At 35.9% G+C, this 141069-nt stretch overlaps 5 protein-coding genes across 8 annotated transcripts; all 5 read right to left on the bottom strand.

Annotated features, from left to right (window-relative positions):
• Positions 1 to 14146: 14146 nt before the first annotated feature.
• LOC129279439 (neutral cholesterol ester hydrolase 1-like) lies at positions 14147 to 21913 on the bottom strand. 4 transcript variants are annotated; one of them, XR_010296094.1, is made up of 5 exons: positions 21554 to 21897; positions 20519 to 20759; positions 19856 to 19919; positions 16023 to 18505; positions 14147 to 14532 (listed from the first exon to the last, which is right to left on the bottom strand). XR_010296094.1 is itself a non-coding variant. In XM_054915548.2 (4 exons), the coding sequence occupies exons 1-4, from the start codon at positions 21695 to 21697 to the stop codon at positions 17545 to 17547; spliced, it is 1410 nt and encodes a 469-aa protein (XP_054771523.1). In that variant the 5' UTR covers positions 21698 to 21913; the 3' UTR covers positions 14147 to 17544. The 4 variants fall into 4 exon arrangements, 1 of the variants encoding a protein (XP_054771523.1); XR_010296096.1 differs by having other exon boundaries at positions 14147 to 15370; XR_010296095.1 differs by having other exon boundaries at positions 14149 to 14564; positions 16147 to 18505.
• Positions 21914 to 30712: 8799 nt separating this feature from the next.
• Positions 30713 to 36067, bottom strand: LOC129279706 (somatostatin receptor type 5-like). The gene is made up of 3 exons (XM_054915806.2): positions 35232 to 36067; positions 32950 to 33085; positions 30713 to 32567 (listed from the first exon to the last, which is right to left on the bottom strand). Exons 1-3 carry the CDS (start codon positions 35682 to 35684, stop codon positions 31954 to 31956), a joined length of 1203 nt encoding a protein of 400 aa, XP_054771781.2. The 5' UTR covers positions 35685 to 36067; the 3' UTR covers positions 30713 to 31953.
• Positions 36068 to 38623: 2556 nt separating this feature from the next.
• LOC129279438 (uncharacterized) lies at positions 38624 to 40499 on the bottom strand. Its single transcript, XM_064110984.1, has 3 exons — positions 40475 to 40499; positions 39332 to 39393; positions 38624 to 39112 (listed from the first exon to the last, which is right to left on the bottom strand). The coding sequence occupies exons 1-3, from the start codon at positions 40497 to 40499 to the stop codon at positions 38624 to 38626; spliced, it is 576 nt and encodes a 191-aa protein (XP_063967054.1).
• Positions 40500 to 44373: 3874 nt separating this feature from the next.
• On the bottom strand, positions 44374 to 78314 carry LOC129278641 (uncharacterized). The gene is made up of 22 exons (XM_054914787.2): positions 78226 to 78314; positions 68814 to 69003; positions 66086 to 66153; positions 65578 to 65612; positions 64337 to 64397; positions 62881 to 62944; positions 62452 to 62532; positions 61636 to 61745; positions 61301 to 61338; positions 60515 to 60597; positions 59795 to 59933; positions 59114 to 59316; positions 54091 to 57735; positions 53086 to 53604; positions 52467 to 52610; positions 52056 to 52176; positions 51335 to 51450; positions 50511 to 50618; positions 49143 to 49266; positions 48028 to 48285; positions 46332 to 46427; positions 44374 to 45754 (listed from the first exon to the last, which is right to left on the bottom strand). The coding sequence occupies exons 2-22, from the start codon at positions 68982 to 68984 to the stop codon at positions 45513 to 45515; spliced, it is 6426 nt and encodes a 2141-aa protein (XP_054770762.2). The 5' UTR covers positions 68985 to 69003; positions 78226 to 78314; the 3' UTR covers positions 44374 to 45512.
• A 12808-nt stretch (positions 78315 to 91122) lies between these two features.
• LOC129279376 (dynein light chain Tctex-type protein 2B-like) lies at positions 91123 to 103343 on the bottom strand. The gene is made up of 5 exons (XM_064111011.1): positions 102605 to 103343; positions 99341 to 99474; positions 98304 to 98373; positions 95524 to 95587; positions 91123 to 92790 (listed from the first exon to the last, which is right to left on the bottom strand). Exons 1-5 carry the CDS (start codon positions 102697 to 102699, stop codon positions 92743 to 92745), a joined length of 411 nt encoding a protein of 136 aa, XP_063967081.1. The 5' UTR covers positions 102700 to 103343; the 3' UTR covers positions 91123 to 92742.
• Positions 103344 to 141069: the final 37726 nt, after the last annotated feature.

Raw genomic sequence — 141069 nt, forward strand, 5'->3', positions numbered from 1 at the left:
ATTCCAATACTTGTGCCTGTCAACAAATTCTATCACTGAAAAACTAATCAAGTACACTCTTAAAACAGATCAGTTAAAATGGCATTAATAGATGAAAGGGTGAAGTGTGCCTCTATTCACATTTTACTATTTTCTACATTCTAGTAATATTTTTTAGAAAACAGTTACTTCCAACAAGAAATATAACCAGACACAATAGGCTATCAGTTGCATTCAGCTGACTTTTAATCTTGTCCGATATTACTTATTTATTCTTAGAGTCTATAGCATTGAATCACAATAATTCCTCATGAATTGATGGAAAACAACAAGAAAATCATTGTCACTGGAGAAGTGATACATGTACATGTATATAAAGCAATTTTTACAGTATGTCTTTTTCATATCATCATGACATTCATAAAAGTACATATTGTAGTCGTCATGAAATTCCCCTTTTTATTGAAATCATGAACTGGCCTTCTTTCTCACAAAGAACCAGGAAGGTGGATTCTTCACAAATGTTTTTATGTTGGCCTTGGGTGTAACTCTGTTTTGAAGTTCCCATATCATATTGTAATTCTGGGGAGAGGAGTGCCATTGCTATAGTTCTGTGAATATACCATCTAGAGCCAACGCCAGAGTTGTTAAACTTGCCAATTACAGTATATGTAGCTGGATTATTTATCAAAAAGGTGCAATATTGAAGAAAAAACCTGAAGATGAATCCCCCAAATATCTGATCGACTGTAACTTCATTACAAATAATCTTGAGGTTATTCTGAACTTCTGATGAGGAGTTTTCTTCCAGAAGGCTATGAGAGCAATAGCATTCGTTGCCCAGCTCAACGGCCTAAATGAGTTGCCCTTGAAACTCCTCTATTACCGAAAGAGATTAAAGGCGATTTAAAAATAATGTCTTGCCCTCCCGAAGACTTACTTTATTTGGTATATAGCAGAAATAGTGGAATACCTGAGCCCTGTCTTACAAAGAGTTGCGATTGATCTGATCAACATTAACTATGGATAGTCAGGAACGTCAACATCTAAAATGCAAATTTGTTCAAAATATTTTCTAGATATGTATATATGTATATTCATACATTGTTCTCTTGAAGATTCAGTGTGATTCTCTTTATTCACTAAGGATTGTGGTATGGATGTATTTCGATCCATACAGTTAACTGAGTTTGATTGGATCACTCGTAACTCTTAAAGGGATGGTCCGGGCTGAAATTATTTTTATCTAAATAAATAGAGTAAAATTCACAGAGCAAAATGCTGAAAATTTCATCAAAATCGGATAACAAATAACGAAGTTATTGAATTTTAAATTTTACCAATATTTTGTGAAAACAGTTATTTGCACGTCATCGTGAATATTCATTAGGTGGGCTGATGATGTCACATCCCCACTTTCCTTTTTCTTATGTTATTACATGAAATCATAAATGTTTCATTTTTTCATACTTGTGTATACCCCTACATAAAATACATAAAAAAATGATGTAACTCCATTTTGATGAAAAAAAGTTGTGGCAATAAACAACTAATGCACTCAATCAGTTGTCGATCCAAATAGTTCTTGATAGAAAAATTTTGAATAAACCTAATTTCATATAATAAAATACAAAAGAACAAGTGGGGTTATGACATCATCAGCCAACCTAATGAATATTCATAAAAACATGCCTAGAACTGTTTCACCGAAATAATGCAAATCTTTTATTTGTTATCTGATTTTGATCAAATCTTCAGCATTTTCTTTTTGAATTTTACTCTATTTACTGAGATATAAATATCTCCAGCCCGGACCACCCCTTTAAAGACAGGGCCTGGAAACTTCTGGCTGATGGGAATGGACCTCCTGAGCCGAGGTTGATAGGGGTTACCCTCCATTCTATATTTAGAAACTGACACCTTTGGTAACAATAACCCAAGGCTCAACATATTGACTGATACATGTAGCTTTCACTTTATACATGTAAATCCCCTACAGTGAAACCACCTCATACCCCTTTCCCATCTACAGATCTACTTGTCTTTCAAAGGGTGTCTATACAAAGCATGAACCTATCATTACAAATACACTATGTCCATGGGGAAAGCCTACATGTATCAGTAGTTCCTCTATAGATAATGATGTTTTGATTGTTAGTTAGAATTATTTCAAATAAATTCTCAGGAGAAAAATAATAATTGAAGCCAATCCAAATGCAAAACAACTTTATAAACAAGGGAAACTTCAAAGCTACTTCTGCAACAATAACACTATATTATTTAAAAGTATAGGCCTATCGGCTATGTACAATTGTACGTATGTAGGCCTATAGGCCTTGTTTAGGAAATAATGCTTATTTTAGGGGCTATTTTTTACCAAAGTGGGCAACTGCTGAATTTGGGGGGCTATAAAATTTTTTTAATTTGTTGAGCTATTTTTTTAGCACTGTATTAACCAGAAAATATTGCAGTGTTTTTGCAGTGTTTTCACATGTAAATACATATATCACCATTCTGTTGTATGAGGAATCTTAATTATCAATATATTCTGTAATATTGTGTATGGCAGGTCTTAGAGCAATATGAGGAAAGGTGGTTGCCACAAAGCGATCCATATGAGAATAATGAGATAGTATTTGGGATTTGGTGTGTTTTGAGGATGATATCATCCACTGCCCTCATTCATTTCCTATGGTACTCTACAGGCCTGTGCATGTGATTTGATTTATTTATTTACCAACAATATTCACATGTTTACAGTTTATGAAACAAATTGGGCATAACATAAGAGTTAAACATGTATAAAAATATGATGGTAAGTGGGACCAGAAAATAGAACAAGTGCTAATCGAGCCTGGCCCCATGTATTGTAAATGTTGACATTTATCTGATCCAATGAGTGCTGAATATACATTTTGCGCTTGAAGAATCAGAAAAGCACTTTCTTTGTGTCATTGCAAAGCATGCATTTATGTTCAGGTGTTTTCAAAGGAAATAAAAATGAATGTTTAGCCTGACAGTAGGGCTCTATGGATAAAAGGGTTTATTTCCTATTCGTACATTGTAATTCCTCCAATTGCCATCTGCTATCATTTGGTCTACCACCTGTTCGTCCACTATCCACATGATCTAACTATCAATTCGTCCACTCACCATTTCGTCTAATAACCAGTTTGTCCAATAGCCATTTAGTCCATATCCCATATTACCATTTGGTCTAATTGGACCAAGTGTTAATTGTGCAAAATGGAATGAAATTGAAATGGATATTAGACCAACTGGTTATGAGACGAAATGGACATAGACGAAATGGTGATTAGACAAAATGATTGGACCAAATGGTTATTGGACCAAATGGTTGTTACACAAAACGTTGATGGACGGAATGGCATTAGACTAAATGAAGGTAGACCATGTGGCGAGTGGACAAGTTGGCAGTAGACGAATTGGCAATTTACATTTAAAAGCATGCAACTCTAAAAACTTGGATTGCTTAATGGCTATACTACCAAGATCACACGGTAATCCTGCATGGCATTAATGATTGTCTATTGATTAACTAGGGTGGAGTGCTGGCTCAAAGTGCATTAATTTATCATCTACGTCTGACATCAACCATTTGACCCAGCAAAGCTGATAGATCACAGTGTTATTTAATTTGTCTGAATGCTAGAAAGAGCACAACAAGTTGCATAGATAAAAAAGGCATTAAAAATGAATACCTAATTTCTGGTTATGATTGATGGCTAGTGTCAAAATCACCTCCCCCCCCCAATAAAAAAAAATATTGGTCCCGACTTTTCATGTTATCTGAAATATCTTAGGAACATGTTGGTTTTAAACTTACAGAGTGTATGTATATTGTCTATTTCAATTGTCATAAACACCCCCCCCCCAAAAAAAAGGTAGGCCTACAATATACATTTCTGAAACTTTATTCACTTGTTTTCATAAGGTATACAGTATTTTAACGCCCTCCCCCCCCCCCAAAAAAAAAAAAAAAAAAAAAAAAAAATCAAATTAATATTTGTAGGTTATTAAAATGTTTTAGGTGGTAAAACATTGTATGCATAGCATATTATTTTGGAAAGTAAAAATTGTGTTTTTTTGGACAAAATTGGTTTGAGAAACCCTGTTTAGAACTAGATGCACATGTGCACAGCTATATAAGATTTTTTTTAAATATTAGGTTTCCAAGAGAAGGGGTAACTGCTGAAGAAATAGATCGATTTTTTTTTTTTGGCTTAAATTTACCACTTGTACAACAAAATACACTAGATGGTATTTTATGGCCAATCTGCTGTTTGTTTATAGCAAAGATTTATGACTGAAACCCAAGGATGGAGCCTTGTTTAGAATCACATCCATAAATTATGACTAAAACATAAACATTTGTAGAGATCTTAGACAAATGGGGTGGCTCTTTCCTGTTTAAAGGTCATATGATATGTTCAGGGCAGGCACATATTTCTCCGCAAAACACATTTTAAAACATGAGAAGTAGTATGAAAACACTATTAATCACCACCAAATGTTACATATCACTTCTGGGAACTAAAATATAACTAAACAAACAAGTGAGCTTCTAAACATGACTGTACTATTAATGATTGCCAAAATATTATTCATAGGCCTCATCATCTACAGAGGCTCTATTGAGGCTCTATTTATGTTTGCTACCTCATTTACAGGTATTTCTGTTTTACCTACCCCATGTTTTTTTTATTCATGTTCTTTATACATGAATGTAATTCGTCTAGTTTATTTTAATAACTAATATCCCCCCCCCAAAAAAAAAGGGGGGTCCAAGTTGACAATTTTTTACTGATATAATCCTCACAAATTTGTGTGTAAATATAAATTTCGAGACTTTCATGAAGTAGTGTTATGTACATGTACACTGACAAATGACATGGCAGCATGGAAGTACTTGGAAATCCATTCACATTGACATTCGTTTTTTAAATGTCTTTAACAGCTGGTATAATAATATGACAGCCTCTTGAAAAGAAGTTCACCATGGACCATCTGGTTTCTGCATTTCAAGAGGTTATCAGAGTACTGTACTTTCAGACAACTTGATCACAAAAATACCCATGAATTTTCAGAACTTCTTTGGGCCTCAAAGTCAAGGTATCCAGTAGGCATAATTATTTTTCGCATCCATGTTTCATACCACCCAAAACAAGACTCTTTCAGTTTCAGGTAATTCTTGATGGAATAAAGAAAATGGCTTGCCACAGCCTACAGACGTCAACAAACACCAACATACCCTGGCGAAAATATTCAACAAGTGTGACAGCCAATACTGACTCTGCAATCTAAATTCCAAGGATTTGAAATAAAACCAGATCAGATGTGAAAAGTGACCAGATTTAAACCTTGTTGATCTAAAAATAAGGCTGAAAGATTTTGATTTAAATAGGCCTAAACATTTTGAGATACAATCCTTAAAATTAACGGTAGGCCTACTGTATAAAGAAGAATTACTCTTTCAGATAAATAAATTTTCAAATTTTTAATTCCTAAAGACCAAATTATTTTTTTTACTATTTCCAGCAGGGAAATTATAAGGGGGCTGGGGGCAATTCATCCCCCAGCCCCGAAAGAGCCATGGAATCTTAAAAAGGAGACCTGGAAATCCCCATTCATAGCAATACTAAAGCATATCCAATGTTGCAGACTAAGGCAGTAAGTTGTGAATGCAAAAAGTATACCCCCCCAATATAATTTTTTAATCATTATTATTGATTTCCAGAGAATCTTCCTTTGCAACTTATTGTTGATTTTTGGGTGGAGAGTCACAAATACATCACAATTATTCAGACATGTCTCGGTTTCTATAACAAACTTGACATGAGAAAAACAGATTTTCTAACGATTAATAAACAGGAGGAATCCCTCCATAGTCAGACATATTCAAGTTTTCATAGGCAAAACATCAAGGTAGATGTAGGCAAAATCACCACAAAGTTTGATGACCAGTCTATTGCTATGGTAACGTCATTCCCCTCAGGAAAGGAAAAATTGTGGAGCTGGAAGTAAAGAGTGATTTAGCTCTACCAGTGGGGAAACTGGAAAGAACTAGTACAGTATAATGCTTTAGAATGACAGATTAGAAAATACAAATACATCAGAGAGACTGTCTTACACCCTTTTTTGCAACATATACATGTAAGACAGAATTATGACTGTTTGCAATGTTTGCTGTTGTTTTGTTTTGTTTGATTAACAATTATTTAGAGGGGCATGTGGTATTAAAAGTTCCAGAGTTCTTTCCATCTGGTGAACCACCTACTCAATTCAAAATCTACTGTAAGGTATATATGCACATATATCTGTGTTGATATCTCTATGGTATATTTACAATGCAAGATTCACTCCCACAGTTCACGCAAATGGATTTTGACCTCCTGTCCAAACATGTACAAACTACAATAAGCTCATACTCTACCTCTAGATAAAATAAAGACCAACTGTATGTGTTGGCTATGCCCTGTCTAATACTTACATGTATAAAGTTGGTGTAATATAGTTTACATGTTCATTAAAATATACCACACAACAATTACAACAAACATGTAGTAGCCTATATCTGCATGAATATCTCATGGTAAATTGCTGTCATAATCGTTCATGAAGGTATAAATTTAGATAGAAGATAGTAGAAATTAGAAAATTGTTCAGTATTGAAGAAAAAATACATTCTCTCTTCAGATCTATGGGTTCTTTCTCATTATTTGTGCATTAGGAAAGTTTCACTTTTTTCTGCCTTGTTGTAGTAGCCTATAATATCTAGTTTTCATGATTTCACAGTTGACTTTATACTAATGTATATCAGAGCTTTAATATTACTCTGACTGTGCTGATATGATAACACCTTTTAATAACTTGAATTTAAATTTATAAAGCCATACAACACGCTGATGAAGAGAAAATAAATCAAACAGGCAGTGTTCACTGAAAAAATCACTCAACAAAAATTCAGAGTCAGACATTTTAAATTGGTGATATGGCACAATACTGAATACTAAAGTATCCATTTCTATTGTATTCAAAATATTTCAATTTTGTAGATTTGACATTAAGGGAGTTCTTGATTAATTAAATCAAAATTATTTTGTAATAATTCTACACTGTTAAAAGAGTCCACCTATAATACATATTAGCAGAGAGTCTAACTTACTTCATTTTATATTTCAAAGTCTGAACATAAAATTCCATGGATACATGTACATGCGAACCCTGACTGTAAAGAAAATTTATACAAATATTCAAGAAATTTAAAAAAATAGGAACATTTTTACATTTCCTACTAAATACTACAGAAAAAAAAATAACAGAAAAGCAGATAAAATATCACACAGGATAAAATTGCAATTTTCTTTTCCCCAAAATAAGAATATTCCTATAGTAGCATTTGGCAGGTACATGTATGGAGATCCAGCAATATTGGATCTCTGACTGGCAACTACAGTGTACATGTAGTGGCTGGAATTTAATGCTTTCTTCTTAACGACAGCACTACTGTCAAATAGTTTTAATTTTAAAGGTCAAGTCCACCCCAACAAAAAGTTGGTTTGAATAAAAAGAGAAAAATCGAACAAGCATAGCACTGAAAATTTCAGGACTGCTTATAGACTACATGTACCCAGCAAGGACTGACATGGTACGTACCAGCAGACAGCTATTTCATTTTCTTGTTTGACTTTTATAAAATACATGTACAAAATGAATATTAATCACAAAAAAAAACATGTTACAGAGACATACTATATGCTTAAAGAAATATATGATAAGAAAAATGAATGATTACAGTAAGTTACATTGTGATTTTAGCAAAGATAAGCATGTTTAGACCAAAACATTGTCTCTTCAATCCTCAAACTTCAATCCTCAAATCTGTTTCTTTGATTTGCCTAGCTTCTATTCAACTGCTTTCAAGGATTCTCCTTCATCTAATTTTATTCTCCTGTTAATAGGAGCAGAACCTTCCTATCTGAATAAGATGTTTGCAACTATTCAGACAGAAAATTTTGACAATTTTGGTGTAAGGTAAAGCCGTGGGGGGGGGGGCACTTCCATTGACGAGTGGATACAATGCGCAACCAAAGAAACATGTTAAAAGGGTATCTTTTTCAAGATTGGGCATGTTACGTACGTAACGTAATAAGGGTGTCAAAAACACTAGAATACTGAAAAGGGGGTATGTATTTCGCGAGGAAAGCTATACGTGTTTACGGTTCAATTTACGAGGGTATAAAAACACTGAATATAAAGGATGTACTTTCGCTCTAAAACTATGTGTTTAGGGTCCAATTTGAACGAGGTTTGGGAGGTGGGCAGTATCTCTAGAAGTGATTAACTTGATATTTCATCCCATCTTCATGGAATTAAATCAAATATTAAGTTAATTGCAAACTTACTCATCACACCATTAGTTGTTTGTTTTTTAATTTGCTTCTCTAGTTCTCTGATTTAATTGTAACTCAAATGTGCATACACGTACCAGAAAAAGATTGCTGGTCTGTTAAAATATTGCTGTATTCTTCACTTGTTGAGGGGGTCAAATTGCTTGTCAAGGGAACCATTTTGTTTCAAATACTTGTTAAAGGTAGGGTTTTTTAAGGGGAAGGTGGATAAATTTAAGCTTTGAAGTAGAAACCCAAACAGTCATTGCAGTTTGCACCTCTCTCTTGTGTTCTTCCTCCGCTAAGGTCGGAGATCAACGGCACCGTTGGAAGGGCCGCAATTCATTTAAGGCTCTAACACCACTCACATTAACTCTTTCAATACCGGTTTCAATTTGAGAAGGATTCTTGTTTATAAAGAATTTTACTTGCAAAATTACAAGTAAACTGCTCTTGTGCTTGCATGAGTTGTGGATTTGGGGGATCTGAAAAAAAGTCATAGGTTTAAAAAACCATAGCTTCCAACTTCCCAATTTATCTTCATTTCAAGCCTGACCAATATGTTCCGAGAATATGAGTTCGGCAAGAAGAGTGAGGATAATTGAGAAGTTGGGGTCGAAAACTAGTGTAGTGAGTGATTTTATTACCGACCGGCCTTGTATTACCGAACGTGCACATCATACGCATCAGAAAATAATTTCATACGCTCAAAATTTTGCATCCTTCCAAAGAGAACTTGAATAGAAAGATGATGAAAAATTGTCAAATCACACACATTCAAAGTCTTAATATTCTAAAAAAATAATAAAATATGGTCAAAATAGTTCATCAGTGATTTTGTTGTTTTCTCAACTTTTCCCATAGTCTAGAAAACACACGATCGGTAATACAATACCTTTTAAAAGTGACCAAAATATTTCACATGCGAAGAGGGGTCAGATTGGAAGCTAATATCGTAAAAAGGAAAAACGATTTCGGCCAAATTTTTACATATTTATATTTTGTAGGTAATAGTGTATTCATGGTGAAAGTTTGGTGAATTTTATGAGAATAGTGTGTTTGATATGATTAAATTCATGAAAAGTGTTCGGTAATACGATCCACTAGGCACTACCATACCAACTACCATACGTAAATGCCTTGTATTGTACGCCCACTCCACCGCCCCACGCCCGGGGCTGGAGTGTGGCGAAGCACCTGGCTGGGAACCACTTGGCGACGCGCGTAAACATTGCAAAACAACGTAAAATAAATACAAAAAATGAGGTTGAAAAGTCACAATATTTTCTATTTTGAGTAAAACCTAGAGGCTCAAAACGGTCTTCAAAATCTTACCACAAAATCTGTCACTCTCTTGAAACAGCCTGCCATTTTTCTTCATGAATTTAATCCGGTTTCCCTCCTGGTTTAGTAGCTTGCCTTACATAACGACACCTTCGAGTACACGTACCGGTATATTGCATGCTCGAGCTATCGATCATGAACCAGTACCAACTGCTATTTATCGAGGCGGCGTAGGCGAAAATGGGTCTCAATAAAAAAAAGTATGTGGCAGGGGCCGCGGAAGCGGAGAGGGGGGGGGGCTAGGGGGCTTCAGCCCCTCCCCCCCCCCCACTTTTTTTCCAAAACCATGTACAAAAACGTAAAAATGACCATATGATTGTGATTTTTTGCATGGTCAGCCCCCCCCCCCCCGGGGCCCCCACTTTGAAAAACGTTCCGCGGCCCCTGTGTGGGGTTGGTTTCAACTTTCAAACAATTTATTGTCTTCTTTCATCTGTTTTATAATTTTGTTTTAATTCTTCCCGTATTCTTTCATTCATTTCATTTTTGCTTTCTTCCTAAATTCGTTTGTATCCATCCATTCTATATCTATTTATTTATCTTCTTTTGTTTTCACTTCTGCATTTCTTTCTCTAAGTTCCAGTCTCAGACTTTTTCCAAACAATTTTTTTCCATCAATATTGAACATTTAATCAAGAACATCTTGTCATTTCCTGAAATTCCTGTGTCACTTAGTTTAATTCTTAAACTTTCGTCCTTGTTTCCTCGACCTGGCTCCCACGGTCCGGCTGTTAGCTATGGCCCCTCAAGTCTATTTCTAATTTATATCATTTCTTTTGAGCCCGGCCCTCTTACGATTTCTAGATCTATCCTATTGATTCTTTTTTTGTCTTTTACAACAAAATTCGTGTACATGTATATCGTTGAATACATATCTAAAAAGGACTCAATTTTTTCGAATCCGATAATGAACATGTTTGAAGAGTTTTTTAGTGTTACATTATAATTTATTTTGGCTATGAAAGCTTCTATCAAAAAATAAACCATAATCAGTGGTAGTCGTACGAGCTGCTTTAGAGAGGGCGCGAGACCAAAAATTAGGTTTACAGTATGAAGTTACCATCGGGGTGGAACGTCGAGTTTTCGGCACCGCTACGCAGAACGTACACTGTGAAAATAGTTTTGTTTTAACATTTTAAACAAGTGTTTAAAATCTTAAACAACGAAACTTGAATTCAAATATTTAATTATCAATATTTTAAGCATGGTTGTTTAAGATTTTAAACACTTGTTTAAACGTTTAAATTTAAACAACTACTGTGCGATTCACTTTTAGTAAACAGCGCGCTGTTTAAATTATTTGTAACAGTGTACCGTAAATGTATTGAAAGTGTCCTATGGTCAAATTACAATAAACCAGGAGGTATTCACCGAGAACTGGTGAACCAGAACAGCAGTTTCGTCCTAAGTTTCGGAGCTGAAGAAAAATTACAAATAGGTCGGTAACTTTGTCCAAAGTCCAAGACTCCATGCAGGACGAAACTGCATGCTGTTCAGATTCACAAATTTTCGACAAAGACTTATTGGTTATTCATTGTCATGAAGGGTATCTAATAGGCCAACGTTTTATATGTTCTTGAATGCGTCGTCTGTCGTGGAAACTAAACATGCTAAAACTCCTTATAGTGGAGCAATAAAAAATGTCGACGGAGCAAAATATATCATAGAACCACCAAAGATAATATAATGTCAGTCTTTGCTTCCTTACTAAAAGTGGCGAGGGCTTCGCCATATGCACTGGGCAGAGGTGACATACACCCCTACCCCCCCCCCCCCCCCGATATTTCAAGAAGTGGGGAGGAGAGGGAGAATTAAATGAAAGAAAAAGACAGATATGTGCATATAAAGGCCGTGTAAATCTCATGGTAGATAAAAATTATGAAAGACATCTTTCCCCCTATCGAAGTATCCTGGTACCCCTCTCCCAAGTTGGTGTTGTTGATGTTTGTTGTTGTTGTTCTTGTTATTGTTGTCCTTTTAACGTAAGAATGTTACATCACGGAGTCAAATCAACCGCGTATAGGCAGGATTTAATTTTGGAGGGGGCGGAACGTCCCAAACTCCGAGGTATATATGGAGGATTTTTCCCAGGTTTTCCCCCTTCCGCGCGGAAGGCAAAGCTTTCGCCGTCTCATCAAATTCAAATAAACAGAAGAAATCTCTTGCATCTCTATTCTATATAGTACACTTATCATCTCGAATTGAATTGAATTTCTTTAAAAAATTGTTTTCGAAAGAAGTAATGTGCGCCCCAAAATGGGAAGAGATCAAGGAATATCTCCTTCGGTTCGCTAAAAAGGTTCATTAAAAAATTGAGATCAGAAAAGGGCATTCAATGAGTGGTATAAAATACTAATTTTTGTATAAATGCCTGCCTTGGTCAGATCAGATGCAGGGGGGGGGGGCAATATTTCTTCCCGCGAATAGCGCTGAAGCTCTGAAGTTTCGGAAATTCTCTAAAACCTTAAATTGCTCTTATTCATTTGATTTTTCTTAGATTATAAAACTCGATTACGAATTTAAAAAAAAAGAAGCTCAAAATGGGAAAGGGGTGATACAAGGAAAGGGATTTTTCCTTTTCAATGCACTCAAAGCATGGAAACCTTTGATTTATTTTGGAAAAAAAGGTGGAAAATATATGTGTAGTAAATTTCGCTCATATTAATTGCTTCCTTTTGTATAATTAAGAAAGTAAAACAAAAAAGTCATATTCAAAATTTCAAAGGGTAGGAGATTAATGTACATGCAGCGATATGGCACAAAGTCTCATCTAATACACTTTTGCGTGTACCACGAATTTTATGTCTGCCCTTATATTAGAGCAGATACTTGCCAAAAGACTGCTTGCTTAAAAGAAGAAATAACATAATGGGAACTCGGAGATTGGCGGTAGTGTTTACCCGCTCCGACCAGAAGAGCAGAAATCTTGTGTCAATGCATACTTTACACCAATGTATTTATTTTTAATTTCTGGCAAGAAATACACGTGTCCCATAGCCGGGGATTGGGGAAACCCGAGTAGAAAATGGTGTGGGGAAACAATAGTGGATACGCAATTTTGATATTTCCCCCGCGGAAGCAAAATTTTGTATGAAGAGAGAGAACGTATCGTTTAGGTTTTTATTATTCTGACCATGGACCTATTTCTTTGATCCAATGATAGTCACCGTCGCCTGGTGTTGTTACAATAGCAATTACAATGCATGACTACCAAGCTTTATCAGATCACTTAAAGACGGATCAGTTTCCCAGTCTTGATTTTTGTTGGCTGATGCCCTGTTTCAGCAAGGGCCTTTCAGTAAACATGCTTCATATATTGAGCAGCACACTTGAGAAGCAGACGATTTATATGATATAAAATATGATATTATTCGATCCAGTAACTACCGCTCACACATCAGGATCGTGTATACACGATTTATACATATTATGTGCCACGTACATCTGGAATATTAAGGAGAAACTTGGGAAATTTGAGTTTTAAATGGTTAACAGTCAATCACAATATTGCCTCTATATTAAAATATGCAGACATTTCCCCGAATAAAACACATGGAACTAAGATTACCAAAGGTAAACAAAAACTGCACATTGATATATTTGTTATCAACTGCGCATATAATTTGTGAAATACAAATGTCCAATCACGAACTGCTTCAGTCCCTTCTCACGGTGACAATCATAGGACCAAAGAATACTAGTATGAAGAGAATGTTATCCAGATGACAATTACAGTCACCTGCATTCATTATCTCAAGCGATGAATGTCCATCTCTTCATAGGTCCATGTTCTGACAAAAAATAAGAAGGCAAAACAATAAAGCTATGCCCTTCTTTATTTTCTCCATTCGCTTTTCCCTTTCTCCCTTTTCTTTTTTTTTCTTTTTGGGGATATTTGTGGGGGGTGACCGCCCTCATCGCCCCCAACCTAGCTCTGGCTACGCGCTTGAGTCAAATACATCTCTAGGATACAAATACCCTTCCTGTAATGCCAACTACTAAACGCCACTCCCCCCAACTTTTTACATAAATAAACTTTACATGAAAGACCGATGCAAGAGAATGCGGGAATGCACAAACAAGCGAGATGAGAATGAGCATCTGGCCAGTTACATGTTCCTCCATACGAACAAGGATACTTATAAGAATAAACCTGCTTCCCTTGCTTCTCGGGACAAACCCATAATCAGGGCTCTGAGCTATCCAACACAGTCATATCCAATGCATGGTCCCTATCTGTCGTTTTTACCATGTTTAGACTCATTCACTAAGACGATAAAGAAGGATGTTATCTTGAATTGTTTCAACATAATCTTCGACCGCCCTTATACAAATGGAAAGACTTGTCAAGTCCTCCCCCCCCCCCCCCTACACACATACATACACACAAGAGAAATACAGATGTATTTTTTGTCAGATGTTGGTTTTATTTCAAAATAAATCTCGTTACATAAGCACACACATGGTTATAATGGATTCAATATAGCACCTTTTAATGCGATATTTACAATATGGAACACAAAATTATCTTATTTTTAGCATATATACACAGAGTAATATTTACAGAGTTCATTTCGTGACAATCTGGCTTCATCAATCACTGTATCATGGTTTACAAAATAAACTAAATACATCTCTTTGAGACAAATACCAATCATCCTATACCGCTCCAATTGGCGTTTTTGTCCAGTTTTATTTTAGTCCCCTCTATATCCTTATTCTTAAGACATGGTTCTAATTGATAGGATTGAAGAAGAATAATGAATGTCAAATATATCCCTATTAGTTCAAAAGCACACTGCAATACTTCCTATAGGACTGCAATACCAGCTACTAAATACCAAGCCCCTTTTACATCAATGTTACATAAATACAATTTACATGAAAGACCGATGAAATAAAATGCGGAAATGCACAAACAAGAGAGCTTAGAATGAGCATCTGGCCAATTACATGTTCCTCCATGCGAACAAGGATACTCATAATAAGAATGAACATGATGAACCTGCTTCTCGGGACAAACCCATTATCAGGGCTCTGAGCTACCCAACACAGTCATGTGCAATGAATGTTTCCTATCTGTCGGTTTTTACCATGTTTAGACTCATTCACTAAGACGATAAAGAAGCATGTTATCTTGAATTGTTTCAACATAATCTTCGACCGCCCTTATACAAATGGAAAGACTTGTAAAGTTCCCCCCCCCCCAAGGAAAAAATTATTGTCATTGTTGTTTTTATTTCAAAATAAATCTCGTTACATAAGCACACACATGGTTATAATGGATTCAATATAGCACCTTTTAATACAATATTTACAATATGGAACAGATATTTTATTTATTAACATATATACCCAGAGTGATATTTACAGAGTACGTTTCGTGACCATTTGGCTTCATCAATCACTGTATCATGGTTCACACATGAACTAAATACATCACTAGGATGCAAATACCAATACCGCTCCAATTGGCGTCTTTCCCCGTTTTGCTTGATTCCTTTCTACATCCTCACCCCCAATACATCAAATACATGGTTCTAATTTATAGGATTCAAGAAGAATAATGAAAGTCAAATATTTCCCTATTCGTTCAAAAGAACAATGCAATACCTCATATAGGACTGCAATGCCAGCTACTAAATACCACGCCCCTTTTACATCAATGTTACATAAATACAATTTACATGAAAGACCGATGCAAGAGAATGCGGGATGCACAAACAAGCGAGATGAGAATGAGCATCTGGTCAGTTACATGTTCCTCCATACGAACAAGGATACTTATAAGAATAAACCCCCTGCTTCTCGGGACAAACCCATTATCAGGGCTCTGAGCTATCCAACACAGTCATATCCAATGCATGGTCCCTATCTGTCGTTTTTACCATGTTTAGATTCATTCACTAAGACGATAAAGAAGGATGTTATCTTGAATTGTTTCAACATAATCTTCGACCGCCCTTATACAAATGGAAAGACTTGTAAAGTCCCCCCAGAAAAAAAAATATTGTCATTGTTGGTTTTATTTCAAAATAAATATCGTTACATAATCACACACATTGTTATAATGGATTCAATATAGCACCTTTTAATACAATATGGAACAGATATTTTATTTATTAACATATATACCCAGAGTGATATTTACAGAGTACGTTTCGTGACCATTTGGCTTCATCAATCACTGTATCATGGGTCACACATGAACTAAATACATCACGAGGATGCAAATACCAAAACCGCTCCAATTGGCGTCTTTCCCCGTTTTGCTTGATTCCTTTCAACATCCTCACCCCAATACATCAAATACATGGTTCTAATTTATAGGATTCAAGAAGAATAATGAAAGTCAAATATTTCCCTATTCGTTCAAAAGCACACTGCAATACCTCATAGAGGACTGTAATGCCAGCTACTAAATACCACGCCCCCTTTTGCATCAATGTTACATAAATACAATTTACATGAAGGACCGATGAAATAAAATGCGGAAATGCACAAACAAGAGAGCTTAGAATGAGCATCTGGACAATTACATGTTCCTCCATGCGAACAAGGATACTTATAAGAATGAACATGATAAACCTGCTTCTCGGGACAAACCCATTATCAGGGCTCTGAGCTATCCAACACAGTCATGTACAATGCACGGTCCCTATCTGTCGTTTTTACCATGTTTAGACTCATTTATTAAAACGATAAAGAAGGATGTTATCTTGAATTGTTTCAACATAATCTTCGACCGCCCTCATACAAATGGAGAGACTTGTCAAGCCCCTCCCCCCTAGAAAAAGAATTTTTATTGTCATTATTGGTTTTATTTCAAAATGAATCTCGTTACATAAGCAAACGTAATTTATGGTTATAATTGATTCAATATAGCACCTTTTAATAAATATTTACATTATGGAACACATATTTTATTATGTATTAACATATATAGGCCTACACATAGTAGTCTTTGTAGTATTTACATAATATTTCGTTTTGGCTTCATCAATCACTGTATCATGCTTCACACATGAACTAAATACATCTCAAGGATACACATAGTAATTATCTTATACGGCTCCCATCGGCGTCTTTCCCCGTTTTACTTGATTCCTCTCCACATCCTTACCCCAATATATCTTAGACATGGTTCTAATTGATAGGATTCAAGAAGAATAATGAACGTCAAATATTTCCATATTAGTTCAAAAGAACAATGCAATACCTCCTATTGGTCTGTAATGCCAGCTACTAAATGCCACGCCCCCTGCTTTTGCATCAATGTTCCACAAATACAATTTACTTGAAAGACCGATGCAAGAGAATGCGGGATGCACAAACAAGAGAGATGAGAATGAGCGTTTGGTCAGTTACATGTTCCTCCATGCGAACACGGATACTTATAAGAATAAACCTGCTTCCCCTGCTTCTCTGGACAAACCCATGATCAGAACTCTGAGCCATCCAACGGTCATATACCATGCATCTACATTGTCCCTATCGTTCTTTTTTACGTACCATGTTTAGTTTAGACTCTCTCTTTCAAGAGAATGGGTGTCTATTATAACTAATCAACAAAACGATAAAGAAGAACACTGTCGCGAATGGCTTCAACATAATCTTCGTTCGCCCTTATACAAATGGAGAGACTAGACCAGTCCAAACACCAGGTATCCAAGAATCCTTGGTACAGTAAAGTGTACTGGCCCTTCTGAAGTGAACTCTCCAACATGACCAAAGCCACGTATCTTTATTGTGACACCATGTGTACCCCTCACTAGTATGATGAAATTACGCAAGCAAGATGATATAAGCATCAAATATTGTCTTGGATGAATGCAATGGCATCTTCTACCATCTTGATACCAATGGGAAGACCTCTACGGATACCAAGATCAGCCATACCATGCCACGCCCCTCTGTAGTTGATCCAATCCACTTCCACGCCCCCTTGCTCCAGAGCATGGGAGTAAAAGATGCCATCGTCCCGGAGAACGTCCTGATCTGCAGTGGCGATGAAAGCTTTTGGAAGGCCAGTCATGTCTTCCCTCAAAAGGGGCGACATCCCTTCAAGAAAATGGTGCTGGATCTCGGCCCAGTATGTCTCGTTACCGGGTTCGAACGCATCTAAGGGCTCGTATGATAAGAGTGGAGTCTGGTAATCGGTTGGCAAGGGTATCACTGATGATAAGAGTGTCGATGGCGACAGTGCCAGCGAGGAGAGGAATGTCGCTTTCGGGATCGAGTCGGAGAGCGAATCGAATGGATACGATGTATACGAGGAATCAAGGTCCGTTATATCCTGATTGAGAGATACATTCGCAAGCTTTTCGTGAATGATGTTATGATCGAAGACCATTTGAAATTGAGCTGACCTCTTGAATTCGGGGCTCATATGCATGTTCCTCATCACCTTCCTCTCGAAGTCGGCATCTAGTCTCTGGATGATATTGTAAGCAACAAAACCCACAACCTTGCTTCTGGACAATCCAAGTTCCCCGAATGTGTGATGATAGAGCTGGTAGGATGGGGTGTGGAAGTGCAACGCTTGGAGCCAGGGGTAGAAGAGGACTTGGAGCTTGAGGTCGGGTAGACTGCTGTCATCGTGGATTCGATGGGTGACGATGGTCGCGAGATGACCACCAGCGCTGTCTCCAGCCACAATAATGCGATGAGGGTCGATGCCGAACTCGTCGGCGTGCTGCATGAGGTATCTTGTTGCTACGACGCCGTCATCGGGACCAGCTGGGAGGGGGTGCTCGGGAGCTAGTCGATAGCTATAAACAGAAAATAGACATTTGACGATTAATGGGCACTACATTTTTTATGATTGGCAGATAGTATGAGCGTTCAAGACATCCTCTTTAAAAAGCATTCATATACGAGTAAGTGGATAATATTCGGTTTGTCTACCGCTTACTAGTGTCCAAGATTTTAAGTTGTACAATGTTCAGTGCACAATGAACTAAGCCTATACAGTGCGTCCCAGAAAAAAACGAAACCGAGATTTAGCGATGATTTATCATAACTTAATCATAAATAAAATAGACAAATGACCTACCAATGTAAAGCTTAGAATCTCCTCTTTCATCTGGTATTACTTAAATTATTCCTCATTCACGCATGGTTGAGCAAAAACAATTCGAAGAAAGGATGCCAAAAACTCATTTGGCGGGGGGTATCTGAATTTCAAAAAGAAAATCACATGACTAAAAAGTTCAATATCTTCTCTTTTCTTTGATACCTAAATCACAGAAAATGGTCAAGTAGTAAAAAAGTTATGATCCCTCGAAACAATCCTTGTATTTCCATAATTTCATTAAATAAACGTTTTTTCACCGGTTTCCCACTGAAGCTATCGCACGGTAACAAAAGACTTAATGCATGGCTGATCGTCAACAAAACGGAGTGTCGAGTGAGTTTGAACGCTAGCCTGTAAAACCTCTTCATTTTATGAAATTATTGAAATTCAAGCCTTATTTCAAATAACCAGAACTTTCTTATTTCATGACCATTTTCTGTAATTGAGGTATCAAATTAAAGAGCAGATAATGAACTTTTTAAAAATGTGGTTTTCTTTTTAAAACCCAGATACGGCCCGCCAAGTGACTTTTTGGTATCCCATTTTCAAATTGTTTTTGTTCACTCATGCCTGAATGAGAAATAATCTAAGTAATTTCAGATGAAAGAGGAGATTCTAAGCTTTAAAATGGTAGGTCATTTGTCTATTGTATTTGAGATTAAGTTATGATAAATCATCGATAAATCTCGGTTTCGTTTTTTGTGGGACGCACTGTATAGATTCTTACACTGTTGGTCGGCCTATATTACGCAACTTCTTTCGGATTTTTACACAGCACTGTATCAAAAATAATTTGCCGTGCAGGTGTTTATTCTTATGGCACCATTTAATTTTCAAACCCAAAAATTATTGTAATATGTTGCTTATACCCTTCCTCATTTCATTCCATTTCTGATTTAAAAGAAAAAACTTGTTGTTCGTGCTGATTTAATGAGAAAAGTGAATAGGATAACCACGTAACATAAGAGAGATAACAATGAATCGAGAATAGAGAGGTAAAAAAGGGCAAGGAGTATTATTTGAAATTCCAAATTAAGATACTTACTTAACCGAGACAAGTACTATGTTCAGTCTTTCTGCCAAATGTCTCGTCAGATAACCATGGAGTTCTGTAAAGAAAAAAAGAAAATTAATTATCAAGAACACCTTTCTTTCCATGTTCATGCAATTCGTTAATCAGTAGTAAGCCTTGCTTCAGTCCTAATAACTCAAAAGTGAGCAGCCGGTGAATGAGCTTTCTATGACAGTATTCACGGAAAAGTAACAATTTCTTATTCATTAATATAGTTTACGCAATGTGACTCAGACCCCTCTCCCCTCCTTTCCCCCTCTCTCCCTCCCCCCCCCCCCCCTCTCTCTCTCTCTCCCTTCCCCCTCTCTCTTCCTAAATCTTTCTGTTTTGCTCCATAACCCTCTCTCTCCATCCCTCTCTGCTCTGTCTTTCTCTCTCCTTCCCTTCTTTCCTCCTCTTTCCCCGTCTATTATTATAGCTCGCCATGTGGACATAGCAAACTAATTATTTATTCACCCTCCTGTATATCTTTCTATCCCATCCACTCTCACTGGCACATTGCATTCTTCATGTGCTAACATTTATGGAGATTTGTCAATAGTGCATTTTTACGTCAGTTGGCGTAATTTTCATGTTTTAAAAGTTGAAAATGCAATACATACTTTAAAAAAAAAAGATTTCCAAACAATGACTTACTGGTGCTTCCAAGAGCATATCCACCTCCATGGAAGTAAACCAGAGCCGGAATGGGCGAGTCGGGGCGGTGAACGGGCTCGTAGACGAGAACGCGGATGCCGTCGAAATTGGTGTACCGTGCCGTGAGATTCGAACCGATGGCCTGCTGGCTTGGATCAGGGAGCCCTATCTCTATGATGGAGCGCAGAGCACGAACGTGAAGGTTGGGGTCGGACGGCAGAAGGGACATGGTCAACGCAGTCTGAAAAACGGATGAGGAATGAGATTATATGAATCATTTTACAAGCAACCATTCATAATTCTCTCGATCGTTCATTTTTTTAAACTTTGTTTAAAAAAATATTTTTGTTTAAAATGGGTGTTCTTGCTATGGAATCGTTATTTCCAGTTTGGAAAAAGGACCAAAAAAGCTCTGGCTTTCTACCTTCTTTGTTATTTACCCACATGAGATCGATACTTGAACAGATTCTATAAAATTCCAGACTCAAGCGAGATGCTCTTAAAAAGATAGAGTGAATAATTCACCCATCGGGTCGGGAGAACAAACATTTTCAGATGAGTGTTTTTCACTTTTTGTTGAGTGAATTTCTCTCTTTTAACAAGTTGCATGTTTGTAAAACTTTAATTCTTGTAATTAGGTTATCACTCTAAATTGAGTGATTTGACGTACCAAGGGGAGTGATGAGCAAGTTAAAATTCACTGATTTTGTAGAGAGTACAATACTCATGACATATAATCAGATTTAGGTAACTTAGTGACAGAACTGGCAGACTCTTGATACATGGTATTATAATCATATTGATACTTCTATATGAATTCCTCCAAATACTTTCTAATTAGAATTTTAACCGGTGGTGATTATTAGATGCGGTCTTTGTATGAAGGCTGCCTTAACACATCCAACATCTTGTTGTAACACTATTGAAGCGTTCTTCAGGAGCTGTGCGAGAGTATTTCTTGGGTCCCGGACCTTAAATATAATTAAGGAAAAGGGGATACTTGAACGCTATAGCAAACTAAGTAAAACAACTCACCAGAATATCTGTAACTTTGAGTCCAGCAACAAAGAGTCTGAAATACAAAGGTTCTGCTAGGTCGGGTGGTATAGGGGTGTTTAAAAGGTACCCTATAGACACCGCTGCCAGTACAATCCCTGCAATACCAAGGTTCTTCATCATGCGGAAGATCAACTGCACTTGTTCTTTAACCAACTCTGGTAGGACTGAGAGGTCTCCTTACTGAAAGTTCTACTTTAACGTAGACAGTTTCAGCATCAACCAAAGCAACAGAATTGCCACTAAGAGCTGGACCGCTTGAAGAAGGTGTGAACTGGAAATCAAATATATATGGTGAGTAGGGTTTTCAGATAAATGGGGTAGAAGTCATTTCTGATTTGAGTATTTATACAGACACATCCCTTGGATTAAATTTATTTCGAGCCACTTGCTTATCTGCGGTGGCGAAGATAACTACCACATCACAAATAATGTCCAGATTAACTTAATTTTTAGGATAAAAATAACCATTGAGCGGCCAGTACATGGTAACGTTATCGAGACACATAGATAGATGTCATTATTGTTAAATTGTCTTGTCAAAATAAATGACAGGGTTGTTGTTAAAACAGGTCAAGCAGTTTGGTTTATTTACTGTATTTTTTTTTTTTTTTTATATTAACTCAGATAATAGCATTAATTTAAAATGCCAATTTTTTTTTATTTTTGAGCAAATAAGCGAATATTTCCTTTTGCAAAAAAAGGCTTGTGAATTAACTATCATATATTCAATTATATTTCGAGGGCATTATGAAAAGCAATCACCAATTCATAATTGGATCACGTGTGACCATTCGTCTGATTTAATTTTGAGTTATTGTCTTCCTAGAAGATAATAATTATTCAGATGACATCACAAATAAAAAATAAAAAACACCTCACAATTCTACATTCATACATTTGATTTAATTTAGCTTGGATTTATTTTCTTTTTACAGAATTTTATACAGGTGATGGTATTACATATTTAGAAATCTAAAACGAACTCCAAAATCTACATTCAATCACAGTCATCATCAATCAATAATCGATAATTACACACTGATTCTTTTGATAGGGAATAACAACAACTCATGAGTAATTTTTTTGCATGGTTATGTTTACTTTTTGTTTACTATTTCTTTAATGAAATTTCATCGCCATGAACGTAAGGTTTCGTATTCTTTTTGGTTGGTTGACCAGGAAAAAAAAAATACATCTGACTATTTGCAAAAAAAAAGACTTACCCAACAACTGCAGGCAACACGATTGTTGTAATATTATCATTATTCCATGTTGATTTTTTTTTCAGCCATTCTTGAATAATGGCACTGAGATGAAGATTTAGCTATACTCGATAACACAAGTCGGTTAGTCGAATGATGACTCGGTTGCTGGGCAATCTTGGACCTGACCAAACCATCTCGTATACACGTCTTAACTTCTCCTCTAGCTACATTAAGGAGTGGACTATTTTAGTAGGAACATGGACATATCACAAATATTTTTACAATAATTGTGAAAGTTATCGCTGTGAAAGTGACTTTCGTCAAAGGTTTTCCTTTGGATAGAGAGTAGAAAAGGTACTTCCTGAAGAGAGCCGGGAATTGATAAATACATATTTTTAAAAATTCCTGATATACACTTCCTCAAAAGTATTGATTGAATTAAAAAAATGTATTACTGAAGTTTCAAGATCGGGATAAATAACACGATCTACCAATATTAACCGATTGATAACCCGCAATCAAAATTTAACAAAGCAATCAATCTATAAAATCGATCAATATCAATCAATAAGGAGGTGCCGTGGCTGAGTGGTCTAATGTGTCTGACTATACATGGAAAGTCCGGGGTTCGATCCCCGGTCGCGGCACCAATACTCGTGAGCAAGGCATTTAATCGGCAAAGCTCTTTTATCCTGCATTCAAATAAATGAAAATGCCATACGCATTCTTAGTAACTAGGCGTGCACTTGTTTAAAAAAAATAAGACAAGGAGGCAATTATATATTTTCCTACTGATCAATGAATAGATAAATTAACCATCCATTCAACCAATTAATCAATCAATGATCTAATTAATCTACACCAATCGATCAATCAATCAATAGACAAAATAACGATGCAATCATTCGCCAACTGACCCATTAATCAACCAATCAATTAAGTAGTCAATACACAACAATCAAAATAATTGAAGAACTGGCTAATCAATCAATCAATCATTCAACAGGCAATACACATACACAAACCAATCAAGAAATCAATATACAAACGAGACAAATTATTTTACCAGTTGCAAAAATCAATTAATCAATTTACCAGAGAACCAATAAGTACCAATCAGTGTATACGATACAATGGGTGATTTCAAGTACGGTGCTGACCCTTTGCTGTTGGTGTTAGGTCAATTTTTATACGATTATAACACCAAACGTAAAATGAAGATGGTCCCGAAAAGTCACTCACTAGTTGTTGTGATGTCAATAATGTGATCTGGATCAGTCTTACAAACTCTGAATAAGTTTTGGAGCTAGGGGAAGCAATCCAAATTTCAACACCGATTCCAAGGCCAACACCGGACTTGAAATCATCCAATAGATTACTGAAAACTGTCATATCAAGCAATGAAATACGTGAGAATTTATTAAGGTAATAAATCAATTACTCAATCAATAAAGAAACGAACCGTAATAATCAATGAATAAACAATAAAACTATGTTAATTGGCCAAATACATAATTGATCATGTTCCTACAAATCGATTTATGAATAATGTTGCTTGCATTCATTTGATATTCACTGATGCATTCAAGTGATAAACTTCACAGGAAGAAGGATGTTTATCAATCCGCGGAAAAAAAGATAAGTGAACTAGTTTGTTTTCATAGTAATTCTGAAGACAAATAAAACGATAACTTGCTTTTGGTGACGTCACAACTCCCACATTTCTGCGAATCACTATTATGGCCTACGATCTTTGTGAATGTTTACAAACATGACTAATGTATAGAGTAAATAATCTCGATTTGAGTACATGTTGTAGAACGTTAGAATTGACAGATTTATTATATTTTATAATTATACGGAATAATAAAATAAACGTAGATATAAATATAATGAAAACATTTACATGCATGCATGGGCGGTGGTGAAGTGTGGGTAGAGGGTGTCCCTCCATACACACGCACCCATGCCCACACACATCCACCCATAGACATACTGACACGCCCATGCACCCATACACAGGCACACACACATCCACATGCGCAACGATATAAAGAGGAGGGAGGAGAGAGAGATAAGGGGAAGGGGAAAATGAGAAAGGAAGAAAGAAGACGAGCTTATAATAAGGAACGTTATTGTATAGATGTGTAACTCTATAAATTTTATCCTCTGTAATGCAATTATGAGGAATTAAATAGGTGAGTCATTAGATGTACATTAAGTACACAATTTATGTGAAATAAAGGAAGAAAGAAAGAAAGAAAGAAAGAAAGAAAGAAAGAAAGAAAGAAAGAAAGAAAGAAAGAAAGAAAGAAAGAAAGAAAGAAAGAACACAGCAAAAACTGCGGAGTTAACCGGTGTACATAGAGGACCACACCAGTTATTTTACACCGGTGTTAAATTGACAGTGTTAGTTTAGCACCTATAGGTGTTATTGCAACACCTTTGGTTGTTACATGTACACTCTTTGGTGTTATATTCAATCTCTAGGGTGTAATTTTAACACCAGAGGGTGTGGTCCAGTGTTGTAGTGCCTTGATGCTCGGCCTTGGCCTTAAGGCGCCTTAAGGCCTACTTTTTCAAAGCCTTGCCCTTGAACATTCAAGCCTTGGCCTTGAGAGGGCCTTGGCCTTGGCCTTGAGGATTTTGAGCCTTGAAATTTCAAGGCATTTTTAAGGCATTTTCAAGGCTTTTTCAAGGCATTTTGTTTTTTGTACTTTCATTTGTTTTTATATAAGTGTTAAGTAATTATAAATGTTACTATGTTATTAGTAATTGTTCTGTATATTCAATGGCACTACTTCCAGTCAGCAGCAGTAAGTGTACTAGCAGTGCCATAAATTGTGATTATCACCATCATCAAGAATTATCAACATATTCATGTATGTGACAAAGAAAAAAGTAATGATGAAAAATAGCATTATTTATTGGTAATGTGTTGTAATCATGACTAATGATGATAATAATGATAGTAATAATCATTATGATAAAGATTACAGCGATTTGATGACAGGAATAATTCTGACAGATCTGACAGCTAATTTTGAAAACAATTTTCATAAAGAATAATAACAAGGACTTTCCTTGTATTATTTCCTTTGGCCAAGAAGAATGTTTTAAGTCTTAATGATATTCTGAAAAGATTTGGTAAACTTGAACACAATCTTTAATTTTGTCATATCCAAATGGGTTATGTCAATGGCATGATGAACCAAAAGTTTTGAGGGGCCAAGCATGGAGCAAAATTTCTGCCAAAAAAAGTTGAAAGCGATTGAAGTGAGCGAGCGAGCAAAAATGTTCACCCTCTTACTATAAGAAAAACTAATTTTTGTGATAGATTGTGACAATATGTTAAGAAAATAATATCACATTTACTCCTTTACCTTTCCTTTTTTCCGTTTTTTCAGTTTATTCTTGGTGGTGGAACTTCTCTCTCTTTTTTGAGAGGGGGGGAAGGGGGTTCTGATATTTGTAAAGAGGTGAGAAAGAGGGAATATAACTTTATTTTGCTAGTATTCTTTATTCCGGTTTTTTAGGTAAAATAAGTGTAGAAGATACAAGAATTGAAAAATTGAAATTTAAAAGGGGTTGTGAGCAGGAAAAAAACATGAAAACGGACAGGAGTCCTAAAAGTGACCCATTTTCAGGTCAGCATTTGAAAATTTCAACTTGTGCTCACTTGCCCCCCCCCCCCCCGAAAAAAATCCTTGTGGGGAAAAAATGCCCCTCTTCCAAAATCGAAAATGCTCTTTTTTCCAAATGAAATATGCCCTTTTAAAATGAAATATATTTTTTTAAATAGTAGATTATAATACATTAATTAGGTACAAAAATCGCCAAACTTTGGATCGCGCTTGCATCATTTGGTACAGTGTTAATCCTGTTCATGGTTACAAAAATGTTTAGAATTTTTAGGTTAGAATATCACAAATTTTTGGTTCGCGTTCTGCACTTGCATCAATTCTTGTTAGGTACATGTAAGGTACTCAATATGTTCCTGTTTATAAAAAAATGTTTAGAATGTCAAATTTTCAGGTTGGAATATCACAAATTTTTGAGCTCGTGCTCTGCGCTCGCATTATTTGATCGGTGAGTTATGTATCATATTTATGAGTCACTAAACATGCTAAATGCAGTCCTTAACAGCTAACTTTGCAGACCTGTCAGTATATTAAAAATTTCAGCTCGCGCTTAATTCTTTAGTTAGATACACATCTTTTTCATGATTACAAAAACAGCTTGGAATATTTAATTCTTATGTCTCAATGTCAAAAAGTTTTTGCTTATGATTCGCGCTGGCAACATCTCGCAAGGATGCCCTTTTAAAAGTGATTAGCACTGTAATTGACCAAACATCGAGTTTTTCAACTTCAAAATTGAATTTTTTTAAACCACTAAATCAAAATATCTATCTTATCAATGAGAAATCACTAAAAATGCTTTGGTCAACTTAATTTCCACAAAATACACAACTACTTCACGTAGTTGATAATCTCCTTTTGAAAATATCTGTTTGCATCAAATGCCAATTTTGACATAAGTGCCCTTTTTGGCTTTGACCCCCCCCCCCCAAACAAAAATACGTTCTGCCGCCCCTGTCCCAGGGAGTGGAGAAAGACATACGTTGAGAATGGGCATGCCAGGATCAGATGACCGTGGAAATAATAATTATTGCAATGTAAATCACATAAAAAAAACTAAATCATAATAATAATTCAATAATAAGATTAATAATAATAATTATATGTACAAAGGTAACTATATTATTATTTTAATATAATGTCTAAATCTACCATGAAATTATTTTCATTTTTCATGTACACAAGTCAAAATTTTTGCTCGCTCAGTTCGCTCGCTCTCTCCTATTAAAGTTTGAAATGCCTTGGCCTTGAGGTTTTTAGGCCTTGGCCTTGGGTTTCCATGCCTTGGCCTCAGCCTTTGGTATTGAAGCCTTGGCCTTGGGTATTAAAGCCTTGGCCTTGGCCTTGGCCTTGGAGGTATATGCCTTGACTACAACACTGGTTTGGTCCTCTATTAATACCCACTGGTGTCAGTTTTAACACCACAGTTTTTACGGTAAAGAAAGAAAGAAAGAAAGAAAAGAGTTAAAGAAAGAACAAACAGAGATACACGGATATACAAACGAAGAGCAAAAACTGAAGAGAAAAAAAAGTAGAAAAAACAGAGAAAAAAGAGGTGGCAATAGGATCACTGAAATGAAAATAAAAACAAATGACACCGTCAAATAGAGTAATTTATTTAGTAAGAAGAGAAAGAATATTACGTTCTATTTTTATTTGTACGATTCCCCCAAATAGTACTGCAAAGCTCCTAATATTTTGTTTATTTTCTTCTGTTATCAAACGAATTAGAGATATATTTAGTAAAGCACGAACTCGAAATAGCATCACATCTTATCATATCTCACATTTCCTATCAACAGTACACTACTTCTGCAAATAGTCCAAACATGACAAACGATAATTGCGGTCAGTGCATGTATTTAGTTGTTGGACCATCTATCAACGTGGTTCCAAAAAAAAAAAGACTTATAAAGAAATTACAAAGACTAAATGCTCACAGGGCTAAACCGTCAACCAAATAGCCATGAACCAGTAAAAAATAATTTTGATTGGTTTACAATTTGAACCAATGAGAGGGCTACTTTCTGAGATAAAGTACATGTGGAGAATATTGAATTATGGTTGTTCATGAAGGGGCGGATCTCGCCGGTTTGGACACGATACTTCGGGCACGTTCCCCAAATATTGTGCGCAAAAATCACGGCCCGTGATGTAATCCGAATCCGGCAATGTCCTTGTCCAAGTGTGTGAAACAAATAAATAGTATACCAAAATATTGCCGAATAGTACCATTTAGTTTTAGGAAGTTACCAAATTTCGAGAAATCCCTTCTAGGAGGAATACAATATTTGGGGTAAAAAACTTCATAAAATAAGGTATTCATGGAATACCCCCAAATTAAAATGTAGGGCTACACAAGATTTGAATGTAAAAATGTTAATGATATTTATAGATTATATGCTACATTATGTAACACCAAAAATTCCACTCGCTCGCGCTTTGCGCTCGCAATTTTAAAGGGGTCTTAAATACCTTGCTGGTGGCTAGAGGCCTACATCAGGCTTGCTGTATAATTTTCCGAAGTTCATTTACAAACGAACAAATTGATGATTCTAGGTGGTACTGCTGAACCTTGGAAAAAGTGGATTCAGTTTCGGTAAATTTTATTTTTAGCTGTAAAAAAAAACACTGTAACAACTAAGATATACAATTTTAGATGTTTTTTTTTTTTGGGGGGGGAGAAGGGGTCTCCTGATAGTTTGCCTCCTCAAAAAAAATTTAAGGGCATACGAACCAACAGCCTTAACAGCCCCACCTCAAGTCCTCATCCACTCGAGTCGTATTTGCTCATTTGTATTACCCATAATGCAGTACATTATTCTGAGCAGTGCGGTCGAATATTAAAAGGCCCACTGGAATAATAACATAATAATTTACTGTATTCTGTAGTCAACGTCTTTTGGAAAAGTGATTGTTTTTTCTTTAGAATTTACTACTACCATGGTAACCCCCCCCCCCATGACTTTTCTTTTCAAGTAGTGAACAATAGAGAACATTTGAAAGTGGGAGAGAAGAGAGAGAGAGAGAAAGGAAGAGTGTAAAAAGGGGATGTGTGCCGTATAACTCTATACTACCTCTCTTGTCAAAGTGAGTGGAAGATTTATACATTTATGTCGTGTTGCCGCTCCCCCCCCCCTTAAAATACATAATCTTGTCGTCCCTTTATATCTGCCCACATGTAATGCAATACCACGAAAGGTCCTGGGTATATAATTCGTTTCACTTTCTATACTTCCAACAGATCCAACTAATAGATACCAAATTGTTAATTGGATTTCCTTGGTAAACAACTGAGAGATTAGCTTTCCGAATTTTCAATTCCTTTATAATGGTTCAAATATTTTTCATTAAAGAAATAAACATATATGTGTAGCTTGCACATTTTAGAGTGCATTTGAATGCAAAGACGCACACGGTGTTAGGTTGATGGGACTCTGTGAAATGTAAATGGCATTCGGATGTTCCCAAATAAAGCCAGGGTTACTCCAAAACCGAATTCTCCCAAATAAATTCGGACCGATTCTAGCCGAATTCGGCCTAATTCGAATCTTTTCGGTGGATTCGAATTTTCCCGAATCCTTCCTGAATTTTCTCGCATTCGCGGAGGGAGAACAGAATACTCCCGGAACCATCCGAACGTGTATTCGGATGGATTTGCAGCCGATTTGGTTCCGGTGTAACTCTAGCTTAAACCACATGCCCGACATATTTTCAAATGGAGCCCATTGTCGTGCGCCGTTATATTACGAAAACTACGATTGGCCTATAACAGAATCGCCAAAAAATGTTTTGAACCGTTGGCAGTACGATTGCCTCGACTGACCTGATACGATTTTATACGTTCTGATACGATCATTACGATTACTTCACGATTAAGACCACCGTTTCAATCGTGACAGTGTGAACTGGGTATATTGAAAGCAATCAACTTCACGTGTTTCGCTGTCTACTGAAAGGTTATCCCTTGAACAAATTTGTGGAGATCGTAATACTTCCTCCAGCGAAAAACAATCCTCTGCTTTATCGTTCCCACAGTAACCATCGTTAAGGTAGATGTGGAGATGGCCATCTTCAACTTCGAAGTCTTTATCTTTGTTCCCTTCATGCGGCAGGCGCGTAGCCAGGGGGGGCGGTGGGGGCGGTCGCCCCCCCCCCAAAAAAAAAAAAAAAAAACGTCCCCAAAAAGAAAAAAAGAAGGGGAAAAAGAGAGGAGAAAAGGAAAAGGGAAGGGAGGAAAGGGAAGAAAGGTAGCTTTGTGTTTTTTTTTCTTTTTATTCTTTTTTTTTCTCAAAAGAGAAACTCCTTCACTCTTGCTCTAAATTTATATATGAAGTTTGCTTCCGCGCTGCGCGCGGTTAAATGACAATATTGAAGTTCTCCATTGTCTCCCCCACCCTTTCTCTAACCCTGTTTTTCCACCTCAGCTATATGTGTTTCTTGCCAGTTAAAGTTCAAATGTATACATTAGGGCATGGAATTAGAGTAAGGTTAGGTCGAAGTATATGAAGTTATCTTTTTTTTATTGCTCGCGCAACTTCTGGTCGGGTCGGCTCCGGGCGGGTAAAATCTTTATATAAATTTCTGCCGTCACCTCCATTAAGTCAACTTCTCCCGCTTTTCAGCTCATTACTAAACAACCATAATTTGGGGGCAAACAGGTTCCTAATTTAAAAAGAGGAAGGTATAAAATTCGTGTCGTATTAAATAAAAAAGTGCAATATTTTTTATCAAATTCTATTAAACTTCATGTTATTTCCCAGCACATTCATCTCCTGTCCTGTTTTGCGCCCTCAGTTGAAATTTTGAATGACACTTAAGTTTCTTTATAATTCAAAATGAAGCGCTTCAGGATAAGTCAAAGAAATTAGGCATCCTTTTTTATATAATTTCAATAAATTACATAAGTTTCAACTTTTTGCGCACTATTTTCCTTGTAATGAAGTTAAAAAATCTTAGAATTAGAGCCGATGGGGGTATTAGAGACATCTGCATTTGATGAAACGTCCGCCCTTTGAAATTTCAGAGTTTCATTGCTCTGCGCGGGGAGGAATATCTTCCTCCCGGCATATACACTTCATTTCCTCTGTTTTGCGAGTTAAAGATATGCACTGTCGCTAAATTGTTTGTAATCAAATCTGATCTTTCCAAGAGAAGTATTCAATATATCTTTGAGAATACCCTTTTCTCGGGATCCTTTTTGTGGCAAAAAAATTGATAAAACGCTTCAGCTTCCGCGCGGGGTTATTATTATTTTAATTTCCTCCATTGTATTCCTTTTTTGTGCGTTCACAATCACTTTTGAAAACAAGGTTCATGAAAACAAGGTTCAAAATCACAATATAGTCAACAGAATTGGAGCTGATATAGGTACTAGAGACAAGAGAGACGGCTCCTTTTCATTTTAATTTATGAAACACCAAAACCGTCGCGCTTCGCGCGACGGTTGGGGAAACTCCCCCTCCCTGCACCCACCCCCTAGGGAGCGCGCTTCGCGCGCTCTGTAAGTGTTGGCACGCTTCGCGTGCATTTACCGCCCCCTCCAAAATGAAATCCTGGCTACGCGGTTGTCATGCGGTGCAGCATGATCCTTGCTCCCTCTATCTTTTTGTTGGGTCGTGTAGAGAGCGTCCTTTTCTGATTTCCTCATATTGCACTTCTTCGGGCAGAGTAGCTTGTACACATAAGGTCTTAAATCTTGTTGGGTGAGCGCGTAGATTAGAGGATTTATTCCACAGTTCAGATAAACTACTAATAGTGAAGAGTACAACAGTAGATTGCTCACACCAGCGCTCACTTGCGTATGCCCACCTACCGCGATCCATAGAAAAACCGCGAAGAAGTAGCCATAAAGCAATACAAAGGCAAAGACCACTCTGAAGATTGATCTGAATACCCGAATTCGCTGCTTCCATCTTTTTTCTTGCTCTTCCCCGTGTAAATGCTTGGCTGCTGGGTTAAACCAAATGGTCTTTAGAATAGCGACGTACATAATTGTAAGAGCTATTCCAGGAGTTATGAATGCGATTACTGTATATGTGATCATCGCGTTTCTGTTTCTCTGGACGAGGTAATTTCCGAAGATATTCTTGACACCCCCCTCAACATGGCCTATTAACAGGGGAACTATGCACAGCACTGCAACTGAGAACGAAATAAAGAGACAAATTGATATCAGAATCAATCATTTACACCTATAATCCATGTTGCCTTGACATATTTCTACCACTCGATGTTTACGCATATCAATAATTGAATATTAATGGCTTTATATAATATGGTTCACTCAACTCGATCAGTGTTCAAGCACGTCACCAAAAGTAAAATACACCGGGAGTTTTTTTTTTTTTTTTTTTTTTTTTGGGGGGGGGGGGCTGGGGGAGACGCGATACGCCATCCCACCCCCCCCCCACCCCACACACACACACACACACAGGAGAAAATTGTATGTTGCCAAACGACGCTGACAAAAGAAGAAGAAGAAAGTAGAAGAAAAAAGGGGAAAACATAGGATGTTCACACTCACCAATCCATACCAGACAGTTGACAATAATTGCCCCCGTCTTTGTTCGATAGGGTCGCGATCGGAGTGGATAAACGATTGACAGGTATCGATCGAATCCGAGAAGTACCAGTATCGAAAAAGAAGCTACAGATATAAACTGCAATAATAATAAAAAAAAAAACGTTGTTAATCATATAACAAAAATAATGAGTAACCCGGGTTAAGCTATTCGGGTATTCAAAGCTTAAACATGACTGCAGTTTAAACATTAATGTTAATACATTTAGCATGACAATAATGTGTAATAAATGAAGTTACCTTTGATTATATCCTTTCCGATTTGTTGTGAAGGTCCCCAGTCCTTACTGACAATGGCGGTGGATCGCGCTATCAATAACTGGGGTAATATTGTATCACACGTTTGATGATTGTTAGACACTTTTTTGTGTTTTATAATTTTGTAATATTACCTGCAAACGGCTTCCCTTATAAATTGTATTACATACTAAATATATTATCATTTCATTATCAAATTTCCTGAGTTTAATAACCTTTATAACCAGTCCTTATTTCATACGCAATCCTATGTAGAGAAGTTACATTCTATATCACATGAAATTGAGGTGCTGCTATTACGTGATGTCACAAATTGCAGTTTAACGATTTCATTACTTTGACAATTTTCTATGGACTTTCCCAAAATTTTATTAATGTATTTCTCTCATTTTTGTTATTTCATCAAACCAATTGAGGACGGTGAATTCCCCCAACTTTTGTTAGTTTTGCCGACCCAAATGGAACGTTCTCTCCGGAGCCAAATGTAAGGAGTCCCGCTGTCACCATAGAGATATACATTACATGTACATGTATTTGCCAATCAACATTTAGCTCATCAACGTTTTTGTCCGAACATTTGCTTCAAGAGATCTGTATCAATGTTTGAATGTGGAAAAACTTTAGGATCTCAGGTCTGACAAGTTTCCTTGATTATTATTGGCAGAGAGGCATTGTTACCATAGTAACTATCGGATAGAACGTCTGACATAAATTATCCTTTCATGAAACGCTCCCCATACCATGTCTTTCTTTCACAGGATGCTATGTCTGGAAAGCTTACACTGCAAAAACTCTGGTGTTGATTTAACACCAGCCTGGAATCTATATTTGTCCACACCAGAGAAGTGTTAAACAACACCAGTTTCGTTTTGGTCTAACACCAGATAGGTGTTTGTACAACACCAATTAGTATTAAAACAGCATCGGTTTGATTCCAAACTGGTGTTGTTTCAATACGGTGTGTTGGCTCAGTTGGTAGAGCGTCTGTCTCACAACCGGGAGGTCGGGGGTTCATACCCCGGCCGCGTCAGACCAAAAGACGTTAAAAGATGGGAGTTGCTGCTACCCTGTTTGGCGTTCAACGATTAAAGGGATAGAGCCTCGTCGATCTGGCGCAGCACAGCGGCTGCCGGGCCCACGATCAATTGAGCAAAGCAAATTTTCGGAGTATTTCATTTCATGTCTATTTCGAACAATAAAATAAATATGGATGGATATAGATTCCGGGCTGGTGTTAAATCAACACCGGTGTTAAATCAACACCTGAGTTTTTGCAGTGTATGCAACATCTTCATTTGAAAGTGTTAGTGCTCGATCATGGTAATGAAAATTGGGGAAGGTCATGAGAAAAGTTGATGAGATGTGATCTGGCTAATTGCAATTAGGCGTTATTGAATATCCATATATATATATGGTTGCCACATAGACATCAATTCCACCTCCAATTAGTGTACATGGCCCTCAACTTGTAACGCGATAGATTGCTGACGTGTGTAGTGGCAATGACCACAAGTATGTATACAAATTCATTGAAAGATATACGATATGTCCTGATATTGTTACATTAACTTTATTCCTGCTTAATGAAATAAAACATGGATATATCGGAGATAATGACCGTATCTTGACTTGTATGATGAGAAGAAATGGGGAAGGGAAAGAGAATGGAGGGGGGCAGAAGATGGGTAGTGGTAAGGAAAGAAACGTCCGGAGGCGGGTTAAACTTATAAAGGGAAAGAGAGAGTGAGTTGATGGAGATTGTGAGTTGGGGGCGATCAAGAAAATATGCCTATCACTCCCCCCCCTTCCAAAAAGAAGAAAAGGAATTAATATGAAATATGAAATATTTATCCAATAAAGGACTAAAAATGCTTAAGTGGTAAAAAGGAATCGAGAATGGCGGAGGTTACAATAAATGCTCCTGCATATCATGAAATTGATTTTATTATGGATACGTATATACTTACAACTTGGATGAAAAATATGGCCTTGACGACAGAGTCACTGATCTCGAACTGAAAGGTAACCTGGCCGAATGTAAGAAGATTACCACCGCTGACGATGACGAGGTAAAGGATACTAAGAACCGCCATGTGACCAATATAAATGTTTGGTATGGTCCTCAATTTGTTACCGTTGCTAAGGATAATGACGACGAGGAGGATGTTGCTGAAGAGACCGAAGATGATGAGGATGATGCTTATGACGATGAATGCCAAGGTGATATTGCCAATAAAAGCACAGTCCTCGTGGTCAACCACGGTTACCCAGGCGTTCAAACATGATTGATTCATTGCAACTGTCGTTGTGTTCAATTTCATCACTTCGGTGGTCATTTTGGTGATTTTATGACATGGAGTGATGAGGATGTAGACAACGATCGTTGACCACCACTCTAATTTCAACCGTCTAGCGGACATGAATGGGACATGAATACAAAGCTGTTCCAACGCGGTGCTCCTATAACTCCCAGTTAGCTACTCATCATGGAGACGACTGACAAACTTCCGTCGTCAGCCCCTTCTAGTCCCTAACACTGCACTGCATTTCAGAAGGGGTCAGACGGTGAAAAAAAAAGATAATATCAATGACTATTGCAAATGGACCAGTGTAGTGTTAGATAACACCACGACGGTGTTGAATGCAACATCGGCGTGATTCTTTAGGACCACACTGACTGGTGTTAAACCATACACATTGATGGTGTATAGCCAGTCGTTTCTTGGTGTGAATTTGACATGATGTCACTAATTCAGTGCTCGCGTTGTCTTATGCTTTAACCCATACTGCCTTTAAATGGAATGGTTAAGTAAATCCACGAGGTCAGGCTATTCGATTAGGGGGATGACAAAATAAATCACCATCCCCTTACAATAGAAAGGATCCCGGTCTCTTTGCTCCTTTTGTAATGATTCACCCGATACGTTCTTGCATTTGTTTCATTTCCTCGAATTGTGGCAAAAGACGGTTGATTTATACTCAATCAGAAGGAAAAGAATAATATTTTCTTTTCGGATTATGAAAGACTGATGTCCAGGGAGACTCTAGCAGTCTTATCTCGTACACTTTTCTATCGCTAAAAGATTGCATATATCTCTGCAAATTTCAAATTAAGATCCCTGACTTTGCTTGCTTTAAACTTTACTTAATGAGTAACAAAGAAATTGAATACAGCATCGATAAAAAGAAAGGTAAACTTTCCGTTTATTTTCGTAAATAGAGGTTTGATTTTTTATCATTATCTATCTTTACTCTTTATGTACTGTAATAAGTGTATATAATTATTGCTATGTATGGTCGTTATTCTCATGATTTACTTGTAATTTCACGTTGATTATGTTGTTATATTCTAAATAAATACTTCATTTAAGAAAAAACAGGAAACAAATTTACTGCTTGGATATACACCAGAGGATGAAGGTCGGGATGAAAACACAAAACTATCCAAGCATCCCTCTAGCCTGTGCATTCGGCTTCTGATCAGTCTATCGGATGAGTCAATTAAGAGAACATCACTAAATATTTAAAACCAAGAGTATCTCCTCAGTGGCGTAATGAGCCAAAATTTTTAGGGGACTAAATTTGGCGTATTAGGCAAAAACAAAAACATAACAAATTAAAAAGCGAGTGAGCAAAAATGTATATGTTTTTATTACAAATATCTATCTTTGAGAAAAATGTTACATAATATTCAGAAAATTTTGTATTTCACCCTTTTCTATTTTTCCGTGGTCGTATTTTCTTATTGTTATATTTTTTTTTTTTTTTTTTTTATTATTATGAATTTTTTTTTTTTTGGGGGGGGGCAAGCCCCCCTCCCCTTCCAACTGTACGCCATAGTAATCCCTCACTTTATAACTGCTCAGATCACCATGGCACCTGTATGAAAAGCTTGTTAATTAAAGCCATTGATTGTGATATTGGCGACCCGTTCAAATCTGTTTGCAAATGAAATGAATCGATTGTTCTGAGTAAATTTGATTATGCGCCCTTAATGAGCAGAGCCACTTGAGATTAATATCTCCATTCATGAAGATAATGAGTAGAATTACAATTCAGTGCAAATTAGCGTGATGTAATATACGAGTTGCGCGGGCAGTAATTATCAGTTAATTTACCTGTCAAATTTAACTTGAAGAAAAAAGAATAACAATAAACAAACAATGCAAATTAATAAACACAATTCAAAGAGAACGATTTAAATTTCAGTCTCTAGTACCATAACCCTGTATCTAAAAACTGACACGTTTTCCCCGAATCCCACACTTCAAATGCAGCTAATCTGGTCCCTAACAACATTCCTCCCAGATTGAGACGAGGGGCCATTCCTTTTGGAAGAAGGCTTACAAATTTTGAGAGGGGGTTATCTATAGCTCCTTCTAAAGTGAACCCCATGGGCGGAAATTTCTCCCCAAAGGTAGGGGGACCAGGGGAGGATCCAGGATTTTCCCCTAGAAAATTTGACAAGCAAAAAATAAAAGGGGGGTTATCACCCAAAATGTAACGTCATTTCGTTCGTCCAAAATAGATTTGACAAGCAAAAAAAAAAAAAAAAAAGGTTATCACCCAAAATGTAAGGTCATTTCGTCATTTTTGAATGATGTATATTTTCCATCAAAAAAGACCCCAAATAGTAGGGGGACATTTGATATTGTGTCCCCCGTTACGAAATGGTAGGGGGACGCGTCCCCCTGGGATTTTCGCCCATGCACTGAACAATATATATTTTAAGACATTTTCACTCCAGAAGAAACTATAATGCACTCTCAAAAGATGTAAATCCCACTCCCAACGAATAGTCCCTCTTCTCACTCTTGGAGGCGAGTGATTAGAGACCAGATTAGCTCTTTCGCGTTATTTAGAGTGCAGTATCTTGCTGAACCTCGTCATTTCCAACAATCACACAAAATTAACGATAGGTGATATTATGAAGTTCGGGGGAAGCGTAGCATTATATATTATCTTAATGCCTCTAATGATTGCCCATCTCCTAACTGTCCGTTATATCTCTCTTTCACTCATTATCTCTTTGCGTGTGTGTGCCCCCATCTCTCCCTCCGCCCCTCTCCCTCTCTCTCTCTGTCGTTCTTTCTTTCTTTCCCCCTTCCCCTGCCCCTTCTTTGAATTCATTTTCTATCTTCGTCCCTCTATCTAACTTTTCGCAGTCCCCTTCCTATTATCTTACGTACAGTTCTGCTAATCATTTTCAAAGGACAAGCCTAGCACTTTCTTTTGTTTTCATTGTTACTCTTTAAGAAGTTTTCACAGCAAAAACACCAATATTCGATAAGAAAATAAAACCTACAGAATTCCCGGATGGTTTTATTTAAAAGAACAAAGGCATTGAGTGTTTTGAAGTTCAGTATTTCGAGTTCAGTTCGGAAGCGACCTCAGCAATTATTTCATAGAGAAAGATAGTTGCAGCGGATAAAGTATTGTCCATAACCCCGAATTCGACTTTTGACAGTGATATTTCAGGCATGACGTCACTGTTGTCGTCATCGAAGTGATCATCGGTATAATAGTCTGTATCGCTGACAGTTGTGAACGTGTCATCATCGTCATCGCTGGCGATGCTGGACACATCTGTTATGCTATCATTGTCCATTTCATCCATGAATCTTAGAAGACTCGATGTGGTATCTGATAGCAACGATTCGTTATCACCTGCACCTTCAGTCGAGAATTCATTGTGGGACTGACAAGAAGAGCCGTCGACGCTGTCGTCGTCGATATCGACTTGCTTGAAGTTGTTTACCGGATAGTACAAGGTACTTTGTAAGCCATCTTCCGAGCTCCACACTGATGTCGTGTCGCTGTAAGCATCACTGATATTTGTAGAGTGGAACTGTGTATCAATCAATAACATAAAAAATATATAATGTTAAATTGATGAAAGAGTACTTTGAAAATCAGCGAGAGATAATTAAGGAAAAAATTCCCAGAGTCAAATTAGGTCTATACTTTTTAAGAAAAGGTAATTTTCATAACATTCTCATAATCTGGTTGACATGCATTACAGAGAATAGAATTGAAATGGTTATTTTGGCAACAGTGCATGGCTTACCATTTTGAGGGCCTCTGTTGTCAAAGCATTCTTTCGGATGCCATTGCTGTCATCCTCAGTAACTGTAAACAAAGGTAGATTATGTTAAACTTGAATAAAAGTAAATTTATAGCACTAATATTTAAATTGAACTCGGACATTGGTACTTTATTTTAAGTAATAACAGAAAAATTGCACTTCGTTTTAGAAATCTGAATTGAATAATAGTTTAGAATTATCGTTTTGAGCTAACAATAATTTTCTTGTTCATGTCATGTGCGTTTAGGATGGGATCCTGATGAAGAATATTACTCATACCTTGGAGAAAACAGCACAATTTTGTCAAATTCTTTCCCATTCTCTTTCGAAGTCGGGAGAAACATCTTCGCATACGTGAAGATCGGCGAGCCATTCTCTTTGAGAGATCGAAAGACAGGAGCAAAGCAAACGTCTTGATCGCAAGGAGAATTCTTAAAGAATGAACTGTTTAGGTTGCTAATGTCAACGGAAACTTGCGAGTTTCATTGTTACGTATGATGTTTAAAAAAGCAGTTTTATTATCGCGTCCCTCATTGGTCCAAAGTTTACGTCGTTGCGCAATGTTGCTGGACGGGCATTGTTACGTAACTCACTGCGCGTAACACTTTGGAAAATGTTTTGCTATTGGAGGAATGACATGGATCAGTGATTTAACAATGTTTTACTTCTCAGAATTCTGAATAGACTGCACTGGCTATGTCTGGAGCTAGGGAGAAGTAAGAAATCCCCGAAACCATGTCAACAAATGAACGTAAGACAAAAATTTTGACATAAGAAGGTGCGAGAATTTAGAGCACTCTCAGATATCGATTTTTTTAGGAAAAGATCATACTAAACATTCATAATAACTACGTACACCACAAATGTGAAGAGTTTGTCTATACCGCTTGTTAAAATATGTTCTCTTTTTATCATTTTAAAAACAGCAGCAATTTTTTAATTTTTGACAGATTTCTTTTCAATGATCAACATTAGATTTTTTTTATAATCTCAACGTTTTTTTCGCAAAAATCATTTCTTAACCGAGGTTCAACTATGTTTGCTTACCACCCCCCCCCTCACTCTCTCTCTCTCACACACACATAACCCTAACATTCTCTTATTCAGTCTCTCTCTCTCTCTCACCGCGGCACCATTTCTTCTCGTTCATCTCTTTTTTCTTAGCCTGTCATCTGTTCTTTGCGGTTATCCTGAATGCTGCTAGCAATACGCCTGATACACAACGAGACTAATCAGCCACTTTTGGTAGTCTCGCCAAAACAGACGCATCGCTTAATGCTATAGACATACTTGTACCAATTAACCTGACTCCAAACCAAAGTGTCTATGAATGAAATGTAAAAAAATCTCTTGATGGTTTGGACTCAGTTTGGGCAGTGTGACTGTGACACTTCTTTAAAGGGAAAGTTCACACTGAAGAAAAGTTTGTTGTAAAAATAGCAGAAAAAATCATACAAAATATTAGGATGTTAGAGGAAAATCCATTAAAGATTAAGAAAATTATTAGAATTTAAAGTTTTGGATTTGTGACATCATAAACGAGCAGCTGCCACATATGTCATGTAATATAAAAAGCATAAATTTTAATTTTTAATGGTTCGTGATGACTTTTTTTAGTTTTAGTTTTAGAAACGGGTATGAAATGATTTGTCTATTGATATACTAAAAGTACAGTAAAAACCATTTTCAATTTTCTGAGAAAATGACATTTCATTGATTTTTTACCATACGATATATTGGAACGTTGCTTGCACATGACAGAACAAATAATCAAAATTTTAAAACTTTTTTATTCTTTGATGGATTTTTCTCAAACCTTCGCCAATATTTTTAAATTATTTTTTCTGCTATTTTTACAATAAACTTTGTGTCAGGGTAATCTCTCCCCTTAAGCTGAATAGGAATGACAATAGTCTTGCTGTATCAGACTCGTAAAGGCAAGGACAATAGCTACAGCGTCTGCTTAGACTTTGGGCACAGACCCATGGTGTTTTGCAATTCACACTGTGCATAATGCAGAGTCTGAAGTAGTGAGACTAGATTCACTACGTGGCTGGCTCTCAGACAGAGCCTTTGGCATCTAGTCTTCAATTTAGACCTGTTATTGGTTGAAGTGTCAAATATGAGTCTGCGCTTGTAGACTAACTAGAGGCTACCTACAACATTTTCACTTTTACTCCCTAAACACACACCATACCATACATAACATGATACACCAGCACACAGAGATGGTTCCCTTTATCAGCAATGTCTTTAATTGCACAAATTTTTAATGACGATATGCCCTTGCAAAATATATAACAGCTTTTGTAGAGGAATTTTGTAAACTCCTTTACAATATACACAGTCAATAAAGAACAATAGTTTCAATATTCAAATCGACGCCAGTGCAGTCAGCAACACAATGAATTAGCATTGTAAAAGCATACAAATAAAATATCTTAACTTAAAAAAAACATACATGTACTTTATGACAATCTTACTTTCAACGATTTGTGAGACATGTTGGGGAAATTTAAATCTCCCTCAAATATGCAATTAGCGAAGTGGAGATCACAGAAAGCATAGAAAATAATCCGCAAAGAACAAGTTTCATCAAAATAAAATGAAATACATCTACAGCTTCAGCAGGTTATTCCTACAAAACAATGAAAATAGGCATTAATTCCTTCAAAGATTTGTTTTTCTTTCATTCAGTCATTTGTATATATCAATAAACAATAAGTGTTTTTTTTTCATTATTCTTATTTTTCTCTCTTTTCCCCCAAGAACAACAAAAACACTACACACATAATAAAATATGTGTTAAGGGAGTGGCCAAGTAACATAATAGCCCACATTATTTGGTAAGATAGTTCAAGTTAACTACTAGTATATAATTACACATTGTCCCATATAAATGTATAGGGTTACTCTTCATCCAATATAACATCAGAATCTATTATTTTCTCATTTTTAAAGGACAAGTCCACCCCAGCAGATAGTTGATTTGAATAAACAGAGAAAAATCCAACAAGCATAACACTGTAAAATTCATAGTCTGGTTATTTCTAAGGCATTTAATGATAAAAATTGTACTTATCTTAGCGTAGCCTAACACACATCTATTATTAACCCAGTCATCGGATTCAACAAGTCTTTATCGCATATTACAAGGTATACTCATCTTCGACTCCCTGGAGTGTTCCAGCCAGTCAACATTAAGGCCCACACAATACTGGACAAGCTACAATTTCTTTCACATCCTTCCATTTGCCCATGGTGTGTGGTTTAACGCCTTCCAAAAGGATGTTAGGCCGCAGCGGGATTTGAACACACGACCCACTCAATTACAAGGCGAGAGTCAAAACGACCACATCACAGCTCTTTCACTTTCTCCGTTACCAAAAAGTCAAGGCTCTATTTATAATATGACTTATACAAAATCACAGTTTAACTGTCAAAAATGTTACCAATGATGAACTGCTCTGTAAATTGTTCAATCTACTTTTTACATTAGAGAAAAAACTGAGAAAGAAATATCACTTTGTTTTTCTGTTTTTTTTCTCCAATAAAACAAATCAAATAATGCATATCATGGTTTTGTAACCTTATCAAATACCATATGTAACATCATTTTTAAATCAATCAATCAATCACCATAAATAAATAAGAACATCAGTTTCCAATGTTTATATAAAAATACATTTTATATGAATTTTTGTTCAACTTTGGCAAGCAATCACTGTTGCCAAATATATCTTGATTTTGAAATGTTTACCACTTTGAGTAAGGCACTCACAAACAAACAGGACCCTTCTGAATTAGATACTTATCACAGAAGCTTTAAAATTTGACAGATATCCTCATTTTATGAAAAACTTCAACATACATACTTCATTAGTATGTAAATTCGTAAAAGGATATTGTTTAGCTGTCATCAAATTATTTTCTTTCCGGAAAATGACGTTTCAATATTTTACTTGTACACATAAATGAACAATTTAAACACATCATAAAAAGACAATATCATTACATTTTATAAAAGATTAAATGGGTGTTCGGTTGGTGTGTAAAAGTTCTGTGGCACAGGTGAATGAATGGTAAGGATGGGATATACATATTCTGTGGAGTCACCTATTAATTACACTGAGAAAACATCATTCATGAATAAAACCACCAGTAAACCAGGGAAAAATTTACATGGGGTTGGGGCGATTTAACCCCCGGAATTCTCAAAAGAGCCCTGGAAACTAAAAAAAAAAAATTAATTAAAAAGGGGGAGCACTGGAAATCCCCATTCATTGTAATATTTAAGCTTATCCAAAATTGCAGATTAAGGCAGTAAGCTGTGACATAAAGCCCCCCCCCCCCCTCAAAAAAAAAAAAAAAAAAAAAAAAAAACATAAATAAATGTATAAAATATATAAATGAACAAATAAATAAATGGAATAAATACGTTGAAAAAAAAAAAATTTTGCCTGCAGTAAACTGATGTGTACAACCCAGCATGCACAATAAGTAGTTGGCATCATTCATATTTCAAGTGGGCTAATTGAAAACAAGTTTCACTGGAAATCCCCATTCATCACAATGTTAAAGCTTCTCTAAAATTGCAGATTTAGGCAGTAGGCTAAAAAAAAAAAAATAATAATAACAATAAAAAATGAATAAATAAATGAATAAATAAAACAAACAAATAAATAAATTAAATAGATAGATAAATTAAAAAAAATATTTTTGCCCGCAGTAAACTGATGTGTGCACAATAAGTAGTTTATATAATTCATATTTCAAGTGGGCTAATTGGGACGAGTTTCATTTGGGGTCAATTTGACCATGCCTACCCCCAACTTAGGCATAATTTCTAAAGTTTTAACTGTGAAATGCATTCAATTTTGCGAGAATTGGATATCTTTGCTTCAACGTCAACACACACCTAAATTACTCGAACTACAACACCAACAATAAACCATCATCATAATCCAATCCATCTCTGAACATGTTATACCTTTAAATGAAGTGCTTTTGAATATACAATAGTATCTTGATAAAATATATGTATTTGTAAGTATGCAAACAAAACAATCCCTTACAGGAAATTGCTAGAAACTTATTTGTATTTGATTACACCTTCACAATTGGCAGATCAATTCTATATCAAGAAAATCAATGAATACCTCCTACGACAAGAACACCAGCAAATCGATAGCATGCATTAAGATTGATCTAGGGACCTAAAATTTACTTGTAATTGATAAGCTTTTAATAACAACCCTTAAAGTATTTAGTCATAAGAAATTAGAAAATAAGACAGCAGAGAATCAGATATTTTCTGTAAAAAGGGAAATCAAAGTGTCATTCATTAATCACTTGCAGCATGTAGACCCTGATCTGAGTTCTTTTAACACAATTACAATGAATGATCAGTCCTGCATGTATGTCAAAATGTAATACAAAAATTGCATGTTGGCATGGTGGTGAGTGAATGCTAAAAAAAGAAGGATGCCTATGTATAAATCTTTTACTTATGCCACTACTACAAAAAGTTTATTTTCTAAAAATCACATGATTTTTTTTCACAAATCCACTCACCAGCAATTCGGTAATATTTCTACAACTTTTTTTTCCTTGGCACATCCATAATTTGTATTTGCGAGACACCATCTATCTCTTCAACTGCAAAAGTAATATGAAAAATTTATATAGCACCAATACAGCCCAGTATCATTCATCAATGACTACCTGGACTTCTTGAATCTCACCAGGGGCACGTAACACAAAGGTTAGCTTTTGATCGTAGGCTTGATTTTTGCGATTAATTACACATTGTAGTCAATGCAATCTATCATTACAAAATGTTCTACGATCATTGCTAAGCTTTGTGTTAAGGGTCCCAGGATGTTATAGAAGATATTTAATATTTCTTTACCACCTAATCTTTCCTCTTCTTGATCTTTCTAATATCTCTGGTCAACCAACATTGTCTCAACTCGGTAGTTTTCTACAAGGGTTGTTAATACTGATTTCGCCACATTCATCCAATGTCATTTAACCTTTTCATGAGGTAAATCTTTCTCATTTCCCGCTGGAACCATGGTATTGGTCCGAGTCATCTGAAGTCGTCCGTTTTCTACCAAGTTTGTAGACACATTCTCAATTTGTAATGAATATTCAATCATTTTCATTTCATCTCTTCACTAACCGATTCTTTCTCTTCTTGACCTTCATCACCCTCAGGTTGACCCTCGTTGTCTGGACTCTGTAGTTTTCTACCGAGGTTGTTGATGCGATCTGCCAGTTTCTCCGGGACAGCGTTGACGGCCTTGGCGACCCACTGACGAAGCACCTGGGATGCAACCTCCTGCTGGCTTGGTGATAGGTCATAGATAGACTGAGCTGTGTAGAGCTGCATGGGCCATGGAACTAAAGAATCAAGAGAACAAGATTACAACCCAATCAGAAAAAGAAAATACAGTAGGACCCGTATATAAAGACCACTCAAAATAGAGGCAAAAATAAGTGGTCTTTATGAGCAAGTGTTCTTTCCCACAGATTGCTTTACTACATACTTCATTAGAGAATTCTATTCAAAGGCTAGCAAATTTGTTGCCTTTATAGATGGGTAATCCTTCTGTAGAGATTGTTACTAAAGCTAGATATTATGACGTAATTATATCATGTTCACTAGTAGACATTCAATTCAATTCAATTCAAGGTTTATTAAAAACATGAGTCGCAGCCAAATGGCTGAATTGGTCATGTATACAAAGTACACACAATTAAAAGACTCATTACATACTTCAAACATTAGAAAACAGTAACATTTGTAAAAACTGAAATGTGCATGCATGCAAATTGAACATTCCATATTGAAGCACCCCCTCTATCTCAAGGTTGAGGGGAAAGCATCAAAGTTTATACAAACACCATTCCCATCATATCCACCACACTATCTTATGTCCCTGATTGATAATAAAATGTGAGCTATGTCTTGACTTACTGGTTTCCGATGGCTGCTTTAACACGGCTATCAACATCTTGAGAAGCTGTTCAACAGACTGGGTGTTGATTGATAGACCAATCTGACCAACATTGCCTGGAATACATGAAATTGGGGAGGGGGAGGGGGGTAAAGCACGACTTTATTACTCATGATTTTACAATGCATGCAGCAACATCAATGTTCATTATTCATGAGAGGCTTGTAGGTCGACCACCATTTCCTAAGACAAACAAGATAGCATGGGCTGTGAATGAAACCTAACAATCCAAAGATATATTTAACTTTAAAAAAAAAATGGATTCAGGGCATGGGGATAAAGATTGATCAGTAGGACTAAGAGTAGGATTCCAGGAAAATTTAGTGTTAACTTGAGAATTGTGATCACTTTGAAAGAGAAATGCTGTGATTTATGTATGGTGTTGAGTACGCTGTTGTCGACCAATCTCTGGGATGACACCAATGAGTGACGTCATAATATGTGTGCAATTTGTATACATGTATTATTTATTTAAAATCGTGAATTCTACCAACATTGACTAGTGTACATACAAAAGTAACAATTTTTAAGTTCTAGAATTTCCATAATAACACTTATATCATATACAGACAAATTTGCCAAAGTTGCTTTAGATCAGCCAGATGACACAGCTTTGAATTTTAAGGCAAAAAGTACATAAAAGTTGAATCATTTTGATTCAATTATCTATTTACATGTACAGTATATATCAATTCTTTTAGTCATAGTAAACAAACAATTAAAATATTTAGTACAATACAGACATTTTCAACATTATCATTCATGTTTAACCCTAAATAGACTGGGCTATTTCGATGCCTAAGAAGACTGGGGGGGGGGGGGGCTGATTCAGCCCCCCCCCCTATGATCTCGGCCGTCGACCACGCGATCGCGACGAAAATTGGCACGTGCATTACCCACGGCATAATCTCCAAAACTGTAGGATCAAATTTTCCGAAAAATCTCATAATTCATTAATTATGCTAATTTATGCATAATATCAAAGATTTGCTCTAATTAACTAAATAAGGCTTCTAAACTGCTAATTTTTCATTCACAGACCCTTTGAAGGATTCTGATCAAATGCACTTTAAAAAGAATTCAATATCACAATTCTTCTCTTATGTATTTATTGTTTTTAAAATTTCTTATGTATTTCCTTGTTTTTCGACTTTTTGTTTTTTTATTGTTTTTTCAATGGAAATCGTCCGCTACTTTATTTTGACCATAAACAAGGTGAAATTAATTGAGTTTGATCAGTAAAATTGAAAATAATGATACATTTATGAATTTTGGCTAAAAACACAATTTGCATTGGATTTGTACACAAATTCACGTTTTTGAGCGATTTCGGGTCGACATGCACTTACAAAATGTTGCGTAATTTCTGAACCACGTACCCGGGCGTCGCAAATTTGGTCTCAAAAGCAAGACTTAAAAGAAAAAAGTCATGGAACGGCGCGGCGCCAGCTTTTCGCGTTACAGATTAATCGCGAAAAATGTCGAGGGGGGGGGCTGAATCAGCCCCCCCCAGTCTTTCTAGGGTTAAGCATGACTGAGCAAAGAACCATTTGTCGGAGGAAAACAGCTTCATCCAATATGTGGTGGATGCATATCAAACACATGCATGCAGCTTAGAGAATGAGAAAAACAAGAATTTAATTGCTATAAACTTACCAATAACTTTCATTACAGCACAAGCACTGGCCAAAGAAGTCATTGATTGCCCTGCTAGACTCCCTTCACCAGGTGTTCCATCCCCTTTCTTCTCAGCACTGCCCTTGGATAGACTCTTGCTCCAGTCTTTTAGAACAGGCCAAAGTTTTTCAATGATGAGCTTGTTGTTTGTCCACTCCCAGCCTTGACAAGAGGCTAGGAGCTCAACGGCCTTAATCGTTTCAAAGCACTTGTTTCCTAGAAGGATCTTTGTGTTATCTGCATATTGAGAACAATACAAGTTAGAGAAAAAAAGACTTGTGAAGTGTACTCAAAGGCAATATGTATGTTAGCTCAATGCAAACCATTTTTGAAAACTTTGATTAATATCTATTTCAATCAATTGGATCAAACGTGTTTACACTTTTTCCTTATAGAGAAATAAATAACCGTATTGTTCAATGAATAGCTATAATGATCTTGTCAATCTGTATTAAGTATAAGTATTTATCAATTGCCCATCAAACAGAAATTTAATATGTTTACGTGTCAGTGTGAAATAAAGCAGCATGATTATAGAAAACATATTGTTTGAAATTTTAAGTAACAATAATACAGAATTAGCATGAAGGATACCAAGACTTCAATAACAGGTAACATCTGAGCAGGTATCTGTTTTAATGTATTTATGATTCCATTTTTTTTTTTTTGTTCTCATATTTTGTAAATAATTTTGTGTTTATTGTTTGTTGATTTGTATGATACTTTGATTTGTATTATACACTACCAGTCGCCGTCTTTGGCTCACTGCTACACTGTGAAGGCGGGGAACAATAGATTCGGTCCACTAGATCTGTTGTTCTCTGCTTTTATAGCGCAGCGGTGGGTTGCGGAGGGCTGACTGGTGGTGTACTCGTTTGTTTATTATATGTATTGTTGAATTGTTATATACGGACATGCTGAAAAACAGCTTGTTAGCTGATCGCATGTTTTTTATCTCTACCGTATTTAAATAAATAAATGAAATAAAAATGAAATGTAAATGAGACAGTAATGTTAAAAAAAAATTGAATATAATTCAATTCAGTATTTATTAATGGTGCAAGCATTCAAGTAGTATTCAGCATTGAACTTACTTCTTTGGAATGTTGCTATGTTGGGATCCTTCAGCAAGCCTATGAGCCAAGCAGCATGAGCATCTCCCTTTGACTCCCAGGCCATAGGGTTCCACTTGCACAGATGAGAGAAACACTTAATAATCTGAGGAAAATAATTTACACATTTGTTTATTATGTTTATTTAATCATTTATCATTTACTCAGCACTTCAAACACATTCAAGTATTAAGTTACCAAATCAATATAAATACATACCAGAAAATTACACAGATCATCATATAAATGCAATATTCAGAAGCAGTCTATCCGATTCACAAAGGTGGTGTCAATTGTACCATGGTAAAAAAACAGGTTGAACAACAATTTCTCTGGCTCCAATTGCTCCAGGCTTTATTTCGTTGAAGATAAAGGGTTAAGGCCTGGTCCCACTGGCCAAAGGACACAAAACGTATTCATAACGGATACAGCGGACAAGCAAAATTTGGGGGTGGTTCCGTTTTCATCCGCTCCAGACAATGGACAAAATAGGTGAACAATGAACTCGCAGTGGACAGATGCAATTAAGATAATAATAATGTCATATTTTACCCAGGGTAGCCATTTCAGTTCCAAAAAACTGTTCTCCCAGCAGGCCATGCTTACATGATTCCATTATTACTACGGCTACCTTGATCGGGCGCTTCAGCATTCGAGGAATTCCTTTCTACCGGGTAAGCCATTCACCTCACCTGGGTCGAGTGCAGCACGATGTGGGTAAATCTCTCGCTGAAGGAAAACGCGCCATGGCTGGGAATCAAACCCATGTCCCTCAGATTGAAAGACGAGGGTCGTAACCACTACACCGAGATGCCCCCATATGATTGCAAATCTTTTCTTGCAACACCCGTTACAACTCAAGACATGCTTCATGCAATCTAGCTCATACATGTACTCCATGCCAAGGAAACAAATAAAGTAAAACCTGTGCTAGCAACCACCTCCACATTGCCTACAGTAACCACTAAAGCCAAATAAAGTCGATTCCCATGGAGGCAAATGAATTGTCCAAAAGTGTCACCCGTCTTTACAGGCCACATTGTATGTATCCCCTAGGTGGTCATTACATATAGGTTTCACTATACAGTCATTCAATGGATGTTGTTTTGATATGCAACAAAATATAACAGAGTCTGACTGACTACCATGCTTTTGACTTTTGGGCTGATCAAAAGTCCCTGATTTTTCCCTCATTTGAGGCATTTTTCCCTGATTTGAGGAATTTTGTTATCAAATTCCCTGATTTTTCCCTGACTGGAAAAAAGTAAAATAATTTTCCCTGATGCTATAGTTTTCTGTTTCCCTTGGGCTGTCATTATAGACAGGTTTCACTATTATTTTTCAACATACCTTCTCAGCTGTTTCCCTAATGAAGGAAGTGGTTCCCTTCAGGTCAGAATGAAGTTGGTGCATTACAATGATTTCCATTGTGGACATGAGAGGCTGAACAACACCATCCTACAAAACAAAAATAAAATAATGAAAGTCACTGCCATACGAAAGCTCTTTTTCTAAGTTTTCAGTCCATGTGAGGTTGAGAGCAGAAGAGAGGTTGCAGAATTGCAGCTATGCATAGGTAAATTCTGTATGTTATTAAAATGCCATGATTCAAGTTTTCTTCACATTATCATCATCATCAATAATACCACCATTAGCATCACCATCACCACTACCACTATAACTTCAAACATCATCTTTTCACTGCCATCAAGACAAGGACTACAACCACAATCATCACCATTACTACAACCATCATCACCATCACCACCACCACCACCAATACCAATACCACCAACATTATCTTCATCATCATCATCACCATCACAACTACCACCACTAATATCATCACAACCATCACCACCACCACTACTGCCACCATCACCATCACAAATACCACCACAAACGTCATCACAACCACCACTACCACCACCACCACCATCACCATCACAACTAACACCACTACTATCATTACAACCACCACCACTATTGCCACCATCACCATCACAACTACCACCACTACCTTCATCACAACCACCACCATCACAATCCTCATTATCACTATCATCATCACCATGATAATGATGATGATAATGATGATGGTAAGGATGATGACCACCATAATAACCACCACCACTACCATCACCACCATCATCCTCATCGTCACCACACCATACCTTCTTCTTGAGAATGCTTGGCCAGACTGCAGCTATGGCCAGTAGTAGATGGTAGCCATTGGGTAGATTTTCCCTGATGATATCGTAACACAGTACTCTGGCTCGGCCTATCCAGTCTGTGTTATCAATCAAAAATACATTGAGAACAAAATAAAGCAGTGAACTGGTAATGCATATAGACCAGATTATGCTGTAGTAGGTTTTATGTTCATTTCTTTTTTCAATATTCGCATAGTTAAAAAAAGTACATGCACCTCGACACACATTCTGATCACCCAGTACTATTCACATCACAGATTTCATGGTATGACTCTGAATTCAAAATAAATTCCAAAATAATTGATAAGACTAGATATTAGCTCAAAAATATCAGGCATTCATAAATTTGTAAACCAGTTATTGAATATAACATTGAACATCTACATTTCACAAAGTTTATTGATATATCTTAAGGTATACTCTTTTGGGTGGTCATTTTCAGGACCAACACATGTCCACATAAAAACACATGGTGTACCGTGAAACAACTACACTATTCTTCTTTGCCATGGAAACTTTAAGAAGTTACAGGGCAAGTCTTTTCAATAATAAATTTACACATATCCTTTCAGCTTTGATTGATCAGCAATCCTACAAGTCAATAAATATAAATACATAACTGTGGACTTGTTTCTTTGTACTTCAAAAAAAATATATACATATAATTGACAGTCATTTTTACCTGAATCTCTACAAATAGCAGCAAACAGTCGGCTGAACGTCAGAGTCCGGCTTAGGTCAACACCTTCCTGGCTTGCTAATCTTTGCCCAAGTTCGCTCAGCAGTAAATGCATCACATTTCTCTGTGGATAATAAAAATGGATAAAGAAACGTCAAAATATGGAATTCGACTGCATTGTGGCTCTTATGGCAACATTCCATGTACAAGGTAATCCTGGAACATGAAAAGATGGTGTGTTTAAGTGATTTAGAAGCAAATGATACTGAAACATGCTGGAGTGGTTTGTGTAAAAGTCACCACTCGGTATGATATGATATATCGGTGCATTCCACAAACATGGTTACATTTCTCTTAATTTCCAGGAACAAACAATTCATGGATGGATGGATGGATGGAGAGATTAGTACTCACTTTTCTCTTTTCTTTGGTCCATAAGAAGATGGTCTTTGAAATCTGTTCTTCATGTGAAGATATCACCGGCTGTGCTGACGTGTTACCCACGATGCACTTGGCATAAATTGCAGGAAAAAGGTTCACATTGTTCTGCTCTAAGAACTATTTAAATTGGATGAATCAGAAAGGGAAGGTTAACAAAGGATTAGAAGGAAAAGCAAAGATCAAAGAAAATATGAGTGAAGGGTGGATATAGGATATTTTTTAGAAGTGTGTTCTATTACCAATATATTTTGCCATTTCTGACTGGTAAAAATATTCAACTTTATTTTTATTTATGAATAGGGAAGATGGGAATTTTGCTGTTCGTAATTACAGAATACATGATTTCAAGCACTGGTGACTCTCTCTTGTGCTACAGCCCCTACATGTATGTTACTGACTCAACACCAAAGAATATATTCCAATCATGCACAAAGTCATGCATAACTATGATACCAAACGGCTTTATGAAACACTCACCAGGTGTTACTTCAACTAAATGAGTAATGACAGTCATCCAGTGAAAGAAAAAAAAATAAATTCTACTCTTTTCTGTTTTTTGCAATGGTACAAACTTTTCAATTTGAAGAATTACCTCAATGATGCATTCACAGATGGTAAAGACCGATTCCTTTGGGCTATGTTCTCTAATCAGACGAAGGACATCATGTAGATGAAGCTTCTTCTGGGTCTTGATTTGGTGAGGAGTAACAGGACCAGGAGCCCAGGACTGGTTTGGTCTTTTGAATGAAGCCTTGGCTTGGACCTTCTCTGAGGCTACATCCTGAAGTGGGGTCTGGTCTGTGACTGCCAGTGACTTTGAAGATTCAACACGCGTTGTGGAGCATGCAGTCTTGTCAAGATCTTGGGTGTGGTTTATAGGTTCTTGTCCAGTTTCTGGTCCGGTTCCAGGTCCAGAGGTTTTGAAGGGTACTTGGAGTGGAGCTGAGACAGGAGGCTTTTGTTTAGAAGCAGGAACAAACCGTGGGAAAACCTGTTCTTTGTTTCTTGGGGCCTGGTCCTTGCCCTGGACTGACTGCTGGGCCAGAGCATGAGTGGCTGGTAAGGGTGGTTCACTAGGTACCTTAAACTTGGCTTGGGTTTCACCAGACTCCTTGGGTTAATAAAAGAATATGGGATTTAGAAATACAGAAATAAACACATGTAATTAATTAGAAAAAAATTATATTCATAAAGCCTGGTACAGGGAAAATAGGATAAAATTCTGCAATCAATGTACCTTGCCTTGCTAAAACTATGGATCATTGTTTTGAAAATTTATAATAAACATCAAGCATTATGTGAAAAATTAACAGAAATTATCAACTGGCTTTAAAAAAATGGTATTTTGCAAGGAGGCATATCTCTGTATGGATTGTATATAGGAAAGTGGAGAATAGATGGCTGAAATATGAAAAAGTGGAAGAACGTTCTATGTTAACATAGTGGAAATTTCGAAAAGCTTCTCTTTTGTTGTTACACATCAGATAAAACCTGACAGAATAACTGCTAGAATATTGGTTTCACAAAATATAATTAGATGTGCTAATGACTGTTTCTTTTGAAATGAACATGTTGTGCAAACCAAATTCTAACTTACCTGAGAGTTTGGCAAAGGGCACCTGGTTTGCTTCTTTCTATTTTGATTTCCTGTGTCCCTTCTATCCTGAATAGCCATTTGACCCCATATGCTTCCGACGATTGTCTTGTTCAGCTTCTTTGAGATGGGTTTATCAAAAGCTGCAGTCTGTGTAGCATCAGATGGGCTTTTTCCTTTGTCCAGCTTTCCCTCTTTCATGTCATCATCAAGTGCAACTTGGGTCTTCTCATCAGTAATTGCATTAGAAGACTTCTTTGCGTCTTCACTTTTAGAAGGTTGTATGGAGGAATTGCCAATGCTAGCTGATCTCTGCTCTTCCCGGTGAGGAATGACTCTGCTAAAAGCTGTTGGATCTTCATGCCCATCTGCTCTCCGCAGGTACTCACTAAAGCCACCTTTACTCTGAAGCGGTGGTTGGTGCCCTAGATCGCTTGAAGAGCTTTGGCGCAGCGTCCCACTCTGTCTTTGTTTAACCAAAGTTTCATTTGCCATTTGTTCTAGAGTTGAAATGCGATGTTGGTTGGTCGGTTCATGTTTGGCACAGATTCTTTGAGAATAGTTCAACGGAAGATTACTGTTGGCAGTAGCTCGAGCTTCATTCTTTACCTCAGGATGAGATGGCGGATTGTTCTGGCTGGTATCTCCAGGTCTCCTACCAGGTTCTTCAGCACTGGACCTTCTTGCAATTAGTTTCTTGGAAAAGCTACTTCGGTCATCCCCTACATTGTCATCTCTATCAAGGACAGCATTAAGGCTTCTGATAGCTGTGGTTTTGTCCTGGTTATAGCTCGGACTACTATGCTGAGGTCGCACTGTGATGGCGTCTGATGGTGCTACAGAATGGAAAATCCTAGGCGAGGGCAGTTGCGGACTCTTTCCTGGAGAAACATTCTGGATTGCTTGGACACCCAGGACAGGTGGTTGGACATCTGCAATAGGTGAAATCTCGGGAGGATGCTGGACATCAGCTATAGGTGAAATAGCTGGTGGAACAGACATCTCAGGGATGGGTGACACCGCGAAAGGGACAGGTGTTGGGAACAGCGGAGATATCATCCTTGGTTGAGCTTGCGCTTCAGGAATTTCCTCTGACATGACCTCCTGCATGTCACCTTCAGTTGCATCAATAGCCTCTCCTTCTGGATGGATTCGTGATGGACTTGGTGGCAAAGGGGAAAGCATTCTTGGGATGGATGGCAAGTCAAATAAGAATGTAGGCAAGATGGGAGATACCCTCTCAACAGGTCTTTCTGGGGACATAGGAGATATAGGACGGGTATCAAATCCTTGAAAGGGTTCTTCAATTGGTGACATAGGACTGTTCCTTTCCAAGGAGGGCAGTGATGCAAAGGAGGTATGGCGTTCCCGCTGCTGAGAAATAATTGGAGGCTGCTCTCTGACAAGTGCTCCATGAGAAATTTCCATTGACAATCTTAATCCTCTGCTAGTGCTTGGTCTGTCCAATTCTTCACGATTCCTCATCTCTCTGTGTGCACTTTCTCTTGAGTTATCACCTCCTGCATTGTCAGGTATGCCTTCCACACAAGATGAATCCTCTGTTTTCTCTTTGATTACATCAACAGAAGAGAGTTTGATTCTTTTACTTTGCCTGGTGGGTAATTGTTTTTTCTTGGTGTCTTTACTATCACTTGTAATAGTCTTTCCTTTATCTCCTACCATGCCCTCTCCTGTTGTTTTCAGTGTATCTATGTTTTCCCCACAATCAATAAAAGGAACCTCATCCATACATGCAACAAATTCTTCTGTCTCTGACCTCATTAAGATTTTCCCATCACTTCGAGTGGATGGATCCTCACTCTCCTCTCCTGCCTTTGAGGCTGAATCAGTATCCTTTCTACTCTCCAAGACTTCTAGGTCCAATGATTTTGCATCTTCATCCACTTTCTCATCCTCGGAGCATTGCATATCATGGGACCGTTTCTGAGATGATCTCTGTGTTTCCTTTGCAGTGACTTTGGAACCCTTTGAGGATTCCTCATCTTCTGCAGGCAACTTACAATCAGCTTTCACTGAGAATGGGGTTTTCTGTTCGGTACAGGGTTTCACTGACATCGGTACAAGTGATTCTGACGAATCAAGGTTACGTGATGCAGATCTTGTCAGGCGAGCTGGTGAAGACAGGTTTCTAAGTAGCATCTTTTCCTGAGACAATACACCCTCTCCACCATTCTCTTGTCCCAACTTGGATGGAATGCCATCATCTTTAGAAGATTTATTTGACATGGACCTTTCAGCCTTTGAAATACCTCTTCCACGTTTCCTTACAAATTGCCCACCACCTTTATCATCCTCCGAACCAGGTGGACTGCTCACTGACCTTAAAAGTTTCCTACTCACTTGTCTTGTCACTCTCTGTTTTGCAAGCACTCTTGAAACAGTCTCTGAAGACTGATCATCAAGTACCTTTTCTCTATCACTTGTAGCTACTTTTCTTTGTGATTCAGTCACATTTTCAGAGTGTTCCGTTTTGATACCTTGCTCAATTTGATCACTGAGATCTTTGTTACATTTAGTAATTACATGTTCTTTGACAGAATTCTGTTCTTCGATAGAGGCCTGAGATTTAACATTGCTCTGTCGATGAGCCAATCTTCGTGATGTCCTTCTGGTGTTGATTGAAGTGTCTTCCTCATCGGCCAATGTCATATTACTGGATTGAACGGATTCATCTGATAAAAGCTTGACCGCACCGTCTTCACTCCTTGGTGCTTCAGATGTCTTTGACTGATGGTGAATGCCAGTAAGTTTAACACTTTGTCTTAGCTGGGTTCCTTTGAGTTTGGGATGATCACCTTCACTGTCACTACTATCGCTCAATGCGCTCGATTTCCTCAGAGTCTGTCTTTTCATATTCAGCCTTTTCTTTCTCCCAATAACACTTGCTGTGTCACTTCCATCGCTAGAAGCACCGTCCTTGGGGTTGTAGACAGAATGCTTTGATTCATCACTGGACAAATGCAGGTCATCATCCAAGGTGATGTCTTTACCATCTTCCAAAGTATTCTGGCCTCTCAAGTCCTGGCTTTTGGCCTTGGAGCGAGTTTTCATGGCTGAAATCCCACCTTGCTCCGTTCGAGACCCTTTTCTTACATCCTCTTTCTCATTGACTTCCTCATCAGATGATGACAAGCTCTGATATTTTCCCTGCAGTCTCTGCGAAAAGTCTTCACTATGATTCTTTTCTGGGTCACCATGAACCTCACTGGTATTATCCTTAATTTTTCTAGGCCTTCCTCGTGGTCTCTTCTTCTCTGAAATGTTTTCAACAGTTTCTCCCATCTCCAGTCTCTTAGAACCCCTGAAACCTGACCTGACTGGGGGCTTACAAGATACCTCGCTACTTCCAGGTGTATTCCTCAAGGATCGGAGACCCCTTCGAGATGCTGCTCCATCTGTATTTCCCCCAGGATCAACCGCTGCACCTGAACTTGTTGTTTCGCGTCTTCCAGGAACCCTTCGCCTTGGGGATACTCTGGTTGATGGTCTACACTGCTCTTTGTTGAGTTGTTCTCTCTGGCGTTTCATAAGCACAGGAGTGGCGAGCTGGGCCTCAATTTTGGCTGCGACCTCTGTCAGTGTTATGTCGCTCTCATTACTGTCAGAACTGTATTTATCTTCCTGATTCTGGAAGTAAAACATCAAACAAAATAGAAGGTCAATACTGTAAAAGATTAGCATCTTGACTATTAACACCATCACTATTGTATTCTCCATTATCATTACGTTTTTAATTGTTATGGTCATGATAATCCACAGAAGCTATGGTCAAGGACCAGTAAAGCATGAGATTTTAGACTTGGAGCCGTGAATTAGCATGATATTGCCTATCATTGTGTATAAATGCTACACTGCACACCTTACAACTGGGGCCCGTCTTACAAAGAGTTGCGATTGATCGGATCGATCGCAACTATGGAAAGCCAGCAAAGTCAACATATGAAATGCGTGTTTGTTCAAAAAAATGTCTAGATATGAATGTATATCCATAAATTAATTGATTTCTTGACAATTTGGTGTGTTCTCCTTTGTTTACAATTGACATTTTGCAAATTTCCCGCAGAAAAAATTATGACACTGATGGATTTCCATAGAGTTACAATTGATTGGATCAATCGTAACTCTTTGTAAGACGGGGCCCAGATCTAGGATACAGTACTTTGACAAATAGTCTTGTGTACATTTCCTGAAAATGCTAATGAATTGTATTTTCTTATTTGAGAATCAGAATAACTATAAGAATACTAATATAAAATTTTCTGTATAATTACAAGCCTCTAGCTCAGAGAAAATGGTATAACGGTTTCAAATCAAAGCCGATCATATGACTGCAAGGACATTATTATGATTAGATATCAAATTTGCATTTATTCTTACAAGCAGGACTGCAACAGTTATGAATCTGAATTTCAGAGTGACAGATCAGAATCTCGGAAAGGAGAATGTTACATGTTTCGATGTTCAAATGCAATATCATGATATTTTATTCCAAATATGTTCTGGATCAGTACCTAAATAGAAGACTGATGATAAGGTATTTGTGGTTGCCTATGGAGGATGTGATTTGGGCATGATAAAGAGGCCTGGGGTTGAATGAGAGCCCCTGATCTGGTAGCCTCATGTCTAAATGCATCTCACGTCTGGGGCCTGTTTTGTAGCATCAATCTGGCATGTCTGATAATCTTCTTTGATAGATACATAAAACTTAGCAATGACCATGGGGCTGATTTTTACCATTGATCATACACAATAGTCAATGCAGACAATTGTAGGAATTAGTCCTGGGGGTGTTTCACAAAGATTTAAGTATGACTTAGAGTCGCACTTAAATACCGAGTTGCGTACGGTATGAAAGGCTTGACAGCATTGGTCAGATTGTGTCATGAGGACGCGCACCACTGCGTATCTATCAATAAGATCGTGCGTTGCATATCATGTACGTGTCGGCATTTAAGTGCGACTTAAGTCATACTTAAATCTTTGTGAAACACCCCCCTGAACTTACATCAGGAGGAGATGGTGGAAGGGGTGAGAGACACGTTACGGAGGTGAAATCCATCCTCGGAAAGGCTCTCCTGCTTGGAGGGGCGCTGGCAGGGTGAGACTGAACTCCAGACTGGCGAGGTTTATACGTTGGCATAGCAACAGGTTTGTCTGCAGCATTTCTAGGGTTCATTGCCTTGGAAACCATGACGTCTTCTTTGTCATCTGAAAGTAGACATAAGACAGGACAAGAGTTCTGTCATGCAATGCCTATCAACACTTTCCTGTGGACTGTTTCATTTAGCTGTTTGTATGACTTGACAAGTCTAGAAAACCAAATCATATACATACACACAAATGTACATGATCCCAGTACTTCTCTATAAATTTCAATTACCTTTCTCAGTGAAAATTATAAAAAATACCATTCTTTGAGAAGTGATGACTTCAGGAAAGCTCAATTGCAACAACCTTTTTTTTCCAAAAAATTTAAGGGGGAAAAACTCCCCCATTTTCCAGAATAGATGGATTTCTGCTTCATGAGAACGACCCTGGATGGGGAACTTGTTTTCACTAGGTATACTTGGATGTAGAGACAGAAAGTGCAGCTTATATGTCCTTCTACATACTGTTCCATCTCATCACAAGTGTGGGTTAAACTTGTGTGGATTATTTCTCTAATACTTTTCTAGGAATTACTTACCTCGGTCACTAGACTCTGTCCCCTCCATGTATTCCTTCTCCTCTTCTTCATCCTCTTTCTCTGAAGAACTGAATTGTCTCATCCTTGGGGCTTTGATCCCATGTCGTGTCAACAGGCTGCACAATTCTCTTATCTTTACCTAGTTGATAGGATTAAAGAAATTAAAAGGGTACCGTAATATGTATCTCACATATACCGGTATGTAAAATTACAGGGATTGTACGGTATGCAGATTAAACAGAGATTCTTGTATAACAATAATATATATGGTACTTGAATGTATTTTAGGCATTTATACACCTTGTTAGGTGTTCGAATTGTGCTCCTAGATTGGCCTGGCAATGCTGGGTGACAATGTCATTGATAATGATTTCATAATGATGAAATTTAACAAAATCTTTCATCTTTTCTTTCCTTAGAAAAGAGAAATTATGTACATATAAAATCTTACAAAAAACAACTATTAGCATGATAACATTCAGGACCATAATAATGATAATGATAGAAACAATAATAAAGATAGTGATTTCCATAAAAGAGAAACTATTTACATAAAATTCTTTAATAATTTTCATAGTCTGTTCCTAACATGTACATTTTTGTTATCATTATTCAATTCATTTCAAAGTTCTTAAAAATTACAAACAACAAATCAAAATGATATAACATATATACAAGACAATGAGCAAAGAAAACCAAAAAACACAACAAATAACATACCTTTGCTCTTTCAAACTTGAGGTTAAGAGAAGCTTTTGATTTCTTGACTTGGCTCATCTCTTTCCTCAACTTGCTGTTATCCTCTGAAAGTACAAATCAGATGTTGATTAGTATATACATACATATCACTCTTCTGTGAGGGCAATAGTACAAATTATCGTTGCAAGGGACCTTTGGAAAAGTTCTAACGGGTTGGACTGTTTCAGAGGCAAAATGTGTGTACCTAATTATTTTAATGCCCGCATGAAATGATGTGCATCACAGTGTATTGGATAGTAATGTGATACTTATTTAGATAATAATAATAACAATAATAATGGCTGGATTTACAAAGAGCTTTTTGCCTGAGGATACAAAGCGCTGCTATTATTACCCCGGCTTTAGCTCGAGCTACCATCACCGGCGCTCAGTGCATTCAAGGAAATAATCCTGCCGGGTACCCATTCACCTCACCTGGGTTGAGTGCAGCACAGTGTGAATAAATTTCTTGCTGAAGGAAAACAGGCTAGGATTTGAACCCACGACCCTCTGTTTGAAAGGCGAGAGTCAGAACCACTAGACCATGACGTGCCCACAAACCATCCTCATCTCAAAACCATGACCGGTCAATAGAACAAGTCAATAGTACCAGTCATCTCCAATAAATGACCAGTCACATGACCGGTCACATGAAAGCTTTCTAAGCTTTCTAAGAAAGTGTGTTTCATGTCACAATATCAAAAAGAAATAACGATGAAAATGTTAAAGATGGCAACAAACTAAAATAATGAAAGAAGTAAATCTTACCTCTTGCCTTTTCCAGCGAAGAAGAAGCTTTCTTGCAGCTAACAAGAAAAAAAAACATGGAAATAAAATATCACTGATTTGTTAAATTGTATTATCTACACAGTTCTGAATACATGAATCATATGCACAAGTTGTATAAGAAATGAAAGTGACCCCCTAAATAAAACAAGATTCATAGATTCGAATTTTCGAGCTGATTTTCCTTCGGCTTTATTTTTATACCATATCACAGATGCAGGTGACAAGTGAAACTTGAAGGCTCAGATTTTTAAAAAGTCAAGTCAGTGTTAACTTATGACTATAATTTTAATGAAATATACCACACAGATTCTTACCTCTGTTTTGTGGATTCTATCTGAGATTTCAGCTCAAAGATGTCAGACTCCAAGACAGCTTTCTCGTCATCGCATATCTCAAGTTTACTCTCATATTGTTTTATAAGAGACTGAAAAGTAAAAGAAAAATAATCAGTCCAGTTGCATTTAAATAATAGGCTTCCTTCTTTGACCAGAGCTAATATTAATATCCGACCAAAGTGAGAATAAGTATTTCACATAGATTTTTGCTTGGATGTAATACTTACATGTAGCTCTGGGTCTGGTATTCAATTCAGAAAGATTGCTTACTATTTTACGGTAAATTGTAGGACACCTTTTTGAGAAAAGCAAAAAATCCAGAAATCTCACTGGAAGTAATTTTTTTTTGTATACGCAGTCATTCTGAGCTATGCAAAAGTGGTGAGACATGTTACATGTAATTGTTCATTATTTGGCAACAAGAACATAGTGTCACATTGCTTTTCAGAAAGAATTTTGGCTAAAATTGGCTAACTAAATGGTAATGGTAACGAATAATAAAAATGAAAAAAACGGCCTCTAATTTACATATTTTGGTTGAAGAAGCCTGCACTGAAGCCTACATATACATCTTCAAGGATTAAATAGTGTTGCAAAAATAGTTGAACTTAAATGCAAGTAAGGTTTTAGTTAAACAATCTGTAAATTTATTGGGAGGGCCTTTTTCTCTTCAAGCAAATGAAAACAACAATAACTTGCTCAAATTTAAATCAAAATGGCATTTGAAATATTGCATTTGATATTTGCAATCAATTGCAACCTCAAAGATCAATTTAAAAATTGTCTACTTCTTACCTTCTGAGCGCTGAGCTTATTGTGAAGATCATCAAACTGTTTCTTACTCTCCTGAGCTTCCTGAAGAAATCGTTCTTTATCCTACAGAAAAGATAACATGAAATTAATAATTTTCTTGTCGACCCTTCACTGAAGTTGAGTGATTAAAAAAAAAGAATTATAAATACTGACCCCATAATGACCTTTGACCTTGGTCTAGTTACCTGATATGACATCATTCAATTGCCCATACTTGTGTAAGTTTTATGAAATAGAGACCTATAGAGACAATTTTTCTCAATAAAATTGATTTTTTTCAAATGAAATCGTAACTTATGAAAAAAACAGTAATGCCGTAATGTAGTTGCAAAAACGTAATAATTACGACAAAAACATATTGGTTGACACCTCTGCAAGTGACTGAATACGTATGAAACAGATAAGGTTTACCTTCTTCCATGGGATGATGTCTTTCAACGTTGTGGCAAGCTGCTCCTCTAATACCTTACAGTCTCTGTAAAGGAAATCAATCAAAGTATATGACTACAGCCTTGGAAAGATTAAAATGAAATTAAATCACAATATCATTACAACACATACGGTGCATTTCATTAAACCTATGCATCAATTTATAAATACATTTATATTATAAAAAGTGGCATGAACGTGTAAAATAGTTTATTTCTTTCGACTTAAGGATCCCTATAAACTGGAAGGCAGCAAGTAGTTTGTAATAAAAAATATATATTATTTTAGAATAATATGCTCCCTGTTCGATGCAAAAAAAACATTTTATTCAATACACCTGTTGCTATAGAGTCCAATGCAGAAAGAGATGCAACTGAATGCACATCCAAAAATCAAATGCAACTTGATTCTTGACCAATCAAAATGCATATTTCGGACTTGTGTTTGATTTAACATAGTTGCATGAAACAGGCACTTGATGTACATACACGTACTTCCTCTTTTGTTTGGCTTTAAAACTTTAGTTTTCATACAAAATTCAATATTCACTGCAGCTTCATATAAAATGAAAATATGATTATAAACAAGAGGAAGCAAGCAGTAGAATTCATTCAAACCTACTTCCTCTTTTGATTTGTACCAGGTGAAGATCTGCAAAAACATAAATCTTCACAATAATATATTTTTTATATGAATTCTGAAGGTTTCCATGGTGAAGAAAGAATGAGTGTATAGGTTTCATGATAGACCATGTATTTGTGGCCATGTAGTGGTCCTGAAAAGACCACCCAAACTCAATCTTTTGAGTTTTGACAAGTGTATTCTTGAGAATGATTTTTATCTGTAAATGCTGAAAAGCTGCTCTCTTTTTGGGGGTGGGGGTTCTGATCGTAAGTCAGTTGAAGAAAAAGAACAATTGAAACAATAACAATAACAATAAAAAGAAGAACACCAAAACAAACCACTAAGAATAACAATAAAGGCAACAATTACAAGATTGAAGGAAGAGGGGAGAAGAAGATGGAGGAGAAAGAGGAGGAGGAGGAAAGAGAGAGAAGAGGGAGAAGGGGAAGGAGAAAACCAAATAAAAAGAATGATTAAGGACAATAAGGAGACAAATAAACATAAATTTGCAAGAAAAAAAGAGGAAAAACTCTTGGAAAAAGAAGGGGGAAAAGATAACAGATAAGGCGGAGAAATACTAATAAGTTTTAACGGTTTGCATGTGGCAAATCTGAGAATTAGGCGTAAAGTATGTAAATGTAGTCCTGAAAAAGATTTTTGGTTCTCTTGGAAAGAATTAATTCATATATCTCAACATTTTGCACAATATGCTCTGTTTTTTTATGTAGAGGAAGAAAAGATAAGAAAAATGATATATAATACATGTAGCACACCTTGATTTTTACAAATAAAAGAAAAATATACTGTACATTACCTCTTTGACTGGGCTAATCTTGTAGTTAAATTTTGAATACTCTTCTGCTGTTCTTCAAAAGGTGCAATGGCATTAAGGAAATCAATCACACAAAACATATGCCACAACAGATATGAATTTCTCATTTTCATGGATCCAAGTCCAACCTTCTAATAGTTATATATAACTTATGTATTCATATTGAATAATAAAAATTGTAGTCCAACATTACTGACAAATAGCAATAATGTTACTGACATTTCTATCATTAGCATAAAACATGCTGCTACTACTACTACTACTACTTCTACTACTACTACTACTACTACTACTACTACTACTACAACTACTACTACTACTACTAGTACTACTACTACTACTACTACTACTACTACTACTAGTACTACTACTACTACTACTACTACTTCTACTACTACTACTACTACTACTGCAACATGCACTACTACTCCTCCTCCTACTACTACATGTACTCCTACTCCTACTACTACTACTACTACTACTACTACTACTACGACGACGACAACGACAACTACCATACCATCACTATTTCTACATGTACAACTACCCTCAATTTATATATTAATTATTAATTATATATATCACAGACTACATAATAGCAATGATGGCATCAAATTACAAGGAAAGTGTTCCCTTACCTAGTTTCAATTTCATTATAAAAATAGTGTTATCATTAAATGCAGAAAGTAATTTCTCTTCTCAGATATTAGTGATGTCAGATAAAATGATATGCATTTCCATCTAATGTAAAAAAAAAAATGATAAAAAAAAATAAATAAGCTACACTACACATACATCAAATGGACCAGTTTCCAGTGATTTCCAAAATATTTTTCAAAATCAATAAAATCTTATGGTGCTTGCTATTGCTGCTTTGTTTTTTGTTTTATTATATTATATATTTAAAAAAACAGGCCATTAATTACAAGAATAATATTAGCACATTATGATGCAAGCATGAAATTGATCGCTTAAACTGCCTGGGTACATTCAATGCAAATTAATTTCATTACACATTTTTTTTCTTGTGTCAATTATTATTAGTAATTCACCATGTTACCAGACATGATTATTACATGTAATTCTTTTAACAGGTGGCTTACATGACAGTTCATTATATAAATGAATACTTTCCACATGCATGTATACAAATTAATTGATAAAGATTCAAATGAATAGCTATTATTATTTAAGCAAAATTATTTGATTTATTAAAAGGATATCTTGACATTTGCTCTGGTGCTTCTGTATGAGTGTACTGAAAAGATAAAATAAAATCGAAATTAAAATACCTCCTGACAATTATCAACTGAGAAAGGCTATGACAAAGAGCAACTTAACTCATCATTTCATAGTAGGTATACATGTTAATCATAATCAGTCACATTCACTTAATTTATACTATTTGAACATAACATAAAATTTCAGGGATCTTTTTTTTTAGTATTCCATGACTCCTTGGGGGAATTTGAGGGCTAATTTGAATTCCAATTTTCAATCAATTTACATTTATTTCACTCTCGATTAAAAAATGCCCATAATACAAAATATAAGAAATTATTTACAAGTATAAGTACAAATGAACATAAAATAACGGATCTGCATAAGAGAGGCAAGAGGCATTGCATAGGCTCAGTTCCCAGAACAAAATCTGCCCCATTCCATTCCTTAGCATTAATTTTTGGTGGAGTATTAATAATAAAATATATACTCCACTCAAACTATACTCACTCTGTTAATATCATCTTTCTCTTGATGTCTACAAAGAAAGCTCTGTCTCTTTTACTGTCTTCTAGCTCCTGTACACAAAACACATGAACATTTCAAGGCCTCAATCATGAAATATATACAGAAAGTTACCTGTATCGACTAAGATAGGCCTGAGTTACATTTATTTTGAAAGCCATTTAATTGTTCTTTGTAAATAGGTGGTTTTGTTCAGAGGAGGGAGTGATTACATGTACTTCTCCCAAAATCTTGCTGAAAATTGTATTTCATATACATCAATTCCATGAAATGTCTATTTATTGTCCTAATTCCCATGAAAATTTTTGATTCAGCCATTAACTAACAGGAAAACATTAAATCTTCCCATTCTTTTAATTTGAAAAAGTCAATTTCTTTAAATTTCATTTGATGTTAGACTACTAACAGCAATATGCACATGTGGGAGAGTACCACAATCTGATGAAAACAAATAAAATCTGTGATTTTATAATCATATATATACACATTTCATACAAATGGATAATCAAACAAGTGGAATGCCGCTGGCAGTCTTGCCTGCATTACACGATTTGATATACATGTAGCAGCAGTGCTGACTTTGGAAACAGCTATTGAATAATTATTCACAAAAGAAAACATTCATGTAATAATAAAATACTATGTCCAATGACCAAAAATGACCTTTGACCATGATCACGTGATTGAAGATGTGTGCAAAACAAACATTTATACTTGATTACCCTTATGTCGATGTTTCATGAACTAGATCCATAAAATCGGAATAAGATCGGAAAAGCGGCGCCTATCGTCTCGCTCTGCTATGAAAATAAGTTGTAGAATTGTTGATATTCACCTTGCTATGCTAATCAGTTCCTTTTCTCAACTTGAAACAAAATTTAAAATCAGATCTATTTTTTTTTCCTTTTTAAATTTTTCAATAGTTAGCCCAACTGTGCATTTTGAAACACCCATATAAAGCACCTTATAAATGTTTTTATTATTATTTATCATTAGTATTATCGAAGATGGCGTCAACGCTCGGTAATATCAACTCATCATCATTGATCATTATCACCATCACCATTATCATAATTTTTCACTATCATTAATCATCATCATCATTCATCATAATCCTTATCATCATCATTATAAACATCATAATTTCATTTAATTTTGTTGTATTTCATTTATGGGAAGACCTTTTCATCAGTCTATTAACATTCCTGTCTTTCATGAGCATCATAACATCATCATTGTCATCGATGTCATCATCAGTATTCAACATCATCATCATCATCAACATAAAAAAATAATTAATTTTAATGGATTTCTTACATGAGAAAAAGACCTTTTCTATCAGAATTTTTTAGATTCCTGTCTTTCATGAGCATCATATTATAATCATCATCATCACCATCATCATCATTATGATTAGTATTCAGTAACATCATCACCATCATCATCATCATTCATTCATTCATCATCATTATAAGCATCATTTCATTTCGTTTTTATGTATTTCCTATATGGGAAAAGACCTATTCATCAGACTAATACATTCCTGTCTTTCATGAACATCATATTATCATAATAATCATCATCACCATCATCATTGTCATCATAGTATTCAACAACATCATCATCAATCATCATCATCATCATCACCATTAACAACATCATCAACAACCAGATTTTTTTCATTTTGATGTACCGTATTTCCTACATGGCCAAAATATCTTTTCAGACTATTTGCATTACTGTCTTTACTTGGTACAGGATTCCTCTAAAAGACTCCATAATGGTGTTTAAACTGGAGGTGAGCCGTGTGCGGTCACCAACTTAAGCTCCGGTTTTACTTTTAGGGCTTTTTGGAGCGCTGATTTAAAGGTTCCTAGGGATGGTTGGGATATGACTGACGAGGGGAGACGATTCCAGTCTTTTACAGAGCTGCCAAGTTGTATTTTGCATTTTCAGTATTCTTATCCCCCAAAATCAGTACTTTGACAAAAAATCAGTATTTTTACCGTGTGAGATAAATATTTTGTATTTTCCCCCAAAAAAGTGTATTTCATAATAAAATGCTTGGCGCACTCACCCATCACGGCGCTCAAGCTGCATGCAAGCTAAAATGTGCACTGCTCTTGCAGATGAAAAAAAAAAACATTGAAACTTGTGTATATCTCACCCTGGTTTTTACAAAATGATTGAAAAAAAAAACAAGTTTCCTGAAATTACATTGATCTAATAACCATATTTGTGTACGTTTTATGAAATAGAGACATATAGAGATGATTTTTCTCAATAAATTTCGATTTTGTAAAAAAAAATAAAAAATAAAATGAGTTTGCATGTGCATCTGTTCTGTAGAACTGTTTATAGTCATGACCCTGTCTTGCTTGATTTTCCTTCAGGGAGATGTGTTCCTTGTAGTTGATGTCAATTAAACCATGAATCATCTTGAACTAGAAGGTGATTTGGGAACTCTGCCACTCCTCTTGAGCATCATGTCATCATCATCATCACCACCATCATTATTGAAATCATCATCATCATCACCATTATTAAAATCATCATCATCATCATCATTAATTAAATCATCATTATCATCACCATCGTCATCATCATCGTCATTGTCTCCATCATCATCATCAGTATTCAGTAACATCATCACTATCATCATCATCATCATCATCATCGTGAAATCATCATCAATACTATTTGTATTAAATACCTTCTGTAAGACTGTGCAGTTGTGGCAAGACGGCATCTCTACGGTCTCTGACTGGACCCCATCTGATGAAATAACCACCTCCATCAAGGCCGGTTCCGGCACAGGTTCATGGTGAGAGGGATCATGATGAGAAGGTGCAGAGGCCCCTATGCCTCCAGACGATGTATCCATCTATCCCAAGTAATGTGATCTGGAAAAAAAAAAATTCTTCATTTTCTTATTTCTTTATTCAAGCTTCCTATTTAATACACACTATTCGCCCAGCCTTACACATCTGGGGCCTGTCTTACAAAGAGTTGCGATTGATCCGATCAATCGCAACTATGGAAAGCCAGCAAAGTCAACATATAGAATGCATGTTTGTTCCAAAAAAATTATAGATATTAATGTATATCCATAAATCCCGGGGGGGGGGGGGGGCACTACCATTGACGAGTGGATACCATGCGCGACCATGGGGTCTCGAAAAGCACCCTAAACACATATTTTCCATATTCTGAAAATGCATCCCTTAACAAGTATTGGCGTGTGAAACCCTGCCCTTAACAAGTATTGGAAACTAAACAATACTCTTGCCAAGTATTCCCTGACTTGACCCCCTAAACAAGTACAGCAATATTTTTATTGTCATGTCGCGGACGTCGCTTTTACCTTTACCTACATCATTGGGTTTAGTACAGCCCAATACCTCCCACATCTCGCGCAAATCGTACTCTAAACACGTAGTGTTGACTCTTGGGGCAAAAAGTACATCCTTTATAAAACATTTTAGTCTTAATTCTTTACACCCTCGCAAATATGACACTAAACACGTAGCTTTCCTAGCGAAAATAGATACCCTTTTTTCATTATTTTAGTGTTTTTGACACCCTTATTACGTTACGTACGTAACATGCCCTATCTTGAAAAAGACATCCTTTTTACGTGTTTTTTTGGTCGCGCATGGTATCCATTCGTCAATGTAAGTGGCCCCCCCCCCCCAGGCCATTAATTCAATAATTTCTTGACAATTTGGTGTGTTCTCCATTGTTTCAAAAGGACATTTTGCAATATTCTTGTAGACAAAATTATGACACTGATGGATTTCCATAGAGTTACGATTGATTTGATCAATCGTAACTCTTTGTAAGAGTTGTGGATAAAAAATGTCAGAGTTAATTGAGCGCTTGGACAAAATGCAGAGCTCCATCTACGACATGCAAATGGAAATGGATTCCAAGTATAGAGAGATTCAGAATCTAACCAAAATCACCACAACACAAATATCCCAAATCGAAATGCTTGATCGAAGTGTTAACAGTCTAGAGCAATACTCTCGTAGGTCATGTATCAGAATCCTAGGTAAAAATGAAACACAAGGAGAAAACACAGACAACATTGTTTCAGATATCTGTCAGTCAAAGCTAGGAATTCAGATTGATGTAACAAGAGATATTGACAGATCGCACCGCACAGGAAGAGCAAGGCCCCAGTCCTCAGACCATTCTCTATCGCCGCGTCCAATAATCGTGAAACTTACTTCATATAGGAAAAGGAAAGAAATACTTCAAAAGAGAAGGCTTCTGAAGGGGTCCGGCATCATCATCGTGGAGGATCTTACTGTGAGAAATCAGAAATTGTTGAAGAAAACACGTGAACACAAAAGTTGTACAGTGTTGGTCATCCGATGGTCGCATCATCGCCCTGCTTCCAGCCCGAGGAGGGAAGACCATGACTAAGCTGATTACCTGCGAAGAAGATTTAAACAAACTTTAAACTTGAAACGAACAGAACGCGATCAGAATAATACAAAAAAGAAATGCATGTAATAAACATTTGTTCTCACTTCTTAAATGAATTATAATGTGGGTAATACCACACCTAACATATGTTTTACCCCGGTGAACTCCATGCATGTTTTAATATTGCCTTTTTTCACATCCTTATGTACTTTTATGAATATTGATATTTTTTATTCGTTTGTTGTTGTTAAATGTCTACCTGTAATTTTTTTAGAGAATGAATAAACAATTGCAACCATGACTTAAACATCTTGCATGAATTTCTGTTGCTTGATAATTTATAATTTTCTCCTTGTAAGAAATATTTTACACCTGATGAGTTTAACACATACATTGAGAGTAAAGCAAAATCAGCATATCCATTTTCATGTATCCACTTGAATTCAAGAAGTCTACTCAATAATTTTGATAATATCATTTTATTTTTAAACAGTGTGAAACTTAAACCTACAGTAATTTGTATCACTGAAACCTGGTTCCGGGAGCACACTATACACCCTTTGTGTAATATAGATGGATATAGTTTTGACGGCGTTAGCCGTTTATCAAGAAGAGGGGGAGGAGTTGGAATTTTTGTAAATAATAGTGTGCAATATGTAAGACGCTCCGACTAAGAACATAATGATAGTTGTATCGAAAGTGTGTTTGTGGAAATCGTCAATGATAATTCTGGTATTATTGTTGGTTCAATCTATAGGCCCCCAGATCAGTCAATTGATGATTTTTTTGAGAGATGCTCAAATGTTTTAAGTATTGTAAATAATGAAAATAAAATAGTTTATTTATTAGGTGATTACAATATCAATTTATTAAATGTGGGTAAAATGCAATATGTTGATAATGTCATTAATCTATTGTTATCACATCATATGTATCCATTGATTGACCATCCTACCAGAATCACGGATGACACAATCTCTTTAATTGATAATATAATCACCAATGATATACACGCAGACAAAGTTGAATCGGGAATACTAATAACTGACATCAGTGATCATTTACCTGTATACTCTATTAGCTGGAATGATATTAAATCACAGCAAAATTTAGATAAACCGCTTCGAATAATCAATGACAATAGTATTAAGTGTTTCTTAAGATCCATTCCAATGGTCAATTGGTCTTGCCACAATAACAATCCAAATGCAAATTACGTGCAATTTCTAGAGAAGTTTTTAAATGTATATAACTTATGCTTCCCCTTGGAATATTTGAAGAAAAAACCTAAAAAGAATAAACCATGGATTAATTTTGATATTCGAAAGTTGTCAAAGAAGAAATGTTGTTTATATCGACTTTATCTAAAAAATCCATCTCCATATCGTAAAGAAGTGTACAGAAAATGTAGAAATAAAGTCAGTAATATGATTAAACAAGCTAAAAAACATTATTTCTTGGAAAGTTTTGCAAATTCCAAAGGAAATATGAAAAAAACTTGGAATACTGTTAATTGTGCAATCGGTCGTGCAAATAAAAAGTGCAATATTGATTTTCTGAAATGTAATAATCAAGTATTATATGATACCTCTGCTATTTGTAATGTATTAAATGAATATTTTATCAATATTGTAACTGAAATGAATTTTCCTGTTGATCAGGGCAATAATTTAAATTTGAATTTTTGTAGATATTTGGATAGAAATCCAAAGACTTGTTTTTTCAAACCAATCACTTGTACCGAGATAAAATATATTGTGTCAAACATAAAAAGTGATTGCAGTCCTGGGTATGATGATATAAGTATCAAGGTTATAAAGAAATCAATACATATTTTATGTCAACCCCTTTGCAATATTCAATCAATGTTTAGATCTCGGTATATTTCCTGATGAATTAAAGATTGCTTGTGTTGTTCCTGTATATAAAAATGGTCCGAGTGAAAATGTTTCAAATTACAGACCCATATCAGTCTTGCCAATTTTTTCAAAGATTTTAGAAAAGTGTATATATAATAGATTATTTGATTTTATAAACAAGTGCAATATATTATCTCTACATCAATACGGTTTTCGTGCTGGTCATTCAACTTCTTCGGCTCTTATTGATTTTGTCCATACTGTTACCAACGCTCTTGATAATAAGAAATATTTGATAGCAATGTTTTTAGATTTGAAGAAGGCTTTCGATACAGTTGATCACCCTATTTTATTGAACAAACTAGAATTGTATGGCATAAGAGGTAATGTACTTAAATTATTTAAAAGTTATTTATCCAACAGAAAACAATATGTTGAAATATCCAAATGCAAATCACAGCTTAAGATTATCTCATGTGGGGTTCCTCGGGGTTCTATTTTAGGACCGCTCTTGTTTCTCCTCTTTATTAATGATCTTAGTAAAGTATCCAACTTATTACATTGTATTATGTTTGCTGACGACACTAGTCTGTTTTTATCTCATACAAACTATCATGTTTTACACAATTTATTCAATTCTGAACTTGAATTAATATCTGAGTGGTTTTATGCAAACAAAATGATAGTTAATCTTGCCAAAACCAATTATTTGATTTTTAGTAATTTATTTTTACCAGATAGTCTTTCAATTAGAATGTGCAATACAGATATTAAGTGTGTAACGTCAGTAAAATTTTTAGGAGTAACAATAGATAATAAGTTTACATGAAAAAATCATATTGATAATCTGTGCAATAAGCTTGCCAAAAATATAGGAATAATGTATAGATTAAGATCATTTCCTAAGGAGATTTTAAAACTAATGTATTATGCTATTGTATATCCATACCTCAATTATGGTATTCTAGCCTGTGGAAGTGCAAGTAGCATTCACATTGATAGATTATATATTTTACAAAAACGTGCAATAAGAATTATGTCTCATGCTCCTTACCTTGCCCATACGAATCCTCTATTTGTTGAATTGAATGTATTAAAATTTTATGATATTCATGCATTTCAAATTCTTATATTTATGTATTTATGTAACAATAACCTCTTGCCAGATTATATCAAAACATTCTTTAAGTTCAATAGTGATTTCCATGGATACAACACAAGAAATGCAAAGGATTTCCATCTACCTAAGCCAAGACTCTCACCTTTTAAAAACTCAATTTTATTTCAAGGACCACAACTCTGGAATTCTATTTCTGTAGACATCAAGCAATCAGTTTCATTAAATGTTTTTAAGTCAAAATCAAGGCAATTTATTTTAGATAGTAATTCATAAAGTTTGTTTGTATAAATTTCATTCAGGCATTATAGGCACCCCCCCCCCCCCTTCGTTGTAGTTTAGTGATTTTTTTCTATCTTTGTTATTGAAGTCTTTGTATAATTATTATGTTATAGGGTCAGCTAATCACAAGGCTTGTTCCTTTCTTGCTGTCCCTCTCATAGTCAATCCAATGTTTATTTCTATTTGTTGTTGTTGTTTTTTCTATTTTGTGAATATGATACTTTGTATATGTATGTTTTTGTTTGGATTTTTATGAGCAAATAAATTGAAATTGAAATTGAAATTGAAGACGGGGCCCTGGCTGACAAAATGCTATGTATCTGCAAAATGAGAAGAAAATGTATATCTTACCTTTCCAAGGGGAGTTTCCTTAACTTTTATTTGTTATGCATAATTTATTTACTTTACCATTATGAGTGTGTGTCTATATTACATGTATGCGTAGATCAAAGAAAAAAGTCCACACAACCTGGGAACAATACAATTGATTTATTCTCTTTCAATCATTTCATATTTACAAAGATAAAATAAATTATATTTTACCACAAATCAATTTGCAAAATATAATAACAGCAAACAAGGTTTACGTACAAGAGTAACAAGATACATAAAGTAAAAGTACATTAACTTGGTGGTCGTGGCTGCAGAATTAATATTTTAGAAGTTTGTTTTATTCATTTTTAATGTTTTTCTTCATATTTTTGGGGCCACCAAACTTTTATATCGGGCCACCAAAAATATTATATGAAGGTTTTGGTGGCCCAAATGGTCCACCACCAAAAAAAAGTTAATGTGGAGCCTTACATCAATAATTATGAATTTTATTATAAAATATATATATAATAAAATATTGTATGATATTTTATACATCTCTACAATTAAAAAATACTATGTGATATTAATTTCATACTTGACGTAAAAGCCGCTATTTAACAAAATATATGTATGATGGTGGGCCCCAAGTCTGCGCACCTAACAATTTGAGTTAAGATTTAACATGAATTTCTTCTTATTTCACAAAATCTTTTGGTTAATAGTGTTCCTTATATTATCAAGAGTAAGTGTACCAAATTTCTCATTTAAAAATGAAAGAAAATATAAGATTTTCTTGAAAAAACCTTTGGGCAGTCATTTTCAGATTGAAAAAAAAATGGTACCCCATGTCTGCGCACTCATTCACTTTGCACACGATTCAGGGATTTTGATGACAAAGGCTGCATTTTGAGGCCGTCACATGAAATGCCCTGAATTCTATTATTTTTCCACCATATTGAGTCAGATTTTTTTATGAATACCTGTACCTGTCTATGTATTGCATGTGTAAAGTTTGTTCGTGCTCGTTGCGTATCTTCTTTTACTAGAATCACGCAGATACGCGGGTGCGCAGATTTGGGAGGCCGCGCAGACAAGGGGGAACTGACCATATAAAAAAATCAAAAATTAAACAAAACAACGCATTGGACACGTCACAGTGCAAAATACCTAACAATATGGCAGCGTTGACATTGTTAACAACTATCGTAAGGGGCGTTCTATTTATAAATAAAAAAGAATTGCAGCTGTCTACCACTAGGGAGGACAATGAGTCTCCTGGAACCCGCGACACCGCCTGCGAGGAAGCCGCAGCTCGCTGGTGGACCCAATTTCGATGCAAAATGAAGAAACGATAAATACATTAAAAAATCTTTTTAAAATACAAATCTTAACATCTACAAGATAAAAACAACACTCATACTCACAAATACTATACTTGTCCCTACTATTATCGTTCGTTATCTAAAAACTGGCCGATGCCGGAGATTTCAGTGGATTTTGTACCCAATTCCTCCCGGGTTTTCTCTCTAACGCACGGCGAGACCAATGCAGAAGTGACCGTGTTTTTTCCACATTTTGATCATTAAATTGCTTGTGATTGGCAACTGGTAAGTCTAAGAAAAATGTGGGCTAACTTCAGCAAAGAACTTTTGATAGAGATTCTGATGTCAAATGTACATTGGCCCCGCCCCCTCAATCCAGAAATAATGCTGAAAAAACAAAAAAAAAATATGATCCCTTGCATTTTTTGAGCTGCACATTATATGGCCGTTAGAAAATCGTATTCTAGTGTTATTCCTGTTGGTTTCATGCCAATACCTATCAGGGTTTTGGATTCCCAAGCAAAAAACTAAAAATGACGTCATCCAGCGCTGTTGAATATTCACGTTTCCGACGATCTTTTCGATCACGTGGTTACGATTCCTCATGAATATTGATGAATCAGTAGCGTGGCGCGACGCTTGACTTTTACGTCTAGTCTAAAATACAGTCCCTTTTTTGAAAATATTTAGAGAAATACAGTCGCTGCCATGTAAAGTGAGGAAAATCAATCGAATGAAATAATAAAAGACTGGATATTAGTCTAAATTATTTATGAATGGAATTTTCCACAACATGAATGGAAAGACCGCATGCGAGAGATCAAATGGCACGTGTTCGACCCCAAGCCCGTCAAGAGACCCAGGGAATTCCCCTGATTGACGCAGAAATTCAAAGCTTGATCGATGGGCTTCAACATTCTATTTGAAGAAATAAAATTCAGAGAGGATGAGAGAACGTGAGAGAGATCGGGGGGGGGGGGGTGAGAAAAAGATCTGGGATTAAATTGCTGATAATACAGTGAAACTGTTCAACTAAAAAGTTATTTTTATTATTTATTTAGCTCTACCGATGTGTTCAAGTCACCCCCATTAATAAATTAACTTTCTAACTTTAATCGACAATGAAAACAAGTTTCATGAAAACAAGTTTCAGCTTGTCCTGCCTTTTTCACCATGGATCTTCACAAATACGCTCCTCTGAACCTCTTATTAAAAAAAAATTGCATAAAAGGAACAATATTTACCAGTTCTGACTTTTACGTCAGTCTGGTTACAACATATGCTAGACGTAATCATATACCTTTCTTGAAATAAATATTTTTTGGATGTTCACATTTTTGTTTTTTTCGATAATTTCCAAAAAATAATTGTAGAAATAAATTGGTATAGACAATGGCCGGGGTTCGTAAACGTCATAGGCACGTGTGAGGTGTTTCAAGTTTAGGTGAGTACTATTATTACGTTTAAAAAATAATTCTTTTTTTTTTTAATTATGTTTTAATTATGTTTTTAATTACAGGAAATCACAATATTTACATAATAAGACATGATCGTAAACAAACAAACAACAATAAAACAACAACATTTAAAAACGTAAATTATAATTACTACAAATATATCTTGAAATTGGCAACGGCATGTCATGACTGTGTGGAAAGAAATTGGGAAGCTAGCTAGCTGCGGCCGGTCTAGTACCGTATACGCAGTGCATTGATCAGTACCGGGTGCGCTGGGCATGGCAAGACCGTGACTACGTTCAAAGTTCTGACGGAGAAGAAAAGATGGAAATAACTTCCACCAAAAACATGATCTAGAAGTCGAATATTTCAAATGATCGTCATTTATAGACCTGTATGAAATATGAATCACCATTTATTTTTAAAGTAAATCGTAAATTTCTATTTATGGAGAGACTTTTTTTACTTTTTAGAATGCATGTTTCGTAATAACGTCTCGTGCACAAGCTACTACAGACTACGAGCCGGGCTGGAGCGGCAAATATAAAATTGAATATTAATTTGCAGGAGGTCGTTCGAAACTAGCTATTCATCGACCATTTACGTTACAACTAGCTTCGGGGAACTTACGGGGCTGAATCGGTTATCGCTGTCCCTTTCTGGTCTCACAAAGGCCATAGTTTGACACTTAATATCTTCACTTTTTGGAAACCTTTGGAACTGGGAGTTGGTATGTTTGCTTTGATTTTGTTTTCTCTTTCATGTCATTGTAAATAAAAATGTGAAGACGTTCAAATAAAAATTCTAGGATTTCAATTTGTCCAGCCTTCTGCCACGACAAGGCTTGTCGCAAGAGTTTGGACAAGACCGTGGGAATTTGGCAGAAAATACAACAAAAGAACCGGTGAGTAACAGTTAGAACCGATTATATTTAATTTCATAATAATTAGAGTTTAGACAGTGTCCGTGAAAGTTCAAGAAGAAAAAAAAAAAAAAAAATTGTGATATTAGCCTAATGCTTAGTTCTAAGCTAGGGCGGCCCAAATGCTCGTGAGTGGAGTCCCATTTTCTCAAAACAGGTACGTTTAGCCACTTTAGGGGTGTCGCCTAGAGTGACAAGTTAAAGGATACAGCTAGCATTTTTCCTGGCTTTAAGTTTATCAATGCTTCGAAATCGACAACAAAATTTTTAACGTATGGGGCTGAAGAACAAGGATCCCCACCCTCTCATGAGAAATGACGCACATTAGTTCAAGGTTTTGGGCGTAAATTATATGATGACAGCATTATTTTTATATGCTAGTGATATTATTAGATGGATATAACAAAGGCAACTTACCATTCCATTGAATAACCACTGGAAAAAACACAAATTTTCTCGCCTTTACTGCCAGGTCCAAATCGGAAAAACATCGCAGCACGTTCGGTGCGCGTACCTTTGCAGTTCGCGCGCTCGTGTGTACGTACGTACGTAATACGTGTATCACGCACAGACAGGTCGCCATCAATGAACTAAAATATTTCTAGTTCAGTGGTCGCCATCCACAGATCCGTCGAAAACAAATTTCCCGAAACTAAATCCCAAATTTCCCTAATTCATAGATATTTCCTGGAATTTTGAAGTTTGATTTAACAAAAATCAGGCAATAATACAGCGAACCTGAATTTGACCAAAATCAAGGAATTTAAAGGGGAATCCAACCCAAATAAAAAATTTTTTTTAAGGAAAAGAAAAATCAGACAAGTTGATAGGTAAAAGTTTGAACAATATTGGACAAACAACAAGAAAGATATGAATTTTTAAAAGTTGTAAAAATTGGTAATCACTATACCAATGGAGACTTCAAATTGGCCGCATATGGGATGTCATAGTGATGTAAGGCAAGGACTACTCTTCCATGTACTCCAATACATATTATGGCTAAAATTTCATTTTTCCCAAAAGTTTTATTTCAAATTATATTTTTCTTTCATGAGGACATAAAACAATATACTACCTGTGTTATATTTAGATTACTTCCCCAGGGGAATGGGTACTTACGAGAAAACCACAAATTCCTGATAATAAAGTACATGGCCTATGGGAAAGTTGTCCTTGCCTCTTGTCATAATTTACTGACCCAGTTGCCAATTTGAAATCTACATAGTATTAGTGATCTCAATTTTAAAGCAGCTATAACTTTCTTATTGCTTAACCAATTTCTTTCAAACTTTCACTATTCTGTTTAATTCATTTTTACCTTGCCAACACAACATTTTATGGCCAAGGCTGGATTCCCCTTTAACATTTTTTGTTCACGCCCTCTATCTTTAACCCTAAACAGGCCGGGGGTTGAATCAACCCCCCCCCCCCAAGATCTTCTGCGATCACTCCGCCGCGCGAATTTTTTTGACCGCGCCACTCGCAGAGTTTATACTTTTAGGTCTCGCGCATCTTTTGAGACCAAATTTACGAAGCCCGGGTACGCGGTTCCGAAATTACGCAACATTTCGTAAGTGCATGTCAGACCAAAAATTGTTCCAAAACGTGATTTTGTGTACAAAGTCAATGCAAATTGAGTTTTCTCATCTTATTCATAAAGATATGATTATTTTTACTTTAAACAGCTGAATTCAATTGATTTTAGCATAATTATGCTTCAAAAAGGTTGTGCAATAAATCTGGGGAAAAAAACAAAGAAAAACAAAAGGTTGAAAACCAGAGCCTAAAACATAAGAAAATCATAAAACAATAAAATACATAAGAAATTGATTTCCAAACCGAAGTTTTTTTTCAATTGCGATTGTTAAGAATGGTACAAAGAATATTTTTACCAAAAATTAGCATTCTAGGTGCTTTATTTAGTGAATTAGAGCAAAAAGTATGATTAATGCATACATTAGCATAATTAATTCATAAAAAAAATTAAATCTCATTATTTTGGAAATTTAACCATACAGCCTTGTAGATTACATCGCACACTACAAGCGTGCAAATTTTTGCGGCGCTTGGGCAATCGGCGGCCAAGATCTCAGGGGGGGGGGGTGTTGAATCAGCCCCCCCCCGGCCACAGAACAGCCAAAAAAGCCCAGCCTATAAAAATAAAAACAAAATTACGGAATGCGAGCGCGGAGCGCACAAGCGGAAAATTTTGAGCTTCATACGTATCAGGTATTCTTTAAATATAGCTTGAATATTAAAAGTTGCTACTTACGATTGTTTAACTGTAATTTTTGGATTTGATATAGGACCTACTTATTCCTGCATGGCTTGCATTTGGGTTTCACATTTTTTAAATTTAGGCCTATTTATGTTTTATTCTTTAGAAACTTATATATATAATATAATAGAGAGTCTCATAGAGGAAAGGGTCGCTAGCCATAATTAAAAATTACCAGCGGTGCGACAATGACTTGACCATATTTCTAGACGAATTCAAAATATTAGTGGCGAGAAACAAATTAAAAATAATGCATTCCTAAAAAGAAAATATTGATCATCCAGTCTCATGTTATCAATTAAACTATAGGATTACTGTACTAAGTGAAGCTCAAATTTGGTAAAATGTCACTATATTTTGCCTGTTTCTTCCCCAATTCTCAAGAAAATTATTTTCTTTGTAATTCTGATTCTAGATAATAAAAAAATTTACCAGTGGTGCATTTTTCACCCGGATTTTTTTTAATAAACTGCAATCACTGGTGGTGCTCTATCTTCCAAATCTCAGAAAGGGCAAGCCCATGTATATTTTCCACAGTGCAAGCAGATCGAGGGCCATGCTCCAGCCCCGGCCTACTCAATTTAGATCAAACACACACAAATAAATATCATTTACTGTGTATTTTCACGATATTTTCCTGGCTTACACAGAGGCGAAAAAGATTTATGATTTATTGTATTTACTCTATTTATATCGGTTAAATAGACATGAATGTGCCCCATGTTTTGTCAGTGATTGACTTGAAACGATGGACTGCCGCAGCGGAGTGTGATACGATTGACAGTTTATCCCGCAGCAGTTCATATCAAATCAATTCATTAACACGATTGATAACTGGTATAGTTGACCCTTTTGTAGTTGACCCATAAATTTCCCCTTTATTTCTATATATTCATCCAATAATAAAAGCGCAGATCGCGGGTCAACCCCACTGATCGATCTCACTGGTCAACCCGCGGGGTGCGAAATTATTTTTCCCACCGAGTTCTGGACCAACATATGAATATTCATGACTTGCGTCTTCGGATTGAGAGTACGCATGCGCGTGGACTTGGCCTCGACCAGTGCCAGATCGTAAGCATTCACGTTGCTCAGAATGAATGAGCATCGTCAAATTACCGGTACCCTTACATAGTTACATAGGTCTTATAGGCTTAGATCTATATATATATATATATATCCAATTCTTAAACACTTAATTAACTAGCTGCCATTAATGGCAAGACATGTGCTAGGGTAGGGCTAGCTTAGGCTAGCGCATTAACTTTACCTCAAATCTGGACCTGTCTAATTAATGCCTAGTACTAATCAGTGTTGTATGGTGCCTTGATGCTCGGCCTTGGCCTTAAGGTGCCTTAATGCCTAGCTACTTTTTCAAAGCCTTGGCCTTGAGAGGGCCTTGGCCTTGAGGATTTTGAGCCTTGAAATTTTAAGGCATTTTCAAGGCATTTTGTATTTTGTACTTTCATTTGTTTTAAATAAGTAATTATGTTTCAATTGTTTTTTTTTAAATATATATTTAATAACACTAATGGTCAATACTACCAATCACCAGTAACAGTAGCAGCAGCAGTAGTAAGTGTACTAGCAGTGTCATCAATTGTAATTGTCACCATTATCATGAAATTCAAACAAAGAATACATCAGTTGTGAAAAATAGCATTATGTATTGGTAATGTGTTGTTATCATATGATGATAATGACAGTAAATAATAATGGTCATGATCAAGATAATAGTGCTTTGATGACAAGAATAATTTTTACATCTGACTGCAATTTTGACAACAATTTTCATACTTTAAACATAGCTAACTCTAAAGAACGATAACAAGGTTGATTTCTATTCCATTAGGATTTTCCTTGTATTATTTTCTTTGGCCAACAAGAATGTTTTAAGTCTTAATGATATTCTGAAAAGATTTGGTAAACTTGAACACATGCAGTCTCCAATTTTGTCATATCCAAATGGGTTATGTCAATGGCATGATGAGCCAGAAACTTTGAGGGGCCAAGCATGGCATATATAGAGCAAAATTTCTGTCAAAAAAAAGAAGAAAGCGATTGAAGCGAGCGAGTGAACAAAATTTGTCCCCCTCTTTCTATAAGAAAAGCTAATTTTGCAATAGATTGTTTAAAAAATAATATCACATTTACTCCATCTTTTCCTTTTCCTTTCCCCCCTTGTCTAAGTTTATTCTTGGTGGTGGGACTTCTTCTTCTCTCTATCTCTCTTCTAAATTTTATATTTGTTTTGGGTCAGATTGACAAAACAAAGGGGAAAAAATGTTTACTTCTTTTTAATCATATATCGTTCAACATTGAATCTCATTTCTCTACAGTTTCAAGGAAATAAACAACGTATTTGTTTTTGTGTCAATATGGTTTCAAGAAATAATAATTAACAAAAAATAATTTAATAATCAATAATTATTAATATTATCAATAAGTATTAATAATCATGTGTATTAATATTCATAATCTCATTTTGAAAATACATGTATCTGTTTGCACAAAAAAACTCATTTTGATAAATGGGTGCCTTTTTGGCGTTGACCCCCCCCCCCCCATAATAATTTTCTGCTGCCCCTGTCCCAGGGAGTGGAGAAAAACATACGTTGAGAATGCCAGGATCAGATGACCGTGGTAATAATAATTATTGCAATGTAAATCGCTTATAGAAAAATTATGGATTATGTGTACACAGGTAACTATATCATTATTTTAATATGTCTCTATCATGAAATTATTTTTGTTTTAAATGTACAAAGGTAAATTTTTTATCTCGCTCCGTCCCCTCGCTCACATACATTTTACCATGTGTGATGTCTGCCGCCTAAGTATTGTTAGTTCATTGTTCTGTATATCGTAAGTTTGAAATGCCTTGGCCTTGAGATTTTCAGGCCTTGGCCTTGGGTTTCCATGCCTTGGCCTTGGCCTTTGGTATTGAAGCCTTGGCCTTGGGTATTAAAGCCTTGGCCTTGGAGGTTTGAGCCTTGACTACAACACTTAATAGCCGACTAATGCCATGGTAAACTTCGAACTGGTTAATTCCGAACTTCACGTTTAATTAGGTTTAGACAAATATTAGCTTATTTGCCATGGTTTAATATGTCTAGTCCGTATACAAAACCAGTCCTAGATCTAAAAAAAAGACCCTTTTTTTGGGGGGGGGGGGAGGGGCTTGCCACATTTTTTCGCGGACGAAATATCCTCTAAAAAATTTGCCCCCCTTTTGGAAAATCCTAGGTATACCAGTGCGTGCATGGAACGTATTCTAACGTCATGCAGGCACAAATTAACGTCAGTGATCTTGATCCCCGGCCGTCTTCACCCAAAATTAAGGATTTCGTAGCTGAAAAATTTGACAAGAAAAAAAAAAGATCTTCACGTTCAAAAGAGGGGACATACGTCTTTTTTCGTTGCATTTTGACATTACAAATTATTAATTTGGCTTCTCAAGGGGGGGCACGTCCCCTGGATCAGTTGTGACCGATCGTCAGGGGGGCAGTCTGCCCCCCCCCCCCTTTGGTACATTAGTGGTTCCATGCTGATAGCGCGTAGATCAGAGTCTAGATCCAGAGACTAGACTAGAACTAAGATATTTGTTTTAGATCTAGGACTGGTTCTGTATACGGACTAGACATATTAAACCATGGTAAATAAGCTAATATTGGTCCAAACCTAATCAAACGTAAAGTTCGGAATTAACAAGTTCGAAGTTGACCATGGCATTAGTCGGCTATTCCTAATAGTATTAGGCATTAGACAGGTCCAGATTTGAGGTAAAGTTAATGCGCTAGCCTTAGCTAGCCCTACCCTAGCACATGTCTTGCCATTAATGGCAGCAAGTTTGATAAGTGTTTAAGAATTGGATGTATATATATATATATATAGATCTAAGCCTATAAGGCCTATGTAACTATGTAAGGGTACCGGTAATTTGACGATGCTAAATTCATTCTGAGCAACGTGAATGCTTACGATCGGCACTGGTCGAGGCCAAGTCCACGCGCATGCGTACTCTCAATCCGAAGACGCAAGTCATGAATATTCATATGTTGGTCCAGAACCCGGTGGGAAAAATAATTTCGCACCCGGCGTAGGGGCAAGAAATGAATGACTTCATGAAGTATGTTTCCTATGGGCCGGGGGGGGGGGGGGGAGAAGTTCGGCACTTAAGGAAACAAGAAGAGAAGCAATCTTATTGGAAAGAGTAATATGAGAGCAACAATTAAAAAAAAAAGTTTTATCAAAATCGTTTATGAAATAAGCGAGTTATGGACGTTTAAAAAATCTTGTTGTACTTTCTATGGGGATCCTCAAATTGGCAAACGTGCTTTAAAATGGCAGATATTGTGGATAACTCTCCATTTGTTTTGTACACAAATTTTCAGATTTCCCCCTTTATTTTACATATTTCACATTATCTCCTCCTGACCTTGACATATGTGGTGTGAATTATATTTTCTCATGACATATGTTGTGCTCAGAAGGACGCAAGATGCAATTTGAAAGATAATGAGGAAAATCTGAAAATTTGTGTACAAAACAATTAAATGGAGATTTGTCCACAAAATCAGTCATTTTGAAGCATGTTTGCCAATTTGAGGATCCCCGTAGAAAGTACAAGACTTTCAATGTCCATAACTTGCTTATTTCATTACCGATTTTGATGAAACTTTTTTAAAATTGTTCCTCTCATTTTTCTCTTTCCAATAAGATTGCTTCTCTTCTTGGGTTTTTGTTTCCTTTAAATTAATGGGAATACGAAGGCAAGAGAGCGAACCGGCCATGAGTGAAGTCCATCAAGGTCTTTTTTTCCTTTAAACATAATTATAATTGGTAATCAATATTCATATTAGTTTTGTTACAAAATATTGAAGGGGAATTGGCCGAATTGCAACCTGACCCATGTACTACAGGGCGGAAAACTTTCCCTTACATTTGATATTGTGTCCCCCTACTATTTTGAGTAGGGGGGCGCATCCCCCTGTCATCCTTGGGATTTCCGCCCATGGTATATTTCAGCTTACAACCCGTGGTACAAAGATGAAAAGTTTTGATTTGATGGTAGTTTTACTCATTTAACAATGGCGACGCGACAGTACTTTAAAACCACTTTGACTGCTGCATGGGGACTGCTGAGGTGTGATTATATAATAATGAAGTTAAAAAAAATACCCATCTGAGTCTGATTGTACAAGTAAATTAGATAACAATCTGAGCGCGGAAAATTTAAGCATCATAATTTATGATAGAAGATTATTGTCTGAAATCAACATATCTCACGTTGGTGACTAGTATTCGCAAGTAGAGCAAGTAGAGCAAGTACATTTTACTTTTCCCCATTTTTTGAATATCCCTTCTTTCCATCTCTCGCTTTTTTTTCTTTTTTAGCCAGCTTGTGAGGAGATTGGGGACTGGCAATTAAACAACCACAATAGTGAATAACTGTTAAATTTAGCCGATATTTTTTTTATATAGATAATGCGGATCTTACAAACAAACTCTATACAATCAATCATACGCCATATTCGCTTTCTAGTGCACTTTGGAGTATATAAAAGCCTAGCCTTTATGTAAAATTATGATAATAATTTATATTTATTTATATATAGGTTTCACGAAACAGCAGAGCCTCGATCGATCTTTCCATATTTAAGAAGACATTTTTATTTGGCGGATATTTCTTAACGTAATTAATTTGCCATATAAAATGCACAGAGGAGACGCTACAGAGGGGATGGGGCAAAAGTGATATGGTTTTTTATTTTTGAAGCAACAAAAGGCAGAATAAAAAAGTAAATATTTAAAGTAAAGAGAAAAAATAGATAAGTGAATAAAGAAGAGCAATAAAATGAGAGTGCTATGAGTTACCAAAATTTATTTATTTCGATGTGGGGGGGGGGGGGGTGACATAACTTTTATGTCGTCTTGGTACCCGCATCAAAATTACACGTCATTGCCCCTTGTTACATGTAATGACTTTGTAATCTCACAGCTCTCATTAGGAATACTAATAACACATTTAACCCACTTGAATTTATGTTTCGATAATGATTAATAAACCATGCACTATCACTTTCATGAAAGGCAGTTATGTCTGGAGATTATTGGTCAGACCAATGATTTATCCGCATAAACACGAATTGCAGAGCAGGTACAACATTGAAATCTATATAAAACAAAATATACCCAATCCCTATTTCAAATCATAAAACGTCCAATATCCATTTCATTAATTCTATATCCGGGTCCTGTTTCAAAAAGACTTTATACAATAATAAATGAGCTTGTCAAAATGAATGATTTCTGTAACTATAAACTGTGTTATTATGCATCTTTATGAAACGGGTTCCTGAGGAGCGAACATCGTCTGTTCCTTTGGTAACTGTCTGATAAATAAGACTTGCCGGAAAAAACCTGACAAGTCCTTTCGCAATTTGCTCCCAATTAGTATACACTCTAAATTCCAAGGATTCAAAATAAATCCAAATCGGCTGTGAATGGTGACCAGCCAAATTTTGGATTTATTTTTAAAATCTTTAGGATTAACTCTTAAATCTCAAATGATTTAAATTCAAAATTTTAGCTTTAGGTTTAAATTCTAATGGTTAAAATCTTAATATAATATTCGGCTGGTCACTGTTCACAGCCGATCTGGATTTATTTTAAATCCTTGGAATTTAGAGTGTAGATCCAATTCATTGATGACATGAAATATAGGCTACTTGAAAATTGGATATTCCATGATTGCAACCTGGATAAAAATGTTTCCCCGTGGTATATAAAACATATAAAATGATCATTAAATATTGTTAATTTTTCTCAGATATTATATTTATATGATTTAAGGAGTCTCCTCTATACCCCCCTCCTCACTCTTCTAACCCTCCGTGAAGACACGGTCGTGGACAGATTTAACCTATTATATTTACCTCGGCTGTCGTCTGAACAGGACTTAACTGACTTCTCGTTCATGTCATTGATGTATGTCTCTGATATTATTCACCTTTACGTCTGAACGGGGCACGACTATTTATATCATGTACACTTAAACTAAGAAAAAAAAGTTTGTGCCTCCTCAATTCTTTGGCGGCATTACGCTAATACATGGGCAAAAGAACAACAAGCAGGTTTATGCATGACTGATGATTGGTCATCTGTGCGTTATGGTTAAGTGTATTCTTTTCGATCATAATAACCCTGGACAGTATAATTCCTTTAACCGAAACAATTCGGTGTTACACTTTTAAAGTCTCACCGGTCAGCGGAAAAAAGGTAGATCAATGAAGCTATTGATTTCGAAAAACCATAATCGGATGTTCATATCGTCCCTATAATCCAGCCAGCAGCGACGGATGTGAACACCATTTTTAGAGGTGGGTTGTGATACCAAGCATCGGATTGAGCTGAAGTGATTTGTGATCTATTGTGTTGTTTCAATGGTTTCGTCCAAGGATTCATGTTTGCAAAGAGGATTTATACCGCGGCTTGTTGTTGCGTTGGTTGTTTTATTTTAAGCCTGGTTTTAAGCTCTACATGACAATAGGACGACTTGGATATATTTCACCGACTTTATATATACAGTTGAGAAGAGATATGTTTTGGAGTTGGAAATAAGGCACATATATAACCTTTGAATATAACCGAACATCCGAGGACCTCAGCTTGTCTTTCTATTTTTATTCATTAGAAAGTCAAAACGGGCCTAAGCTTTCGATCCTATAGCAGAATCTTTGTCGATGGCCTAAAATATTTTTATTCATGTAAGTAAACTGTTATTATCTTCTTTTACAGAATTAATTCTACAAACTGATTTGCTTTGTTTATTATTAATTTTCACATTTCACACATTAAACACAATATAACAACATGTGAATGATAACAGACACATATACTTAATAACATGACCGTAATATACTCTAGAGCTTTACCCGAATATATAAGCCACGAACATTTAGGTCTAATATAATTATATATATAGTATATGTATATTACAGTGTCTTTATTGATACATACATGCAACAACAAAGACGAAAACAAAAGTTACAACGAAGACAAAATACACTGTACCATACTTAATTCATTCCATTTCATTCATTTTCATATGTATCATCAACAATATTACAACGGTTTTACTTTATAAAATCACAACAATCAAATTAGATCTATCATGTAATCATCGGATATCAGTAGGCTATTATCAGGAAGAAAACAAGAAACTTAATCGCTGTTTTAGAACCTTATATCGTTATCATATTAAGTAAACAAAATATTATAATCAATATACATTAGTTGGAAATACACGTATAATAAGAAATAAACTCATTTTGTTCATTAATTGACAACAAGAAGTTATCCTTATCAGTTGTGGACCGTTTGAACTACATCCGTCAGTTACATGAACGAGGCACTTTCAGACTTTCCCGTCGTTAACCACTCTAATTACCAGGGATGTATGGAGGGGAACGGGGGGCCACTGATGATGGTGTGCGTGGTAAATTTAAATTGGGGTCATTCATAATCAGGGTGAACAGTCCCCAACCCGAACCCCCAGATAAAAAAAAAATCGTTTAAGGGAAAGGGGTTTTCTGCCTTTGAATCGTAAAGGGAACGTGGGCTTTATCTGATCAACGAAATAGATAATCTGCCAGCGTATAAACAAGATAAAAGAAAGAGGAAAATGTCGTAAGAATGAATGGACTTGTTAATCGACATAATATTCCTGGGAATTGGAATTACTTTTTGTTTCTATTGTATTTTACTTTAATTCTGAAGAATAGCAACCCCCTTCCAGTGGCGATTCCAGGGACGGGCGAGGCGACCCCCCCCCCCCGTGACGGCGCAAGGGGAGGAGATCTTCAATTAATAATGATAATAATAATACATAACATTTATAAGGCGCTTACTACTGGTGTTTCTAAGCGCACTGTGTTCTGTTTATGGTTAGTACTTGGGTTAAAAATAAAATAAAAGTGACAGGGGAAAATGACACAGCTAATACAACTATACTAATAATCAAAAATCAAAACTGGTGTGCACCTCCAATTGACCGACCCACAACTGTGAATCATTTATTAAACAGAAAGGTTTTGAGTAGGGTTTTGAACTGACTTACAGACTTGGCATTATGAATTATGTAAGATGGTAGCTTATATTCGAAAGGGAAGGGGCAATTGAAGAAAAAGCGCGGTCACCATATTTTGTAGAGGTTCGAGGGTCAGGAGTTAACTGCAATTCACCCTAAAAATATTGGGTAAAAATGCTCCATGAGGGTCATTATGTGTCCAACCAACTTTGGGCATTTCTTTTTGGCATTTTTATTTACCCACTGAGACGAAAATTTTGCCCATTGCTGCTTATTTTTTAACCTTACTGGACAATATACTTCCCGCATTGGGTAAAATACTGCCCCAAATTGGTTGGGCACCCCGTTGGACACATAATTACCCTCGTGCTGGTTAAAATTTTACCAAATATTTTTACAGTGAACAGCTGGTGAAAAAAAAAATATGTTGATATGGTCTATAGCGTGAATGTTTTTCTTCTTCCGGAGATGTTCTTTAAATGAGCAAGAACAGTTGTCTGACGGTAATCATGAACACAGATGCATAAAAACAGCAGAACTATATAGGCGAAGTCCCTTTGACAAGATCAGTTCAGTATTTTCCATCAGAGCACTTGAATCGCAAATATACAGTGTTTAGATTCGCGTAAGAATATGATTTCGAATTATTACCGACCACAAATTACTCGGGGGGAACAAAAATCTGTTCATCACTTAAAAAAAAAACAACAACAACCGAGGCACTTTATCATATATCAGCAATGCATTGATTGATTTACAATTTGTTGGTACAATCAATTGATTAATCAAAGAACCAAAATGAGATAAATTGATAATCATACAAGATTTTAGCAAACAACTCTCAGTAAATAGCTTCAATAATAATTATAAAACAAATCAATATAAACAGATATTTTAACAATCAATCAATCGATCAATCAATCAATCAACCAATCAATCAATCAATCAATCAATCAATCAATCAATCAATCAATCAATCAATCAATCAATCAATCAATCAATCAATCAATCAATCAATCAATCAATCAATCAATCAATCAATCAATCAATCAATCAGTCAATCAACCAACCAACCAACCAACCAAAGAAATAAGGTATTGCCCAAATGAATTATTCTGGACAAAAACAATATCTAAAAACAGTCTCTACTAATCTCCATTTCATTCACTTCACTTTCTATTCACTCTCACTCCATCACCTCAAATTCATTAAAACCGTTTGTAACAGTTATTTGCCACCAGGTCCACACCCACTTGGTCTACCTTCTGCTGGGTCGCATCTCACATGGTCTAATCCTAGTTCGCCTAAAACCAGTTCATCAACTACTTGGTTTACTAGTCATTGCCACTGGACTCGTGTACCATTTGTCTAATTTTCAGTTGGCCTACCCATTTCTTCCAATATCTTCTTGGTCAAACATCACTAAGGGCCTTTTCACACGTGAATCTTGAATCATTATTGTAATGATGATTGCAATTTGTCTTTAGAATCATCGGACCTTTCACACGGAAAATTCGTAGCGTAATTTTGTGTGAATCTTAAGTGGAATTCACCTCCGGAATAGAATTTGAATTCGTGATTGTGATTAGCGTTCGTGATTCTAGTTTGGTTTCACACATGCTAAAAATTAGTCAATAGCCTTATTTTTCTCTGGAATCATTATTTAAATTACGATTTTTTTACCGTGTGAAAGGGTGGTTAGTCTACATAATAATACAAACTGTTTATAATACACATATGCAAATGAAATGAAAATTAGACCATCTGGCATTAGACTAAATAGAAGTGGTAAATGGACCAGAGCTAATAGGCCAAACGGGCTAGCTTAGCCATGGTGGTGTTTGAATATGATCTGATAATTAGACCAAGTAGATACAAACCATGGCAACAACCATGTACACCTGTACAAGCGATACCTCCATGAAACAACATAATACAGACAGTGTTTACTTCTGAACATAGATTGGCCTGTAGCAATGGAACCTTTTAATTACAAGAAAAATGTACAGGTGTCAATCATCTGACTTTATTATATGTACATAATGAACATATATATCATACAAGCAAACATAAAGAGGGGGGGGGGTGTACCTGCATAATTGTGGATTGGCATAAGGAATTCACCATACATGTGAAATGGGAGCTATACTTTAGAATAAAAGATTGTGACCAAATAAAGAGAGAGAGAGGGGGGGGGGTAGCTGTAGGATATCAAATCACATGTTAATACACTGACCAACCAGTAGATTAAAGGACATGTCCAGCCGTATCATGGCACAAGGGAGGGCCCATTATGATCAGACTAATCCTGTATTAACTAAATGGGATTGACCTAGATTATCTTTAATTTACAGGTCAAGGTAACTTTTTGTTTTTGTTTCTAAGTCTTATAATATTCAGTGTCTGTTTCTTAACAGTTGAAAAACAGGATGATCTCACAGGATATTATAGTACGGCTGCTATCGACTTAAATCTACACTGAAGGCATTCATCTTCACCTGATCAGAAATGAAAAAAAAAAAAAAAAAGACATGTACTGAAGTCAATGCATCAACAAGCAATGCATGAATAAAGCATATAATAAAAAGACATTTTCAAGTTCAGAGTGCATGAATTATGCAATATATCAGTGAATATGATATTAAGGACAAATCATGATAAGTAATTTTTTTGTAGTTACTATATATGGCACTGCCTTCTATTCCTTGGTGTTTATTGGGGTTGCTTTTTTACAGAAAGAGATAAGAAAAATGTGGTGCTCAAGTGTGACATATTCCCACTTTGATAGTTTCTATAAACAATTCAACAATATGCAAAATAATATAGGCTGTCATATTTACATTCAATATGAAACTAATAATTCATTTCCTCTCTGAATGGTCATTAGATTTGAGCATAAGTACACGACACATCTACTCACACTCAGATTCAGTAAGCCTCCTAATTCTGTAATAAATAATAGAGAAACTCTCTACTTTTGATATGAAGTCAAGGAGGGGGGGGGGGGTGGGTATCTCATGTTACATATGAATTCTTGTACATGTATATGATGTGTTATGTGCAATTTCCAACATGTCAGTAATTTTACCCTAAATAATAATTTGATTTCTATTAATTCTAAATATATTTTTAACAAATACTTTACATCTTAACCAACATAATGTTACTTGATTAATTTCAGGTAACAAAAAGGATGAAAGACATTTTGAAATTGAGGTTGTCACTTATCTAGACCATTAGAGCGTTAGAACAGAAGAACCAGAAATTAAAAGTATAAACAAAAATTGAATTTTTAAAAGATCCTTCAATATCATCCAATATATTTACTTAAAACAGAAATAAGAAGTTCCTGTGTCATTCAGAATTCTCAGAATCAGAATAACAATTTTCTCTTTCTCTTTGTTTCAAAAATAGAGTTCTCCGACAAGTCTCAAAATCCAAAGTTGGAAGAAGAATACATGAACTGAATTCAGGAAGTTGGCCTTCTCACTGGTCTTGGAACTAGAAAGACTGTGTCCCTGGTTGAGACCCGGTATCTCTCTCTAAAGTCCTATCGTTCACCAGTCTAGTAGTAGAAGACTCCAAATGCAGCCGCCACACAAAACAGAGAATCCTGAGGAGATGGGGGAGGAGAAGATAAAAATGAAGAAAAAAGGAAAGAAGCTCAGGTTAAAGAAGAAGCTTGGCCGGAATAAGAAGAAACATCGTCATGGCAACCAAAGCGAGATGGAGTTTGTACATCTGGAAAAGCCAACAGAGCCCAAAGGTAGGTCTGTATGACAATTCTAAGGAACATTCAGTATGCTATCCAGAGTTCACTCTATCACAGCATTTACAAATGATAAGCATCAAATTACATAATAATAAGCATTTATATAGCGCCATCTATCTAGAAATATTCTATTCCGAGGCACGTTGTTATCATTATTATTACCCCAGCTTTAGCCCGAGCTGCCTTTCAGCACTCAAGCATTCAAGGAATTAATCCTGCTGGGTACCCATTCACTTCACCTGGGTTGATCGAGTGCAGCACAATGTGGATAAATTTCTTGCTGAAGGAAATTACGTCATGGCTGGGATTCAAACCCACGACCCTCTGTTTCGAAGTCAGAAGACTAATCCACTGGGCCACAACGCTCCACACAAGTGATAAGCATCAAATTACATAATTAAAATACAAATACTTTTACAAACAGAGATCAAGAAAAAGGAAATGCCAAATCTGAAGAGTTGAGATTTTAGGAGTTTCTTGAATTGATCTGTAAAGTTTGATGATGAGATTAATGAAAAGGTAAAAAAAAAATTGAAGTAGAGTCGGTGAACTTCAAGGGGCTTTATATTTTGTTACCAATATACATGTACATGTACAGTATGCCATAGGGCCTATATATATAGAAAAAAAACACTGATACAAATACAACGCATCAGGTGTTGCTGGGCAACAAAGATAAACAAGCCCATTATTATCCTAAACTTCAGTTAACCTTGTTTATCTTTGAGTTCTATCATTATATACCTAACAGCAGTTTACTACATGTAATCTATCCTTTCTCAGGAACATACCCCTCTTCTATTAATTTACACATAGTTGTACAAGTAGTAGATATCTGGAATAGCCTACTGTACTGAATAAAAACAATGTCTTGATATATCAAATCAATTTTCCTCTCTTTTGTCATAATATATCTTTCAAAGTATATGCAATAGAAGGGAATCCAAAAACAGAAATTAAGATTGAGATTGAAATCCTGTGTTTGATTTATTTCATAAACAAGGCAATAATAGGGAAAACTGCCAATTCAAAGAGCAATTGGTAAAAAAACTTAAAAAATAAATGAATATCACATCTATTGCTTTCGTATCCCCAATAGAAAAACCTGACGGCTGTTTTATCCAAGAATATCCATGACTTTATAATGAATGAAATATGAGGTGCTTATATGAGCCCAAAATAACGTATACCCAGTTGTTGTGTGTCCGGACAATAAATTTTTTAACACTCTGACAGACATTTGCCAATTTTGAAAAAGTAACAGCAAAGTTTCATTAAATTTTAGTACAAAGTGTTAGACAATAATATAGAGAACAAAATTAAAGAATATTATAACTATTGAATTAATATTTTTTGTGTATCCCAAAGACAAAAGAGAAGGCTTCAAAATATTTAAGTGTCCAGACACTTTTGGAGAAATACAGCATGCATATGCAAATGAGGACTTTTTTTTTGCTTGTCAAATTTTTCCCTGAAACAAATTATGACCTCCATTTTGTAGTGGATTTTTTTTTGTTTTTTTTTTTGCTTGTCAAATTTTCAATGTAAAAAAAGCACCCCCTTTGGAAAATCCTGCATCCACCCCTACCCCATTGTACATTACTTCGAATAAAAAGTTTTTACAATAAATGTAATGGAATTGAAATTCATTAAAAGACTGCCATGGCTTGCCATAAGCCAATCATTTGTAAAATCATGTATAACTTTACAAACTTTATGAAATGGTCCCATGGCTTTAGGAGATCACAATACAAAACAAAAAACAAAGATGAAATTTTATGCTATATACATCGGTCCTACTTTGTATGTGTAAAATATGATAGTACCTATACATACAAAACTTCCCACCCCTATATAGCCTTCATAAAATTCCATTTCCTTTTATTGAAATTCTAGTTTAGGTATGACTCACAGAATAATTGTTATAAACTCTCCAGGAATGGACAATTGTTCTTGATTTTTTTGTCCTCCTTACTCCTTTTGAAGGTCTTTTGTTTACAATATATTCAAAGTGCAAGGATGCAGTCAAGAACGTTACTAAAGCTGCTTACTGACCTACACAAGAACTGAAAATACCTGGCATTTTCTACTTGGAATATTTTCCCTCCCCATATTACCCGATCAGAAAATACCAGGCAATCTTGCAGAGTGAACATAAATAATATCACTGCAATAATATTGACTTGAAAAGTGATTTTAAATCATGTGTCTTGTCTTCTACATGCTCATAACTTTTGAAAAATTCACCTGAAGAATACTTGTGTGTTAGTGACCGGGTATCCGGGGGGCACTCAGTATATAATGCGTGGTGGGTATGTGCCACGAAGAGGACCCCCATTTTTACACTCAAATATAGCAGTACTATATCCATCTTTATAACAACACTATATTCTGTTCAATGCTACAAAATATTGTTCAAATCAACTTGTTTGGGTGCACTTTGCCTTTTCTGGCCATTCTCCTACGTTGATTAAATGTCCATGGCACTCATGGAGGTCAACCAAGCCCAACCCCCCAAAAAAAAAACCAACACAAAAATAATAAAAAGTAATAATAAAAGAGCTACTGACTTACACTCATATATATATCCTGCGCATAGTTATCAGTATCAGAGTCCCAGAAACATCTACAGCCCATCCTAAAAATGAAAAGTACAACAAAGAACATAAGTATTCAAATAACCAGTGAAAAAATAGGGAGGTTAGAGAATTGGGAGTTAGTAGTGCTTTGCAACTAGAAAAGGCGCTCAGTTACATATGAAGTTGTTTAATATTATTATTATTATCGTTATAGGAATTTAAAAGAGGTGTGCCGAAACTTTCATGGAATATTCATGTAAACTATTCAGAATTTTCAGAATACTTAAAGATTTAATTTTTTGTATTTAATTTCATCATTCATTATTGAAACCTTCTTTTACTTGTCATCATGAGATGGCTATTTCATGTTATTCTGTCTGTACTTTCAGTTTGGTAACTTCCTCCGGGTCGTCAAGGAGATGCTTCAAATGCAATAGAATAAATAGGGGAATGTATTTTTTGAGGGAAATTGACCACTTTTGTGACGTCAAGGCACCAGTTTATAATGACAGGAAGAATGGAGAAAATAGGAAGTGGTGGGACTCTGGTATAATATTTGGATTAGGTCCCTAGCAAGTCAGACACTCAGTATACATGTACAAATGGAAATATAGACTGAACAGGTTAAAATACTAAGATACTGAAACGAAATTACAAAAAAGCTGATTGATTAATTAATAGAAATATGAATGAATGGATGAAAAATGACACAATCATGGGAAGAAATGATGGATATCATAAGTAAATTGAAAAATACATTACTTAATTACATTTTATAAACATTAATAAATCTACTAAAATTGTAAGTAGTACACATATACTTGTTTGAAATCTGGAACATTAAAGCGAATTAGTTAACTGTGACTGTACTGTTCAGATGTACGTATGCAATGCTATTCATTAGTTTAGGGCGATAAATCCCAATAACTGGTCTATGAGTATCTTTTAAAGCAGGCCTACAACACACAGTGCTATATGTACATGTTTCATGAAAGGCCTGTGTCTTTGACTATACTAACCACTGGCAAATTCAGTGAAATCCTCAGTATTCATTGGCTAAGAAGCTATGGTATGTCTCTCTGATGACTGGACTGTATTAAACTAATGAATGATGTGTCAGTGATGACTGTCTACATGGAACGGTGTCATGGGAAGCAATTCATTAATAAAAAAAAGGTCTGCAAATTAAGTACCAGACTTGTAATCTTTCTAATGGGATTGAAATTTAATATCGTCTATGATAATGGGTGAAAGAGCTTTTGTAATCAATTTCAATCAGTTCAACTCATTCAAAGGTAAAAGGTTTCTTTATTACTACATTATATGAATATTACTAGTATGTCCCCCTAAGCTATGTGTTATTTAAGAAAAGCAACAGTAGGCCTACTACCATCTCAAAAAACCACCTACATGTAAATTTTCGGCAGTAATGAATATAGCACCCTCTGTTGTTCATTTCCTTACGATAGTGACAGTAGTTTTTACAGTCCACCTCTGACAGCAAGATATTACAAGGAAAATTATCCTTGCCATTTATGGCAATTCCATGCTTTTGTTTTTCTCTCTTTACTTTTTTTGGTAATTTTTGTGTCCCGTATGACATGATACTTTTTGTAAAGGATATGTAATCAAGTCAGGTTAAGTCTTGATTATTGTTCTCCTTAATAGGCCTATTATTTGAGAATCCCCATCAATCAAGAAAATACTAGTATTCTTATTTTTATGTCAAAAAGATATAAAATGTTGTCAAAATGTCAACACAGCATAGATCCACCCGATATCAGAGTTTTAATTTCAGTTATCGTAATTTTGTATTCATAAATTTGTTTATTGACTCATTCATTTATGAATTATTATCTTTATTTGTTAATCAATGTTAATTCATTCATTCATTTTTAGATATTTATTTATTTTTCAGTTATTTTTTTTTTGGAGGGGGGATAAGTAATGATAGATGTTAATTTGCAGCTTTATTCATAATTAACGTAACATCCTGGTATCAAGGGCTGAATCAATACTTTACATTAAAAAAAATACAAAATGTTATCTTAAAGGATTGATGTCGATTGTGGTCAAATAATTTGTTGATAGCTGAATATATGTAAAAGGGCATCAAGCTGAATTTCTTGTATAACAGCAAATTATACCAAACATCAATGGAATAACACCATGTACCTTGACTGTTAATGTATCTATTAGCATGTTCTGAAAGTGACTTTAACACAAACTTTGACGCAAAGGAGTGTACTATGCATATAAAAATTTGGTTGAAATTGCAATTTCTCCCATTTCTAATTGGAGAGCAGTGGTGAAAAACAAACTTTATCTTCACCTGTTGATTTGATTGCAGTCTGATACACATTTCCCAGACATTGGCCTGAGTTTTCTCAGGCAAAGAGCTATTGAGTGGATCAAGAATTATATATCATATCACTGAACTTTTGATGTACCTTTTTTCTATGTAGCAAGAAGATGGGGTCATTGGTGTAAGTTTCTAATGCCTCTGCACTTTTAAAGGGTATTCATCACAGCTGTTGTTGCTCCTATACCATTCAAATGAAAGTCCGTTGACTTTCTCTAATTGAGACTTCAATAAAAACAAATGCAATTCTTCTAGATGAACAATCATTTATGTTCTCTTTGTCTCATCTTGGCATGACTAATTTTTTTTTTCAGGATAAAGTGGCAAGATCTAAGGTAGGCGAAGTAAGGAATATTTAAAGAGTAAAGTGATTGACCCTGTCTACATGGATTAGGGTTCTATATAGTACTTACTTGACTCCTTCGCCTCTCTGTTCACCTATCACGACTTGGATGATAAACTTGTAGCGATCTAATTCTAATTCTGCAAAGGAAAAAAGGAAAAGATATATCAATTTTTAAGCTCTTTAAAAACCAAACAACACATATATTCAACAAATTTGGGCTAGAGTATAATTACCAACCCTAAAAAAAAAAGAAGATTAATCCAGCATTCCATTCGTCAATAAAATGGGACATTAAAGAAATAAAGGATACATGTACACCATGGTGCTCTTGCGAAACCCAAGGAGCCCTACTCAGTTACTTTCACGTAAAAAAAAACCTTTTAATTTATGAGTGCAAAGATATTGTATCAAGTAACTTCACAGTGAATATACAGTTTATTATTTATCATTCATACAAATATTTTCAAATCTTTAACATTTTTGGTGAATAAGATTGCATATTTGATCTGTAAAATAAATCAGAAAAAAAATTGGTGAAACCAGCAGGATTTGAACATGTCATATTTTGCTAGCCTGGCAGCAACTCTATCACCAGGCCAATACTGGCCCATAACACTTTGAAAACAATCACCTAGAAGCCGCATGGATTTTGCTCCGACTTTTGAATATTCATTGGTCACCATGGATAGTAGAATATATGTAGGCCTACATCAATACAATACATAAGAAATGAATTTCCTCATGGTCCTAACACTTGAGGACCATAATTTGAATATAGTACAATGACATGAGATGTCTACAAATCACACAACACATGTTTTTGTGTGTGATTGGTTTGTATACTTGTAAAGGGATAGGACTATCAACAGGGTTTACATGTACATGTAGCTCAGATTTGAGATCTTCCTACATGTATACTCCCCCCACACCCTGAAAACAGTCCATAAACTTGAACACATTTGAATTTCATAATTTATCATTGTGGGACACATATATGAATGGTGAAAAAAGAGTGATATTCTCTTCCCGATTATTTGGGAGTTACGTGATCAATTTCATGGACTGGTTTGTTTTCCCAGTCTTGGTAGGAACACCTCAAAGTACCTTTTAATCTCTCCTTAATCTTCTCACTGATCAGCTTACACCAAGCTGTTGTTTCCTCGGCACTGTACTGCTTATCTGACAGCTCCTCATTAAGCACTGTGTGGATGACTGACTTGACTGTTGCAGGCCGAAATCTACATGTATGGAAATAAAAGAGTCAATCATGATAATAGCAAATGAAATCAATGATTTATCTTCTCCAGTCTCCTCCCCCTTCTTCCTTGCCATTGCGTGTCAAAAGAATTGATGTTAATGATTGTGATCATTGTGATGAAGGATCTTGATGGTCACACCTGTCTTTATGACAAACTGTGGAACCTTACAGGTGGTAATAGTAGCATTGCAAGTTAAGGGGGTCATTCAGACTTATTTTACTTTTTATAAAACATTTGAAATGCGAATGACAGTGGGTACTATGAGCCTCATTCTATAGGCCTACTGCTACATGTACTTATTTATTCATTGTCTAATTTATTGAATGTCAAATATTTATATATTCTTCTTTTTGAACATGTGCACATGTTGGTATCAATTTATGCATGAAGCATTTTCAATTATTTGATGCAAGATAAAAAGAACAATGTAACAGTTAGACCTCTAGATAAAAATACCTTGGTCAAGGGCCGTGCCAGGAATTAACTGTTTTATTATGGTGTCTAGTCGGGCACAAAAAGCCACAAGTTAGACCACTCGGCCATAGACCTTATCGCAAATAGATTCACGCAAAGGATCATGGGATCGCAAAGGGAGCAATATAGCGCCGCTGTTGTCCGGATGCGACCATGCGAGCGCAAGCAGCTGACAATAAAGTGTACGATTTCCATAGTGTATCAAAATACGCTCGACGCCGGCAGCCAACATTTTGCTAACTTCCAGTAAACGCCTCGTCATATTTGTTCCAGAGTCTAACATCACTTTTCTTCTTAATCATGGGTGGCAGAGATAGATGTGCTGTATATAGCTGCAAGAATTACCACAGATTTTATGAAGACAAGTGCAATTTTCTTTCATTTTCGCGCACTGTCTGTGCGTATTTTGAGCTGTGCAGCTGCTGTGCAAAGTGTGCTTGTATGCACGGACAGCGGGCATGCACTCTCGGCCCAGGGGTACGTCGGCGAGGCAGTGGAGGAAACTGGTCCCGGAATTCCAAGCAATAATAAAATGATGATCAATAAAACAAACTCTGCAGTAGATTTGATTACTTTAGTCTAGTTATATATTTTTTTGTAATATCAATCGATAGTCAAGAATACATGTTTCATAAATAATTATCTCAATCATGATTTTATTCAGAGTAGGCCAATAAACCGAGCTGTGTTTTCTTTTTCTCTCCACAGATAGGCTACATAATATTATTGCATATTATTCAGGATCGTGGTCGGACATTCTGAAGTTTTATTATTGGCATGCATAGACAAAATAATGAATGAAATAGAAAAAAATGAGAATAGATGAAAGTATATTGAGAGAAAATAAGCTAAAAAAAGAAAAAAAATTAATGAGGAAGGTGATTTGTAAGAGAAGTGACTGAATGCGATGAAATTAATTGAAGATGTAAATGTTGAAATAAGATTTTTTATCAAAAGAATGGAATATATATCATCTATATGAATTAATTATAAAATAGCTGTATTATTTTAAGCATCGCGATTGGTCAATACGCGTCACATGACATCCAACTTTTTTTGTGCACTGCACGGTAGTGCAAAAGGTGTGCAACGAAAATTGACATTGCACGCTCGAGCAAACCAGTGCGGTAGAAGTCCAACAAAACTGTACTGTAACTTTTTAAAAAATTGTTTCTGTGTTGCTATTTTATAAAACAAATAATGCACTTGCTCTGTCGTGCGTAAAAGTAAATGCAGAGAAAGCTCGGTTTCTTCAGATGGAGCACACTGGGCACTCGCCGCAAGCGGCTCGTGCACAGTGCGACTCCTATCTAAAGAAACCTCGCGTGCTCTGCATTTCCACTAACGCACTCGGCTGCATGCATTATTTGTATAATATCCATCATCTGCTAAGTTTCAGACAAAATAAAATTACAGAGATTGGAGGAATAGGGCCTATACGGGATCATAAAATGTTTTAAATTGAGGGATTTATTCATCTTTATTCTGCATACTGTCATAGGCCTATTATTTTGTATGTCCTTAATATTATGTATATGTATACATAAATATATATATATATATACACTAGCTTATTTTGGGCTTTAGATTTGTCTCATGCACCAGAACTTGTATGATCAAACTAAACAGCCCGAGTTGCAAAAAAGGACTATATTTCCCCCAAAATAACAAAAACTAGCTAAATTTATATGGAGATATATATATGGTCTACATTATGATTCTCATGAATATTCTTTAATGGAAAAATATGCTATCTAATTCGGATCGCCAACGTGCTCTTTTCTAAAGTCGATCGGCATTGACCCGCAATCACCGTCTCACTTTTCCCACAAAATCTTCCCAAGTTTAGCCCCAGAAAACTTCGAAAATACGGTGAATATTGAGTTCATACTTTCACTGGGCAATCATGATACAAAGATTGTTCTATAAATCCACATTAAAGTATCCAAAATAATATAAATACGAAGAAATCAGACTTAAAAAAAAGCCTGGATTTTGAGTGACACTACACAAAACATATGGCGTTGTATGGCTTCCCGAAAGCCGATTCCGCATCCCGTGATCCTCTGCGATGACAGACGCTATTTGCGATAAGGTCTATACCATGGGTTGGCACCTCGCCGTTAAGGAATAAATGACAATCTACTGATGACGACAAGTCACGACATTAATGTAAGATGTAGACTAGGCTATATCTATATGGTAAAGATTTGCAGGGGTAACCTTTCCTTTTTTTATTTAACAATTTGAAATAGTATGAAGATAAGGATGAACACCTGCGTTAGCCGCCCCCCCCTGCAAGGGTTCATTACATGCCGCCACGCACAGAATTTAGAAGTCGGGTGTTTTGGACGCGACGCCATAAGTCATCATGATCATGGACATGGAAGCTGGAGGCGCAGCACGCGCGACCCGCTATAGTTAGAAATCCACTGCCAAACGCGGTTCTTTGTGCGAGGTTAGTATAGTATACTAACCTCGCACAAAGAACCGCACTAACTTAGTGTGAGTGCTACCCCCCCCCCCCCCGGCCTCAGAATCTCACATTATTCATATGTCACAATGCAAAAGTCCACTACCAAGTCACATGAGAATGAATAGATGGGACTGGATCAGATTTCTAACTTGAGCTTACTTCTTAAGAAAATTGGGGCGGATCGTGTAGGTATTCGAAGCCACAGTTTCATCCTCGACCGGTTCTTTAGCTGTACTTTCTTCCACTTCTGTCATGTTGATAAACTGATCACTGGCACTGTAGAAATTTGATGTTTGATGAACGTTGAAAATAAAAATTCTGCTCGAATCAGAACGAGAGCTCGTAACCCATGTCAACAATGAAACCTAACGACGGGTTTCGCCCCATTAAAGTCCAGTTTAACCTATTACAAATAGAAAATAAATCAGCCAAATGATATTTAGTGGTTCAAAGCTCACGGATATTTTAACAAATTTCGTCAGGTCTGTCAAAATGTGGAAAAATAGGTGAAAAACAAACAGATTTGATGTCTCATGTCCGACAAATTTTCACTCGGCTCAGCTCAGAGGATCTAGGAATTCTTGGCTGGAATAAAGTGTTTTTGACAATAGATGGCAGCATAGCAGAATTGCGATCAGCTGAATTGGTTTGTTTTTGGAATTAATTACCGATGGGAAACGAGAGATGACATGGAAGGCATGCTACATCTGGAACCAAAATATCGGATAGAGAAAGGATGTCATTAGTCTTTGACTGTTCTGCCATCGCCCACAGTGTTTAAAGATGTCGTCGAAATAATTATTTGGATTAAATATTGGCACGATCTGTGTAAAAAGACCAGCTAGCTTAGTCCGTGTCTGTCGAGACCGACCGGGTGGAGGTCAACTTGGGTCTGTGCATTGCACGTTGCAGGTGGTTTAGCGGACATGTCTTCCTCCACTGCCAGTTCGGATACAGAGGGATGCGGTAAGCATTATTTTTCTCCTGGTACTACAAAAAGTCGATTAGCTTTTTAGAAATGAAAAAAAAAAAATTACCGAAGTTGTGACTGAAAATTACAATGCTTTTCTCCCTATACCAGCTGATGAGGAGGTGGAGGAGGAGTGAGAATTTAGGAAAATGATGATGAGGAAGAGATGGAGTTGAGGAGAAGGCCCGGGGGGGCCACTTACATTGACGAGTGGATACCATGCGCGACCAAAAAAACACGTAAAAAGGATGTCTTTTTCACGATAGGGCACGTTACGTACGTAACGTGATAAGGGTGTCAAAAACACAAAAATAATGAAAAAAGGGTATCTATTTCGCTAGGAAAATTACGTGTTTAGGGTCAAATTTGCGGGGATGATAGAACAAAATTAAAATGTTTTATAAAGGATGTCCTTTTTGCCGGGCCTTTTGGCCCCAACACTTCGTGTTTAGAGTCCGATTTGCGCGAGGTGTAGAAGGTGGGGTCGCACTAAACCAAATAAGGTAAAGCCGAAGACCGAAGGACCCGTAACAATAAAACATTCCTGTACTTGTTTAGGGGTTCATTTCAGGAAATATTTGCCAAGAGTATCGTTTTATTTCCAATACTTGTTAAGGGTAGGGTTTTAGACGCTAATACTTGTTAAGGGGTGCATTTTCAGAATATGGAAATTACGTGTTTAGGGTGCTTTTCGAGACCCCATGGTCGCGCATGGTATCCACCCGTGAATGGAAGTGGCCCCCCCGGGGGAGAAGGGAGGGGCAGCAGGAAAAAAGTACATGGGTGCACGAAAAGGAGCCATGGAAAGAAAAATAGAGCAATTGGTATAATTTCAGCAATGTTAAAACTTATATTCTATATAATGTTGCAGAATTAGGCAGTATAAAGTTGTGAAAAGGAGCCCTTGAAAAAGATTTTTTTTTTTTAATCTGAGGAGCAGGTGGAAGGATAGTGAAGCTTGACGTAAGTGATGTTGACTATGATGATAATTAGATGATCTTGATGGTGATGATGATGACGATGAAGTTAGTGATGATGATTATATGATAATGGTGAAGATGATGTTGGTGACGATGATGATATAATTTTGGTAATCAAGATGATGATGGTGATGATCTTATGATGATGGTGGTGATGATGATGATCTAATGATGGTGGTGGTGGTGATCTAATGATGATGGTGGTGGTGGTGATGATGATGATGATCTAATGGTGTTGTTGATGATGATTGTGATGATCCATTGATGATGATGGTGGTGGTGGAGGTGATGTTGAGAATGATGGTGATGTTCTAATGATGGTAGTGGTGGTGGTGATGATGATGATGACGGGGATGGTAATGATCTAATGGTGGTGATGATGATGGTGATGATCTTAATGATGATGATGATGGTGATGATCTAATGATAGTGGTGGTGGTGATGATGGTGACGATAATGGTGATGATGATGTTGGTGATGGTGATGATGGTTATGATCTAATGATGATGGTGGTGATGATGATACTGATGGTGAGACCTTTCCTCACAATAAAATTGCAATTGTATATTTTAGATAGAAATATTTCTATCCAAAAATTTATAAGATAAACAATTGCAATTTTATTTAGAGGATTGGCAACCCTGTTTTTTCACATTTTACAGTCAGTTGGATGAGGGCAATAGAACAATTTGTTTTTATGTCCGCTGATATTGATGGCAATGATGATGATGAGGACAGTGATGCGGCTTATGATGATGATAGCGATGAGGGTAATGTTATGATGAAGATACGCATTGATGATGACGTACTAAAGCATTCGTAAAGTGCCATTTATCTAGTATGTACACGTCATTACCACCGCTGTAGCTCCAGCTTCAATGTGTTTTTTGCTCACAAGGAATTAATCTTGCTGAGTTGATTGCAGAGTGTACATTCCTCTTTTCATAATGATCAACAACAGAATAGCCTAAATTGCCAACTCGTCCGCTCACCACATGGTCTACTTTCATTTAGTCTAATGCCATTCCATCCATCAACATTTCATCGAACAACCATTTGGTCCAATTATCACTTCGTCTAATCACCATTTCGTTTATGACCATTTTGTCTCATAACCAGGTGGTCTAATTTCCATTTTATTTTCTTTCATTTTGCACAATTTAACACTTAGTCTAATTAGACCAAATGGTATTTAGACTAAATGGCTATTGGACCAACTAGTTATTAGACAGAATGGCATTAGACTAAATGAAAGTAGACCATGTGGTGGGTGGACCAACCGATGGTAGACCAAATGATAGTAGACCAGTTGGCAATTGGACAAATTGGCATTAGACCAACAACAGTGTATGTACACATTTTGAATTTTATGGAAGAAAATTGACTGGAAAATAAAGTTTGTTCAAAGGTTTGCCCAAATATTCTGTCTTTCCTTTTAAAGTATACACTCCATTCGATACTCTATACAGTACTTCCTTGTGTATTTTAATAATGAGACAGAACAATAGTGATAAGCTGTACAGTGATTTGGTTCTTCTTTTGAAATACAGTTCCCTTTTGTAGGTATACAACGAGTATGCAATAACTAGAATTGATTCCACGTAACTTGTGTCCTTAGCTGGTGATGAATGATTTTGGCATCAATTTCTTCTTCTGCCTGTAGAAATAAACAAAAAATAATGATATTAATTTCTTGTATGTCTATAGTGCATGCAAGGTATGTATCACAAAGCGATTCAACGTCACTCTGCATTTCCAAAGGGAAAAAGACTCTTGACTATATTTTTTTGAAGGTTTGTCTAACATAGCAACAGTTAGTTTGTACAAAATTTAAACAATGTTGGGTTTTTACACACTGTCACTTCAGTGGGTGGATATATGTAGATTGTATTCCAATTTTAGAAATTTAGAAATAACATTTTAATCCCAAGGAGAAATAGAATAAGTAACATGAATATGCATTCTAAATCTTTACGTGCGGCAAAAGGGTGCATTTTTTATTAACTTTAAATAATCATGTCAAAATACAGACTGTGTTAAAAATGTATGAAGTATATATTGTAAGTGGCAGATCTATGATTTACATACATGTACAAGGCATGATGGGGTGCCATTTTCTAAAAAAATACAAAAACAAACAATTGATAATGCCCCCCCTCCCAAAGTCACTCCTGTGTCCCTGAATCTGCCATTGATAGTGAAATGGAATATTATCTGTGCAACAGGTGTTCTAGCACTGCAGTTAGATACTAAAAGTAAATTCTACAATATAGGTGAATGCAGTAAAATTCTTCTGCAATGGAATATTCATGAAGGTCCACCCCTAAGATACATGTACATGTAGCCTACATGCATTGCATGAGCACTGCATGGGCACTGCATGCATGATTTAAAGAAATTTATTGATAAATTGTATTAAATTCAGAGCTTACATGTACACTTTGTACAGTATGTTTGTTCACTGTGTTGTGTCGCCTTTTAGTCATTTGAATGCAACAGAGTTAAACAACATAGGGCCTACATACAGTATGTACATGTTAGGAATAGGATGCAGCACTGATCTTCTCTATTTTAAACCATTTATCCTACTCATAGGATCATTATACTGTGCTATGATATTTGAAAGGCAAAAAAATTAAGAAAGCAAGCTTGTGGTTCAAAGAAACTATTTACAATGTACTGTACCTTTCAAATGCAAGGCTCATTTGAATACAAACTGATGTATGTATGTGAATGCATTTTTAAGTGAGAAATTGCTGTTTTTGCTTTTGTGCACGTCAATAAGATTTAAAAAATGAATCATTGTCTCACTTCATAATGTTGAAATTTTCTAAACCATTAAACTCTATTGAAATGTGTCATAACATAATAATAATAATAATGATAAGGCATTATGTCAAACAAACATAAGAACAATTTGATTATCGTGCATTAGTAATCTCGACAGATAAAAGAGAAGATATCAAACAATACAATACTACTGTAAATTGAGTATAGGAGTGCAAAGTCACACTCATATTAACAAGTACAAATATTATGGGAATCATATTATAAAATGTAGGTTACAATTGCGATTTTTGAATCACTGATACTGCTTTACTGTGATATACTTTGTACAAAATATTGAAATTTCATAATTTCTATTAACATTTTTTTCAATTAATAGTTTACAAATACAAACTTTAAAACAGTAGTGATTGTGATTTATAGGAGTAAGAATGGGAAATAATAATAATCCAAGACTTAGGAATGCACCCTCCAAAAAAAAAAGGCATTTGGCAATCCTCAGATATATGAAAGTTTAAATTTACACTGAAAGTAGTGGGTAACCTCTTGCAGTTTAGTACTGAATTAACAAGTATATAATATACAGAATATCTATTATTGTGATTATTATTATTGAATTATCCAGGGCTTAAATTATTCAAAGATTCGTCTCTCTGCTCTGCTCATTGGCCTTGAATATATATATATATTTTTATTTTTGTTTTTAATTTTTCTCCATTTATAATATAATATAGAAACTTACCCATAAAAAGTGGCCTTGCCCTAAAAATATTGAAATTTAATACCTCTTTAAACCTGGAAAGGGGGAAGGGTATATTTTCAATTTTTATTTTGAAATAGCTTAGACCGTAGGCTTAATCCTGGTTTAATTTAACCATAGAAAAAAGGTTATCAATGGACATTATCATGATTTAGGTGGGAGGGCATTTCACCTTGTTATTGTATATTTTATTGTTATTTTGGGAAGGAAGACCTGTGGGTCATGGTAATTTAGTTAACCTTTTCCAAACCCAGGCAGCCCCTTCATCTCTATTCCAGGTCCTTTGTACTATGTCACGTATGTCCTATTGTTTGTGTGATTTGTATTGTACTATAATTTATGTATTTTGAAATGCCGAATAAATAATGATAATAATAATAATAATAACATCACCGTACCGAGTCTTTATTGGATGAAAAGCTTTGAACATTGGTGGTGTTAACTATTGGCTATAACTCTGAAAATACCCATTGCTTCTGTGCATTAGTGGTTTCTTGTTTTTTGAAGCCTATCGAAATTGGTTTAAAGTACCCATTCTTGATATTACAATGCATTTTCTGGCTCAGTATACATCCAAAGTGAAATGTTTGGAGAAAAATCTCCCAAGCTTGTATTAAAGGGGAAGTTCACCCTGACAAAAATTTTATTGCACAAATAGAAAAGATAATAAAGATTACTGCCAAAGGTTTGAGAAAAATCCATCAAAAAATAAAAAAGTTATTAGAATTTCAATTATTTTTATATGTGACGTTATATTTTGGGACAACTTTTTTTATGCACACCACACGATTAAATTTAATAGTACTCAATTAAAGTTGATAGTAATTGATTATAGCTGTTTAAGGTCATATTGCACAGTAAATATACATGTACATGTATGTTCTATTTCCACTCCTAATCCAGAAAAAAATTACCTCATGGCTCAAATAAATATCTCGAAATGCTGTACTGTTTTCACTTTATTCTGAATAGAAAGATTCATACCTCAAGATTCAGTTATTCATACAAAAACAAAACATGAGGCATATTGATAATTCAGTTTGCAAAATATTTGACTACCCTTTCTCTTTTATGTCTGGTGAGTACAATCCAAATTTGTTGTTTAAATCTGTGGATGTTTTTCCTCTCTTGTTTGCTTGCAAACAAGACTGGAACAATGTCTGTAGTATAGCAAGGTCTGTACTTCTGCTTCTATAGGCCTATGGCTATGTTGAAAACGTTACTGTTCAGTGTTTACTGGGAGATAGGGTTTTACCAGTACTGCTCTTCCAAAAGTTGCTTTTATTTGTGTTCTATTTATTTATATTGCCTTATTTTGAAAAAGGTTTTGAAATGGAGTGCTATTCATTGGTATATCCTTGGTATGAAAAACATATATTTCTTGAATTCACCTGTTAGAGGATTATCTCTTTTTGACCAACTTGATTTTAATAGATCCGTGCAGCTCAAATCCTCAGATGTCCTTGTTTATAAGAAAGATGTTGAATAAATTTTGCATTTATTGGTTCTGTTTACAATTCCCATACAACAATACATTAAAGGTACTGTAGGCATTTGACAGACCATTTACTTTTCCAAGTGATGCTACATGTATGCATACTTGTGTGTGAATACACATAAAGATACATAGTTAAACTCATATGCAGTGGTAAAACAAAGTATCAAAAGTAGCCACAGAAGTTCATAGCTCTATAGATATTAAAGGAAATGGGCCCTCATGTACTGTACTGTACATGAAAAACTAGACATACTGTATGTCACCACAAGAGTACAGAATGTAATTTGTATTTTAGTTATTTCACATGTAGGTCTAGTCATATTTTTTACATTCAGCCTCATTACATAATTTACATACTACATGTTCATGTACAGATTAGACTGTTTAAAGGTCAAGTGCACCCCAGAAAAATGTTGATTTGAATCAACAGAGAAAAATCCAACAAATGTAATGCTGAAAATTTTATCAAAATCGGATATAAAATAAGAAAGTTATGACATTTAAAGTTTTGCTTATTTTTCACAAAATAGTTATGAACAAGTCAGTGACATGCAAATGAGAGAGTCAATGATGTCCCTCACTCACTATTTCTTTTGTTTTTTATTGTTTGAAATATACAATATTTCATTTTTCACAAATTTGACAATAAGGACCAACTTGACTGAACCATAAAATGTTTTAACGAATGCTAATTCAACTTGTTCAGGGATTATTTAATCTTTGTTTCATTTGTCAATCAGCAGAAAAATTGAATATTTCATATAATAAAATACAAAAGAAATAATGAGTGGATGACATTGATAATCAGTCTCCTCATTTGCATACCAACCAGGATGTGCATATAACTATTTTGAAAGAAAAAAAATCAGTGATACTTTAAAATGTTATAACTTTCTTATTTTACATCCAATTTTGATTAAATTTTCAGTGTTATGCTTGTTTGATTTTCCTCTTTTTCTTCCAATAAACTTTTTGTTGGGATGGACTTATCCTTTAAACAGTCAGTATGTGTACCAGGAGTGGGGGGGGGGGGGGGTTAATCGGGTGCGTATCAGGGTAAAGAAATATTCGTAGTTTAGGGGCACCTTGGGGCAACTACTGAATTTAGTGGGCTATTTATTTTAGATGTCTTTCAAGGGCTACTTTTTGTGCAGTGAACAATTATGTAGCATATTCTGCACTCTTTAGTATTCTGGAATATTGATTTTCTAATCATTTTAAGATTGGATATTACTTGTGGCAGATCTTGGGGTGAATCAAGAAGTGATGGTGGGACTCCTTGTGGAGAAATTTAGCAGCAATGTTGGTTGTGACAAGACCTAAATCGGCCAGTGCCCTCATACACTGGCGTGTATCCTCAGGGGCGGTATTCTGAAAATCGTGTTAACTTTGGTGTTAAATATCGTGTTATCTCTCTGATTTAACACGCCCCTAACATACCCCCAAATCGGTATTCTGAAAACCGTGTTATCTGCGTGTTATCTCATTTCGTGTTATCTTCGGCTCCTCCCACTCTACATCTATTTAATCCAATCAAATGCGCTGTTAAAGAAACAAATCGCGCAAAATTTTCAGGGTAAAGGGGAGTGCGCGCTCGGTGACACGAAGCCTGCATTGTGACATCATCATTTGAAAGCGCATACAGCTAAATAAAAGTTAGAGCAAGAAAGAGACGTCGGGAGGGGTGATTGTGACAATTAAGAATGGATTATTTCAGACAGCATGGATAGGCCTACAAAATTATGACAGGAGACAGAGGCCTCGATCGATTGTGGAGCAGGCAGGAGACGATCGCCCCTAAAATATGGGGGCAAGCATAATTCATACATGACCCCAATAATTTTAAGAACTTGAAAAAATAAATATGCAATGTAAATTTTGAAAAGCATGAAAAGCACTTTAAGAAAAATTAAACCTGACATAGAAATATCAAGCATATAAAATTGTATTTTTTCTTTATTAAAATTTATTGCGTATATCGATAAGCCCCCCCCCCCCCCCCAAAAAAAAAACCATTGAAAAGGGGGGGAATTGTGAATATTATATATAGAAGAGTTCCCCAATTATCGCCAATTCTATTCCTTTTAATTTCTGTTTGTGACTTTTTTAAGACGTTTTAAATTTTCTTCCTCTCCTTCTGTCTTTTCTATATTATGGCAAAAAGTAACTCATTAAATAACTCATGAGCATTTATGATAGTGATTTTAATTAATACAAATTAAAGATGCATTCGAAGTGTACTTTCACAGGAAATTCCAAAGAAATTGTTGTTTAATCATTGTTAGTAGAGAGAAAGGTAGATGGAAAATAAAGCTGGAAAAATGAAAGAAAATTACAGTAAATTCTTCCAGACGATAGTTATATGCCCGTTTATGTTCTTTTTGACGTTTGCGTCTGCTAAAAAAAGTGCAGCCATCGTCATCCCCAACTTAACCTCTCCTTAACGCAGTGTTAAATGTTCGTGTTATCTTTGAACAAAATTTTAGCTAACACCATTTTCAAAATACCAAATTTCGTGTTATCTTCCTCCCTAACACCGCGTATGGGGGTTGCGCGTTGCGCTCTGCGTATTTCATGACCTGCGCGGTGTTACCACTTGGGCCACGTGTTTTTCATGCTAACACGATTTTCAGAATACCAATCGTGTTAGCTAACACCGTTTTTGTGCTAACACGGTTTTCAGAATACCGCCCCAGGGGAGGTGAAAATGTAGGAGAGAAGAAAATATAGTTAATACTTTTTTTTGTTGGGGTCTTGGAAGCTTGGAAGTTTCAATTTACCAGAATAACAATGATCCTTTGTGTGTGTCATTATGATGACAGTAGTTATTAAAATAGGTTATTTTTTAAATTTGAATTATTGGTCGTACCCTAGTTTCTCTGCCCTCAAGCTATGAAGTTTCATCCTGTGACTTGTCTTATTGTGTGTCAGGGGTACGTTCACACTAGAGAAGTGTAGCGACTAGCGAGTGAGCATGAACATGGACAAAACGTCATTCCATCTTTAGTCTGAAGAGCAAGTTGTACTGAACATCTCCATCAGGAAAAAGAGTCAATGCAGTATTGAATTTGGATGAATTGAATTGTTTTTGTATTAAAAACTTGTTATGATGATGTATACTGTCTGCAAAATGAGTGAACTGATGATGGCATTGGCTTGCATTTTAATACTGTTTACTTTCTTTTTTTTTCATCTCGTGAATAGAGCATTAAGTCATTTTCATGTGATTGTGCACGAAGAAAATTTCATTTGAACAGTTTCCAAAAACATGCAATGAAAAATAAAGCTTAAAATTGCTATAAACAAAAACATATGGATGCACTGTAAATGCTTAATATGGGATGCAATGACATCTTTTAAAGCAAGTGTTCTCTCTCTTGTACATCATTCCATGTCTTATTAAAACTGTCTTTTTGACTAAAACTTAAAAAAACTATAGAAGTTCAGGTTTTAACTTGTCTGTACCAATGTCAGCCTCTTCAGTCTATAGGAAACATCAAACAATGCACGATGGCAGTATACATGTATGAAAATTCCTCTATATGTAATAATGATATCAGGCTTCCGCCAACTTTTCACAATGTAAACAGATTTATTTTGCAATGTTTACACAAGATATTTTACATTTGGCTGTACGATTATTACGATAGTCTGAACACAATTGAAAATTTCTTCAAGAGAACTTGACCGTTCACCCTTATGTCATCACCTCACCAGTAATCAGTAGCAAGAGGTTATTTTAGTAATTGAAAACAATAGCCAGTTGTTACAAGGAGCCCTGGATGAGGAAATCAGATCCATGTCAGTGCTAGGTCAAGTAAACCACTTCACATAAGCCCCCTTGAGATATTTAGAAGTCATTTGGGAGTTCCCTGTGTAATTATAGAGATGCATGACTCATTCGTTAACTGTGCAGCCACACTTGTTGTCTGTCTGCAGTGCTCATCGGCTATCTATCGCTCACTGCGAAACTGTGTCGCCTCCTGTAGTCTTTCAAGGGTGGCATCGTGCTAGTCTGCTGGGCAAACCCTTCACTTGAGTTAAGGGTCTGAATGTGCAGCCTACTCATGCCTTGTGTACTGAAGGCCCTCTCGCTCAACAGCAAGTTTTGTGTGTGCTAGTCTTTGCGTGGAGACACACTTGGTGATCAAAGTTACAATCGGGGTCTGTGCCTGCAGACTAGCATCATGCAGTGAAGTTGTTAAAGTTGCTGTTTTTTTTAGTGTGAAGGCAAATGAAGTGCAATTGAGTGCAAAAGTGCAAACCAGTGGTTTCATCTTCTCAGAATCCAGGAAATTCCGGGAAGTTATCATTTCCAGGAATGACACTTTTTATGTCAAAATCTATCACAAAATTGAATCTTGTAATTAAAATGTCAAATTTTTCCCTCGCTTGTGCGCAACTCTTAATAAATTTTGCCCGATTCATCATATTTCACCCCCTCAACATTTTCGGCTCATTACGGCACTGGGCCCTATATTTCATCTTTTTTTTTGTGTATGTATAGAAGAGAATTAAACCATCTGATGGAAGACTGGAGAACATTTGTAAAATTCTGGGATATTTTGTAATTTTCCAGGAACTTTGAGAGTAAATTCCAGGAAGTTTCGTTTTGAAAAGTTGAATGCCCATAACATATTAAGCAAAGCAATACATATAGATCATATGTATTTTATCACATGAAATAAGGTTTATTCAAAATTTGTCTACCAAGAGTTAAAACAATTGGATTGACAACTGACTAAATGCATTACATGTAGTTATTTATTGCGACAACTTATTTCATCATAATGGAGACACATCATTTATACATGTATGAAAAAAATGAAACATTTATGATTTCATGTAATAACATAAGAAAAGGGAAAGTGACATTCTCAGCCCACCTAGTAAATATTCATGTCGATGTGTACATAACTGTTTTCACAAAATATTGATAAACTTTAAAATGCAATAACTTTATTATTTGTAAACCGATTTTGATAAAATTTTCAGCATTTTGCTCTGTGAATTTGACTCTATTTATTTAGATATAATTTTTTTCAGCTCGGACCATTCCTTTAAAATGCCACCCCTCCCTGACTGCCCATCTTGTCTCTATGAATTATTCTTTGAATTAAAGAAGTGAAAGTGTGCATGTGCGGACTGCATGCACTAGGTCCCAATATTGGATTGTGGGGCTGATAACTGATGGCATTGTTTATTGAATATTATGTATTATTATCATTTATAAAAATCAGCCAAATGATCAGTCACTAAAGTTTATGTGATGGGTGCCCTGTTTCTATGTTACAAGATAAAACATCCAACGAGTCCCATTTTATCTGACTGTTACCATAGGAACAGTGCTTCTCAGCCAATCAATATTCAAAGGAAGTTATCAGATCTGACAAGTCATTGTCAGACAAACTTGTTGATGAAATGGTCCCCGGAACAAGTGTCTGTACGGTCCTCTATATCTTTGTGTGTGAATGGGGCTATCAATGTACTAAGTGCACGTTCTTGTGCCTAATTGTACATACATGTATATATAGTACAGACACATATACTTTAATAGCAGGAAATAATCATACTGATATGATTATCACTTCACTAATCGTGCACTAGTCTGGTTCAATACATGTAACCTATCCCCTCTTAACTAAGTAATTGAAGTAACCTGTACTTGGGAGAAAATTCAATGCCACTATAGGTGGTTTCAAACCGCCTCGATCACAAGAATCCCCGTTAAATTACGAGAACTTTTTTAGGCCGAAAAATACCCACTAATTATTCCTGCATTCACACCGCCCTGAAACATACCCTTCGGGATAAGTTCCTGAAGTTACGAGCATGCGCAGTATGGTCTGATAAGCAGCAAGGCGCGAAATTCAAAATCACTAGCCCAGCAGCAACCCATGCACGGCGCCGCACCCAACAACACGCTGGGCTAAAAGTTCCCGTAATTTGCTTTCAGACCGCCAAAATACCCACGACCTTGGAACAATCCCCGCGAAAGTTCTCGTAATTTCGCCAAGTACCTACTATTTATCGGGTATTTTCTTTCGGGGATATTACGCGTAGTTTGCTTTCACACCGCCAAAATACCTGGTATTTTCTGATCGGGGTAAATTTCCCGATCAGAGAATACCTGGAACTGGCGAACTTCGAGGCGGTCTGAAACCACCTTATGGCACCAGAAGGGCATGTGCACATTGGAGAATTTCTATCAAAACAATTTTAAAAGATTCTTGTGAAAACGAATAGATGTAATTTGTTTATAATTGAGTGCCCCTCAGATAAGGTTTGAGTATATTGCTGCTTCACTTGGTTTCTATGGACTTCATGTACTGTAGAAGCCATAGTCATCATTATTCTGTTCCTTTAGAAGTTTACATGTACATACTGTTCAAACTCTTTAATATCAATTTGAGAAGTGAAAATGCCTTTAATAAAGCATAAAAAAAATAATTTCAATGTTTGCCAAAGTCTCAGGCTTGGGAATGTGCCTCAGTGTGCTTGGTCGTTCTTGTAGAGTCTACTGTACCTCTTAAGTTATTATTATTATTATTAATCATCATCATCATCATCATCATCACCATCATAACCACAACCATCATCATCACCATCATAACCACAACCATCATCATCATCACCATCATCATCATCAACATCACCATCATCATCATTATTCCTATTATGTACTATATGAATATATTTATACACGTCAAAACATTATTATTATGGCCCTGATCCTAATGCAACAGGCTAAAATAAATATAAAATAGTCATATGATCATCACCAATCGTATTCAGGGAATAATTTTCCTGGTATCGCATTGCAATTTGCTCCACATTTTTGAAAGACTGCTATGCATTAAGTCTTTTGTATAGCATATTTTTACATAGGACTGTACATTACTTTGTTGAGAGCTTTTCTCTTATGACCCAAAATGCTATTCAAATTTGTAAAGCAAAATTATTCCCTGGTATATTATTAGTGTTGGCAATTACTGTATGCATAGACTTTTAATTTTTTTCTCATCCACATTATATGGTAATTTGCTTGATGCCAGTCCTATTAAATATAAAAAAAAAATTGAAATCATTTCCATTTTCAAGAATCTGGTCCTTTAAAGTTAAAATTAATTGCTTGGTACATTTTGATTACTATTCGTGTCAATTTGTGTCTGAAGAGAAATTGCAAAGAGGAAAAATTTCATCAAAAGTAGGTCATTTGATTCCTTTTACTCCGTTTATTGTCATTGTAGGCAAAAGTATATACTCGTTTGACCCACATAGTAAAATCTGAATTCATTAGAAATAAGGTTGAATCCTATTAAAAACGTGAGTGAAGCATGTTTTAGAGAAGCCGCTTCCTGCTTTGCTGTGCCAAAACGCTTCTGGCCTTATTTCCTTCTATCTTTGACTTGATAATTGTAGTTTTTAGTCTCAAAGAGGCAAATAAGATTTCTTTTTCTTTCATTTTATAGAGCTTAAAATTTTGTTTTTATGCTGTTAGCCTACTCATACAGTCTTTAGGTAGACCATAGCTTTCCACTTTCTTGCTTATTCAGAAACTGCTAGTGAGTTGATAACACACTGCTCTAGATCTTGTAAATATAACTTTATGAAAGTAATATCTGGGTCTGTTGGTGAAGACTACCTTTCTTTCTGAATCAGATTCGATCAGCAGTTATTTGATTTTATCTTCTCGATCTTTTTAACATTTCATTAGAGTAGCCTACAAGGTCTGGGATGCTGTATGTATTTGAGCAGCGGAACATACTGATTCACTTGTAACTGAACTACTGTATATAAGGAATTAAACATTTCTTCCTGTATTCTTCATACGGTATATCGATGGGTCAAGGGTAACAGTGCTTGTCATTGGTATTTAGCCAAAAAGAAGTTGCAATATTGTTACTATGGATCACATTTCATGCTGCAATGAGCGATGATTTCATTTGGATGCTGTTATTCAATACTTCTTGTCGTGGGATCTGTTTGTTGAAGCCCTGCTTTGATACGCTTTTATGGAATTTATGAGGATTCTAAAAAAATCTTTTTGATCGGATACACACATCTTTTAGATGTATTTTCTTCCTTGAGCGCATAGGATTATTCTTTCATCCAGACCCTTGGAAATTATGAGGCTAATGCATGATATATGTATGGACTGTCACAAGTCATGTGTACATGTAATACTACAACTCAACTCTTCTGATGGTTCTTGTGTTTGCATCCAGTCAAGTCTGATTCAGTGCTTTCATACATACCAGTCCTCTCCTGCTTTCGATTTACTACAAATTTGGAAGTTGGATGTTGTAGTCATCCAGTCTTTGTTCTTTGTGTTTTGCTCTTTGTTTCTGTGTTTCATACATTACAAGATCAACATTTTTTTTTCAAATGTTACAACAACTAGTTTGAATTACTTTCTCTCTCAATTCTCTTGATGCCTTCGTCCTGATTTAGTTCATGTGTCCATGTTAGTTCTCATAGAATATATGTGCCTTTTCTAATGACATGCAATCTACAATAGCTCACATTAATTTGAGATAACGTTTTTTTTTTATTATAAGCACTGTTTCATATTTGATCCATTCGTAATTGAAATGGTAAAACACACTTCTTTTCCTATGGCACTCTTATGCTTTTCACACTGCACTTTTTCCCTTAACCCCAGGAAATTGGTGGGGCTAAGGGGGGGGTCTTAGCCCCACCAATTTCCCGGGGTTAAGCTTAGCCCACTTCGTTTTCACACTACATTTTAGCAAAGTGGGCTAGCACGGTAAATAGTACGGTACTATCTGGCCCTGCAAAAAAGCAGGGTTAGCCGGCTTATTATGGTGCTAGCACCACAATTGCGGTGCTAAGAGATGCAGTGTGAAACGAAACAGGGCTAAGCAAAAGTGGGGCTAAGCATTAGCCAATCACAGAAGTCAAAATTGCACGTTAATCGCGCTCTGTATGGTAAAATCATCAATATTTGTGAGCTGTGTGATTGCCCGGGGTTAAGGCATTCACCCCGGCTAAGCAAATAGTACGGGGTTAAGAAAGACAGTGTGAATCGAAAAAAAGATAGTATGGGGTTAAGGATAGTCCAGGGTTAAGGATAGTATGGGGTTAAGGAAATGCAGTGTGAAAAGCATATCTGAGTACAAGTGTAATAAAATTATAAAATATTTGGGCAGCCCACTGCCCCACTCTTCCTCTGGGTCCAAGAAAAGTACCTTATAATGAGATTTCACATAGGATGTGATGGGATTGCACAATGTATTTGTTCAAATGTCAAATGAAACTAGATTATGGGGGTAACAGCCATGTTTAGTCAGAAGTTTAATTGGATCAAATTGGAACCTCCTCTTCCCGCAAGAATGTACCTCCTGTTTGGGTTGAAGTCCAAGATTGAATTCGGGGGGGGGGGGGGGGAAGGAGATCTTTCATAAAAGTTGTAATTCATCAAAATGTCATCTTGGAGGTGTCCTGTTTTAAATTGAAATATGCTGATGGGTCAAAGTATCGGTAATGGCCCGTGCATGACTGGTAATTATAATAGTGAAAGCTTTGAAACAGACCTGTCCAATCCCATGAATATCTTTAAAATAAAATAAAATTTTCAGGCCTCAAATACCTGATAATGATTTAAAAAAAAAGAAAATAGATAAGCCTATTTTTATTTCACACTGGTAAAATACAAGTTATTTTTTGTTATTGGGCGGGTGTGAAGTAGAGAGGATGATTTAACTTTTCCAGATTCATATTATCAGTTGAAAATTATTTGTAAGAGGAATTCCTTTAACAAGGTCCATGATGCTTTTAAGTTCCAAACAAATTTCTTATTTACGTGGCATCAATGTGAATCACAATAGATCATCCTTTGCCTGTGCATTATCACATTTCTTAAAAATCATGCTTGGTTATTATAAAAATCATTACAATGCATGTGTACAGTATATTTTAGAATCTGGTATTACATATAGGACATTGTCATGATTTGCATGGACATATATAAGGATCATATCCTTATTAGAAAGGGCAAGTTTTGCTTGAAACATCACTGCCAGGAAATAACTCTTGAAGGAAAACCAAAGCTGAAATAACACAAATGAAAAACAAACAACACAACAACTTTCATTTGATTTATTTTGTATAGGGTTCACATTGGGTATCAGATTCATTTGATTTCATTTATGTGTGTATTTCAGAAATTAATCAGGAACTTAAAAAAATATATATGTCATAGCCCGAGCTGATAAGTTTAATCCATATTATGGTCCATATTGCTCCTCATTTTTCTGTAAATAAATGTAATAGATAAAAAATGTAGGGGGAATTGATGGTCATATATTTAAAGTGATTGAATTCAATTGTATTTTAAAATTTCTCGTTAAAAATGGTTTAAATTTATAAATATAAAAAATAAGACAAGAAGACTGAAGAAAGATTAAAGAAAATGAAATTTTAAAAGTTACAGGTGTAGTTGATTAACTTAATATTGAAGGCCAATTTATTTTACTTATGTTGGAGATCATGTGTCACTCAACTGCATAACAGATGTGCCTTCTCTATCAAAAATATCCTAAATGAGTAAACTTTGGCAAGACTTTTCTGGAGTCTCTGTACCACCACAACAAAAAGTTGATTTGAATAAAAAGAGAAAGAAAAGTCCAACAAGCATAACACTTCAAATTTCATCAAAATCAGATGTAAAATAAAAAGCTTTTGATATTTTACTGTTTTCACAAAAGAGTTGTATGCCCATCCTATGTTTGATTAATGCAAATGAGGGAACCAATGTTGTCACACTTACTCTTTCTTTGTATTTCATAGGGTGATTTATACAATATTCGAATTTTTTAATATTTGACAATTAGAAACTTCATTGAATCACAAAAATTTACATCAATTGCAATTCCATATGTTCTGGGAGAAATCAATTTTGTTTCACATTATAACAGGGAAAAAGTCGTTAAAATATTTCACATTTCATGTAATAAAATAGTTACATCGTCTGTTCCCTCAATATATTAATGTTTTCTGAAATTAAGTGAAACCTTAATTATGTCCTAACTTCTTATTTTACATCAGATATTGATGATATTTTTTCAGTGTTTTGCCTCTTTGATCTTTCTCTTTTTTTTCAACTTTATTATTATTATTTATTATTATTTTTTTTGGGGGGATGGACTTTCCCTTTAAGTATTAACATTACAGATCTTTATGATTCAGTATATGAGTCTACACCCGGTTATTTATCAATTGGGCATTTTCTTTTTGTTTTTCTCATGTTGATTTATGTATCTTAGATGGGAAATGTGTGAGTCATGTTCAGAGTCACTTTGTGTTTGAAATCCCAGGGGCAACTTCATCATTGAATAATCATTAAAGGGGATTGCTGGCATTGCCAATTTGAAGATTGATAGAGGCTTTAGGGGTGAAACATTGGTGTTTGTTTTATTTTTCACGTTTCTCCCTTTTTCTTTTTGTCTCGTTTATCGTTGTAATTCCACCACCTCATTCTTTTTCAACTCTATGTACAATCCCTTACACCTTTTCTCCGATCTAGTTCCCTCCCTTTATTTCTTTCTCCCTATCAGTTCCTCCTTTTTTGTTGTTCTTCATATCACATTCCTTCACATTTTTTGCCCAATTGCCCTTTTAACCCCCTCTTTTCTCTCTCTTTTTTTTTGCAATGTAATTCTTCCCTTCCCATATGAGCCTTCCACATATTCCTCATTCTTCTAACATATGAAAGGAACTATAGTAGATTTTTTTTGGGGGGGGGGTGGTGGGGATTTGCCCCCAAATATTAAATGTAGTCTTTTTTTGTCTTGTAGGCTGAGATACATCTCCATATTGTATCCTATCCCATCAATGTTGTTGGCTTTACCAATCACAGTGCCTTGAATCTTCATTGCTTGAATACTCCCCTTGGAGTGGAGAATGTGCATACTCTGTATAGAGGCAAGTCAGAATCCAGTGGCCAAGGGAGCATTGCATCACCATCTCTGTCCGACAAGTTGTCGGGTCTGAAGGCTTTACTTGATTATGATTGGCTGAGAAGCTATCATGTTCACAACGCTCTTTATGGCATTTTGTTCCATGCACCCCACTCCTCTCCTCCAATTCTTCTCTTTATCCATCTCTCTTTCACTACCCTTCTTTCCCTATCTTCATTTTTTATTCCTTCCATTCTCCCATCCCTCTCTCATTCCCTAGCCTTTAAACCTTTCCTTTCACATGTATAGTTCACCTCCCTTTGCGATTTTAATGCTGGACCAGAATGGATGCAGCGTCATCCATTCATCCCCACATGTGGGTTAATATGTGAGGCTAATTGGTCCCGAGTCTCCCAAGGGGTTTGGAATCCCAATCAGCTTAAGATTTTCCATTGAACTTTGAAATATTTTGTTTCAGGGGTGACTGGGGACATACAGTAAGGTGTCAGATATATTACCCTTTTTAGACTAAATAATATGTAGTTATGAAATCATCTATTCCAAGCTTATGTTTTTTAGCCCAGGAGATTATAATAGAAGTGCCCCATACTTGGGCATTGCAAGAAAGTTGCAATCAATTTGTAAGTCAAATTTAGGTTACAAAATCAGTCACAAGTCTGGCAATTAATTGCACAGGGGCCGCGGAACGGTTTTCAATGTGGGGGGGCTGAGCCAAAAGTGGGGGGGGGGGGGCTGACCATGCTAAAAATCACAATCATATGGTCATTTTTACGTTTTTATACACGGTTTTGGAAAAAAGTGGGGGGGGGGGGGGGGCTGAAGCCCTCCCAGCCCCCCCCCCCCCCCGGTTCCGTGACCCTATTGCATATATCCCTACTTGATAAGCTTCTTGCAACTAGTTGTAAAAATAAATTTAGTATAGTTACAATTGATAAATCAATTGTAGATTAGCAGCAAAAATTAGCAATTGATTGCAAATATTTTCTTTACAACACCCCTATTGGGACGGAGGCCCACTATCAACTGGCAAGAGAATGTCAAGAATCAGAGGGGACTATAACTATTAACTGCACTAAAAAGGGAAATTTTCTTTTTTGATGCATCCATGGAGTTGGAAGGGGGGTGATACAGGAAGCAAATACCTTAACCCCCCCCCCCTCTTGGCTTTAGGGCAAAAATTAACATGGATGCCTCCCCGTTTCCAAATCCAAGCCTGCATAAATACACAAGTATAATTGGTTTTAGTGTAAGAACATTGAAGTGTAACAACTTTACAGTCTTCTTCAAGTGCAGAGTCTTATGTATTTTATAACACTAGCCGAGCTAGATACGAATGTGAACCCTGAAATGGATATATTGGTTGTGAGTAACTGAGTATTGTGTAACACATCTTCACTTTAACCCCACCCCAATAAATGCACTTGCTTTACACCTGCTTAACTTGGCACTGTGCTAGCAGGATACATTATTCCCGAGGAGAAACTTGGCCGCAGATGCTGTCACCCTTTTCCTTCTTCCAGCTTACAGCGTACTCTCTTTCAAAATAAGCTGTGTCCTTTGGAAGTGAGTGAGGAGTGAGACCTGAGGAGAAGGAACACTTTGAAATTTGACAACATTCATGTTTTCTAAACCACAGCTGTTCAATGCAAATCCACACATACGAGTCTGTGAGCTGATGAAACACTGCCGAAGCGTGAAGTGATTTTCTGCCCCAGTCGCTTGCCAGTTGGCAATGTTTGCAATGTTTTTTAAATGGATTTATATTTAGTGTTGAACTGTAAACTATACCAAGTCATCGCTGTGGTTGATCCCCGTATTACTCTTTAGGGCCTAGAGTGAAACTACATTAAAGAGATATTTTTGAAGCAACTTCTATGGACACATGTTTACAAACATCAAAATGGTTATGTAACGTTGATTGTAATATTAAGATGGTTCCTGAACAAATCTTATTTTGTGACCAACAAGAATTGTTTTCTTGAATGCAGCTGTTATTAGTCATTGATAATACTCTCTTAATAGGAATGAATGTTCTGGACTTGTGTGAAGCAAGTGAAGTTCTCTCTTGAACCAAGCCTTTAAAAAGCGATCAGCGATGACTGTGCAGTCTCCTTCCTGGGGCTGAACAATAACCCTGACATAAAGAAAAAATTGTTCTGATCTCGGCATTGAACCCTTTTGGATATTGCAGTTGAACTTGTCATTATGCAGACTGAACTATAGCTTGGAGGATTGTTATCATGCATAAAGATATGAGTTCATGCAATGTCTTCTTCTGGTGATAGGACAGTTACATGTAGCGTGTTACGCCAGAGGCTCTAGACTATACACTGTATCTGCCTGAGTCTGAATGATCTTTAATAATGCAACTGTCATGCTTGTATTGCAAGTGATTGCCTGAGGATTACCTTGTTTGGGAGAATCTTTGTATCTGCGACTGTTGAGCCTTGGGGATGCCGAAGGGGAAATATGTCTGCTATATTTTCCTCTTAATTGACTCGATTTGAGACTGTACATATTTGTAAGGCTGTCATGTTGATGTGTTTACACTGGATAATAATCACGATGGAGAATGTATAGCCGCTCTATTTCTTTAAACGTCTGTTTGCTATCTCTTATCATAAATACCTCAGTTGTTGTTAGCGTACCTTCAGAAACTAGACATAAATACATGCATATAGGACTACATGTGCCTTCCAGAGGAGATCAGTGTATCATTAATTGACTCATTGAGAGGAGACTGTGATCACCTGTCTATCGACTAGCTTTGCTGTAATTAACATTTTCAAAATGGCCGCCCTGGTTACGTGGGTGCTGTCAACGGGGGTGGACGCGGCAGACTTCTCCCAGATCCTGTTTTGGCCCGCCGAGTTGAAGATCGATCCGTCCAAATTGGGTAGGTATTTGTATTCTTTGAGAGTGTGATGAACGAGCAGCCGGTCATTCATCACAGGTCAAATGGTGCATGCATGGCAGAATGTGTTATGAGATGGGGGATGAGATTGTCTCTCTCTCCGAAAGGCAAATCCTCGCTGTATGCACTGCATGTGCCGCTAGCGACTCCTATTATCATGCCTACATTGTGGGCGATAGCCTTGTACTTGTAATACATGCACAGTATGTCCAACTATCTACAGCATGTGCTGACGTTCCAATGTTGCGAACGTGGATACATATTTGATTTTACTAATGGATGAGGATATAAAATTGCAATAAGATGTACATGTAGGTTCTTATCAGTCAGTGGATGTTTTCATTAAATGTTTTAAATTGACTATTTTATGATACCTTGTAAAAGTAAGCCCCATTTATCGATCGCTAAGCCTATGGTTCAGTTGCCCAGTCTTCTCAATATTCATCTGGGAATACAACTTTATCGTGATTATGTTATAAATTCTCATTTCTTTCCCCAGCTCATCTCTTTATCCCCTTCCAATACATTCTGCCATTTCTCCTTCCTGTCCCCCTCATTCCATTGCCTTCCCCATCCTTTTTCATCTTTGTTTCCGGTAACTGAATATATATTTTCCCCTTCTTGTACAGTCCACTCTGGCCTCTGTCCATTTAAATATACTGTACAAGCATATTTATTATGTTAGCTTCAGTAGATGTTAACTTGCTATTTCTGTGGAGTCCTTTTACCAATGAAGTATGTATAACAATCTACCTTATATCAATGTATTTTGACATTATTTGGTTATAAATTCAGTTTGGTCAGTTCAGTTCACTTAATATTGCAAGGTAATCAGCCTCATAATGGAACAGTGCTTCCACTTTTCAAAACGAAACCTCCTGGAATTTACTTTGAAAGTTCCTGGAATTTTACAAAATATCCCAGAATTTTACAAATGTTCTCCAGTCTTCCATAAGATGTTATAATTCTCATCTATAAAAAAAGGGCCCAATGCCGTAATGATCCAAAAATTTTGAGGGGGCGAATTATGAAGTATCGGGCAAAATTTATTAAGAGCTGCGAGCGAGCGAGCAAAATTTATGACAATGTAATTACAAAGTTCCAATTTTGTGATAGATTTTGACATATAATATTCAGAAAATGATATCATTCCTGGCCGGAAATGATAACTTCATGGAATTTCTCACTTCGTGGAATCATCCAATTTATTTGTCAAAATTTTTTGTTGTTGAAAAAGTACAAGTATAATTTATGTATTCTATACATGAAGTTTACAGTGTACATAATATAGTTCCACCATGATATGAATGTAAGTCACACTGATGAACTGTAGAAATGCATGATATAATAAATGCATATTATGGTGGATGGTGGATGAAGAGACAGGTAAGATATACAGTCAGACTGCAGGTCCCAATAAAGTGGCTTCTTTCATCCAAGTAATATTCATGACTTGAGATGTTTTGCATATTTAATGAGCTTGATGCGGACCAAAACGCCTCTTTTTATTCGGTCATTGCTGCTCTAATTGTGCATCGAATTTCATGAATTTGGTACCATTGTAAAGAAGAAGAATCATTCTTTCAGGTCATGTGTTTGGATTTATTCAAAGATTTTGTAATATAGGTTAAAATTTTGATCTAAAATATGCTACAAAATAAATATTTTCACCTGACAAAAGCTGCTATTTTCACACTTTATTTTTGTTTGAGCCCAAATGATTTTTATATCATGATAAAGCTGAATATGTATGCTTTGAAATGATATAGGTTTCAAAATAAGAATTGGTTTAATCGGGTCAAGATCACACTTTTCATTTGCCAAGTACATAAAGCAGCTTGAAAACAAGAATACTGCACTCTGATTGGTCAAAGAGACCGCACACTGGCAAATTCCAACGGTTCCAGTGCCTGGGTTCGTGGGAAGGTCACACTTCCCATGTGGTAATCTCCTCAAATACCCCGCGCCTGTTGTTCTGTGAATCTTATCCAGCCAATCAGAACTCTGGATTTCATGCAAGTACAACATTTCAGAAATCTCGTCTTGTACCTTGGTGGGAAAAGTGTGATCTTGACCCGATTAAAAGGTGCTGCATATCAAGAGTGGCATTGTGAGAAAGTACAGAAGTTCAGCTTTATGTTGATATAAATATCATTGAGGCTCAAAATAAAAAGTTTTGCACAATTTGCAAAAGAAAACAGAGGAAGAAAATTCAGTTTTGAGGCACATTTTCAAGCCAGAAATTTACTTATTTAACAAAATATTGTATACAAAATAAATGACCAATATGAAAGAGTAACTTTTACTCTATCTGATGGTGCAATAATATTTCATTTAACTTGAGGTTAAAACAGGTAAATTCTTAGAGAAAGAAAATCTCACGAATCACGAGATTTTGCAAGGAGGAGGATTCAGCCACGAGATGATTTGGATGAATCTGGCCTTTTTGCTCATTAGCATAGGGACCTGCGGTCTGACTGTATAGGCCTATGTATATATGGAAAGAGGGAATTTTCAGAGAAACAGAGTGATAGAGAGAAGGAGAGAGAGATAGAGTGAGAAGGAAAGAGACAGTTTTTGTGTGTGTGTGTGTGAGAGAGAGATAGAGGGGGGGGGGGGTGAGAGTTAATAAGAAAAGGAGAGACAATGAGAGATACAAGTTATCAAAACTCCAAGTAGTGTTTATTTGATCAACTTGGATAGAGTAAATGCTTTCATTTTTAGAAATTTGAAATAAGTTAAAGGTGATCTTAAAAAAAAGGATGACACATTTTTGCTGCCAAGTGCATGGTATTTCTGTTCTTTGGTTTGTATGAAGAATAACACTGCATGTGTTCAAATCCAACCCTTCACAAAATCCACAAGGATTACATCTTGAGACAAATATAGAATTGTACTAAATGTGTCGGGTGATCAATCGTTTTTTCACCCTTGAGTGTTGGGCAGGGCTGAACACTCTACCACGACAGTTGGAAAACAATCGCTTGTTGTACTTGAGCAAACAAATCAGCAGCACTTAACACACCTCTCTCATTCCTGGGTTTGGGATTGTGTTGATTTGCTCTTGATGAAAAGGGGAAAGGGTTTAATTAGTGCCTTCCCCCCTCCTGTCAATGATAGTAGCCCCCTTTGGATTTCGTCAGGAAATCATCCTCATTCAGGATTCTGACTCGGGGTTGGAAAACTCGGATGAGGATTGAAGCTGGAGAGCCCCATCATCTGTTCAACCACTGCACAAAACTCTGCCATCATTCAGATCTGCTTGATTTGGAAGCCTTTGCTACGGTAATTGGAGATACCATCATCAACCATAAGGGGGAAATAATAATTAGAAATCATCAGATGTACTCGCCTCCCGTCGCCCTGGGTCACCTGTCGGGAGCGTGTTGAAAATTACCAGCTCGTAACGGGATGATGAGTTTTATGCATGAGGAACATACCGTATCGGTAACTTGATTGATATGAGATTGTAACCATCAAGAATTACGTACATATGCATCAGAAGTCGGGACATCTGGTGGAATGTGCCTGCAGTACAATTTCATTTCCATCATTGGTATTTCCAGATCTGCAGTAGACCTATGTCTTTGGCAGATGCTACACTGTAGGAGACAGGTTAGCAGTTTTTTCTCGGGCTGTAAAAATAACTCTCTATACTCTGCAACTGACAAATTGGAATTTGAGTTTAAAGAGCAGCATGGTTTGCATTTCATTGCTGAGGAAAGCATTCATTACTACAAGTGGGATAGAGCCAGAATCGTTGCAAGACATTGAGCTTTAACTAGTGACTCTAGATGATTAGTATAACCCTCCAAATTTCCAAGTTACATTTAAGGATAGTCAAGTCATGTATGCATCAAGTTAGCCGAAAGTGAGAGGGAAACTTATTAAAGTTAACTTGTCCTGAGTCTCTGAGAGAGGAACCACATAATAAAACTACACTTCAGGTCAAAATTGCAACACAACCATCAGCTTCAGAAAAAACAAAACTTTCTAGGAGTTAGATTTGACCTAAATTTCCCTTGGCCTCAAGTTGGCTATAGTATGAAGTTATGACCGTATTCAAGTTGTGGAATCAAGGACTTGATTTTCAATTTTATATTATGAGATTTATGCGAAGGATAGAGGAGGATTCGCTAATGCCATTGATATATTAATCACCATGTGAGGTCCATGAGGAAAAAATCAGGTATTTGAAGAGATTTATTAATCTGACCGCACTTGAACACTGGATTGAATAAGGATTTATATCGAGACAATAACATACATTGCACCATCCTGCACATGTTTTGTATTGTTTCTCTGTCTCTGTTTCACCAAGGGAAATATTTCATGTTTTTCAAAGTAAAAAAAAATCATTTCTTCGGGCATAGATAAGACAGAGAGAATGAGACACGTCTTGAAACAATGACAGTTGTCCCCTCTCCTTATGTCAGCTGCCGAGACGGAGATCATCTTCAAATTGAAGAAAGTTAGAAATTTGTCACCTTGGCATCTGTCTCATACTGCCGATAAGCGCTTCGACGAGACATTTGGGTGTAGTGCAGTCGGCAAAACAGGATCAGAGTTCGCTTGCATCAGTTTCAGAGAATTAGTGAGTCTGTTATGAGTGAATATCTCTAAGGAAATGACTATTTTCATCTTAAAAAAAAAAAGATTTATTAGATCAGTGGCCTTTTGTGAGGCGTTTCAGAGTTGTTGAGGAACAGTGCTCAGGATCAGATTGCTCGGGAGTTGATATGGACCCCCTTCAATCTGATTTCAAGCTCAGTTTGATTATTATCAGCCCCAAGATGCAACTGAATGCGAATGTGAATGATAGTTACTATTAAAAACAACAATTTTTATCTTTCTTAAGATCTTTAGACACATGCTACCATCCCAAGGAGGCGCGATAGCTCAGTCGGTAGAGCGGGGGACTCGTATTCCGGTGACCCGGGTTCGATTCTCACTTGGTGCGCTAGTGCCCTTTGGTAAGGCATTAATCCTCAGTACCAGGTCCTTCGGAGAGGACCTTAAGCCGTCGGTCCTCTGGTTGCTTGCTTACAAGCATTCATGCTTTCTTAGCAATCAGGTAAAAAATCACCACCAATACCAATTATAAATATCAGTTCTATCCCCAAAGACTTGTGGCACATGATGTCTTTTGAATCAAGACATGTCCAACAACAAGATCATGTTTCATGTTCTTCTGGACATTCATTAGATATTCACTTTCTAGAGGATAGGGGCAGAGCTCCCAGTAAAGCAGTAACAGGGCTATTTTAAGTGGATTGCAGTGAAGGAAGTAAGGTTTCAATCTTGACAAGTGAAACAGGAGCAGAAGAGCCTCTAAATTCCTGGCCAACACCTTATGTGTCATGCCTATTAGGTTTCACCTGTGCCATGTTGTGAAACCTGTATCCTGGAGGAACAGCCCTGCAACTCAAAAGCAACAACCTTTGAGCCTGAGCAGATGCATCGCTTAACGTTTTAGCACCGAGTGTCACATATTACCAAATGTGCATCAACATCAAAAAATCGAAAGATTATTATTGCAATTGGTTGCACACCTGATGATTAAAACAACAATAAGAAACGTAAGAAGATATCACAAGTTTAGTAAGTTTCTGAAGAGCTGCAGTATGTAGATTGGCAACCGGGTGTCCCAATGTTGTTTAAGATGTATGGCATTTCCATCTGTGAGATGATTTTCGCCTGAAAGTTCTGAGGGTCTCTTAATTCTTAAGAATTTTCAAGGTAGATGCTGACACCAAATTGACTTTTAAGATCGTATCTTCAACTTGAATATCCTCGAGAATCTTGAAAACCTTTGGATGTTGACACCAACTGCTAGTGGATCCTGTCATTGGATCCTCAACTTGACTTGAGTGTTACAAATTCTGCAGAGTCTATGAAGGAAGTACACAGACCAAATAGCTTGTCATGGATGGATGTTAATAGGATGTTGAATTGCTAAAGAGTCAGCAATAACATCTCCTTTCTTGGAATTGAATCCTGAAGTTGATCAAAGACAGTATTTGATGGATTAAATAAATATGTCTCTGGGAAGAGTTTGGGAAACCATGAACTCGCTGGCCACCTTCTTCTTGGAGTTAGACTGGTCAGATCACCATATGAGTAAGTGATGTAGTTAATTTAAAATGTTAATTTCATAGTCTTTTTCCTAATATTCTTGAAGTTCTTGGTTGGAAATTGATTAAAACGAGTAGAAGTGGATATATTGCTATGCAAATTTGGTTCAAAAGGGAAGAAGGTAGTGAACGGGGTGATGCTAAGGGAAAGTTATGAGAGAGAGAGAGAGAAAGGGGGATGTGAGGTACTACAGGATCTAATACTTTCACCACTCTGTATTATAACGAGAATTACAGTCAAGTGGCAGATTGACTCCAATCAGAATAGTTAATTTATAATTCATGCTTTACTCAGGATTGAAAGCATATAGTTCCGGATTTGAAAAAAAAAATAGATGCTTTTTGTTAGATGACCTTTCTAAATCTGGATCTCCATAAAATATTTATAAAGGAGGAATGGCTATTTAAAGGACAAGTCCACCCCAACAAAAATTTGATTTGAATAAAAAGAGAAAAATCAAACAAGCATAACACTGAACATTTCATTAAAATTGGATGTAAAATAAGAAAGTTATGACATTTAAAAGTTTTGCTTAATTAAAAAAAACAGTTATATTCACATCCGTGTCGGTATGCAAATGAGGAGACTGATGACATCACTCACAATTTTTTGTGTGTTTTATTATGTGAAATTTTTATGAAATATTCAAATTTGAAACAACAATTAATTCCTCCCTGAACATGTGCAATAAGCATTGTTTAATACTGTATGGTTCAATCAAGTTGGTCCTTATTGTCAAATCTGTAAAAAATGAAATATTGTATAATTTAAAGAATAAAAGAAATGGTGAGTGAGGGACATCGTGGACTGACTCATTTGCATGAGTTGTGCATATTACTGTTTTGTGAAAAATAGGTGAAACTTTGAAATGTCATAACTTTCTTATTTTTCATCCGATTTTGATGAAATTTTCAGCATAATGCTTGTTTGATTTTCCTCTATTTATTCAAATCAACATTTATTCTGGGGTGGACTTGACCTTTAAAGAGATGCTGTCATTTTAAACAGCTTTGCCAACAGATATTTTCAGAATTTTGCCTACTTGTTTAAGGTCAAATTTGACAATAGACGGTTGGGTTGTGACATGTTTAGGTTTGATCAATGCCCTTCTGGCTCCAAAAAGACAGTAATTTCTCATTTTGTCCAAACCATTTATTTGCCAAACACTTATAGTGCCTTTTTCCCCGCTGTTGGTTCTTTGCACACACAGATTCGTTTTACCTATTCCAATACTGCAATTGGTAATCAATACTTACAGCTGTTAATCCCTGCTATAGACAAACAAAATTAAAATTTTGCCCTCATTTGTAGGAAATGCAAGAAAAAGCCTCAATTTGTAGAACTTGTATGCTCTATACATCGCTCAACTCAATGCAGTTTTCCTCGAAAAGTGGCGGTAGGAGCTATTTATTTCTTTATCATGCCTACGTCCCCAGAAATTGGTCGGTGGTTGTTGGAGGCATTATGATTTTGGGTCATCCAGCTGTCCATCTCTCCTCTTCATTCACTTTTTAATTGAAATGTTCAGATAACATCAAACTTGGATCATTTATGCATCATACTGCGTGTGTGTGTGTGTGTGTATTTGAGTTTTGTCAGACGTGTATCAATCAGATATGATTATTTACGTCTGGGACCGACCTTTAACGTCACCATCCGAAAGACGTGACCAGGGCTCGAACCTCGAACCTCTGCATCAATTTATAACTTCCCCACAGCTTGGATTACAGGCGCACGCCACAATGCCCAGATCATTAAAATTAAGGTCAATAATTATAGAGATCAGTATACTTACAAATAGAACCAGCTTAAAAATTTGTTGCATTGTGCCAGTTTGTATATGCCAATTCTGAATTCAGTATGTCACACATGAATATGTCAAGTTATTATAAAGCTCATCACCTCCACTAGTTTGCATTTTACATATTAAGTGACATGACTTGATTTGCTTTATAAATTCAAGTTTCAAAAGAAAACTGACCTACCATGAAATCTAATAAAAATTTGTTAATACATAATTATGGTTTTACTTTTAGTGTGAGGCCAGTTAATTGATGCATATCAGACAGTAAATTGGTTACATGGACTAAATTGATTTCAAGGTTGTCTGTAATATTCACATCCAAAATTCTTTGTTTCATAAACTATGACATCACTCTACGTCTAAATGAGACATGATGGACTCATTAAAATTGATCACTGACTCAGCCGTTAATTCTATGTGCTTTGCTACACATCAGTGCCCCCATGATGAAAGGTTGCAACTTGCAAAACGATTATTCTGATCGGTTACTTAGAAATGATATGTGTGCAGTGATGATAAGTATGCAAATGAGGGAACTAACGATATATCATCATCACTATTTCTTTTGTATTTTATTATCTGAAATATGAAATATTTTGTTTTTTTCTTCATTTTAATGTGAACCATAGTTTTATTCCTCCATGAACATGTGGAATTGTCATTGTTTTAACTTATTGTGATTTAGAAAGAGTAATTTTATTTCCTGAGTGTCACATTTGCAAAAAATAGAAATATTGCACTATTCATAGAATAATAGAGTATAATTATTGTCAAATCTTCAAATATGGAAATTCTGTAGAATTCATAAAATAAAATATGAAAAAGACAGTGTGTCACTGTCACATCATTGACTATCATTTGCACATCACATCATCCATGTTGTGCACTATTTTGTGAAAAATAAGTGAAGTTTATAAATAATATATAATAAATAAAAATCTGATTTTGATGGAATTAGCAGTATTATACATGTTTGATTTTCCTTGAATTAATTCATATCAACTTTTTGTTAGGGGTGAATTTGACATTAAGTATGGAGCAACACACTCCAGTGTTCACAAAAAGTAACAAAATACAATTATAGAAATACAACATTGATAGGCCTATACAAGGTTGGTTTCTGTTATACACTGTACCTTTGGTGGGAAAATTGAGATAGAAATGTCATCAGTTGTCGCTTCCTAAATATTTATGCAAACTTTTGGGCAGTTGAACTCTGCATCTCCATTAATTGAAAGTATGTGATTGATGTATGGGTACATTGACCTTGGTATAGAGAAGTGAAGTGCAGTGACTATAGCCACAAATGATCTTAACAGGACTGTGGTGTGCAAGAAGGGAGAGGGGTGTTCTTATGGCTGCGTTTAACCGTGGAGGTGTAGATCAAAATAAGCTGTGTCCGTTGGAAGAGAGTGAGGATGGACGAGGAGAAGAAATACTGAGATTGGACTCCTTTTTTTCTCCATGCTTAATCTACAAATTTATACTGTAGAAATAAACGGTTTTCAAAGATGTTTCCAAAACAACTTTCCCCGAAACTGAATCCCAAATTTCCCAAAATTCATAGACATTTCCTGGAATTTTTAAGTTTTGATTTTTAACAAAAATCGGGCAATAATACAGCGAACCTAAATTTGGTCCAAGTGACCAAAATCAAGTAATTTAACAATTTGGAATTTTGAAATAGATACAGTTTGAATGCAGAGGTGTTGTGGATGAGTGAATCGGTCTTCTGACTATGAACCACAGTGTCTAGGGTTCGAATCCAACTGCAACACTTGCGTTCTTTGGCAAAGCATTTATCTACACTTTCCCCTCTGCACCCAGGTGTAGTAAATAGGTATCCATTAAGAAGAAATTCTTTGAAGCTGGCAGCCCAGCTAAGACAGGGTTGATAATATCCTGTTGCTGGTTGAACAGTTTTCAGAACTGAAGTGGCTACCCAGGGTAAAATATGTCATTGTAATTATTACTCTGCAGAAGGGCAATATAAATTGTCTGAAAATGTTAGAAATCTCAGTATGATTCTACTTTTCATGGGACTTTGTTCGTACTTGAAGTTAACTTAACACTTGCTGGGTCAAACTGTGACGTGCTCTGGGTGGGCTTGGAGAGGGGGAAAAGCTGTGTTGTTGAAAAAAAATGATTAAATGCAATTTAATTTGGAATTATCCGTGATTCATGTTTGTGATTTGAGATTGAAAAGAAGTTAATCTACGGTATATATGTGTTGTAATTTGTTAAAGAGAAAGAAATTGATTTCTTAATGTACAGATTTAACATACATTCGTGCAGGGTAGCCCTGTTTATATATTTTTGTCGTGTTTTGATAGGATTCACAATTTCCTGGAAATAAGATATGGGTGTGCGACCGAGCATGCTCATTCCGTTGTAAAATTATAGCTGTTCACACTCCCAACTTGAATTTAGCAGATTTCATTTTACACTGTAGTATGTGCATTTGCATGTGTGTCATTAATGCTGAGTGAAATATGTGTCAAAATATATATCATGAGGTAAATTTAATTAACTCTGCTATGATTATATTAGCATTGGGCCTTTCCTATCCAGTGTAAAAATATTCTGTTAACCTGACTTATATCTATAGTTCTATCATCTTTTCAGGGCCCTGGGAATGCGTTTTGAAGAGGGGGTGCTTCTTTGTGGGAAAAAAGGGTTTTCGCTACAAAATGAACTTGATTTTAGTCTAATTTCTACCAAAAGCATGCCAACCTAATTTCCAAGGGGTGATGTCTATGGTGTAGTATATGCAGCACCCCCAGTGCCCCCGCTTCCCAGGGCCATTCTTTTTTTGAGGCACATATTCTGAAACTTTTTTACTCAAAGTTCGAATTGACTACTTTTCTTGCTTCTGAAATTGGCAATAGTGCAATTTTTTATGTCGTCCATGACATGATTATTACATGCAATTGTTTAAGAATCTTAGGCATAAGAAGGAAAATCAAAGTCATATAGAAAAGTGGCAAATATTTTTATTGTAAAAGAGTGACCAATCTTACAAATTATTGCCATTTTATGAGTTTGAATGATGATTTTTTTGTAATTTATAGATTCAAAGAACGAAATATTGTTGTGTAAATTCATTGCAGTGTTTGCTAAAATGGTTTTAAATGTACTTGCATGTTGTAGAAAGTATATGCTACAGATATTAATTTTAAATGTATTTTTTTCATTGAATTGAACAATCGAAGTGATTTTTCCTTTTTACGATCAGTTTATGCTAATACTCTCTAAATATGAGTAGAAGTGAAATAAGCATACATAAAATGAACATATCACTCTTTATTCACTCTGAATATACATTCAAATTCACACTTTTCTTTGAGTGGTTACTCAAGAAATAATCTGAAATGAAATAAATTGCCTGATTCACTCTAATTAAATTCACTATAATCCTGTTTGAATTCACTCCTTAAGGAATGAGCTTTTTTCACTCATAACTTTTAAGATCATTTTAACCTTTAATTGAAAATATTATCATCATTCTTGTAGGGGCTTTCAATCTAAGGTAGATGTTGAAACATCAGGTGTATATTCATATTCACTTCTTTAACCCCCATACATGTACAATGCAGGTTTGAGCATTATATGTGTATCACATTTCCCTTTCTTTTTTTTATAGGCTATGTTATCAAAATATTTTTGCTGTCTTTGTTATTTTTCATATTAATTAAATTAACGTAGTCTTGATCTACAACTAGAATGATATTGAAAAATACTAATTACACTTTTTGAAGATATTTTTTTAATCATTCATTTCAGGATATTTTATTATTTATTTTTAACCAAATCCAAATATATGTGAATGTGACAAAATTAGAACCAAATAGGCAATTTCCTCAAACACACAGGACTCACAATTGCCACAAACACAAACAGGTTAATTGTTGTCTTTAGCAGCCATAAAAGAAAACAAAAATGAATTGACCTTTGTGACCTTTTACCAAGCTGATGTAATTAAAGATTTGAACAATGTGGTGAGCTTCTTCAAGAACCACCTTGTTACATTGCTTTCTTCTTAACCTTGAGCAGTCTTATCTTCTTAATTAATGTAATCAACGAGAGACTCCTTAAAGCTAACCCCCATTTAGAATATATAATTTTGCTGTTCAAGAAAGGTACATGTATGCAAGTATCAAATAGTAATTTAATATGTATTTTATTTCTTCAAAGTTTTTTTTTCTTCCAGCCAATGGGATCTTACTCAATTCTCAATAGAACAATTAATGACAATCAAATTCATAACATAAAGAGTATTTAGTTCAGTTATAATCATGGTTACCTGAACAAGAATATTGTATTTTGAACTATCAGGTATTATGCAAATAATGTGTAAGCAAGGATGAAGATTACTTGTAAAGGCATTCTCTTGACCAAATCACATTTCCCTTATTTTCATTCCAGAAATTAGGAATCAAATGTTTATGAAATGCTACTCTGTTTGGAAAAAAAGGTTTTCTGAGTATGAACAACAACCTACGATACTAAACAAGGTTAATGATTGACTCCCTACCCTTTCTATCCATAGGGCTCCCCCCCTGTAATGTATGTTTCCGCCTTGAAGGGATTAACAAGGGGCGATACAATGCGCCTGTTAACTGGATGAATTGTAGCAAACAAATTGGATTTGCCAGCTGATTAGGGGCGAACATGGTTATGGGGGGGGGGGGGTCAGGATACATAAATCTGATTGAAGTATATAGATAAGTTTAATGTAGGTGCTATTTTTATGTTGGTATCTATGTCAGCCACAGAATGAGAGATCTTTTCACCCGCTCTTTTGGCAAAAACAGTCAATATTTTATTAACTTAAATAATGTCGGTTCTATCCGATAGTCCATATACACATTTTTTTTTTAAGAATAAAATTATTCTGGGAGGATAAGTGTGGAAACCTAACACATGTATCTGCCAAAAATTTCAGTATTTTTTTCCCCTGTTCCCTCTCCATAGAAGATCTAAACAAGGATATGTAAAAAATATTTGAATGTTGAGGGTAATCTACAATTATAGAATTTATTTACAATCCAAATTTAAGGGATTTTGAGTAATTCCTGATGAGCAATTGTGATTTTGAATTTTTTTTTCTTTCTTAAAGATGTGAATTCAGATAATTTATTATTTCTAGATAATTCTTCTGAATTCAAATTGAAATCTAGAGTTGACTGGTTACTAACTGGTCTGCTAATCAGGATTTATTTTTAATCTGTATGTGGAACATTCAGCGCATGATGTAATTCATGTAGCTTGAAAGGTCATTTTTATTTCATCCCCTTTCTTCGAAAACACACTCTCAAACTAGCCACACTTATGGGACCGCCTGACCGGAATACATCACTAATGCATGCGCAGACACAAATTGCTTTCACTTTACCCATCATGCTTTGCAATCCACTCCGTCATGAAATGGGTTGAGGCTGAGCATCTGATGATGGGGCATCCTGGGAAATCTAGAATGCTACGGCCGATTGAGAATATTCACGCATGTTGGCTTTTTCTGACAATTGTGGTTCATGCAAGACGATAGAATGTCTGTGTTAGTGTATGGAGAGTCCTCTATTACTCTTTAAACAGCTGTTAATGACCCCATGTCCCTTTTGTTTATATTTTGATGTGGATTCTATTGTATTGGAACCAATTATTTAAAATAGGTTCGCATTTAGAAATATTTTCTGTAATTTATTCCAAAAATCATCTATGGGTTCGAGAAGGGAAGGGGTGGTGATGGTGTTAAAGATAAATTCCAGTTCTGGTAACGATCTCAAAATGACTTTTTATAGAATCTAATATAATGACAATCCAAGTGTCTGTTTGTATGAATAAAAAATATGTGCCAAAGGATTCTGGAAGAAATTGTGTAATTGCTGAGAAATGAGCAAAATAAGCGCGGATTCGGTCACTTCCGTCGGGTCTTTATTTCAGCAATAATAATACACTGTCCCACGTGTGCCTATCTGTGTTGGCGATTTTCAGTGTGATCGTATTTCAGCTTATATTTTATGATTTCACAAAGTTCAGTTTATGTAACTGTACCAGATCTAGATTCACAATGATATAGTCTTACTTAACCTTGGTTTTACAGACTTTCTCATGAAATTAGTGTTTTACTGCAACTACTATCATTTAGCTTTATTACCATTAAGAGATTAATTAATTTGTACATTGTCTGCTGTATATACAATCATGCCCAATTATTGTATATTTTCTGTCGCCATGTGTTGCAACATTCAATTCACTCTTGCATAAGGTACAAACTGTAAACAATATGTATCTTCTGAATAGAAAATTACAAAAATTGTTTTCTCTCATTTGCATACAATGATTCTGCCAAAATCAGTTAAAATGCTTCAAAAATTATGTTCTTTTCAACTCAAATGTATCAAATTTTGGTGATAATGATAATATCAACAATTCAGTTTTGAAAATTTGACTCTGAAAAATCAAACAATTTATTTTTTTTTCCAATTAATCAATGCAAACATTTTTAATTTGCTCTTGATTTCTCTTTTATTAAGTACTGCAAATTGTGTGTAATATAACCTTGAGTGGATAATTGCCAATTGATATCTTATATATCATTCATGCAAAATGGTCAGAGATGAATAATCTTGACCCTGAATGGAAATTTCAGGGTTTGCTATTTTGATAGACAAACCCTATTTCCCGAAAATGATATGCACGTCACACGATGAAATACATACACTCAGAGATTGCTTATTGTTTATTTGTAATGAATAATATGAATACCCATTTGTGTAATATAGACTTCCATCTCTTAGCCTGTCAAATTAATACACTTCTAAACATAAATGAAAATGCCTACAAATTGTGTAGATGTGGGGGGGGGGGGGGGGGTTCATCAGTGAAAGATGATTTCAATTCTTAAATAATTACAATGTAAAAAATTTTGAAATGGTGTTAAAATAACAAATTATATGAAGGATCTGAAAACCAATCTAATAAATTTACAGATTAGTTTAAAGGAGTAATAAAAATGCTTAACTTGATGGATATCTTTATACTTTATTTGGTTAAAAAATAAATCACACGCTTTTATGTGATCATGTCACTATCCTTCTATAAAGACCTACAATGTAGATATAATATCATATCACTGAATTTCAACCCTCTGTCACTTTTCATTTTCTGCTTCTTTGAAATCAACATTGATTTCAGCGGACTTCCCCTTTAATCCTTGTATGTTCAGAGAGGGAAAATGGGTGTCGGCTACTCCTCAATTGCAATATTGTCAGTGTATGAGGCAAGTTTACCACTGAGTCATCCATAAACTTTGAATGCAATGAATCATATTCTCTCATTGGAGCCAAAAGGCTGTTAGCTGTGTGATTCTGTTTTAGGGTACAGAGTTAAAACCATTCTACCTCTAATCAATTATACACCTGTTTAATCAAGGGCAATTCCAGTAGAAGTATACATACTGTACATGTAATTTAAACCTTCCGTTCGGTTTAGACTGATAACATGTATTTTTTAGGCTGATAACATGTATTTTATATAAATTTGCCATTCTCCATGCAAGTAATTTGAGTTAATATCAAGTAGGAAGAAATTTGTTAATTGTTTGAGGACCACACTAGGGCCCTGTCTTACAAAGAGTTGCGATTGATCGAATCAACCACAACTATGGAAGGCCAGCAATGTCAACATCTAAAATACATTTTTGTTCAAAATATTTTCTAGATAGGATATATATATATATTCATTCATCAATCGTTTCCTACAAAATTCAGCGTGCTTCTCGTTGTTTACAAAGTACATTGTGCAAATTTCCTGTTGAAAAAAATTATGACATTGATGGATTTCCATATACTTTCCAATATAGGTTGATTGTCCATCGTAACTCTTTGCAAGACAGGGGTCTTTTAATCTTTACTACAATTATATTTGATATTATCCAAAACAACAATTTGTGGTAAATAGGATAATTAAAATATGGTTTTGGCCTAATATCAATTACCCTGTCTTGAGTGGCACAGGGACTGTAGGTTGCACGTACATGGCAATTTTCAATTCCTGCGTGTCTGGCATAAGGGCGTTAGCTCAAGTGTATGTTTGCAAAATGTAGAGTGTGTGTGAGAGGTAACACCCTTCTGCCCACTAGAATGAGAATTAATGTACATATAAATTAATGCCCTTATGCCAGCGAGGCAACAATTTAAGAAATTACCTTTATCAACCAAAAAAATACATTACCCCCTCCCCTCCCGAAAAAACACTTTAGATTCAGAGCTGTATTCCTTTCCCTTTGCTCGTCATTTTTTTTGCATGCCCCATTTATTCATCAGCAGAATTCCCTCACACTTGACTTGCAGTGTGAGAACCTCACATCTGCCGTCGTTTTCTTCAGACGATGCTGGAAAAAGAAAAACAGCTTGTGTTATGATTGAAAAATAGAATCCCATATTATACAAGTGCTGCATGTGACAAGCTGTTCACACTACCACACTCTACAGTCCTAGCTTTTTAATTAAAAGAAGTCCCTCCTAATAAAATAGCTTTATTGAGACAATAGTAGATGGGATTTTATGGTCATATGACAGACTGTTCACACTTTAAAGGTAAAAGAAAGTAGTTGCAGCAAACCATTACTTTATGACAGTCTTTTAAATCAGGTTTAATTGTCACCATATTATCATATATCTAGATCGGGTTCATTAATGTAAACTTATCTTTGTGAAATCTTAGCTCAAAACCATTAATTGAATAAGTGATGCAACGATCTGATAACGATTGTTATACCACCATGTGAACAGACTCGAATAAGCATAAAACTATATATAAAGTGTAATGGA

This window comes from Lytechinus pictus, chromosome 16, assembly GCF_037042905.1.
Source record: "Lytechinus pictus isolate F3 Inbred chromosome 16, Lp3.0, whole genome shotgun sequence".
Lineage (NCBI taxonomy): Eukaryota > Metazoa > Echinodermata > Echinoidea > Temnopleuroida > Toxopneustidae > Lytechinus > Lytechinus pictus.

Coding starts and splice junctions, on each gene's coding strand:
- LOC129279439 (XM_054915548.2), bottom strand. CDS start 21,697: ATGATGAAGAACCTTGGTATTGCAGGGATTGTACTGGCAGCGGTGTCT. Junction 20,760..21,553: donor TCAAAGTTACAGATATTCTG/GTGAGTTGTTTT, acceptor TCCGTTTTTCAG/ACTGCGTTGACCATGTCCCT. Junction 19,920..20,518: donor ATATGCTCTTGGAAGCACCA/GTAAGTCATTGT, acceptor TTTTCTTTACAG/AACTCCATGGTTATCTGACG.
- LOC129279706 (XM_054915806.2), bottom strand. CDS start 35,684: ATGTCCGCTAGACGGTTGAAATTAGAGTGGTGGTCAACGATCGTTGTC. Junction 33,086..35,231: donor CCATATTTTTCATCCAAGTT/GTAAGTATATAC, acceptor TTATTATTGCAG/TTTATATCTGTAGCTTCTTT. Junction 32,568..32,949: donor CAACTGTCTGGTATGGATTG/GTGAGTGTGAAC, acceptor TTTCGTTCTCAG/TTGCAGTGCTGTGCATAGTT.
- LOC129279438 (XM_064110984.1), bottom strand. CDS start 40,499: ATGAACGAGAAGAAATGGTGCCGCG. Junction 39,394..40,474: donor CGAGAAGAAATGGTGCCGCG/GTGAGAGAGAGA, acceptor CTTTGTTTACAG/TTACTGAGGATGACAGCAAT. Junction 39,113..39,331: donor CAACAGAGGCCCTCAAAATG/GTAAGCCATGCA, acceptor ATTGATACACAG/TTCCACTCTACAAATATCAG.
- LOC129278641 (XM_054914787.2), bottom strand. CDS start 68,984: ATGGATACATCGTCTGGAGGCATAGGGGCCTCTGCACCTTCTCATCAT. Junction 61,339..61,635: donor ATAGAATCCACAAAACAGAG/GTAAGAATCTGT, acceptor TTTTCTTGTTAG/CTGCAAGAAAGCTTCTTCTT. Junction 46,428..48,027: donor TGCTGTAATGAAAGTTATTG/GTAAGTTTATAG, acceptor CATGTATTCCAG/GCAATGTTGGTCAGATTGGT.
- LOC129279376 (XM_064111011.1), bottom strand. CDS start 102,699: ATGACAGAAGTGGAAGAAAGTACAGCTAAAGAACCGGTCGAGGATGAA. Junction 98,374..99,340: donor GATTAAGGAGAGATTAAAAG/GTACTTTGAGGT, acceptor TTTCCTTTGCAG/AATTAGAATTAGATCGCTAC. Junction 92,791..95,523: donor CGCAGGATATATATATGAGT/GTAAGTCAGTAG, acceptor CCATCTCCTCAG/GATTCTCTGTTTTGTGTGGC.